Source organism: Triturus cristatus, chromosome 4_1 (genome assembly GCF_964204655.1).
Source record: "Triturus cristatus chromosome 4_1, aTriCri1.1, whole genome shotgun sequence".
Taxonomy (NCBI): domain Eukaryota; kingdom Metazoa; phylum Chordata; class Amphibia; order Caudata; family Salamandridae; genus Triturus; species Triturus cristatus.
The window spans coordinates 1,138,492,983-1,138,637,161 of NC_140585.1; the positions used below are offsets into that span (position 1 = coordinate 1,138,492,983).

General features: G+C 45.1%; 1 protein-coding gene and 1 pseudogene across 1 annotated transcript; both read right to left on the reverse strand.

The window, feature by feature from the left end:
• Positions 1-47,926: 47,926 nt before the first annotated feature.
• Positions 47,927-112,062, reverse strand: LOC146856179 (coagulation factor XI-like). Its single transcript, XM_085654233.1, has 11 exons — positions 111,978-112,062; positions 107,608-107,670; positions 99,517-99,664; positions 87,870-87,979; positions 75,746-75,908; positions 70,654-70,763; positions 68,024-68,192; positions 65,462-65,565; positions 60,924-61,083; positions 53,474-53,586; positions 47,927-48,136 (listed from the first exon to the last, which is right to left on the reverse strand). The coding sequence occupies exons 2-11, from the start codon at positions 107,660-107,662 to the stop codon at positions 48,132-48,134; spliced, it is 1,137 nt and encodes a 378-aa protein (XP_085510359.1). The 5' UTR covers positions 107,663-107,670; positions 111,978-112,062; the 3' UTR covers positions 47,927-48,131.
• LOC146856180 (large ribosomal subunit protein eL19 pseudogene) lies at positions 66,418-67,165 on the reverse strand (annotated as a pseudogene).
• Positions 112,063-144,179: the final 32,117 nt, after the last annotated feature.

A 144,179-nucleotide genomic window follows, 5' to 3' on the forward strand; every position in this document is an offset into this window, starting at 1 on the left:
TTTGCCAAATGTAGACATTAAATGGATTGGTCAGAGAGGGTTAAAGTGGCACCAATTAATGCCTTTGGTGAAAACCTTTCTACATCTCCCACAGCCTAACCTTATTATTGTGCACTGTGGTGGAAATGACCTAGGCACTTTAACTGGGCTAGATCTGGAAATGCTTATTAAGGACACCTTTGTGCAATTGATGTCGCTTTTTCCTCAATCTGCCTTTGTATATTCTAACATATGCCAAAGGCAAAAGTGGAACTGGTCCAACCAATTTTGTCCGCAGATTGACAAAGCAAGAAAGCACGTCAACAAATCTATTTCTGCTTTCCTCAGAGACTATGGTATGGGTTCTATATACCACAACAACTTGCGTTACAACATGCAAGGCATTTATAGAGGAGACGGTGTACATTCCACTGATGAAGGCAACAGAGTCTTCCTCTTGAACTTTAGACTCTGCATCGGTACTTACTTGTAGGTACCACAAAAAAAACACTTCACAAACACAACGGCTCTTTTTAGAGCCCCATAATATCTAAAAACTTAAATTTGATTTTTACTTCTATTTTTTTTATTGTTTTTTTTCTGCCGTGCGCGTACGGTAAGCTTACCGTACGCGTACCCCGCAATTTAAAAAAAAAAAAATTAAATGTATTTTTCATACTTTTGGAACCTTCTTGGACCCCCTGACAAACGCTAGGGGGTCTGCAACTCTCTTCGTTGCCCCCTTTTCACGTTCTCCACCTTTGTTTATCAGTGTGAGACACACAAAATGGCGGCCGACACTTCCTGATTTCGACCGATTCGAATGTTTACAGTCATGTAACCACCAATCAGAATTAAGCTCGCGCACGGCAGCGTGCGCGTACGGTAAGCTTACCCTACGCGCTCTGAGCGCGCTTATAGATATATATATTGATTTCAATGCTATTTTCTCAGCAAATACTGAACACATTTACACCTACAAAAGGCACATCCCTGACCTGAGGACTACCTCTCTGCCAAATTTCAAGTAATTCTGTTCAGCCGTTCGGGCTGTAGCTTGGACTAAAGGTCCTATGGAAAAATGCATGGGGAAAACACGTTTTGGGACCCCCCTTTTTCTCAGCCCCCGCTTGACGAATCCCCCCGAGACTTTCAGGATAGGAGCGGAGCGCCCCACCTATTTTGGAAATTTCGCGAGGATTCGTCAATCGGCGCCAAAGTTATTCAAAATAGAATGTTGCGGATTTCCTATGGAAACACGGTCCTAACTATAACTATCTACTGGCGTCTGCCAGTAGATAATATATATATATATATATATATATATATATATATATATATATATATATATATCGCAAGTATTCCTATGTTTGACTTGTAAACAGTTCTCCTGAGAGATGGACACGGACCCAAAACTGTAGTGCAAAATCGTTTATTCCTCTGTCGTCGCCATTACGTGTTTCGGCTCGCTTGAGCCTTGAACATATATATATATATATATATATATATATATATATATATATATATATATATACACACACACATCTTCCCACTTCAGTGAAAGAGGCGGCACTCTGGGGCAGAAGTAAATCAAATCTGCACAGCGAGTAGTGGTGGAAACATGCAGTTCCAAACAGCACGAGGTAATGACTGCAAATGCCTACCAAGTCCCAATCTTGGAGACATTAATCTTTAATTATGGATGGTGAACTGAATTCTTGTGATGCAAGCTGTTTTGTATTTCAATTAATAAACACAGCACAAGAAAGGACGGATTATCAAATAACTTGTTCTCAGGGGTGGTAAAGAGACTCAATGTCAATTTTACAGAGGTTAATTTTTTCTGCAACCAATTAAATAAAATAATAAAGTTGGAGGGGTAAAAGGTCAAGGCTATTTAAGCAAAGAACAGGCCGTATTTGTTATAAATACATTTTTAATGTTTGTGACATTGGAAGATCCATAGTGCCTACCTAATTGGTAGATTTGTGAAAACTTTCATTTCATGCTGGCATATCTTGAATGTGCTCTCTATAAGTGAGGGAAAACCGTCATGTATTTTTGATATTTACTAAATTAATTATTGCACAACTTGAATCTTGAACTGATAGCATTGTTAAAGGAAATGTATTTTTTATGGGAGCATTTCAGTACAACCCCGAGTGAGTTAATAGTGTTTTACGATAACGTACTGTGTTGAGAAATCTGCAAGAGTATTTTGTTTAGGTTTACACGTTTATTAAGTATATATACCTGTTACAAGATGACGCCCGGTGATCAAGGCTGCTGCCCAGCCAAAACGCGTGCTGTTTGTCCGGAGTGACCAATTAACAGATTTACTTCTGCCCCGGAGTGCCGCCTCCTACACTGAAGTAGGAAGATGTTTTTTGTATGTTTAACAAGCACTTGCGGTGGTGCTTTATCGGACACCACCAGCGCTTTGGCAGCACACTGGCATAACCGCAACCCTTTGGAAGCATATTTCCGTAAATGCGGGAACTGTAAAGCGTGTAAAAACAGCAGTAATGTTTTTGAAGTTACACTAGAGAGAACCAAAACGACCTGGAAAATTCCCAAACTTATTATATGTAACACTGACTTCGTAGTGTATGCAATAGTATGTCCTTGCCAGTTGTGGTATATCGGGTCGACTACCTTCCCGATTAAAAACGCATCTTAGAACACTGGCGAGCGATTGCAAATTGCGACCAAGCATACAGCACAGCAAGACACTTCTCAAGGGAACATGGGGCAGACTGGACCAAAGCCAAATTCTTTGGACTGGATACAGTCAAACCCAACCCAAGAGGAGGTAACCGTACAGCTGCTTTACGCAAACTCGAGTCATGTTTCATCCTTCTAGCAGGCACTAAATTCCCAGACGGCCTGAATCAGGATGAGGAACTGTATTCCCACCTATAAAGAAACAGTCATTTACAGAAATACCAAGGCATTGGTAAGCTACTCACGCCCGATCTATACCTCTCCCCTTTTAAAATTTTAATCTTTAGTTGCACCCCCTTCTTTTTCCCTTCGTGCTCTGTTTTAATAACATACAGGTTGAATCTTATCTGTTTTGAATTAGAATGAAATGTAACCAGTTAGAGTGAATTAATGCTGTGATCATTGATAATGTGAATTTTGATATGCTATGTTGCTAACCAATTCTGTATTTTGATTCACACAGGGATACTACTGTGAACCTCCTTGTACTTCACACCTGTGATAGAATTATGAGCACCTGGTGATATCGGCGGATCGCCCACCGTTACTCTTAGTCATCATCGAATGCATGCCAAGGGTAGATACCCTTGATCACATCGACTGTTCAACATAGTGACTCATTCGAGGGTTATCCCTCTAAACCACATTAATGCACATAGCTTGTCAGAAAGGCACTAGTCCTATAACTCCAACAAACACAGCTACTAATGCATCCTTGCTTAAATCACTGACTCTCACATCATTGAGTCAATAATTATAATACTCAGACCCCCACTCTAAAGTGGTACAAACAACCAATAGAAATAATTGTATTGTGACAAAATTACCTGTGTTATTTAAATTGCACTTATTATTTGAATCTAATTTTATATGACTGTAAACCACATTATGGATTGATCTATCAGTCAAGATTTCTTTTAGGTTTATGGAATCGAAATTTGCACTTACCCTTTAAAAGCTGTGTAATGGAGAGAATGGTCATGTGACCAAGACCACGGACGTGGTCGAAACGCGTCGTCTTTCCCTGCCTAACTGAAATAAACTGCTACACTGATCGAGCGGGCTTGTGTGGATTCTTCTTTCCCTTTGGATCTGCATCTGGTGAAATATATATATATACACACACACATCAAAACAGTGCAGTGTTCTCTCAATTATTTGCAGATGCTAGAGTGCAAGATGCAGAAACTTGAGCTTCGCTATTTCAACACAGCGGTGAAGCAATACCTTGCGCAATTCCACAGCAAATTGTCGGAATATTGAGAAAGTGCTAAAAGAGAAGTACGCTTCCTACATAAGGAGGCCACTGGAGATGGAGCGGTTCAGACTCTTTTAGCCCTGCTCAAAAAACAATGTAGTAGATTATACATCATGGAGCTACTGAATTCTTCTGGGGAATCATTATATTCCTTGGAGGACGTTACCCAAATAATGCTTAGATTTTAAGCTTCCCTCTACTCTACTGAAAAAGTTCCCCTGACAGGCTTACTGAATACTTTGACTCGGGTGCTCTGGCATGACAATGGTAATAGACTCTACCTTAAAGCCCCTTTTTCTACAGATTACATTCTTTAAGTAATCTGCAACATGGCAGGTGACAAGGCTCCTATCTGGATGGACAGACTACCCTGTTCTATAAGGAAAATGCAGAGAAATTAGCACAACATCTGCAGTATGAGGAGACCAGGAGCATTAGGTTTGGGAAGCCCTAAAAGTCACTCTTCTGAAACCTGATATCCAATCCAATCTATGTGACCCATACAGGCCCTTATCCATGGTAAACATGGATAATAAAATTATAGGCCTGATTTTTCCCATTCCTCCCCGACTCTGTGTGACCGTATCAGTCAGGCTGCCTCCCGGGACGCTCCACCTTTTAAAATCTCTGCATTCTCTCCACCCATCTTCTGTAGTAATGTGTAAATTACATTATGATGTCATTTGCTCTAAAAAGAATGCTGAGACTGAAGGAATGCACAAGGGGCATTCAATTGATATGCCGAGATAAATGTGGAAGCTGATTTACAAGCTCCATTAAAGATATTACTAAACTTCTTTGATTGTGTCTGGAAGACTCTTTTACATTGGCGGCGAGCGGGATGAAGACACATGAAGAGGGAAGATTTCTCTCCTAAAGGAAAGGTGCTATAGAAGTTTTATACTGATTACAGCTGACTGTTGGCAGTTTGAAGATTTCAGAGTACTGCAAGCTGAATCACATAGTTACAGGAATCACATGGACTACACAAGACTTATATTGGAAACAGACTGGTGAGTGACTTTCTCTCTTTAAAAAAAAAACAGAGTAGCGACTTCATTGCAATGAAGTCGCTACTCGGTAATTAACTTACTGCGCTGTACGCTCATCCTGCCTGGTAACTACATGGGCATAATTTGAAGAGGATTTATTCATTTTTGGCCCCATGAGACTCTTATTTCTTTAACTTGCCTTGGTGGTCAGTTGCTGAATTGAATTTAGAGCAACACAGAATCCATTTGATATATATACTGTTCATTTGGGATGCTCAGTTACAATTTATGTCCTGAAGATGACCATGGATTAATGCCAAAGGTCGAAACGCCGTCAACGCTACTGTGGCCGCAATTATTGGAGGACACATTTTTTTTTTTCAGAGTTTTATATAAAGTTTTGAAACTCTGCCTTTTATGTCTTTTTCTCCTTGTCTGCCACCTGTCTGGTTTTGTATATGATTGTAATATGTTATATGTACCAGCTTGCGATACTGAGCCCTGGTGATATTTTTCACTGAATACATTTTGTACTATTTTTTCATTAGGGTCTTTTACTTCACTTTTTGTATTTCAATGTGTGCATTGCTATACATGTAATTTTAGTTCATTAATTGCTCTCTCTTACTTACTGTGAAATTGTATACTCTGATCCTTTGTTTGGAATAATTACTGTATGCCCCTGGTTCAGGTGGTTTGGGCTGCCCTTGTGGTGGTTAATGAATGTGTGCAGCCAAGCATGAAAATTGAATAAACGCTTGTCAGCGCATGTATATAATTAAATGTGAGAGCTAAACAAATACCAAAAGCTTTTATCTCTTAAAGACACAATGAATAAAACGTGCACATCATTTCCCTAAACAAACAAAGCACGACTCAAAGAAATAAAGCCTGCTATGAAGAAAATAAACGTGCAGGAACAAAAACAGGCAGATGAATTAAACAAATAAGACTAAATAAACAAACAGTTCAGAAAGGTCTGATTAGCTGTGCTCATTTTTTTTCTCTTTCAACTGAAACATCTAGTCCAACTGAAAAAACTTGAAAGAAAGAGAGGACTTTAGAGGCAAACATTGAAATAGAGAAAAGTCTTTAAGAGCAAGTATTGAAAGGACTTTAAGGAAATACCATCAATATATATGTATTATTTGAACACACCACATTAACTGAGGTTAAATACATTAATTAAATTATAATACATAAAGCATCAAACAAAAAAAAAACAGTTTTAATTATAGTTAAACATGACTGAAGAGGAAACAAGCAATGTTATCATAAATATGAATTCGGACATGCACAATGAGGAAGATGCTACTGAAAGCATTCCAAGCACTATTTTTAGAAGACCATTACTGTTCAGTCTGTCTGAACAAGAAAATATTGCACTAAGATGGGAAAAGTGGACTAGGAGGCTTAAACACTTTTTAAAAACATCATGTAAAAAATACTCTGATGAACAAGCAAAAGAGTTATTGCTCAACCTTGTAGGCGATGATGTTGAAGACCTAATAACTACGTTTCCAGAAAATGAAAAAGACACCTATGAAGGAATTATGAAATGTTTACATGCGAAATTTGACCATCAGTGAAATTTAGATTTAGAAAGATACAATTTCAATATAGCATGTCAGCAAGAAAATGAAACAATGGATAATTTTGTTACGAGACTTAAGAAATTAGTAACATTTTGTGAATTTGATAAACTAAACAACGAAGAAGCCATTCGGTTAAGAGTAATACAAGGATGCAACTCAATAAAGTTCAGAAAAAAACTCTTGGAAAAAAAATATGACCTGCAAGAAATAATTCGCATGGTGAAAATGGAAACTCAAGCTCAAAAACTTGCTACAAATTTGAAAGAAGGAAGAATCAAAGCAATTGAACAAATTAGAGAGATGTCAAAAAAACAAGCTTCGAAAAAACTAATTAAATACAGTTTAAAGGGAAAAGGTTATGCTACAGGTGTGGATTTCAGTTCCCACACCAAAGGAAATGTCCAGCAATGGGACAACAATGTAAAGAATGCAAGGGATATAATCACTTTGCAAGTGTTTGCAGATTTAAAAGAGAAAATAAAGAAAGTTGGAAACAAATTAATCCTATTAAAAAAATTTGGAAATATAAAATACATAAGACATATGGAAGAGATTGAAGGAGAATCTGAGGAAGAATCTGAACAATCAGAATAATTATATATGATGCAAAAAAGTGATGTAACACAAGGAAATAACATTTTAATATGATTAAAAGAGAAAACATTAAAAAACCTACATCTATAAATCTATTAGTAGGGTCACAAGAAGTCCCCTTTGTGTTGGACAGCGGAGCAACATGTAACATAATGTGCATAACTGAATATACGAAAATGAAAAAACAACCTCTACTATAACCATCAAATGTTAATGTTTTCCAATGGGGTGCCAATCATCCAGTTTTATGCTTAGGAAGATTTGAAGAAATCTTAAAACATGGAAACATAACAAGTAAAGAAGAGATACATGTGTTGCAGGGTGAAGTTCCAGGTCCTTGTTTATTGAGCAATGTAACTGCTCAACTAATCAATGGGTCTACTAGCAATGAACTGTAATATTTTAACGGATCATCCAGTTTTAAAGAAATACCCCAAATTATTTGAAGGATTAGGTAAATTTAAAGGAAAGGAAATTACCTTACACATAAATGAAGCGATAAAACCATCAGCACAAATGCATAGAAGAGTGCCAATCCACATGCAAGAAAAAGTTGAAAAGGAAATAAAATCACTATTTGAGCAAGACATAATTGAGGAGTTAACGGGCCCAACACTGTGGGTAAGTCCTATTGTTTTTGTGCCAAAAAAAGATACCGATGTCATCAGAATATGTGTGGACATGAGGATCCCTAATACCATTATTGAATGAGCACGTTACCCAGGCCCACATTTAAATGACATGATAAGTACCATAAATGGGGCGACAGTGTTTTCAAAACTTGATTTGTGCAAAGGGTATCATAAGTTGCTATTTGATAACCAATCTAGATACATAACATTTTCAACACACATGGGATTATTTAGATACAAGCGGTTGAACTTTGGAATTTGTTCTGCAGCAGACATTTTTCAGGAAACTATAAAGAATGTCATATGACCAATACAAAATTGTATGAATTACAGCGATGATATTTTGGTCTTTGGAAAAACGCAAGAAGAATATGATCAAGCATTAGAAAAAGTGTGTCAACAGCCTGAAAACGCTGGATTAACTTTAAATGGAACAAAATGTGAAATAAATAAAAATGAACATTCTTTGGTCATATATTTTCAGAAAACGGGATGAGACCAGATCCTATCAAAATAGTAGCTTTGAATGCAATGCAGAGACCAAAAGATGTAGCAAAACTGAGATCTTTTCTTGGAATGGCAAGTTATTGTGCAAGATACATAAAAAATTTCACAACCTTAGGCTCACCCATAAGAGAATTAACAAAGAAAGGAAAAAAATTTCAATGGAACACCGAATGTGAACAAGCTTTTGAAAAAATTAAATTAGAAATAACAAACGCAGCAAACGTAAAATATTTTGACCCACACCTGTGTACAGAACTAATAGTGGATGCAAGTCCTGTAGGCTTAGGTGCAATATTAGTGCAGCATAAACCTGGAAGGGAAAGCCCAAGATATGTAATCTCACATACCAGCAAAAGTTTATCTGAAGTAGAACAAAGATATTCACAGCCTGAAAAGGAAAGCCTAGCTGTTTGGGCATGTGAACATTTTCACGATTTTATTTATGGAAAATCTTTTGTGATCATTACTGATCATCAAGCACTAGTTTCTATTTTTGAAAATCCTAAAACTAAAATGCCACCAAGAATTGAGAGGTGGAGAATGAGGCTTATGGACTATGACTTTAAAATCATACATAAACCAGGAAAAGAACATAATCCTGCAGATTATTTATCAAGGCATCCATCCAAAGCAACAATTAAGCACCAGCTAGAAGTGGAAGAAAACATACATTTTATAGTAAGATCAGCCGTTCCAGGAATTGTGAAAGAAAGTGAATTAATTGAGGAAACAGAAAAAGACAATACTCTCCAAGAGGTCAAAAAAATCTTACATGAAAACAAATGGAGACTAATAACCAATGGAAGTCAATTCCAAAGAAATATTAAAAAATGATATATTAGCATTTAAAAACATAAGTTCAGAACTGTATGTAACTTTGTCTGGAATATTACTCAGGGGAACTAAAATGATAATACCAGAGAGTCTTCAACGTCGTGTAATTGATTTAGCTCACGAAAGTCATCGAGGTGTCTCAGCAACAAAAAATGTTCTAAGAGAAAAGCTGTGGTTTCCAAGGCTAGATAAACAGGTAGAAGAAAACATTCAGTCTTGTCATGTCTGTCAATGCACAGTAAAGGAAAAAGGAGTTGAAGAATTACATATGTCAGATCTACCAGATGCTGTATGGTCAAATTTAGCAGCAGATTTCTATGGCCCATTAGACTCTGGACATTATTTACTAGCAATAGTAGATGAATACTCTCGTTTTCCAATTGTAAAACTAATATCTTCTACTTCCACCTCGACAGTACTTCCAGTACTAGATGAAATATTCTCAACATGGGGAATACCTAATATGTTAAAAACAGACAATGGGCCACCGTTTAGCAGAGAAGAATTTGGAAAATTTATGAAGTATTTGGGAATAATACACAGGAAAGTAACTCCAATGTGGCCTAGAGCAAATGGAATGGTAGAAAGATTGATGGCAACTATCAAAAAAGCGATACAAAGAGAAAAAGTTTCACAAATTTCTATAAATCAAGCGGTGTGTCAAATTTTAAGAGACTATAGGAATACTCGCATCCATCAACAGGAAAGTGCCCTTCAGATCTAATGTTTGGGCAATCAAGAAGAACTCGTTTACCTCCGTTGCCTCCAATTCCTCCAAGGGTACACAATGAAGTAATGGAAAAAGATAAAGAAGCAAAAGAGAAAATGAAATACTACGCAGATAAAGGAAACAAATATCAAAGTCAAGATTATCAAGTTGGTGACCTGGTATTAGTTTGGCAACACCAAATAAACAAATCACAAACCAGATTTCATCCTACACCTTTAGAAATTAAAAAAATACAAGGTACAGCAATGACTGCAGAAAATGATAATAGAACAATAACGAGAAACAAGTGTTTCTTTAGAAAAATTACGTCAAATTTTGAACAAGAATCTACACACTCCAATAATCAACAAGATGAGTGGACACAGAGAAAATCAGAAAGAGTTTCTAAAAAACCAAAAAGACTAATTGAACAATGTTGAACTGTTTACCTTATTTATACTGTTTTTCTTTTTGTTGTATTTGTTTTAAGGGGGAGGGGGAGAATGTAGTAATGAGTAAATGACATTATGATGTCATTAGCTCTAAAACGAATGTTGAGACTGAAGGAATGCACAAGGGGCATTCAATTGATATGCTGGGATAAATGTGGAAGCTGATTTACAAGCTCCATTAAAGATATTACTAAACTTCTTTGATTGTGTCTGGAAGACTCTTTTACATCTTCATTCTCAAAACCCACAGCTTTCGGCTATAACAGTTTTTGTTGATGCTATGAAATCCTTTGACTCTTGTGAGTGGCCATATCTCTTCACATTACTGCAATGCATTGGCTTTAACTCCTTCTTCCTCTGGTGGATCAGGCTCCTGTACACGCTGCCCACCACCAGTTTCCAGAACAATGAGGTGCTCTCTGACATTATTGTGATTAACATAGGCACTAGACAAGGATGGCTGCTCCCCCTGATTCTACATGCTATTGCCATAGAACCCCTTGAGGCCCACCTGAGGGAACACTATGCTGACTGAGGCCTAAACTACTTGGCCTGGAGGCTTGCTGTCCATGCACTCAGATGATCTGACCATCTACGTAAAAGATCCTGTCCAGAATCTTGTGCCCATGCTTCACAAACTCATTCAATTTGGTTTATTAAATGGGCTCGCTATAAATTGGTGATCCTCCCTCTAACGGTAAAAATGGCAAAGTCCCCCACAGAGTACCCTCTTGAGTGGGCTGGCAAGTTGGTCTGGTATATGGGGATATGGATAAGCAGAGATCTGTCCCAAATCTGAAATGAAAACTATGGCAAGGTCTTGGGGTGGCTGGAGGAGCAGCTCCATATTTGGGCCGGATTGGAGCTGTCCCTTGCGGGTAGAATAGCCATCGTAAAAAAGGTTGTACTGCCCAAACCTCTTATTCACAAATATTTCCATTTCACTCACCAGGGCCTTATTCGACTGAAATCAAGCCCTCTTGACCAGATTGGTGTGGGCTGGTCATCAGCCAAGTCTGACTTGGGAGGCACTGACCGCGCTCTTTGACCAGGGAAGATTGTGTTCTCCCGATATAGAATTATTCCACCTCTGTGCACAGGCCTAATATGTTCTGCACTTGGTCCATCCCCCACAAGGCTAACCAATGCCCCCTATTGACGGAGTGCTGAGCTGAAACTCTATTGGGACACGAATGACAGTACAAACTACAGTATGGGGCTGGAATTACCTCTGTCATGTGTCGACTGGACTGCCTCTACCCCGCTTCCCTAAAACTTGCTGATAATTCAATTTTTCCTCCTACAGTGGATGTGTGAGTACTGTGACATTTAAGAGTCATGGGGGAGACGACAGGAGACTTGTATCCAGCGGACATGTTTCTTACTATACAAGACTTAAAGGCCCACTGGAGTTTCACTCTGCTTGAAAGCTTCCTTCATCATTGCATATGTAGAACCTGCAGGCCAGTACGTGGCTCCTTCCCCCAGAGCCAGAGAGCCTGCATGCCCTAGACTGTGTGCTTGATCACCCTTCCCCAGGAGACTGATTTCTAGACTACAATAGGGGTGGGTAGAAGGTTTCATTCTGCCTGCGGAATTGGTTGGAATTTGGTGACTCTGCATTAGTCTTTTAATGCAAATTTCGGGCCAAAATCTTGCCAATCACTGAATGGTGTAATGTTTTTCCCACAATGCTACAGAAATGCAAGCTGGTGAGCGCTAGTGAGATTTGGCATCCCCTAGCATGATTTTCTAATGCAGGCAGTAGTGGACAGTCGCAAGCGGTCATTATCAGAGGACTGGTTCTTGAGTACATTTGCTGCAGCTCAAGTAGACTTTCTATTCGAGCAGAAGCAAAATCCACTTGAATGGCTGTGCGCTCTTGCCCACTGCATGGTGCCATTTACTCAGATTTTTCTCTGCTGCTCATGCTACTTACACTAAATTACAGTGTGAGCAGTGCGACATGCATATTTTCCAATGGCTGGAAGAACTCTGTGTAATCTTAAAGAGATTTAATGCAACTCCGCAGCGTTCCATGGAGTGAAACTCCGTGGGTTTCGCCCACCCCTAGGCTATACCTCACACTGGAGGAAAAGGCACCCGTGGTTGAGCTTTAGAGAGGTGGCAGGCAGATCTTGATGATGACCTGGCAGAGAAGGGATGGGGGTATCGTTGCTCCTAGATGGGCATGCTCGTGCTTAACTATCAACTGCGACTCACACATCTCAAACTCCTCCACCGATACTACTGCACACCTGCAGGCCTCTTTCAGATGGGTCTTTTGCCCAAATGACGATGTATGCGCTTCGACTATGTAGATACTGACTTCATACACCTATTCTGGGGGTGTACTAAGATACCAGATATCTGGGCTGTAGTTTCTGCCTGCATGGATGAATTGATTTGTGACTTGGTGCCAAGAACACCAATTGTAGGGCTGCTGGGATATGCTGGAGACATCCCGACTGGCACCCACCAGTTGGCGGCTATGGTGCTGCTTTTGGCCAAGATGAAGGTGGCAATACAGAGGAGCAGCATACCAGCCCTTCACATGAAGAATTGGTTGAAGAATGTATCCTATTGCTAGGAGAGACTGAACGAGTACTGGACGCTAATGCCAGCTAAATCATGTTCCAAGGAAATCTGCAGCCCCTTTAGTAACTACCTAACTCTCCAACCCGAATGAAAGAGGTGTACAGAATATGACATAATTGATGCCACTACTGTAACATGAGCAAGTTAAAATGCCACAAAAGTTTCAGCTTTCACTGAATCTGGACTATGTGCATTCTTATGTTTGAATTTATGCTAATGGAGAATGCACTTTGATATCATGGGAATTGTACTGTTTACTTTATGTGTTGTATAAACCTTTCTATAAAAAAAAAATATTTTTTAAAAAACCACACAGCAGTAGAAACACCTGCCTGGCTGCCCCTGCATTGTTCTGCATAATGCTTTTCCACTCTCCTCCCGCTGATGTCTACCTCTTAGCCTTTCCCCTTGTACCTCTAACCGCCTCTGCAGAAGTCATATTACCACTCTGTAAATATGCGATATTTGCAAAATATTATAAAGAAGAAAAGATCAGGGGTGGGAGTCAGGAGCAAGCTCAGAGTTCATATGTGAGAACACTTATGGATACTTCCTTGGATTTCTAAGCATTACTGCTAGAGCCCCTGGGTTCTGAGTTATAAACTGCCTAAAATTGCAAACACCCAAGGGACACGCATTAAGAATGATCACCATATTCTGAAACCTTGTGGATACTGGAATGGAATTTCTATTATTGAATTGTGTCCCAGTCTGGACTTGTTTGAGCAGACACAAATACTTTCTTAACAATACTGTGACAACCTAAAGACTTTACTTGGTGCTTGATTTGGTGCTGGATTTTTGTTTTTAAGTAATTAGGGGTTTTAGATTTTAAGACCCCCATGTTTTCTTTCAAGTCAATGGACCTTGGACATGAATACAAGTTGACACTTTTTATTCCTCAAAATCCTTGGGTTTGACAGGTTACCAGATCAAAATATAGTCTGGGTCTGGGTTCAAGCATCCCTGCCTGCATCCAATCAATCGTCTCCATGCCTTCTAGAGAGAGGTGACCATACACAATTATTTATTTTGAGATCATGGTCAGTACATGCATCGAATGTTGATACATTTATATAATGTTGAAATATTGAAATTCCGGGCTGAGCCCTGACTTCTTGAACTTATGTTGGACACCCAGGCTTACATAGTAATTATTATTCTTTCATGAGTGAATGGAAATTGGGAAGAGAAGGGAAGATAATCAAAATGTTCAAACCTACTCCACACTGCAAAATGCACCCTTATAATGGGAATAGAGGGACGTTTATGGGCCATGATAGCCCATCCCAGCTCTGAAAGCTGCCCAGCCACTCAGGAAATGCCAGTGTTCAGAATGGCCAGTCTCACATTGCTCCACCCGGAGAGCTCACTGTTAAAATGTACGTTTAACGCTAAAAAAAAGTAGTGCCACACATAAGGAAGCTTGAGCTTTAGTTTATTGCTTACACCTCAGACTAGATCTGAATTGCTGTTACACTCTGGATTCCCTCAGAGAGGCTGCATTGGAATTCTGGGGGCACCAGAATTCCATGGACACAGGCCAATCCACAGAAGCTGTGGAACAGGATGTCACATGTTTCCCTTTTCATACATTTACAAAGATATACTCACTAATAACAATAATTTGAAGCATAAAGTTGCTTATAATAATAACATTAAGAACCAAAAATAACAAGAGAATAACATTAGAACATTGCTTGGGAATACAACACTTGCATTGAATTAAATGAGGAATATAAATGTTTCAGCACAGTGAACAATTTCCAAAGAAGTATGTGAAATATCAGTTGAACTCCTAATCTTTGAAATATGCCGGGGGCTGTGCCACATGCCCACTTGTTCAGAGTAGACTTTGGACTTGTTGTTTGAAAATACCAGAATGAGTGAGCAATTGCTTAACTGATGTCACCTCGGATTTCTCTGTCTATCATGCTCTGTCCTAAAAATTCCATCTCCACATCATGCCGGTCTTGTGCCCACACATTTGACAACTCTCCCCAAATTACATATCCTCCCATTTGGAGTTTTTATTGCATTGCAAAACAGTTTAATTATCCTCTTTGGTTCTGTTAATTTAGATCCCTCTTTTTGACCATTAGTAGATCTCATTTTAACCCATTCACCTAATTTGAAATTAATTAACATGGTCATATGTGTCTGATCATAATGTTTCTTTTGTGCATTTTGCCACTTCAGCTCTTTTCACCTCCATGCTTGGTTTATGTCTATCCTTACCCAGCATCTATACCTCTTCATCCACCCAGGCACTAATCTGGAGTAAAGTCTCCTACCCTTTAATAATCCAAAACGCGTAAGGTCAGTTTATTGATGTGGAGTGAAACGATAAGCTTCCATCCTTCACATTACTTCCTCCTTCCAACACAATCCATTTGTCTTCGGTAGTTGAATGCCTTCCTTGATGGTTTTGTTAAATCTCACTACTACCACGTTAGTTTCAGCATGATAAATAACACAGAATTTGTGTTTTATTCCATTGCATGCTGGAATTGTATTCTAGAAACTCCTTAGTTTTCTCTTGAGTAAAACTGTGTCCCATTGTCTGTCAACAAAGTGTTGGGAAGACTTTCATGCATCAAAACTTATCAGAAATGTGATCACTGTATTGGAAGTGATATCAGAAACCATTTTTATTTCTTCCCATGTTGAGAAGATATCCACTAATACTAATATATATGGATAGCTCTTTTCTACAGTCAACGGCCAAAATATATCCATGGCCACATCCATCCAAGGTCCTTAAGGTAATGGATGACACAACATGGGTGAAGTAAATGATATCAACATCTTGATACTGTCTGCACACAATATACAATCTCTTGACTGCTCTCTCCACTGCTCCATCTAGCCAGTTCCATAAAACTCATCCATAGATTGCTAGGCGGTATTAATTTAGTACCATCCAACTCAGACAATTCCTCTCTGACCATCCAGTCCTCCATTTTCCCTTGTGCGCCCCACACCTTAACTAGTTTTTGTCTAACTTTCATCAAAATGGGTTCTCCTGTAGTTTCTGTTTCCAACAATTCTCTTCAATGGCGTCCTTGGTTATTACACAGACATCTTTGGATACATCAACATCCTAACTGCAATTTATCTCACAATCATGCTCTGTATCTGTTTCTGTCACAAGTTATGATTGACAATCATCAGCACAATTTCTAATTCCTAGAACGTACTCTAAATCAAAGCTGATCTCTTGGATATTTACCACCCACCTCATGATCCTACTTGAGATTGCCATAATACCTGTCTTTGTAAATACTTCCTTAAGCGGCTTATGGTCCGTTCTCACCTTAAACATAGTTCCCCCGATGAAGTCTCTGAAGTATAAAGGGTATACTGCTAATGCTTCCCTCTCAATCACAGAGTAATTAACTTTTACTAAGTGCTCTGGGAGCTAAGGCTATAGTTTGTTTACCAGTACTAACTTCTTGTAAAAGTACTGCCCGTAATCCTTTTGAGCTTGCATCATTTGCTACTATTGTTTCTCTCCTGGTACAAATGATTTCAAACTGGGTGTGTTAGTCAGGGCTTTATTAATGTCTTCAAATTCATCCTCAGACACCTTGTCCAAAGTGTAAATAATGGTTTTTGTAAGTAATTTCCTGATCTGAAATGTGTGGCCTGAAATGTTGACTGTAAATGAATAATAGAACTCCACCATTCCTAATAACAACTTCAATTCATCCTTTTTCTCAGGAGAAGCTAAGTTCATTATTGTGTTCACCAATTCAATTTAGGTAGCATGTTTTGAGATGAAATGATGTGTCCCAGATAATTTATTTCTGCACAGTTGACCATACATTTGTCTTTTTTTTCTGTTACCTTATACTCTAAACTTCTTAAGAACCCATTGTAGCGTTTTGTCATATAGTCAGTTCAGTTCAGTTCATGAAGCTTTATTCGGTTCATAACATGTAATGACCATAAAAGCACACAGCAAAATGCAGAAATACAAAAAATACAAACAAAATAGAAACACATTTAAAAAGTCATACTTCTCCTGTAATAAATAGATTTACAGATAAAACTGGCAGTATAAAAACATATATCTGGAGAGTTCATATTAAAAAGCAACCTCATTCCATCTTCCATATTAGAAATACCATATTTTAAAAACATGTGTTTTAAAAATGTAATCCTTACATTCAAGAAGAGAGTGCAGATAAGCATAAAGTGCATACTGCTTTGTTTTGAACGTCCATCGCACGGGCAAGGGCCGACAGGGTACCTTTTTTGTTGGGGGAAGGCCACCAAGACATGAGCCATTCCTAACCTTAATCTGGTTAAGACAAATCTGTGAGCTGGGCGGGTTACCATGTTCAGATACTGCTGGAAGCCCTCATTTACAGTGTATTTGTTATAAAGTTGAACAGGAGTGAGGGGACCAGTCCCAGCTAAACGTTTTTGGGTTCTAAACAACATAAAAGATTTTTTCATATCATGTTTGACAAGAACTCGGGGGGGACAGGAATCTAACAACAAGTTCAACCCGAAAATAGCCTGGTAGCTCTCAACAACATACTTGAGCCATGGGATTTTCATACAATTATCTAATTTGAGGCAATCCCTAATAACAAGTTGGTTGAACTCGGTCTCTTCCTTGTGCCAAATTGCTTGGTAAAGCGACAAAGGCCTAAGTGAGGCAAGGTCACTCAAATAGGCGACCCCAACCTCTTTATAAATCAACTCTGTTGGGGCAGAAGCAGGTAGACCCATTAGTTTCTTGAGGAAGATGTTTTCTTCCCTCTGTAAGCAACCAACATTAGAGTAACCCCACAACCCTGCCCCATATAGGGCAATGGAGACACTTTTTGCCTTGTATATCTCCATCATGTCTCTGATTCGCCTATCCCCTATCTTTGCGGCGAATTTAAATATGCCATAGGAACTTTTGACCATTTTAGTCCTAACACTTATTAAGTCCTGGGCCCAGCTACCATCACTCGAAAAAGTGACACCCAAATAGCAAAAATTATTTACTTGCTGCACTTTCACACCTTCTATGAAAAAAGCATGATTCTTGCTAGTCTTGGCCCCGCAAATCATGGTGTGGGTTTTGCTTTTGTTTATCAGCAACTTCCTCTCCCCTATAAATTCAGAAAATCGATCCATCAGGCGCTGCAAACCAATAGGTGTCCGAGATAGGAGCACAGCATCATCCGCATAAAGCAGAACTGGCACACTAGTCCCGGCAACCTGAGGTGCATCAGCCTTAACTGCTTTCAGGACGGTTTCCACCCCGTTAATAAATAAAGTAAACAACAAAGGGGCGAGGACACAGCCCTGTCTTATTTCGCGTTTCACACTGAAATTCGGGGTACACTCCCCATTGACCCCATATCGAACACACGCTTGCATCTTATTGTATAATCTAGCAAGGAAGAACATGATTTCCTTGGGGGCACCTAATTCTAACAAAACTGACCAAAGGAGCGAATGGTTAACTAGATCAAAAGCGCTACTTAGATCGGCAAAGCAAAGATACAAATTACCATGCATAGCCTTAGTAAACTTGCCTGTTAATAATTCTAGGTTCAAGCACTGTTCTAGGGTCCCACGGCCCTTTCTAAAGCCATATTGGGAGTTGGCAAGAATCCCATTCTCCTCAGCCCACGTTTCCAATCTAGACAACAGCACCCTGCTCATAATTTTCACCGATGAGTCCAGCAGACTAATCGGCCGATAGTTACAGGCTGATGCCTTGTCCCCCTTTTTGTAAATAGGGACAATAATTGAATCTCCCCATGTGGGTGGAATCAAAGTGGTTACCGCTGCATTGAGGACCAAAGTAAGTATCGGTCCCCAAATCAGTGGTTGGGCCTTATAAACATCGATAGGGACTCCATCGGGCCCCTGTGCCTTTCCCCCCTTACTAGCTTTAATACTATATTCCACCTCACCTAAGGAGATGTCTAGTGAAACCATGGGCCACTGCCTTTGCTCGTTGTCAGTCGGGGCACTATCTTGGAAAATGGCTGAGAAATGGGACACCCAGACCTCACTTCCCACATTAGAAGAAAATTGGGGGAGTTTATCATCTTGTAGGAAGGGGGAATTAATAGTAGACCAGAATAAGCGGCTGTGCAAAGTTTCTGCCGCCTGTGTTAAATTATCCCAAGCTTCCTGCTGTAGTTCCTTCTTCCTTCTAATAAGTGCCATTTTATAATCGTATCGCAGAAGTGTGACTTGATTCTTATCCCTTGGTATAAGGGCTAAAGCTTGTTTAAGTTGGGAAAGAAGGGCTGTGCAAGCATGGTCAAATCAACCCTACCCTTGCCTCTCGTACCCAGCTTGTTTCCCGTAAATATGTTATTAATAATCATATTGATATTAATAAAATTAGTCACAACAGAGGTAGGTGAACACCCTGATGTTAAAATAGCGTTAATGTCTACTAAGTTTTTAGATATGATTATGGGCACTACTACTGCAGATTTTTCCCCTTTCCACCTTAGCCTAGTCCCGTTTACTCTATGCGGCTCGATGTTAGCTAAAATTCTTGGCTCCGGCTGGTCTCTACACTTCCATGATTCGATTCGCATAATAATACAGTTATGATCGCTCAAATTAGAGGCATCCCTTATCTTGATCAGACAATGGGGCACTAAACTAGATGACACCAAAATGTGGTCGATACTGAAGCTAGCGTTCCTCCCAGTAAATGTGGGAATAGAATAACCACTGGCCTCTACATCAGGCCTCACCAGCTCTAAATCATAAGTTGCCATTACACTATCAATAGCCTCCCCATAGGCGTTATGTGGGAAATGGGGCGTGTTCTCACCACTATTATTTTGTACCCCGCAAGCCCTAGAGGAGGACAAACCACAGGTTGTGGAATTAAAATCACCTAACCAAATGAAAGTAAGAATACATTTTGCTTCTGCTGCAAGCTTCATGAGGGCACTATCAAGCTCATCTATCACTTTGTGCCGAGAATTATTAAAAATATTGTTGTAAAAGTTTATTAAAAGCACCTCTATACCTTCTGGTAGTCGCACCCAGAGAATTTGAGAATGGGTTCCGACTGACAGATGTTTTACAACCGTCAGCTTTAGGTCTACTGATATAATAAAAAGCAGTCCCCCCTTGGCTCTTCCATGTCTGGACTCTGAAGCTTCTAGGCTATAACATACATAACCATCGAAACTTGGTTTAACAGTACACCAAGATTCTTGGAGACATAGAATGTCGTATGATCTGATCAAAGCCTCCCATCTCAGTTTGTTTCCCTTAGAGGCCCAACCGGCTATATTCCAGCTGGCGACGGAGATACCCCCAAAGGAACAGCTATTGGGCTCATCTTGGGCAGTGTTGGAGTTATCTCCGTCACCATGTAGTTCATTCAGTCACACCAAAACTCCCGTCTACATCATTGATCAATTCCTGGTTACTCCCAGTGACATTTGCTACTGTTGACCCGCTGTTAATAGTTTCCAGGTTGTCATTAACCTGAAGACCCTCAATGGCTAACCTTGTCACACTAGATTGATTAGACAGGTCACTCAGGGTAGTGGCCAACTGGGGTCCAGATGCCTTCTGATGTCAATCATTCTGATCTTGGGAACTCAGGGATTGATATCTGTTCTGGACAGGGATATCGAAAACTGATCCGTAATTGGGGAGAAATGATCTATCTCTAATGGTGGCACGATTAGGAGGGAAGGCTCTATCTCTGTTAATAGCATGAAGCGTCTTGCTAAGCTGATTGTAAAAGTATCCCAAAGGGCGTACAATTACATCAGTCTCATACTGTGTTATGGAGGCTGCTCTTAACAAGACCGTCGCAACATGCTGGGGGTGTTGGAAATTAACGATAACACAGTCACCCCTACAGGACTTTCTTGTATTTCCGATCCAACTAACCCTTCTGGTTGATATAATTTGGTCAGAGAACTTAACCGGGAACCCACAGTGCCTGTTTAGCCAGAAAATCGTTTTGTTTTTTAATGAGTCCTGCGACTCTGGAGTGGTTCTGGTCTGGCTAAGATCTAGAGAGGGGACATTGGATAGAACAACAACATAGGGTACACACTCAGGTGGAAGGTCTACGGATCGATTATTGTTGGGTACAGCTTCCCTTACTGGTCTTGCAGTCACTACAGGCACCCGCACAGTTCTACTTGTCTTACAAGCCGACACTCCACTCAAACTTGCTGGTGCTGCTTGGACCTGCATCGCCCGACTACCTGCTTGTGAACCTAATGTAGCAGCTTTCACAGAGCAAGCGCTTCCATTAACTAGCTTAGGGGCAAAATCAACTCCTGGACCATCCCTCACTGGGGGCCCAGGATTAACCATCTTATTCGTATGCCCGTCTAGAACACTCCCTAGTCTAGATACTTCAGCTGTTAATTGATCTATTTTAGTAATTAATGGTTTGACAATCAGCTCAAGTTTGCTCTCTATAATACCAACTAGCAGGTCAAATTGCTCGGTGTTAATAGTAACTGTATTGTCCTTGGTCAGGGTCCCCTTATCACAAACGGTATTCTTAGGTGCAGGTTCTGCTTTTCTTCGGGTAATATTTCCTCCCCTTTTAGTAGTCACTTTTCTGCATGCTCTCACTGAACGCGGGACCGGCGGGCATTGCTGTGGAATAACCTCCGGGGCTACTAGTAGATCTTCAATCGGGGCGCAGACATCTAAAACTACTGTGGGTAAAACTTCGGAATTACAACCGGTAACCACAGACTCAGCAGTGTCAATAGTATCCTCTTTAGAAAGTCCCAGGGGCAAGTCAGATAGATTATCTCGTCCTAAGGATTTTCTCCGGTCGCTGTTAATCTTACTTACGACTTTAACTAGGTAATTGTCCATAATTGACTTTTGTTTAGTCATTATGGGACTAACGGTTGCCACAGCTACTTAAAGGTGTACGGGCTGTAGGTCTCAGGGGGTACTGATCGAAAGTACACGATGTCCCAAATGCATGGGAAACACACACTAGCTCCCAAAGTCTAACACACAGTCACGGAACACTTACTGGAATCTGGGTGCAGCAACCAAGGGGGACGGCCCAGCCCGGCCTCGATCGGCCCTCAGAGGACCACAGAGGGCCCGCCCTTTGCCCGGGCTTCGCCCGGCTCGTCCCGCGCGCGTCCCGCGTGGCGGGAGGTCCAGGTCAATTATATCCGTCAGGTGATTGGTTCCAGATGGTGGTGGGAGGGGCGGATTCACACACACAGCCCCCGCGGCATATAGTCATATATTGTCTAATTTTCGCCAAATATCACCACATCATCTTGATAAAAGAATACCTCTGGGACTCTTGCTAGTATGGAAGACATGCCCCTTTGAAAAACTGATGTCACTGACACATGACCAAATGGCATCCGTTTCAACTTGTAAGCCCCCATGGGAGTTATAAACTGTAAAATCTTGTGAATCAGCATGTAATCGAATGTGGTGATATGCTGAAATTAAGTCTACTGTTGAAATATTCTTAGCTCCAGCTACTTTGGTAAACATTTCTGTAATTTTCGGCAATTGAAACTACTCCACTACAATCTCTTTATTAAGGGCTCTAAGATCTATGCATAGATTAATTTTTCCATCCACTTTTTTACCCACTACAACTGGAGCCAACCATCCTGTCGACTCAACTAGAATGATAACTTGCAATTTGCATATTTTTTCCAACTTGGCGCTGACTGCTTTATGTACTCTTCTTGCTTTAGGTGAACCCTGGATGGCATTATCTTTTAGTTTTATTTTGTGTAAAAAAGTTAAGGCAACCCAACTTGTCAAAGAAGACTTTAGGAAATTATTTTTCAATGTTACAGTTTTCATCCCCACACTGAGGTGTTTTGCACTAAAATTTGTGGATTAGAGTTAGGGTTGAGAAACGCACCTAAATCCTTCTGTACTGGCCATCCAGAATATTGTCACCACAAACAGACATTTTGCATACTGCATATCTTTTTTTGTATTCAACCCTTCCTACGAGGTAACCATTCATTTTTATAGGTTACCCTCCTGGAGAAATATTCATTTTATGAAGTTTGACTTGTCTCTTGTGCATTAAATTGAATACACATTCAGAAATAATTGTTAACCTGGAATAATAGCCAAACATGACTTCTATATCTCTATCTTTATCCAATCTTTTGAATTATTCAGGTTAGTATCTGACCTCTGTAACACAATCTCATTGCATACTTTTCTTATTATCTTATCCATTTTTTAAAATAAACTTCAAACTCTTGCAACATGTCATCTATGGTCCTCCCCCCCCCCCCCCCCACATTTGTTGCATTGAATTTTGATAGTCAGGAAATCTTTATTGTTTTGCCAGATGTCCAGTACACCCACACCTATAACATCCCACTTTAAATTTCTAGTAAGTTTTCTTCCCATATGTGAGTATTTTATTTGTTGCCACTTGGACATTACTTTCTTCCGTTTCTGCTTGATGTACATCTTCTTCACTCACATTATCCTTTTTTATCTCACGCACACACTTCAGCAAATGTTCCACTTGTTTGGCTATAATTAACACTTCACTTAAGGGAGGGTCGTCTATAATCCAGAATTCTCCCTGAATTTGTTCTATGTTGCAATTTAACAAAACCTGATCTCTGATCTCTTTAACACAACTAGCCCCAAAGTTACAAGTGGCTGATAGTTTCCTAAGTACTGACACATACTCTTCGACACGTTCTCCCTCTTTCTGTGAATGATTGTCAACGTGAAAGTCTTCTAAAAATGGTGAAGATTCTGGGGAGAAAATGATTATCTAATCTTATAATACAGATTTCATAATAATTTTACCCTCTAGCTTAATTGGCCCCTAGATCAGGAAGGTGTTCTAATATTTCCTGCACCTCCGCCCCAAAACAATGACATAATAAGGCTGTTTTTCTTTTTAAACTTAAATTAGGTCCAAATACTATTGCGTAATTGTGGAACACCTTTTTCAATGGCGGTTCACCAGGGCATAATAAAAAGGGGTGGTGTTGCGTTTTGCATGTTTTGGGATTGGACTCCTGTGACAGATTAACTAATTGTGAGGAAACATAGACTAAAACCTTCAAAACCAAGTTTAAGAATAACATACACTGTCAGCTGGGCCAAATTTGGAAAATTGATGATATTACAGCTAAGTGTGCAAATTGCTGAAAACATAAATGTTTATTATCAAGGGTTCACAATGACATTCAGCTCAATGGTGCAATAGTGTGCGAATCACTAAATATGTTCCTTCACTCCTCCACTATAGTTGTATTACTTTACTTTTGAATAATGCTATTACTCTTTAAAGCGTGTGACTCACTGGAGAAGATTGTGTCCATGTGTTCACAATGACAGAAGTGTAATTTTTTCACGAAAAAAAAAACTATACTTGAAGGTACTTTGAATGGACGAGTTACTGCCGGGACCAGAGAAGCAGCTAGCAGCACTTTCTAGAGAACTAAGAATGAGGAATTACCACTGGGAACAGAGACACAGCTGTAGACCTGCCTAGAGGAGTTCAAATGTGAGAATTTCCGACTGGACCAGATTAGCAGCTAGTAGCACTGTCTGTAAGACTCAGGAAGAGGAATTACCAACTGTAGGAGCGTAGCAGATAGTACCTGTTGGAAACCGGGCAACCGGGTTAGCAGTCACCAGGTTCCCAGCACAGTGGTAGCTTGGCTCGAGCGGTTGGGAGTCAGGCACCGTGTTAAGCGTACGTCACACCCTCACAATAACCATGCGTTCATCCGTTCCAAAAACGACACTACACCGTCAAAATTATGGAAGTCAAGATGAAAATATATATGTCTTTATCTTATTTTCTCTTAGTTGCAGGCTTCATATCATAAATACAATACATTAGGATTTTCCTTCAACAGAGCAGGTCAAATAAACAATACCACTTCGGAATTTCAACAAATAGGTTCAGGTCATCATTAAGCAAAGAATAAATAGATGTGCAATAAATACAGACGGCAAATAAATACAGTCAGACAATAAATACAGTGCAGGAATAAATTAGTGGAAGACAATAAATAAAGCACCTTCAATAAATAAGGTAAAACAATCAATGACAATTACAGATCAGATCATTTTCATGAGATCACTTGGTCTCACTTTGCCCATACACAGCTTATGGTCATTTGGATGGCATGGGGGTGTCCCACCTAGATTGGACAAGGCTGGGGCCTAAGCTGAGGCAGAACAGGGGTAACCTAAAGATCTGGCCCTCCAAACTACACAGCCCTTTACGGAGGTCACTGTGCCAGTCTCAGTTCACCCCTGGCACTCCCAGGCTGGTCCTAACACCCCTCTAATCCCTAGGATGGTCTTTAGGGCTCCACGGGGCCTCAGACGCCCCCTCTACCACTTACTGTCCCTTCTTCGACGATCGGCTCCGCTCGGCGCCGTGTCGACGCCGTGAGGCGGCTCCGGATTGATGTCGCTGGGCGGCCTCGACTCGATGTCGCTGGGCGGTCTCGACTCAATGTCGCTGGACGGTCTCGACTCAATGTCGCTGGGCGGTCTCGACTCAATGTCGCTGGGCGGTCTCGACTCAATGTCGCTGGGCGGTCTCGACTCAATGTCGCTGGGCGGTCTCGACTCGATGTCGCTGGGCGGTCTCGACTCGATGTCGCTGGGCGGTCTCGACTCGATGTCGCCTTCCGGCGTCGCAGGGATACGGTCTCCCCGCTTCCGGGTGTCTCCGGAGTGCGATCTCCACTCCCGACCTCCGGCGCGCTTCACCTCAGTTTCCGGCGACTCCGGTGGGCGGACTTCACTCCCCCGTCGACGCCCTCACCTCGACCTCAGGTGACTCCTTACTCGACCTCCGGCGCCTCTCCACGACCTCCGTCGGCGCCCTCACTCGACCTCCGGGTACGACGTCTGCTTTCTGTCAGCGCCGCTTCTCTACCTCAGGCCCCAGGTCTCCAGGCTTCTCGATGTCAGGACTCCAGGAGGACACCGCTGAAAAGGTCAGGAGCTTGCTGTTCTTCCTCTTTAAGGCCTGTTCCAAATGTTCAGATCCTTAAGATGGTTCTTCTGGTCTTGGTCCCACACAGGGCTTTAGGCTGGGCTTGGTCAGTAGGGACTAGCATCAAGGGTGGGTTTCTGGACCCCACTCCAAGCACTGGTTTCCACCTCTGCTGCCTTACTCCGACCTCCTTCTATATCTGTCCTCTCTCCTCTCCAGTCAGATGCCAACTGCCACTCTGAGATGGCCTCCCAACATTCTAATCTGCCTCTCCCTATCACAGGATTCTAGAATGTTCCAGAAGGTTCTAGTTATGTCACAGGTGACAATGGATGGCCACCATTTTGTGTCTCAGGCCCTCAGACAGAAGTTCCAGGGGTAGGGAAAATGGCTCCCTGACCCTGCATCAACACTAAAAAGTCTGGTGGTTCCCAAAAAGGAAAAATTATAACAGGGTTTGAGGCAAAAGTGGGACAAAATAAATAATGATGAGGAGGGACCACCCAAAGGGCTGACAGGTCTAACAGTACCACTGTCTGGAAGACTTAGAATGAGGAATTACCAATGAGACCACAGTAGTAGCTAGCAGCACTGTCTAGAGAATTTAGAATGAGGAATTATGACTGGGGCCAGAGAAGCAGCTAGCAGGACTGCCTAGAAAACTTAGGGTGAGGAATTACCAACGGGACCAGAGAAGCAGCTAGCAGCGCAGCCTAGAGGACTAAGAATGAGGAATACCACTGGGAACAGAGACACATCGGCAGCACTGCCTAGAGGACTTCTAAAAGGAGGGACAAATGGGCAAGATTTACCATTCAAAAGTAAGGATTTTAGAAAGGCACCTAGAACAACCGATGACAAGCGATGGGCCAGTTCAAAGCCCATGTACTGAATACACTTTGCCTCGCAGAGCATGCGTGCTGCTTGGCTCTACCTAAAGACAACTATCATGGCATTGTATTGTCTAAAGTGTATAATTATTTTAGCATTCCAAGATGGTCAACATGTTCATTCTAAATGTAGCTGCCATGGAGGAATATATACACAAAGACACTCTAACAATAAAACTGCCATTTCAAGATGGCCACTACGTCCTAGGTTTAGTTTTATGATTACAGACATATTTCCACCATGTCTAGGCAGCAGCATGTTTTCTTTTTTCTACTTTTAATCTGTTAATTTATCTTCATATGTTGTTGAGTTTCATTATGTGTTTTATTGTGATTTTGTTAATGAGTGAATACAAGAATGAGTAAGTGAGAGGTTGGATGGATGCATGTGTGCAAGAAGGATTGGCCGTGCATGTGTAATCGCTGCCTCATTGAGTCTCTAAAGCCATTAATGACTGAATAGGCACTTCATGTCTGAATTTACTTTGAAAAACTGAAAAATGTGGTCGTTAGGCCTTCATTTGAGTGTCTCTCTGTTATCAATCCTGTCAGGTCAACAGCCGTGTTGATAGAATAGAGACTCAATAAACAAAGGACGATATTTACTATTAAATCTACATACAAGTGCACGTGTTAATACTTTACAGGGGGACACTCTCCCTTATTTTGTCACCCCAAAACCCGCCCCTGTATGGGAGCCAGGTTCGGTCACAGCACACCACTCCCTTACTTTTCCACCCCAAAATTGGCCCCTGTCTTGGAACCAGGCTCTGTCACAGCACAAGGGTTTTGAATGCTCTTCATGGTTATGATGCATATCTCTTTGCAGTGCCAGGGCCTGTATTGTATGGTATGGTATTCTATAATGTAAGCATCACTTCATACCCCTGAAGAGACTATGAGGAACTCCTGGGTCAGTTGATGTAAATACTAACCTTCTTCCAGACGGCAGCTCTCTGAAGAGCCTAGAAGCAATTCATACTATACTACTTGCAACTTCAATTTTTCACTCACAAAAAGTATGGACGACTGCCAGTTGGATGAGAAGAACATAAATGCGGATACATACAGACCAAAACGTCAAACATCCTTCTGTCTCTCTCTCAGGCTGCCCCTCTCTCTATCGAGAATACACTTGTTCAGCCCTATCTACTCACATCCATCACCACCTGTTTTCTCCACTTTCACACTTGTCACCGTAAGTGTGGAGCAACTGTGATTCTGCTGTCAAGTGAACAGGATAGTGGTAAATACCATAGCTAGTAACAAGATGTCCATTCAGAAAATAAGCATGCCAGGTGGAAGTTACATCACACACCTTCGACCTTCCCAAAGGCATCACTGAGTTGACCCCTTCTGTTTCCCATGTCGCCTCAAGAGCTCCCCGTTTGCTAAGAGTTAAAATCAAGAGCGTCCCTTTTGCTATGAGTTGAAAAAATGAAACTTCTGCAGCTACATCAGACAAGAAATATAAAAAGCCCCTGGTTTTCAGATGAGGACATTCTCATTATCGTGGTACTAACCTCAGCCTGTGTTGGTTCGCACGACAAAGTTGTTGCTTGTGAATGCTGTTCAACTGCTTGGACATTTTTCGTTCGAGCCTATAGCGGCAGCGTGCATGCGCTGCTTGCTCTGAGAGGCATGCATTATTGGAGTATGGAGTGGAAGCTCCGCCTACTCCCCCGCCCGTCTTTTTCATTGGCTTGTGTCTTTGTCCTTTCTAAATGCTGCCTTCCAATTGGTTTATAGGCTGTTAGTCCCTCCTTATGACGGCCATGTCGTTATTTGTGTCCTTCCATGGTTACTGGCCCCTTTACTTCGAGTGTTGCATGGTATGTTATTTAGTTTGTGAGCATTATTTTCTTCCCACCCGCCCGCACTCCCTTTGTTCGTGCCTTCTCGCCCTCCTGCCCACCCGCACTCCCGTTTGCAATGCAATAGGTCTCGCATAAATGCGAGTCCTATTGCATTGCAAATGCTTGTTTTAAAGAGTGAAGAGTTTGTGGAATAGTACATTTATGGTATTAGTTTAACCGATTGACTAAGATTTGCTAATCAGTACTTCTGTTTCCTTACGGTGAATGGGGAGGGGCAGTAACCGATCTGTTGCAAACAGGAAACATACGTTATAGACTGACTGCAGCCGTTTACCAATGAGATCTTTACAGATAGGGCCGTTTGAGAAACCGTCCGGCCACATATGATAGACGGGGCGGCCATATTGATACATTATGCTCTGATGTGCCCGATACGAAATGCCATACATCAAGCATGTTTTCAGGAAATCGTCGAGAAAAAAAGTATGCTGCCCAGTTATTTTCTTCAAAGGTTATTTTTGTTATGGAATTTTAAAATATTTCACGTTTTGGCATTTGCTCTATTTCCACAACATTTTAACATTATTTCTAGTGGTTAAGGCAGAGAACGGAAAAACTGTGGGGCATATTTACAAGGGCTTTATATCTGCTTTTTTGGCTTACAAAGCCAAAAAAGCGGAGATAAAACCAGTGCCCTATTTACAAGAGGGTGCTAACATGCATAATCGAATGTTAGCACCCTTTTTCCCCAACGCCTCACTTTGCATCTCCAATGAGATGCAAAGTGGGCGTTACTGGGCGTACCCAAGATGGACTACCTTGCAAATATCGCTGATGTTTACATCACAATATTTACAAGGCAGCCCACATGATTTTAGCACACATTAAATTTTGGAGAAAACGGCCAAAACCTAATGTCTGCTAAAATCCTGATTTAGCCATCCCTAACATAGGGGTGGATTATGCTGATATGACCCTGTGGGTCGTATCAGCATGGTTATCGCCCTTTTGCAGGGAACAGTCTGCATTATGCCCACTCCTGAAGACCAAGTTGATACCCTTGCAGAGCAAGGTGCGAGTAATCACCACAATAATTCGACCAACCATGACGTACGCTTCAGCAGTTTGGAGTGGCTGCCGTCCGCAGCATCGAAAAGACCTGCAGAGACTACAGAGCAGGGCCTTACGGATTGCAGCAGGTGCTCCAATCTTCACAAGAACAGCAGACCTCCACAGAGACCTAGGCGTTGAGTGTTGAACGACCATCTCCCCAAACTCAACAGGACATTCTACAAAGGATTGGATCAAAAAGATAACCCACTGATCAGGAAACTTGCAGACATTTCTACAAACCCATTTGACCGCTACCCGAGGCCCATCGAAGCGCTAACCTTGTGAAACTGAAACAGCAGCACAGCATCCACAAACTCATCACTGCCTGAGGGCAAATCGCCCCGGCAGGTACCCAAAACTCATCACTGTCAGAAGGCAACCGCCGCGGCAGCCATCAAAAGCTCATCACCACCAGAAGACATTTGGCAGACGAATACAAGACTCTGCGATAAAACTTGCTGACACTGCCGCAAACCAAATTGACCACAAACAGCAGCCTATCACAGCGCTGACCTTGTGATCTAACCTCAATTGTGACAAAGCATCACACATCAATAAGACAACCTAAACAGCGACTAAAAAACTCAAAATGAATGTGGAGTAATGAGGCTATCGCCTCGGTATCCAAAAACTTACCACTGTCAGATGGAATCTGACAGATGAAAACAAGACACACGGATGGGCATCTTACCTTCACATCAGGGAGCTGGGGGAGCGACGCCAACGATTTGCGAAGGCGGGCGCTTGCCGGTTTCGTTTTTGGCATAGCTCTCCCCAGGCTCCACGGGGTTCGAGTTTCCCACTTGTGCCTGCCGCCTGGTGTTTGTGCCCCCTGTGCCCAGTACCGCCTCTCATGTTCAATGGCGTCGAGCTGCACTGCCCAGGCCGGCGGAACGGCTGGGGGCAGCTGGTGGGCGAAGACGGCAGAGCGGCTGGGCTTGCACCAGAGTGCGGCCTGCATCAAGGGAAGGTCGGGACAGTAATCTCAGAGAGGTGACGGACCGGAAGCAGCTCACTTGGAAAGCGAGGCACGGAACAGCAGGCAATAGTCGCCACTGCCCGGTGGGACCTACCCGCTTGCTGCCCAACACACCGCCGTGACCCCGGGAAGCATGCAATCTCAGGCGGAGCCAAGTTGCAGAAAAGAAAAGGCTACATACGAGGTGTGTAAGGTGCTCCGAAAATAATATTGCTTAGCAAAGTGCAATTTTGTGGCATTTTGATGAACTATCACAACGGTTAATATTTTATTTTTTACAAAGCAGTTTGCTCACCTGTGCTTTCTGTCTGCACAGCCGGTGTTTTCCGTTGGATTTCGCTCCTCCGTGAGATGGAGCTTGCCATCGTGTCTGGCTGAGGCGATTTAACCCAGCAATAGCACCCATTATCGAAAAAGACCTGAGCCTGCAAATGACCGGTCACTTGGTTTCACGATCTGTGCCCCAGGCGATGGGCATAGTGGTTAGAGTCGCTTCAGTGGGCTTTTGCCCCTGTGGGCTTTGGGTTACACCGGCACCAGATAGAACGGGCGGCATCACTGATCTTTTAAGACCCGCCACATTAACCTGAAAGAGGAGGCAGTCGGGAGGGAAGAGGGCAGAGGAATTGCCCGGACCCTTGTGACTCAGCACACCGTGCAGGAATATCACAAGGCTGCCTGAGCTAGGAAGGTCCTTGTAGAATAGGGAATGGACCACTGGTAGATGGCTGGATTACCCAGCTGTTTAAAAGACACGTGCAGTCCCAATCAACACTTAAAGGGATCAGGGCTGCCACAATTGGTTAAAGCAGGAACTCATTAAACCAAAGGTCGCAAGTTCGAATCCAGTTAGACTGCGACCTCATCCACCAGAGGCATGGAACATCAACACTCTCTGGGAAATGGCCGCATGTTTTGAGCACATTTCGAAAACACCTTGTAAGCAGAGAAACATAATGGTGAAAAGAAGTGGATCATAAAACTTTAAATATAAACTTTTACAGTATAAGCCATTAGAGGAAAGCGTCTCCACGGTCGCCAGCGGCCTCCGCAAAACACACGTGGCCGGGATAATGTACAAGTAATGTAGAAAAATGCATTTTCGCTAGCTATCACTGTCTGAATGAAGGAGAGCTATTTAAAAGAAAAAATATGAGGCATGCACGCAGCGTCGTGTCGCAGCTTCGCAAGTTTAGTCGCAATACTTTAGCGTTTGAATTGCTGTGACGCGATAGCAGATGCAGATGCCCAGGTAAATTCTAGAGATAAACGAGTTTTGGTTTGAAAAATATATATATATATCTAGTGTTAATTTTGAAAAAGGATCGTTGTCTAAGTTGAAAGAAACATTTCACTACAAATGAATACTTTCGAAAAACTACCGCATGTGATAGAAGCAGCGACTGAAAAAATGTATGAGCATTATAAATCAACACAAAAAGCCAGCCAGTTTAAGAGGATTGCTAAGCAGGTGCGGGTCGAAGGGGTGAGACTCGCTTGCTATGCTGACAAGTTTTAATGCTCTAGTACCGGTTGCTGTTAGTATGCATGCCATGCTGGTTGCTGCAACTGATGTATTCCTGTGTGGAGGCTGAATATGGCGGCACGAGAGCTGTGCGAGCGTAAGAAATATTTGGGGCAATAAGATAGCCACACCTCTATATTGCCGGGTTGCTTGCTATGGGTTGACCTGGGTGGACGGTCTGTATTAGGTACAGCGGTACAAAAGGGGGTGGTGATGGACGGAGCATCAGAACCAATCAAACACTCACACCCAGTCAACAGATCCGGGTTTGATCCATCACCGTTCTTTAGCCCACTCTGCCACCCCAGTTCAGGCATGGCCATATGCAAATCAGTCTGACCCTGTGCCTCATGGGAACAGTCCAGCCCAAACCGCCAAGCCATGCCTTCCCTGGACCGGAAACAAGCTTCCCAGGACCGGTTTCTGGCATTTCAGCCGTCTTCAGCCAGGCTTGCTTGAATCCAGTGGCAAAGTGAGCAAGGGACTCACGTCTGAGCATACCCTGCCAACTTATGGCGAACAAAGCGGTACAAAAGGGGGTGGTGATGGACGGAGCATCAGAACCAATCAAACACTCACACCCAGTCAACAGATCCGGGTTTGATCCATCACCGTTCTTTAGCCCACTCTGCCACCCCAGTTCAGACATGGCCATATGCAAATCAGTCTGACCCTGTGCCTCATGGGAACAGTCCAGCCCAAACCGCCAAGCCATGCCTTCCCTGGACCGGAAACAAGCTTCCCAGGACCGGTTTCTGGCATTTCAGCCGTCTTCAGCCAGGCTTGCTTGAATCCAGTGGCAAAGTGAGCAAGGGACTCACGTCTGAGCATACCCTGCCAACTTATGGCGAACAAAGAGGTACAAAAGGGGGTGGTGATGGACGGAGCATCAGAACCAATCAAACACTCACACCCAGTCAACAGATCCGGGTTTGATCCATCACCGTTCTTTAGCCCACTCTGCCACCCCAGTTCAGACATGGCCATATGCAAATCAGTCTGACCCTGTACCTCATGGGAACAGTCCAGCCCAAACCGCCAAGCCATGCCTTCCCTGGACCGGAAACAAGCTCCCCAGGACCGGTTTCTGGCATTTCAGCCGTCTTCAGCCAGGCTTGCTTGAATCCAGTGGCAAAGTGAGCAAGGGACTCACGTCTGAGCATACCCTGCCAACTTATGGCGAACAAAGCGGTACAAAAGGGGGTGGTGATGGACGGAGCATCAGAACCAATCAAACACTCACACCCAGTCAACAGATCCGGGTTTGATCCATCACCGTTCTTTAGCCCACTCTGCCACCCCAGTTCAGACATGGCCATATGCAAATCAGTCTGACCCTGTGCCTCATGGGAACAGTCCAGCCCAAACCGCCAAGCCATGCCTTCCCTGGACCGGAAACAAGCTTCCCAGGACCGGTTTCTGCCCTAAGTGGGATGGGTATTCCCAGACGTGGGACCCTACGCCACTGGAGTCAAGCTATCCTGGCTGATGACGGCTGATAGCCAGAAACCGGTCCTAGGATGCTTGATTCCTGTCCAGGGAAGACATGGCTTGGCAGTTCGGGCTGGACTGTTCCCATGAGGTACAGGGTCAAGACTGATTTGCATATGGCCATGTCTAAACTGGGGTGGCGTAGTGGGCAAAAGAACGATGGATTTAAGCCAGATCTCTTGACTGGGGGAGAATGTCTGCATTGTCAGCATTCCGTCCATCATTTGTTTGTTGTAACGCTTTTCGCCCTAAGTGGGATGGGTATTCCCAGACGTGGGACCCGTGCTCACTACGCCACTGGAGTCAAGCTATCCTGGCTGATGAAGGCTGATAGCCAGAAACCGGTCTAGGATGCTTGATTCCTGTCCAGGGAAGACATGGCTTGGCAGTTCGGGCTGGACTGTTCCCATGAGGTACAGGGTCAAGACTGATTTGCATATGGCCATGTCTAAACTGGGGTGGCGTAGTGGGCAAAAGAACGATGGATTTAACCCAGATCTCTTGACTGGGGGAGAATGTCTGCATTGTCAGCATTCCGTCCATCATTTGTTTGTTGTAACGCTTTTCGCCCTAAGTGGGATGGGTATTCCCAGACGTGGGACCCGTGCTCACTACGCCACTGGAGTCAAGCTATCCTGGCTGATGACGGCTGATAGCCAGAAACCGGTCCTAGGATGCTTGATTCCTGTCCAGGGAAGACATGGCTTGGCAGTTCGGGCTGGACTGTTCCCATGAGGTACAGGGTCAAGACTGATTTGCATATGGCCATGTCTAAACTGGGGTGGCGTAGTGGGCAAAAGAACAATGGATTTAACCCAGATCTCTTGACTGGGGGAGAATGTCTGCATTGTCAGCATTCCGTCCATCATTTGTTTGTTGTAATGCTTTTCGCCCTAAGTGGGATGGGTATTCCCAGACGTGGGACCCGTGCTCACTACGCCACTGGAGTCAAGCTATCCTGGCTGATGACGGCTGATAGCCAGAAACCGGTCCTAGGATGCTTGATTCCTGTCCAGGGAAGACATGGCTTGGCAGTTCGGGCTGGACTGTTCCCATGAGGTACAGGGTCAAGACTGATTTGCATATGGCCATGTCTAAACTGGGGTGGCGTAGTGGGCAAAAGAACGATGGATTTAAGCCAGATCTCTTGACTGGGGGAGAATGTCTGCATTGTCAGCATTCCGTCCATCATTTGTTTGTTGTAACGCTTTTCGCCCTAAGTGGGATGGGTATTCCCAGACGTGGGACCCGTGCTCACTACGCCACTGGAGTCAAGCTATCCTGGCTGATGAAGGCTGATAGCCAGAAACCGGTCTAGGATGCTTGATTCCTGTCCAGGGAAGACATGGCTTGGCAGTTCGGGCTGGACTGTTCCCATGAGGTACAGGGTCAAGACTGATTTGCATATGGCCATGTCTAAACTGGGGTGGCGTAGTGGGCAAAAGAACGATGGATTTAACCCAGATCTCTTGACTGGGGGAGAATGTCTGCATTGTCAGCATTCCGTCCATCATTTGTTTGTTGTAACGCTTTTCGCCCTAAGTGGGATGGGTATTCCCAGACGTGGGACCCGTGCTCACTACGCCACTGGAGTCAAGCTATCCTGGCTGATGACGGCTGATAGCCAGAAACCGGTCCTAGGATGCTTGATTCCTGTCCAGGGAAGACATGGCTTGGCAGTTCGGGCTGGACTGTTCCCATGAGGTACAGGGTCAAGACTGATTTGCATATGGCCATGTCTAAACTGGGGTGGCGTAGTGGGCAAAAGAACAATGGATTTAACCCAGATCTCTTGACTGGGGGAGAATGTCTGCATTGTCAGCATTCCGTCCATCATTTGTTTGTTGTAATGCTTTTCGCCCTAAGTGGGATGGGTATTCCCAGACGTGGGACCCGTGCTCACTACGCCACTGGAGTCAAGCTATCCTGGCTGATGACGGCTGATAGCCAGAAACCGGTCCTAGGATGCTTGATTCCTGTCCAGGGAAGACATGGCTTGGCAGTTCGGGCTGGACTGTTCCCATGAGGTACAGGGTCAAGACTGATTTGCATATGGCCATGTCTAAACTGGGGTGGAGTAGTGGGCAAAAGAACGATGGATTTAACCCAGATCTCTTGACTGGGGGAGAATGTCTGCATTGTCAGCATTCCGTCCATCATTTGTTTGTTGTAATGTATTAGGTACAGGGCTCTGATATCGGCCGGTCAAGGCCACGCCACATAAACTCCCTAAAGGAAAAGAAAGCGGACAGAGTAAGGCCTCACCCCAGCTGGTTAGCGGTCTTGGCATTATGAGGGTATTGCCGCACTTAGCTGCTCACTTGGTTATTGTGCGAGTGGGGATGGGCCCTTCCCCCAGCTGCACGGTGCGTTCGAGAAGGCAGGTTGCCAAAATCAATAAATCAATAAAAAATCTAGCCGGCAAATGCTGATGGCCTGCAGGAGTGCCAGGGGAAAGGGACATCGGGAGGCTAAAACCCCCCGCGATCGGCAAGCGGGGGGCGGTAGGGTGCTTAAGGTCTGATAAAAGGTGGCAGTGAAGGATGCAAAGGATAAGGGGGCAGACCTCACACCAAGTTTTTGTAGCTCAAGAATAACGTATGGTGACTCAGGTGCAGAGGCAAGCGTCAGACCCTGCCACCCCCCGCCCCCCCCCCTCCAACGCCCTGCCTGACTTTGCTAGGTAACAGGTTATGATAGCTAAGGAACCCATAATACAGAGCCAGGTCCTTGCCCCGCCCTCTTGTGAAAGCGCAATGAAAACAAACTAATGGAAATCAAGATAAGCAGGTGAAAGCTAATCGCATGCACTGCCGCTCTTTCAACGTGGGAAGAGCGGTCCCAGTCTATGAAAGACTAGGGGGCATATCAACAAGGGCTTTATCTCTGCTTTTTTGGCTTTAAAAGCCAAAAAAGCAGAGATAAAATTAGCACCCTATCAACAACAGGGTGCTAACATGCAAATTTGCATGTTAGCACCCTTTTACTCTACGCTTCCCCTTGCATCTCTAATGAGATGCAAAGGGGGCGTTCCAGAGTAAAATAATAGGAGAAATGTCGCTAAGCGACATTTCTCCTATTATCAAGAATGTCGCTAACCCTGTTAGAGACAAAAAAAGCAGCGCTAACCGCGGTTAACGCAGCTTTTTTACGTCTGGTATTTTTCTGACTTAGCCATGATATCCTATGGAAGGAGGATATCATGGCTAAGTTTGCTTGTCCCTATCAACAAGCTAACGTGAGATTATGGCTGGGTTTCCAGCGATAATCTCACGTTAGAGAGTTAGCGTGAGGATTTTTATCGCTATTGAGATAAGCGTTGCTAATAGCACGCTATCTCAGCGATAAAAATCCACGCTAGCCGGCGATAATTATCCTAGCGCTGAGTGCGCTTTGCGATAATTATCGCCGGTTGTTGATATGCCCCTACGAAGTTTGTGCAACGGGCGCAAAGCGAAAGCAGCCGACCTGCAAGATGGGTCACTTGCGTGCCTGCGCAGGCGCTGTGTAGTATAGCTGGCACACAGGTGAAGCGCTTCACGTCCACTCTATAACAAACGCGAAACACGAGCAAGCGAGATTATGAGTGCTAGGTTCCCTCCGCCCCAGCCGTTGCTGCGCCCCGTTAAATCCGGAGAGAAGGCAAAACAAGCATTTGCAATGCAATAGGTCTCGCATTAATTAAGTTTGAGCTATTGGCATTGCTAAATATTGCAACACCAATTGCAACAAAAGTCTATAAATTGTAGGCCAAAATAATGTGTATTTTTTTTTGTAGCAATGGTGGCATGCTGCGCTTTAGATGAATATGTTTCAAAGTAAAGTGCGCCTTACTGCGATTGCTACAATAGTTAATTGTGGGTCCGTTAACAATTGATTTGTGCACTGATGGCTGGTGGTGTGTGTGCCTGGTGGAAGTGTGCACTGCCGGCTGGTGGTGTGTGTGCCTGGTGGAAGTGTGCACTGCCGGCTTGTGGTGTGTGTGCCTGGTGGAAGCGTGCACTGACGGCTTGGTGTTTGTGCCTGGTGAAAATGTGCACTGACGGCTGGTGGTGTGTGCCTGGTGAAAGCGTGCACTGACGTCCGGTGGTGTGTGCCTGGTGGAAGCGTGCACTGATGGCTGGTGGGGTTTGTGCCTGTAGAAATTGTGCACTGATGGCTGGTGGTGTTTGTGCCTGTAGAAATTGTGCACTGGTGGTGTGTGTGTGCCTGGTGAAAGCGTGCACTGACGTCTGGTGGTGTGTGCCTGGTGGAAGCGTGCACTGACGGCTGGTGGTGTCTGTGCCTGGTGAAAGTGTGCACTGACGGTGTAGTTGTGTGTGTGGTTGTATATGTGTGGTTGTGTGTGTGGTTGTGTGTGTGGTTGTGTGTGTGGTTTTGTATGTGTGGTTGTGGTAGTGGTTGTGGTTGTGTGTGGTGTGTCACGGGGCAGCGAAGGGGACAGAAGGAGAAAAACGCACCGAATCACGGGGGCAGCGAAGGGGACAGGAGAAAACAAGGCCTGAATCCAGGACAGTTTTTCAAGTTATCCAAGTAAGATAAATGAACATAGAATTAGAGGCATCCACGTTAAAAGCTCTGCAGGAAGAGAGGTGGGACTGAAGCAAGGACATGCTCCAGAGGGGCTCTTAAGAGTCTGCAAACAACAACAAACAAGACAAGCCCGGCGGAGCGTGGCGCGCGCGCGCGCTTGGGGGCGGGGGAGCGCATTCCAGTCATTGCACTGCGAAGTATTCATGCACCAACTATGAGAAACGGAAGTGAAGGAAATTGAATAGAGGTTTGTTGGCGTGTGTAAAACTGAGGCTGTACAGGCTCTATCCAGGATCAAACATGGGAGACTGGAGAGAGAGGTGAACACTAGAGATTAGTTGTTAAGGTACACTGAGCTCAGACAAGCTGCAAACCATGTTACAAGTAGCGCTCATAATGATGCCCTGTCTACTGCGCACGCTGTCGAGACCTAAACAGTGAGGGAAGGAAACGGATCATGGCGCAAATCTATTTTTGCCAGGGGACTGTCTGTCAAAAGAACGGACCTGCCTACTGAGGCCACTGTCCTCTCTCGGGTCTCAGAACCTATTGTCGACGCCAGTTATTCTCTTTGGAGGAGGCAGCCTGGATTGAGTGTCCTGGCTGTGACGTAGCATGTGTGCATGGGCACCAGTGCAAACAAGGTAAATTTAACCACCTACCCTTTTACTGTTTGGAATGCCACCGTTATGAACCGGGCAAAGAGCACTCTCCTGGCTGTTAAGGTTACAAACTGACACTACTGAGACCAAACTGAGAAATGTTGTAAATACTCCTCCTGACTGGATATTTGTGAGGCTTTCTCCTCTCTCTGCTGATGATTTTCAATAAAACGATTTAATAGTGAATATGTCCTTGCTTAGGTTGAAAAAATGTAAATAAGAAATCCATCGCAGGTTAAAACCTGGCTATGAGCACCATCAGATTACATTTTCCCCATATAAAAACGCCCTGCCCTGCTGCGGCGCATGTAGCAGTTCGCTTGGCTCCTGCTTATCTGCAGAGGGCGGTCCCTGGCGTCTCTGGTGCTAGTAATGATTGTTTTCACGAACAGGAAAAAAACTTCAAAGCAAGGAGTGGGAGCGAGCTTCGCTCACCTCAAGTGACCCAGTAAACCGCGTTTCTGAGCCTCTGTCTGCTGACGCAGTTGGGTCATGAGGGAGGGGTAAGGAGGGCGAATAAAGTACTAAGAAGCGAAACAAAAAGATTACGTTTCTTGAGGGTATATATTAAAACGCGTCTCGTGCTTGTCTGCATCTAAAGTCCCTTATCTGCCAGCATGCGAAATGCTTAATCATGTTTGCTTCAGAGCTAAAGAAACTCAACGGCAGTTTTTTATTATTTCGTGTAGTGTGTCCCCGTAGTACCAAGTAGTACCAATAAAGGTGCTTCCCACCACACTGAAACAGACAGAAAGGTACTCGTAAGGGCACAGAATCATGAAACACAAACTTCTCAAACGACAACACTGCACGTTTAAAACAACTGCTAAAATCAATGCCGGAAAAATATGCTCCCATGAACTAACAAGCATTGGACGTGCGAGACGCGATGGTGGGGGTGTGGGGGAGAGAAGCGCGAGTTCTGATAAACTGGTGTGAAGCACTTTCAAAAACCCACTTACGTTTGCATACATTTGAAAACTACATTTGAAAACTGAAACCTGCAAAAGCATTAACCATGCAGGATGGCTCTGTCTCCTCCGTCTCTGCATGAGGTGGGGAGAGAAGGGAGGGGGAAGGTCAATCCAAGGAGCAGAAAGGAAACTGATTAGAAGGGAGGGGGTAGTGTGAAAAGAGCGGGGAGAGAAGGGAGGGTGTAATAAACTACAAAGGAGCCAAAGCTATAGAGAAGGGAGGGGGGAGTGGGAGCAGCTGTGCACGTGCATGTGATCGTGCACTCAAGGTTTAGGCCAGCCAAAAGACTGTGGGTAGCACTTTGAAAATCCCACATACAAAATGTCTCTTTGAGCCTTTGGCTCAGCGAGACCTAAAAAGAGAGAGAAACGGATGTTTATAGCACTATTAATGCTTACAAGAACTCGCTGCAAGTTTCCAGTTTTTCATGGGGGCCAGTTTCCAGCCAGCAGCAAGCTGGGCCCCTCCGAAGGTACGGCTGTGCTGTTCAGCCTTACAGCAGTCACCTGAGGTTCTTCTGGGCTTAGCATTGATAATATTAGCAACAGCGTGGGCTAGAGCACGCGCGGCTTTGGACTGGTCACAGCAGAGCGCAGCGCACGGAACTCGGTGGCACCATCGCGTAAATGCATCCTTCCAAGCAAGAAATAAGGACAGTTGAGTTGGGGTATGTAAAGAAAAATATCCCATTGGAATAGAGAACGTCAAAGGCAGCTTTCTGGTAGTGTCCTGGCCCCCAAGGTCAGGGGTAAGATGGAGACCTGGGGCACCCATGCTATTAGATGGAATAGCGCCTGTGCCACACGCGCCGATGAGCAGGACACAGGGGAAAGTGTGAGTTGCGCGAGACCTAGGGTAAACCTAGCAACACACCTGATCGGGTGGCTTAGTAGACTAATGCGCCTGTTGCTGGGGCCTTTGCTTGCCTCTGGACCACTGGTTCAAACCCGGCAGGCCCCATAGTTGTTCATCCTGCTGAGGTAAAAAAAAAATAATAATAAGAGATCAGTACCATCAAGTGGGTAACAATAAACAACTGTCAATCAGCACCAGGATTCCCTTGGTCAAGGGCACTCAAGGAGTGCCCATCCAGAGTTGCAGGAACAAATTAATAATCTTTATATAGGCATGGGCCCCTACACCCCCGGCAGCGCAAACTCTGGTTTTACTACTCCCCTCAAATTCCCGCCCGAGTAAGAAATAAGTACAGGGGAGGGGGTAGTACAGCCTGGCGGATACTAGTCAGGGTTACTGGTTTCGCAGTGGCACTTACAGGCGGGGAGCCCACCAGGAGCATGGGTGAAGTAGAGGATGTTATTGACGTAATGTATGCTGTATCACACTACCACAAGTGGTATCTGAGTATCTCCCAATTTTGTTTGATTTCATGTATGACCCATGGTGAGAGGATTCAACGCTGTAAGACTCCGAACAGAACACAAGCGTGCCACTACATAAGGGCAAGGACAGAGCAGGGCACACCATGGCGTGTGTGGAAAGATTACCGTCAGAGATTACCAGACGTCAGCCTCCCGGTGACACAGCTAGAGTTTGGTATCCTAACGGCATGGGCAGGCTCCACGGTAAGGGCAGCGGGAGGCGCAAAGGGACGACATAAGGTTGGGGGAGCCGCAGGAAGACAGAAGCCTCCCTGGAGGCGTGGCGGAAACAAAAGGTGTATTGCTTTGGTTATGGAAAGAAGGAGGGCCACTCACTCTGGGATGCCTCACAGCTGGGTGAGTACGCCTGACAAAAATCGGGGTAGCAAACGGAGACAGCACTCGCAGCCCAGCCCACGCCAGATGGCAGGGCACAAAAGAGACTAGCAAGGTAGCGAGTTGGGGCCTATCTCCGGGGAAAGGCTACCCCCCACACGCAAAGGGGCGTGGGAAACAACAAAGAACAATCTACGAGCTGTCGGGGTGATTTACGACCCTAGGAGATGCAAATGAGCAAAAGACAAACCAGTGATTTATGGCCAGCCGATGATTTATGGCTGATTATTTATGATGCTCATGCAGAATGATTTATGACAACAGAATGATGACAGATTTGAGACAGAATGATTTATGACATCCCGATGATTTATGACTATGATTTATGGCTGCTGATTTATGATGATCAGGCAGAGTGATTTATGACCAGTGTTCCCTGTAAGGTGCGCACGCGCGCACCTCACTAACCCCGAGCGCGCAAGTCCAAAAGCACGATGTGTGCTTTACACATCGTGCTTTTGGACTTGCTGCATTTCTTCTCTTAATGGAGCGCGGCTGGCGCTGATTGTGAGCCATTTTGAAAATAAGTTTGTTAATTGCAGCGCATGACGGTGCTGCAATTAACAAATATTTTCACAAAGGGCCACCAACAGCACACAGCCACGGCCCATTAAAAAGCAATGCAGCAAGTGCAAAATAAAAGACGTGAATAGGCGTTGTCTCCTGCCTCTATCTTGCAGTGAATAGGCGCGCGTCTCCCGTCGCCTCTATTTTGCCGCCACCTTAATCATGTCACCAGCAGGCATCAATTACAATGCCTAGAGAGCTTCAGTGATTAATCGTCTTCCTGGAAAGAGACAGAGGTTTGTCTAGTGGGAGTTTTGACTCATCCAAAAGTCACGCAGTGGGTTAAAATGCCTGCTGCTAAGAACGTGTACCATGCTGATCACAAAGTGCATATTATGTAAATAGGTCAGTGGGTTACTGCTTCTGTAAAAGAGCTCCTTTTGTTACTTGTTGTTTGCAAGTCAAAATCCCAATATAAAACATTGAGCTATTAACTGTCATCAAAGAGCTGCGTGTAAACTGCAAGGTATATGTTAGAGCTTTATGCTTTTTTGTCCAGTCTTTCACTATCCTAATCTTGCCAAAAGTGTTCATTTGGGAAGAAAACAATTCTTGTTATTAAAGAGAACCCCTAACAATGGTGTTACATTTTAAATTCTCAATTTGTGCTTTTCCAGAATAAGGACTCAAACTCTATTGCCTACCAGTATCGATAACATGTTACTCCTACACCTTGTAGTCCTGTCTGATGTAACATTTCCTATACACTGATTTACACACCTATGGTTGTCTCTGTGCAATGTGTGTGTGACGTAAAGTGCTCTGACACCGTACACTGGTATGAGTGGTGCTATAAAACTAAATGAACCCGAGAGACAGTGGTTCTGGAGACTTGAGGGCCGCTATTAAAGGGTGCTAGTGAGGGAATCCGTGGTAGAGGTGGCCATTGGGAGGGCGCCAACCAACATTGTCGCACAGGCCGCCACCAGTGTTAAAGGCGGCCCTGGCTGTGCCTAGTGGAAGTTGGCTGCCCAAAGTCCAAAAGCACGACGTGTAAAGCACACGTCGTTCTTTTGGACTTGCTGCATTTCTTCTAGGTAACAGGTAAGTTAGAAATCTCTCTGCTTAGCGTAGTGTGCCGCCTGGCTGGTATTTTGTTGCTTCTTTCTCTCTGTACATCCAGATATATAATACAACAAGTAACATTACACCTACAGCAGTAAAATCTTATGATGGGACCAGCATTGGAGTCTTGTGCTTTTCTAAACCCGAAGTGTACTTGCCTGTGTAACCAATTCCTGTCATGGCTTGTGTATCTAAATTGCAAACGTGCCTTAAGACTCTTAATGTGGCGCTGTATGTGTGGAAATGCGCAGTCTATTCACTTGTTTAAGCATAAGTTTGGAGAGATATGTGGCGCTGCACCCACACGCGCTGACTGGTTCCTGGCTCACATAGCCATGGCTGCAGCGCACATAGACCGTACACTGCCACACACAGAGGGAAAAAATTAGAGGGAACATTGTTTATGACAGCAAATAATGGCAGGTTGCGGCAGAATGATTTACGATACCCGATGATTTATTACCTCTGATTTATGATGTCCAAATAACACTGAGTGATACACAATTTGCGATAATATATGATAATGATTTATGACCCCGGCCCCAAGAATGCGTCTGGGGGAGTTGTACAAATATGACGTATGTAATGAGTAATAAAACTGCAGCCAACAACCACCACAAAATACAGTGACTGTTGGCTATGTTTAGTGATGCAGATGCACAAGTATGGTACTGTTCCTGGAATAGGCACAGTGCGGCTGTTAAGGTTTGCATAGATCGCTTTGCTCAAACACTTTCAGTGTCTGTCATAAATGTATTCTTTATGGCACGAGAGCTGTTCTAGGTTGTTCATTCAAAATGTTTCAGTCATTTGTTGTAACAAGTTGCATTTGCTGCTTGCACGGTGTTGGCGAGCGCCGTGATTTCTTTAATGGGGCAAGTAAATTACACCAGTGCGAACTGTGATTCTCCACCTACTCAAGTTTTTACCATGAATTATTGTTGCCCACCTACCACCAGGTGCCATGGCACACCCTGCATATTGTTTTACTGCTACCCATATTCAATGTTATTATGTTTTTTTACGACTGGAACATATCCTATGTTGTCTGTTCCTCGTTTCCATTCTTAATGTTGGGTATACTTTGAGATTAGGTACCGGTCATTAATATACGTGTGTTGAATGTTGTAACTTGTGGGTTACTGTCTAACGTAAGGAAATGTGAACACTGTTGTAAAATAACTGACATTTTAACCATTTATGAATGTGGGAAAACTGTCAATTTCTTACCTTATTCTGTCTACTTTATTACTTATAAAAAGAACATTGTTTACCTACTCTGGAGCCTCTTTGCTAAATGTGACGTTAGGTTTTAGTTCTGCGATGCTTCTTAGGGGGACCGAATGTGTATTGCACGTTGTATCTCTGGATAAAATGCACAAGTCTAAAAGTACAGATTCATTAATAATATATGTGCCACTTGTGTGCCTTTTATAGTTCAGTCTTGTTTTTCAATATTGCGTATTAAAGCACTTCCAGATATAGGAGTTCAGACTACCAGTTGTACAAAAATAGCACTTTAAGTACTTCTTAGTGCAGTGCTATAATGTGCCTATTAGTATCAAAGCTTACACGTTAAAGAACAGTAGATGTTGTAGCACCCAGGATAATGTGCTGCATGGCTAAATACTTATAAGGTCCCAAAGGCGAGACCTATTGGCTATGCCAATGCTTGTTCTGCTGTTTTTTTGTTCTGGTTGGCTGAGCCATGGCTATAAATGACAGATAATGGGAGCTTCAGAGACTGGGCATGGAGGGAGGCAGTGGAAGAGAAAGAGGGGCTCAGCAGAAAAGAGACAGAGGAACAGACGGGCAGAGTGAAAAAGACAGACACTGCATGCACACTAAATGAAACATAAGCGGATACACAAAAGAAAACACCAAAATAGAGCATACATGCAAAAAACAGAGAGGGATCATGTGAATATGCACTCCAATGCTAAACGGTGGGGAGGGGTGAGAGAAAGGGGGCCAGCAACACGGAGACAGTGATGCATGAGGATAAAAGCAGAGAAAAGAAGCATGCACAGTCAGTGAAACATAAGTGGAGGCAGGAAGGAAAACTGAAAGCCGTTACACACTGCACGCAAAAGGAATGTGCCCAAAGTGCAGTTATAAACAGTTGCAGAATTAAAAAAAAAAAAAAAAAAGGAAATGTTGTAATTCCAAAGAATTTCTGCTGTGATTACCTAGTGTAAGGGTCAAAGGTTGGACAACAACGAAGCTCTGAAATAGAACAAAGTTCAGGAGGTTGTGGGGGTGTGGGGGGCGCCACTAACATGAAAGCAGCAATAAAGGAGAGGAGAGCCAACAAGATTCCGTGTGTCGGCTGCCGTGCTGATTATAGAAAAAATATACCTTAGAAAATGCAAGCGCGGTGTCCATGAAGCGGGCACCATGCTGATACATAAGCCCCAGTCAGCCCTCCCCCCCCAAAAAAAATGGTGCAGGAACATAGATTACAAAGCGTGTGAGACCACATGTACCAGGGGCAGTCTGCTGGGAGGGGTGTTGAACTGTGAAAATGGGTTCTAATGTTAGCCTATGCGGTCATCCATTTTGTTTTTTATATCCATTATGTCTCTCTGCTCTCCATTGCCATCTGCCAGGGACTTTCCAAATGCGTGTGTGTGTCTGTGTATCACACAGAATTATGCAAACATGCTTACGTGCAGAAACTAAAGGCTTGCCACTGTGGAAATGTTTCGAGCAAGCAGGTGCTCTTTAATAACATGAATGTTATAAGGCTATAAATGTATTCTTTGTAAATGGGTGAGTGGTTTATGGCTTAACAGCTTTTGCATATCAGTAACAAAGGGAACTTTCAGCAATTCACTCCTGTTGGCTCAAGTCTTGGACAATAGTATAAAAACTGTACTGCAATATATGTTGGGCAGTTCCCTCTCAGACATTAATCGTGGCTGGATGACAGAGCCCCACTCTTGAGTGCAATAAACTTGTCTTTGATTTCACTCCAGTATCGATCCTCATTTGTGAAGCCGTAGACTAAGGGTGACCCTACACTGATGAGATTGGGGGTAATCTCATTTCTACAGGGGCTGAAACACGAAAAGGCGGGACTAATTAAGTATGCTAACCAATCAATTGCAGGCAGTATGACGGGCAAGAACAGGAGCAAATGGAAAAGATGGGAGGTGCAGCAAGCAACAGTCTAGATTTCAACATGCCTCCCGGAGCAGCGCATGCACGGCCCAGGCTCGACCTCAAAACAAGCCAGCCCCTTCCTCCAGCAATGTGTCATTCTCCAGAAACAGTGGATGAAGGGGAGAATCCTTGCTCGTTAACGATCTCTCTCTAAGGCTGGTAAAAACTATTAAGACGACCCTTGCAATATTTTATTGTTTATTCACATTTGATGTCTCTATACGAGGTGATTAAAATCGTGCTGACTGTGAGAAGGCATGCACCTTGCGCTGCCTTCCGGTGTGCTGATAGTCTCCCTCATAAGGAGAATGCTAGGTATGTAAGCACGCAATGCTCTTGATCAGATACAGGTGCCTGGTACTATTTGTCATAAATTTGTAAAAACTAGTGTGCATGTCACTGACGCATGCACTGAGGATCGGGTATGCAGATGTTGCCGATTGTGTAAGCGCAAGGCCACATAGGCTTGCCAAAATTAGTGTGTACGTCACTGACCGTCGCACTGAGAACCAAGAATCCACACATTGCCTTTTGAAGCTGTGTGACACTGCTCGTGCACTCCACGATCCGACCACCTAAAAGTCAAGTTGCACCCAGCGTTCACGCTTGAAATGGCAGAGGCCGCCCCGAAGGGGAATCAGAGGCCGGCATACAGCCTCAGGGGACCCGGAAATTACCAGTCTAATCCACCATAGCAGCAAACAACGAAGGGAGGGGCATGCCGCCCCTACCCCTCAGGGGAAGAAATGCACACCAAGGTTGGCGCGAAGAGGCACGGGCCAATAAGGGCCTGGTAATGCCAAGTAATCTTTTTACGCCCCACTATGGTGTGACACCACTGCACTCAGCTGGGTCATGGGGAGGTTAAAAGGACTGAGATGCCCCTTGCAGAAGGTGCATTCATGGGGCAGGGGCAGCAAGCAGGAAAGGCTGGTAATTTCCAGGTCACCAGTGGCTATCGCGCCGCCGCCTAATGCTCCTTTCGGGGGTGGCCTCTGCCATAACCCATGCACTTGGCACACGCCATTTAGTACACATGCCAGCTATACGTTTATGAGTAAACTTACACCATCCATGTGTTTGAATTATCTATGGGAATACTTGGCCGCAGTTTGATTGCATGCATGGACTCTAAGTTATATCATTGACCTCGTAAATCACAGCGGTCAGTCATAATTCAAGATGACAAGGCCATAAAACATTATTACAGTGCCAGAACTCATTGAGTGCCACAAATCATTCCGACAGGATCATAAATCATAATTCGGAGGCAGGCCATTTATCACGGTTGACCAGTCATAAATCATCTCTGCCATACATATATCATATCGACAGGATCATAAAACCTTGCTGCGTGACCCATCATAAATCATCAGCCCAATCCATCAAACAAAACAATTGTAATCATTGCACTCTACTGTTATAATCCAATAGTACCTAGAAGCAATCAGGCTCTGCAACTCATGCTATACAGACAAACTAGACATACATGTGAAGCAACAAATGAAAAAAAAGGCCAGCCAAGTCAAAGATGTGCATTTTACTGGGTTTATTTTTTTGTTGTATAAAAATTGATTTCTACAGAAAAAAGATTCACCAATCAGTATGTAAACTCAACATGTTAATGCCCAGAAGCCCTCGGTACCCAGATCTGGAGTCTGATCATTTGTTATTGGCTGGAACAATCATCATCAGTCTTTTCTCCTGAGCCCAGCAGGAGCTCTCAGGGATGGGGTTCATCAGCCTGTTAAATGAAGATATTAGAACAAGTCAGCTTTGTGAGTCGAAGAAGACGTGTAATTCTCAAAAGAACGTCAGCTCAGAATTAGTTTAGTAAGCAAGATAAGATGGGCAATCCACAGAGGAATGCAGATTTTAAAAGCTCTGTGCCTGCCCAATATGCACAACGTCCTAAAGCAGTTGCCCAACGAAGGCCAGATCCAAGCCCAGTTTTCAGGATATCTGCATAACATGCATCTACATATAAAAAATATTAACTGAGTTCAGATACACAGCCAGTGGAACTAGCTAGGTCTATGGTGGCTAGTATTATCCAGGACTTGGGTGGAAAGCGCTGACCAGACTGATACAGACAACCACTAGACTAGACAGGTGCTTAGGCTGCTGGTCCAAGCAACACAATATTGCTGGTGAGTGAAAATCATCATCACACACTGGACAGTTAGTCACCATTTTTTACCAATTGGCACTGATTAGCTGCTTGGTGATGAATCGGGAGCTGATAGGACAGAGAAAGCTTCCCTACTCTTTCACTTTAAATGGTGATAATGTACAAGTTACTTACCTTCGGTAACGATTTATCTGGTAGAGACGATTCTAGCCGCAGATTCCTTAATGTAGAATTATCCCCAGGCGTGAGACTGGACCCGTAAAACTTTCCTGCCCAGCATCCCTGCGTACCAGGGGGGTGGTAACACGTGACTCCGCCCCGACGTCTTCCACGGGCGTGATGTCAGCGAGGTCACATAAGCCCCACCCCGGCGCGCTGACATCAGTTTGCTTCAGAGAACTTTTCCTCGCCACAGCGCGGAGCCATCACAACAAAACTGAGGAGAGCATGGGAACAGTGTGCGAAAAAAAACAGAGAAACATAATAGGGAGAAACAAAAAGTGAGGAACAGCACCAGTTGTCACCAAGGCACCAGAAGGCTACAACAGCAAAGCCAGAGCAGGAAAAGAGCAGAGCACCACTCTGAGAAACAACTGAGCAAGCCAAGTGCCATAAGGCCAGAGCAGCGAAGCCATAGCAAGAAAAGCGCAAAGCACCACTTCGTGGAACCACCATGGAAGCCAAGGCGAGAGCCATCCTGTAGGCACAAGAATGTGAAAACGCCGTGACAGAAAGAGAGAGGGTCTGCAACCACAATCACAGATTGAAGGGCCACAAGCCCGGAACAGAGGAGCCAGAACAACCCATCCCCCAACTACACTGCCAAGGATGGCCATAACCCCTGAAAGGAGTAGGAGGACAAAGGACAGGCAAAAGAATTCCCAACGAAGACCGCAAGGGGATCAGAAACTCTAACAGAGGGAAAGAGTAAAAGTAGGTCCTTACACTGAAGAGAAACCAGCTGGAGGGATGCCTGACCGGAAGAAAATGAAGAGGACACCCACAGAAGACAAGCCACACAGAGGGAGGTGACTGCAGAAACCCAAACAGAGGGTCCTCGCAGAATGGGGAGGAAGGGCGGGTCGTGAAGGAATCTGCGGTTAGAATCGTCTCTACCAGATACATCGTTACCGACGGTAAGAAACTTGTACATCTGATAGAGACTACTAGCCGCAGATTCCTTAACATAGAATAGATACCCTAGCCATACCCAGAAGGGAGGAGGGCCTGCGAGAGAGCCTCCCCACCAGGAGAGACACAGGGCCCCAGCAGGGGACATGTCACAGGGACAAGAAGGGAAAGGCCAGGATAACCGAAGCCCAGCCAAGGGAGACCTGCCCAACACCCCACAGGGGCAGACAGCTGCCGAAAAGCCCCAAGGAACACAAGGACCACCTCAAACCCCAGGGAGAAGAGGTAGAACCGGAGGCAGGGCCCACCGTAAGAAAAACATACACAGTGACAGAAAATAGCTGAACACACCTCAGCCGCAAGCAGCGGACAAAGCAGGAACAGCTCCACCACCAAAAGCGCAGACAGAAGAAGAAAGGCACAGTTGCGCAAAGCCCCAGTGGAACCAGAGGCAGGGGCACAAGGGAACACATCAAAGGCCACAATGGTGGATTAGAACGAGCAGGCCTGCACGGGCATGCGCAGCCAGCAGCAGGCAACACCACGGAACGGCGCACCCAGGACAAGCCAGACGCCAGCCACAGGCAGAGGACAGGAAGGGCCAGGACACACACCAAAGGAAGGGCCTGTCCAGAAACACACACACTGACCCACAAAAGAAGTGGAACCAGGCAGAAAAGAAAGAGAAAGAGAGAGGACGGAACAAGCCGTCCACCAGAACACAGAAGCCAAGGAAAGCCAGTCCCCCGGAACACCAGACAGAGGACCAAGCCGAAACACCGGTCAGAAGTGCAGAACCGCCACAACATGACGCTGCAGACGGCAGGCCAGACTTGCCTAGTGACATAGCGAACAAGGAGAAGGACGGACATGGGCGCAACACAAGCTGCTTCAAGACAATCGGCAAGAAGATCGCACCTGCGACATACCGTGACGCCACAGAGCAAGAAGTCCAAAAAGGGCGACCACACCTCCCTAGCACATGACAGAGCTATGTAATAGCTACAATTACCCCACATAGGGTATGTTACGTCCCAAGAATCATGGAAACACCTCTTAGGAAAAATTGCCGCAGCAGAGGATAAACAAAGACCTGCAGAGAAAACCGCAGAGGGCTTGCCAATCGGCCAATAAAGAAGAGACAGAAGGCCTAATCTCAGGACCTACTCAGGCTTACCAACAGCCAAAACTACAAGTCAAAAAAGGGCCAGACCAGAAGCCAACAGCACCAAAGGGCCAACAGAAGGACCCTGAAGGCACACCAACCACACAGAACACACAACCGGGGCTACTCGTTACTAGACCCCAGTAAACAACGGGGGAAGATCTCCCAGAACACAGATCGACATCCAGGGTCACTGAGGAGGAGGGGGAGGAGGAGGAGGAGGACAAAGCCCCGCAAGGAACCTCTGAATGGCAGAATCCGCAGGGGCGTGAAACAAAAGAGCACCATCGAAGGAAAGGTCACCCAGCCGCTCCCGAACGTTCTTAGGGAAAACACTATCCCTCAGCCAAGCATGGCGACGGAGGGCCACTGAAGAAGCCATGGTGCCGCAGATCAGCGCAGGCACCCTCCTGAGAAGCGGACTCCACCGAATCCCACAAGTAAGAAGTGCATCTGGCCAACACACAAAGCGTGTTAAGCGCCCGCAAGGCAGCACTGGAGGAGGCAAAGATGTTGCGCCCCCAGGAATCTAACGAACGGGCCTCCCGCTGCCATCCCCCAGCCCAACCGGAGGAAGGAAAGGCCAAGCCCAGAATGGGGGAAGGTTGACCGACGAGTGGGGAACCTGAGGCGCCTCCAGGGAAGACTGCGGGCGCGGGGATGGCGGAGAGCTTGCTTCATACACTTGCTCTTTAGCCTCAAGAAGTCTCACTTGGACTGCTGTGGGGCCTTAAGGAGAGGGACAAGCGGATTGCAGATGTGTTTGTCAGCTCATGCATGCTACCCCAAGTCATCTGTTCTGAGCTTGCATCCCTCTATGCAAAACACCAAGCAACGGGTACACATCCTGTAATGGGCTATCTTATCTGGTTACTCAAGGTTGACCTTTTACTATCACAACCTGCTTTTTCAAATGTTGTGGGAGGGCTTTTTGGACTGCTATGGATGTTATACATGCTAGAAGTCTGCTAGGCCTCCTCGAGTGACTGTCTTCCCAGGCTGAATCTTTAGTCTTGTGCAGTCTCACTTTGAGCGTTGAGTTGTGGTGACTTGGGGAGGGGACAAGCAACTCATTGATAGGTTTCCATGGCTGGTAGATTGCTACAATATTGCACTCACTAGCAAGTATAAGACTTGATATTTGATGCCCACTATCCTACACAACTACACCAGAAAACATTTGTGAGGTATATTCTCTGGAGCCATATTTCTCTTTTCCTTGTGCTCTTGTATTACTCAGCTCCTTGTTGGTCTACCTATGGGGTAGGGGCTTTTATGGGGGCCTCGAGATCTCCTTTCTTCAGCCTGAAGCTTCCATTGTGATGTTTTTATTGTGTCTTCTTGTTGCTTTTTTTTAAACCATTTCTTCACTGTACCCACAGTGTCATGTTCTGTCTCACCCAATGGCTGCTTTATGATAAAGTGACTAAGAAAGTGGGGGTGCAGTTCACATTCTCTAGAGTTCTTATTTTTCATTTTTTTTAACTAACCCAGAAGTGGAAAGGCCTTTGGTAAAACGTGCAATAGCAGCTTCTAAGGTGCCAGTTGTTTCCCCAGAGGAGAGGTTGTAGGAAGGACCTTCGCTGCAAATGATTGGACTTGCATGAAAGTGAAAACTTTGTAGTATCACGTCAGCCTGAGAGAATTCAGTAATGTGGTGTCTTACTGATTAATGTATGTTCCTGACCCATCTCTTGGTGCTTTTGGGTGTGTTCCAAGAAATTTTTATATAAAGAGAAGTACTAGGCCTCCAATAGAAGAGGTCTGCAAGTGCACAGAAATGACCATATCCTTCTTATTTGTCCAATGTTTTATCAAATAAGAAAAAATATCTCCGTCTTCTGTTGAGTGAAATGTCATTCAAATGTTACATAAATTGAATTCTGCTACTATGGTCCGTTTATAAAGTAGTTTATTTTATGCTTTTCTTTTAGGAGTAGACTAAATTAAAAGTATTTCTTTTGAACTGTTCACTGAAATCTACAGTTTATTTGCACTCATCTTAATAAACGTAATTTGATTACTAAATAACCTCTAGACCTCCATTCCTCCCTCTGCATTGCCCTGTTTTGATGTTCAATTTTTCCTTCTTTGTCTCTCATTTAAACTGTTTTCTCTTTGTTCACAGCCAAGGTTTACATCTGGTTACCTCACATTTTATCAAGATCTTTATTTTAAGAAAAAATTACGAACCTACCTTGTCACCAGTTTCCCAATTGTGTAACTGTTTTGCTCATACTGTCCTCACCTGTTGTCTTCCACCCTGTCTCCACTCCCTAATCAATTAATTTTTCCTCCTGCCCCTCACGGCCGCCTGTTTATTCCTATTCTGTTGTCCTACTATACTTAAAATTAATTCCACATGATCTACTGACATTTGTTCTATCAACTTCTATCAACTATTTAATTCACTTTCTTCCCTACATTGTGTTAACATTTGGTATATTTTTAAATTGGTCGTAGCCCTCTGCTACCCAATTTACAAGTAGAACAGCATTATTAACAACAAAAATAAAAAAATCTAATAAATCTCATGACTGCTAACCCAGGCTACCTGAAAGTGGCCTTGGCCCCTTAGGCCAGGACCATAGAAAGTGAGTTTACATCCATATGGCCAAAGCTTGTCATGTCATACCATGTCATTTCTGGTTTACCTGTAGCGGAATCCTCCCATTGTATTCTCGAAAATCCAGACACCACGTCTTTTAGGTCATTTATCTGAGGTGGCTTCCGGAGCGCAATCACGCTCTTCATGTAACAGTCCTTCCTGCGGTGAAAAAAACAAGAAATAAGTTGATTAGAACATGTTCTGTTTTTCTGACTCAAGTTTCGGCAGATACGTAGGAGGTGGATCAGACCAATATGCCTCAACTTGCTTGGGTGCTTGGCAGTACCAGATTGCGTTCAGAATTTTAAAAACAGACACCTCTGGGCCAATAGTCTTTGCTCTTAGTCGTTTCTTATTCTCTTTCTGGATAATTCGCCAAAAACTTTTAAAATAGTTGTGTTGTCACACTTAACTTTCCCATGCTGTCTATGTATTTTAAATATTAAGTTTTGCAAACATGGTTCTGTATCCCTCATGCACTGGCAGCTGCTTTTGCATATTTTATGTATGATCAGGTTGACCATATTTATGGATTCATGTCTCTTTTAACTTTGACCTGGGACTGTCATTTGTACTCAAGATAGTAATGGTTTAATACTTTAATTGTAAATACACTTATGCTTTACTTTTGTATACTTTGATGTTTTTTGTACAAATGACCGAATAAAGTTACATGATGATGAAGTTGATTAGATATTCATTCAATCAATCATTCCCATTTTGGTGCAGGGGCTAAAACGGGCTCTAAAATTCCATGATATTATTGTTTTCTACACTGGATTGTCACTAGGTTAGAGCAGATAATTTGCCATATTTGTACATATATAACTTCATTATTTGACTACTAGGTTGCTGTATTTGCACACAACGCAGAATAATTGCAACAGCTAAAACAGGAGCAAACATTTTTCGTACTTAATTCATTGGGTGAAATGAGGCCTTGGTGGGGTTATTTACTGGTGTTATTGTTGTAACAGGCGCACAGAGTATTTGCACTCATTTTAGGACTTGCACTGATTTAGGACTTACTGACGTTTGAGCTTCCACTTACAGTCACAAGAGACACAACTAACATACAAAACACACAAATTCTCAATATTTATTTTTGGGTAACTGATATTGAAAAATGCAGTGTTGCAAACCATATCTTTGCGAACTGATAAAAAATATAAGCATAATTTTCAAATTTTTAATCAGACCTCCAGTAAATTATTTTAAAGAGAAATGGCAGTTTAATATAGCTACTTTGATTTGATTTTTCTACTTGAAGCTTTGTTTTTCTCTTATACAGCAGGGAGTGCAATTTTTTTTGTTGATGTTTTAATGTGTTGCTGGCATCATGGATCACAAGTAGAGGACAATGTGAAATTCTGACAGTTTTTCAAGGTGAAAATCTTATGAAAGAGGATAATTATGTGGTAATTTCCCTTTAAAAGGCTGCTTGTGTTCATTTTGCATGCTTTGTTTCATGGCAGGAACTGACTCATGTTTGATCCTACTTTTAGTTCTAGCGTTAGCCAAGACCTTTTGATTAGTCTTAAATATGTATACAATACTAACATATTGGGGCTTTTAGCCACCAATATTCATCCATTGGTCAGTCGTTGTCATTCATTTTTTCCTTCTGCCCACTACAGCATTTAGCATGGGGCAGTGGGTCAGCCTATTTAAACCACAGGTTCACTTTACTTTCAGTGACTGCATTTTGATCTCTTACAAAGAGCACGTCCGCACACAAGCTAGTTCTCTCTTCAGTGCCAGTGCTTTTTTTTTTACCTTATAATATTTTTAGTGTTGTTTTTGTATTTAGAACATAATGTGATAGCAGGATGCTTCTGATGCACTTTCGAGCTTTATCAGATTCCATCTCCTGCCAATGCTGTAGTAAACTCCTTTTGGAGTTGTTTGTGTTTCTGTCTGCTGCTTTTTCACAGCATACCAGATTGTGTCCATTTGAAACTCTTCTGTAATTTTTGTATATTATATAACCTTTTTTTCCTACTTTCTTTGTTTATTTCCTTCCTTTGTTTTTTCCTTTCCTTTCTCTTGACTTAATTATTTCCTTCTTTCTTTCTTCTTTCCTTTTCTATCCACGTCTGACCATTTCATTCTTGCCTTCTTTCTTTTTCCTTTACTCCTTTTTCCTTCTCCCTTTTGCCTTTTCATTCTTGCCTTCTTTCATTCCTTCTTTCCCTCTTTCCTTTTCTCTTTCCTTCTCTTTTTCCTTCTCTCTCCTTTTTCTTTCCTTTTTGTTTGTTCCCTCTTTCCTACTTTTTCCTTCTCTGTCTTCCCATGTTTTGCCTTTCATTCTTGCCTTCTTTCTCTCCTTCCTTTCTTTTCCTTCACTTTTCTTTGCTGTTTTTCCTTCACATTTTCTTTCTTTCTTTCCTTCTCTTTCCTTTTTTTCCCCATTTCTTTCTTGCCCATTCTTGTTTGCCTTCTTTCTTAGCCTATCTTTCCTTCATTTTCTTTCCTTCACACTTTCTTTCCTTCTTGCCTTCTTTTTTCTCCCTTTCTTCTCTATATTTCCTTCCTTCTCTTTCCTCCTTTCTTGCCATCCTGCTTATCTTCTTTCTTGCCCTCTTTTCCTTTTTCCTTCTCTTTCCTTCTCTTACTACCCTTCTTTCCTTCACATTTTCCTTCTCTTTCCTTCCTTCTCTCTTTTCCTTCTCTCTTCTTTCCGTCTTTCCTTCTCTCTTTCCCTCTTACCATCTTTTTGCTATTCTTTCTGTTCTTACCTTTTACTTCCTTCTTTCCTTTTCTCAATCATTCTTATTTCCTTGTTTCTTTTCCTCCTTTCTTTCTTGAACATTCTTTGCCTTCTTTCTTGCCGTCTTACTTTCCTGTGATATTTCTTGGCTTCTTGTTTCATCTTTCTTTTTTGCAATCTTTCTTTCTTCTTACCCTTTCTCTTCCCCTCTTTCTCACCCTCTTTCCCTATCTTGCCTACTTCCTTTCTTGCCCTGTTTCTTTCTTGACCTCTTTCTTGAACCAATACCAAACTAATTAACTTATTAAGTAGTTCCCTTCAGTGCCAGATAGTACTATGATAATTTGTGTTTTTCTGAGACATAAAAATCAATTTTTACCTGTCACAAATTACTATTTTTTTTTTTTACATTGATGAGCACTCCGCATATTCCAAAACAATAACGTTTTGCAAAAACCATCACACAAAAAACAATTGCCAGAATACTGGAAACCAACGCCAGACCTATTGGCTTTGCCAATGCTTGTTAGACAATTGTCATTCATCTGAAGTAAATACTAACTGCTTTTGTAGTTTGATGGAAGGGCTATTTTGTCCAGCTCTGTAGGTAGCAATAGACACAATATTGTCCACCATCATAATTAGGAAGTCCACTTTTTTGCTGTTTCTGGGTTTTACATATAACTAAAGACTGAGAAATATTTGATCTTCCTTTGAGAGCCTCTCCATTCTCTGTCAGGAGGGGCAGGCCGCCTCCAATTCCAGAAGCAATACAAACCTGGCATTTCCCATCAATATACACACAAGTTATTAACTATGATGAATTCAAACTAATAAGTATGCCCAGCTGTGATTCCTCTAACACTCTCCCAACATTTCATACGCATGTACTGTGACGTAACCAACATCTCATTAACCACACACCACAGAAATGGAGAACCTTCCAGTTAGCAGTGTGTATGCACAGCACACATGATGAAAAAAGAAATATGGATTCCAAAAGAAGTACAGTTAGCTGTGCTCATGTGCTATTACTACAATTCTCATATTTTCAGGTGAGTGTATTGTTACTCTACACAACTTGTGATCATTAATTTATCTGTCAAGTTCATGTGGAAATTTACAATCGTTCTTTTACGAGCCAAAAATAACCGTGATAAAACACAATAATGTGAGAAAAATGTACTATAGAGAAATATAGCTGGAGACGTCAAACAGAAATAAACAAAAACAGGAGCACGCATAACCAGTTATGTTTCCTTTATTGATATTACTGGTTTGTGCGATTGGTTTATTTTTCTGAATTTCGTTATTTTTAATTTATCTATGCACTTGATTTCCAGCATTCTACTTTTAATATAAATACATAGTTTTTTAAATGTATTATGATCAACAACCTAATCACACAATAGAACTGGTCAGGGAAAATATTAGTGCAGATTCCAGTTGCTCACGTTTTTGATTGAGGGAGGTGTGTTCCTTGCTTTCCCACCACCCCTTAGCAATAGAAAACTCTAAAGAAACTTCAGACTAACCTGATTGGGCGAAGGCACAGCAAGCTCATGCACACACAGCACCCTGCTTTCCTCCTCTCACTCTTATCATCCTCAGTGCATTGTACAGGTTGAAGGAGCAGCTTGAAGCAAACTTAGCTTTGAGAACTATTCCCAGAAGGAAATGTCACTTTACTACTGTGATACTTCACACTGGTAACTCATTTATACTCTTATTACACAGCACTCATTTCACTGATTGACAACGTGCTGCGCTGCTTGAACATGGTGCAGTGTATGAAACGACAGAATAGAAACAGTGAAAGTGATTCACTCTAGGTAGGTGTACCAGTGACAGAATCTATTGTAGACAGGTCCTTCCGCAGTGACAGATCTACACTGTACACAGGTGCAGTGACAGACATACGCCGTGGGCTGGCTGCACCAGTGACAGATCCCCTGAATGCTGCTGCGCCCAAAGTGATGCACTGTACACCGGTGCATCAAAGTGACACAAGTGCACTGCAAAATGAAGCTCGAAAGTGACCGATACATTGGAAACTGGTGCAGTGACCGAGATACACTGACAGGTGCACTGTAGACAGGAGCTCAGCAGTGCCAGTGATTCACTGTAGGCAAATGACTGAGTAGAAACAGATACTCTGCGGACTGTAACCTCAGCAGTGACAGAGATTGGGTGTTGTCAGGAGCGCAGACATAAGAGATTGACTGTTGACAGGTGCAGTGGCAGAGATACACTGTAGGACCTCAGTGCTAAGAGATACATTGTAAACAGGCGCAACAGCAGTGATACCTTGTAGACTGGAGCTCAGCAGTGACCAGTGCTCTGTGAACGCGTCAGTTCCATAAGTCGAAGAGGTGCACCGTAGACCGGTTCTCAGCAGTCACAGAGACACACTGTAGACATGTCAGTCCCAGCAGTGGAAGAGGTGCACTGTAGACCGGTGCTCAGTGGTAAAACAGGTACATTGCATCTCTGTGCAGTGACAATGATACACTGTAGGCAGGAGCTCAGTGGTGACAGACATACATTCTACACACGTGCAGTGACAATGATGCACTGTAGGCTGGAGCTCAGTAATGACAGGTGCCCTGTGGAGAGGATCATAGCGCTGACACAGATTTACTGTCCAGCAGTGACAGCTATACACTGTACACAGATGAAGTGATAGAAATACACTGTAGATTGTAGTGTAGTAGTAAGCAAGACACACTGGAGATGGGAAACAGCCTTTACAACGGAAGCGTTACAACGCATGCCGTAACAACACGAAAGGCTTGTTGCAGGGGGTAGTAGGTGTTGGAGCGAACTCCAACACCTTCCCTACTGTTGCACACACTGGAGTTGGAATAGTGAATCATACTATTCCAACTTCCAGCGCACCCCCAACAGCAAGTCGGGTAAAGGTATGCGTTGTAACGACATGCGTTGTAATGGCATGCGTTGTAATGTCATACAACCACTGGAGACCGGCACAAAGATCCTCTTTGGGCAGCAGTTCAGCAGTGACAGAGGTTCAGCATAGACACAAGTTCCAGCAGTGACAGAGACCACCCATGCACAGGTGCTTGGCAGTGACAGACCACCCGTGCACAGGTGCTCAGCAGTGACAGAGACCACCCGTGCACAGGTGCTCAGCAGTGACAGAGACCACCCAAGCACAAGTGCTCAGCAGTGACAGACCACCCGAGCACAGGTGCTCAGCAGTGACAGACCACCAAAGCACAGGTGCTCAGCAGTGACAGAGACCACCCGTGCACAGGTGCTCAGCAGTGACAGAGACCACATGTGCACAAGTGGTCAGCAGTGACAGACCACCCGTACACAGGTGCTCAGCAGTGACAGAGACCACCAGAGCACAGGTGCTCAGCAGTGACAGACCACCCGTGCACAGGTGCTCAGCAGTGACAGAGACCACCAGAGCACAGGTGCTCAGCAGTGACAGAGACCACCAGAGCACAGGTGCTCAGCAGTGACAGACCACCAGAGCACAGGTGCTCAGCAGTGACAGACCACCCGTGCACAGGTGCTCAGCAGTGACAGAGACCACCAGAGCACAGGTGCTCAGCAGTGACAGAGACCACCAGAGCACAGGTGCTCAGCAGTGACAGAGACCACCAGAGCACAGGTGCTCAGCAGTGACAGAGACCACCAGAGCCCAGGTGCTCAGCAGTGACAGAGACCACCAGAGCCCAGGTGCTCAGCAGTGACAGAGACCACCAGAGCCCAGGTGCTCAGCAGTGACAGAGACCACCAGAGCACAGGTGCTCAGCAGTGACAGAGACCACCAGAGCCCAGGTGCTCAGCAGTGACAGAGACCACCAGAGCCCAGGTGCTCAGCAGTGACAGAGACCACCAGAGCCCAGGTGCTCAGCAGTGAGATATTCCATGAATAGGTGCTCTTAAAACTCATCAGGGAGCGCAGAAACCGAACAGAGCAAGACTGACTACTGTGATCCCATCTTCTCCAAAGAGGGACAAGAACGCCGTATTCACACTCCAATTGACAAAACATCAGAGACACTCAACATGAGATACTTAAACTGATTTCTTGTTCAGAGCAAGGTCTCCTCCTTTTTAAGGTGGGTGAAATGTCCTCAATAGAGGGAACATATTTTTATCCCAAGCAGTTCCTGTCCTGAGGGCTAATGGAGCAAGTGGTGTTCAGTGTCCTGCATTTTGCTCCCAGTACACCGGGATGTTCAATATCTCCCAGGGGTTTAATCAGGTAGGCCAACTCACTTGTAAATAAACTAATTAAGCCATTGACTGCCATGAATATCATTGAGGAATACATGGTCAAGCAATATCATTATGTTATACAAACTGAGGCTACAGTGGAAAACAGAACCTTTGTATCTGCTAACAACTTCCTGGTGAGCCACTCAGACTTCTGAATGGCACGAGGCCTTTGAAGTTCAGCCAAACCTTCCTGTCACAGTAGCTCATAGGCATCTGACCCACCACAACTACACATCTCCAGATCCCTGTAGCACATTACTGTTTGTAAGTGCACAGAACCAGCTAACTGGCGATCTGAGCACTATTTGAAACACTACCAATAGCACAATACATCAAAGCCATCTAACGCTGATAATCTGAGTACCAATACCTTGGAATAAAAAAAAACGTTAGCCACCTAGAGCCCCTTGATGCTCATCTCAAGAAGCAATACAAATATTCATATGTATTAATTCATTCTAGGTCTTGTTGTCACATACAAGTGTGATAAGACATTTATTCAAACTTGACTTAAATAAAGAAAGCTTACCGTTGGGCTACGTTAGAGTAGTCACCATTCACATAGGTGAAAAACTGGCATAAAGGATCTTCTATGCACAACTGTTGACATTGTTGGTCCGAGTCGGCCTTGACCACCCCGCGGTCATTTCCTGGAAAGTCCAAACCTTTAAAGATGTGGTCACTGCATCCTGCAAGAAAAGTGACAGCTGATGGAAGGACCACACACTTACACTCCTAGAAAAGCATACAAATGGAGTCTGATGGATTCTTGTTTACTGCGCCCTTAGCTCCTCTACTAAGAGTTTCCTTGACAAGCTGAATTGAGATGACAAGAGCAGTAAATTGTACCAATGTACACATACTTAAAAGAAAGGTTCAACACTGGAACATTTCTGTTCTGAATAGGAAGGCAAAATCAATGTTTCTTCTACATTAGTATCCACCGGTCAACTATACGAATTACAGATCCTGCTGGCAGTTAGACAAACAGTGTTAAGTTTGTTTTTCAATTCAGCATTTAAGTTTCCAGCAAATTAGAAGTTTGCATTGAACACGTGGCATGAAGAAAGTAACCTGTACATGTGTTTGCTATTAGAGACATGTTCTAGTAGTGCAACTGTCAGACTCTGTCTGTGGGCCATGGGGAAAGCATGGGCTACTGGGTCTCAACCTTGTTGGTTGTGATGGTTTGCCTCTGTGGTCTGGCGGCCCTTCCAACTCTGGCTCTGCAAGCTGGTCCAAGTAAAACCCCTTCCGTAGTGGACTTCCAGTGAGGTCACAGGCTTCTCAGGGCGATATTGTGGGCTACTTGAGCTCTGCGCTCAAACACACAATTATAATAAACGACTGTCCAACCCACTGTTTATGGATGCCAAATCACTAAAATTGCAGGGGTAGCGGAAATGACATCACACACCTTTGACATAAATACAACATCAAAGTAGGCAATCTCATACGACCATTGATCCTAAATCTACGCAGGATGTGAAGTCACTTGACCTTAACCAGGATGAATTAACAATAATTGGCATAGCTGAAGTTCCATTATTACTTAAAGATTAATATAACACAACACAAAAATCTATTTTAGATACACCTCTATTAGTGTGCTGATCTTTAAATGTGGTGTGGCGTAGTACTATACTTGCACTAAATTGTAGCACATGAGACAAGCAAATGGGCCAGAACTCTTCTAGGAGAACTGGAGGAGGGAAGGGAATGGTTTTCCCGCTGTGGCGTAGCTAAGGGGGGTGCGGGTAGCAGTCCGCCCTGTGCGGCACAAATTTTTGGGGCATTGGCCTCCTGCCGACCTCACCTGCTGTCTCAGGGGCGGCAATTGCCCCTCCTGCTCTACATTGTAGCTGTCAAAGGGCGGCAATTGGTGTAGAATCTCGCCAGCAGCCCCCCTCTTCAATGTGGCTGCCATGGGGCGGCCATAGGGCTAGCTACCCCACTGTCTCCCCCCAAGAAAATGTTGAAAAAAATGGAATCAAATAGTGCATTTAAAAAAAAACTTTCACATAAATTTGCTGAAACACCATGGATTATTAAAGGGCACTGATGGACCAGGCCTCCTCAGAAGGGTCACTCGTAAACGTTTTGCCCACTTACCTCCAATTTCTCCTTTTTTGGCCTTAGGACTGTGCACTTTACAAATGCTAGCTAGTGGTAAAGTGCTTGTGCTCATTCCCTTAAACATGAATTGATCGGCATAAACCAAATTGTCATTTTTTATTTACTTCTAAATCTCCTTTAGAGTGGATCATCATATCCCCAGGGCCTTTGAATTCAATACATTAGTGCATCTGCAGCACTTATTGTGCCACCCACTTAATTAGCACCTTAATATATGTCCCAGGCCTGTCATTGCAGCCTGAATGCAGTGTCACATTGCCATGTCGACTTGACATTTTAAACCCCATAGCCATGCCTTAAAGTCTGATTTTATTACATATGTCACACCTAAGGTAGGCCCTAGGTACCTCATACGGCAGGGTGCTATGTAATTAAAGGTTTAGACATGTACTTTTACGTTTTACATGTCCTGATAGTGAAAAACACCTACATTTATTTTTCACTACTGGGATACCTACCCCTTTTATAGGATAATCTTTAGGATTCCTAATTACATTTAATAAGTTGTAATTCCTACCTGAGAAGTGGTAGATATGTGATGTTTGGTACCTATGAAATTGCAATGATAAACCCTCTTTAATAACACCCTTTATCCGAGCAAAAACATAATTAACCCATACTAAATGTATCCACCACCCCCGGAGTGAGGATGGAAGAGGAGGTATCCATTTCAACAAGAAAACAATTGTCTGCAACTCCAAAAATACAGTAAGCCATGACCCCAAAGTTCTATCTTAATTTAAAAGTAACATTTACATGTTTTTAGTCTTACAAATGTAACCCTTGGTATTACCATATTTCTGGTACACACGTCATGAGTAAAGTACAAATATCCACATGGTGTTCATGGCTGAAAGCCAAGTATTAGGGTCAGGCAAGAAGAGGATTAGATCTACTGGATGGGTCACACACAATTGACTATCTTTGCTATTTACCTCTATTTCCTTACAATTCCACACCCGACCAATTTTGCTCTTAATCTCTACTCCCATTAAGGTCCTACTGGGTCAAAATGTTTTCTAGGTAGGTCGCCATCCTCACACTCAATTGTAAAATTTATGACGCGTGTTCTTTTCTTTTTTCGAGAGGTAGGTGAAATGTGCATAATGGTAGCCATACTTGTATGTTCAGGGCACGCAATACACAATTTTGACCATCCCATGTTCAATGTTTTAGGCATACAATTCTACTCTGCGCAAATGTCTTAATCGTATTTACAGAGGCATGATGTTTCATACAAGTCCTTGCTATAATACAGTCTGCTTATGATTAATGAAGCCAAGAAATGTTTTGCCAAAGTCCCAAAACCAAACATTTTTCAAGCAATTTCAACTACAAACTAATCAACACAATTTTCTGGTAGTTTGAAACTAATTTGTGTTCTCTATTAATTTAGGAAGACAGAAATCTATAGCAACTGCAAACGATCCAATTTGGCTTTTTAGTCTCTGAAACTGAGAGCAAAAGGTCCCTTCTATTTGGGATCATTAGTGTCTCACTTTTTCAGAAAAATTCTCTGGCATCAGATCTTCACCAAATGCCTTTCCCTTTATCAGCGGCGTCTCCTCTGCTAAAGTGGAGGAGCATCTCCCCAATGTTCTGTGAGCAGATCGAAAAGGAAAAAAAATAAAATGCATTGTTATTATCACTTGATTTTTCCGTGGCTAATCTGGTTAGGGGTGGAGCGGGCTGATCTGTTACAGAGGAGCTGGGGAAGGAGTAGTGAGCAGTCTCTAAAGTGCACCTGAAGGTTTGACTGGATGTCTTGGGCCGGCCAAACAGACATGCACACTTTGCATGTTCTCCACCAGGCTGTCTTGTACAGCCTGGTGGAGAACATGCACAGGCTTCCAGTCCCTCTGAGCGCCAAACCACAGTGCTCAGACCAATCACAATGCTGCTGTAACAGCATGTGATTAGCTAGGGGAGCCTGGGAGCATGAGTTCCTCCTGCCCCGGGAGTACTGCAGTCGACTGAAGAGTTGAAAAGAAAAAAAGAGGCGCCGGCTGGCCTGCAGGTAAGAGATTAAAAAATAGATAATAATTACCTCCCCCACCACACCCTGCCGTTAAGTAGCAACCACCATTGCTTTCTTTAGATTTCTTAAGCTACCTTTAATTTTTGGATTCTGGAGGGTATAATTGTAACCAGAAATTGATGGCCTGATTTATTAAAGGTAAACTTTCAATTTTGTGTAAGTTTAGGATTTTTTGCTATTCACAAAGGGATTTACAAGAAGTGTCGCTACAAGTGCGGAGTTTCTTCACATAAAAAGACCTATTTATTTATGTGCGGATACCCTGCACTCGTAAAGATACTAGTCATAAATCCCCTTTTGCACAGCAAATAATCGTAAACTTAATAAAAGTGTACGTTTACCATTGTGAATCAGGCCCAAAGAGACCGTTATGTATCAAACAAAGAATCAAAATGTTAACTGTTTCATTGGGTGTCTTCTTAGGATACCAGGTCACGATAAGTTTATCCTTTATTCGGCATTACATAAATTATGCTTTCACATATTTAAGGGTTTTCTCAGAATCATTACATATTTGTGGTGGATCCATTTGAGAGTCATGGATTCAAGACATTCAAATGTTAGCTAGAATCCATGTACATAAACCATGCAATGCAAAGGTGCTGAAAGAAAGAATGGCAGACTATCAACACTGCACAAAATGAACATATTTTTATCAAAACAGCTCTCCTAAAACTGTAGCTCCTGATTTATAGTATTACCCTTGAGGCACATCTGCTGGCAAATAAACATTGCACTGAGAAACCAGGAGTTATCATAAATGAACCTGGCAGATTGTCTTGCCATACAATTTGATGTTTCAAACCCATGGCACTTACACAGACACCTCAAAAGTGATGCTTGTTTTAGAATCCACCCTAAACATAAGGCATGCAGGAGAATATTTAACTTACTTTTTTTAATCCCAAAGCTTCTTAGTGAGAAGCCTGAAATAACGTTGTTTAACCGACTGATTGATGGCGGCATCGTGGCAGAGCTCTTCAGATAGCAAAAGAACCTAATGAAAAACAGATTAACAACCAATCAGAAATTAACTATTGAAATCTGCCCTATCATGGGCTACAGGCATCATGAGTGGTTTTTCACAGTTTAACCAGCGGAATCATCTGAAAAGACCCAGTTGCTGCTCCTTTGATGAATGTAGACCACCCAGAGAAGAACCAGCAGAGCATTTAAAAAGGGAAGTGGACATTGTCAAAGCCTCCCGGGGATGTTATTGAGTATAAAACGTCCACTCCACTCCTACAGTAAATTGTGACTGCTCTGACTGGATCCTCCTGTTGATTCCTCTTCCTCTGAGGTGTCTCCAATCCCAACTCCTCTCTCAACTCAGTTTAGCAAATAGGTTGAGAGGTCTGGCTTTCAGCACCTTTTGAAGTCTGGGGACCTAGCAGAGAATATCTTGTGGTCCAAAGTCTTCCTTTGCTCTTATTGGACAGGTTTCAGTCACTGAGGACAAAAAAGTAGCTCCTATGTGCCTGATCTTTTGTAGGTGATAGAAGTGATCATGTTTTAACGTGCCATTTATGGTCCATGCGTTGATGGCCCCATAGAAAACCCAGAATGGACTGCAAGCCCATGCACAGTGCACAAGCAAATATTAGACGCTTGAGCTGATTGCCTATAAACCCATTATGAACATGGTCTATATGGGCAATTCACAGTTGCTGGAATGAAGAGAAATAATAATTTTTACAATAAAGTTCGTTAATGCATATCTGAAGTTGATGCTTCAACAATGCAACTGCAAAGTGAGTGGTATTTTTCCTTGTATAGCTTCAATGTTTCTATAAGTACATGCATGTTGTCTTTGAGCCATGTCAGGCTGGGTGTGATAACACATTGTTCTACTGGGAGGAGTTCTATTGGTGAAAGTTGAGAATCATTAGTATTGGATATTTTTTGGCACGGATAGACGTTCCCTATTTACACACTGGAAGGACTGACTACTTTTTGGTCTCTCCCTCCTCTGACAGTGTCTTTATGATCTCTTCATTTTTTTCCTGCAGGCGTTCTTCGCATGTCTTGCGAGCCTCCTTAGTGTTCGACCTGCGAACTTCAGCCTAGTGAGACAGGAGCTGCATGTGGGCTTTGTCTGCCTTCAGTTTGTGAATGTACTACATTAGATACAATTGTTTTTTAACACATTACCCTTGACTTTCAGATAAAGACTGTGGTACAAGTGTCGGTCAATCTTCTGGGACTCATGGTATCTTCAGGGAAGACGGTACAAGATTCTTACCCTCCTCATTCATGAGAGCTTCTTCTGGCATGCGTACATTGGCAGTACTCTCTCTTACAAATGCCCATGTGCCTTCTCTTTCTGCGAACAAGCATGTTTCTTCTGCAGCGGGCACAGGAGTGAACAAGTCCAGGCTTGTGGATAATCCGACCATATTTCACCAGCTTTCTGATTTGCTGGTTAGATTGCCAATGCAATCTCATTGGTTTCATTATGATCCAGACATATTTTTTCTTGCCACAGCGCAAGATGCTGGAGGCAAGCTTCTTCTGAAGCCGAAGAATTCTCATGGCAGCAGCACGGCCGAAGAACGGAAATTGAGAATCGGCCTAGGTAGCATCTATGTTCCTGGTGGTGTGTCTGTGAAAGTGCCTTGTATATCTGGCGAACGTGTAAAGAAACCTACATGCAAGTCTATGGAGTCTATTTATAGCTGTAGCTTTTGCTTCTTGCAACAGAGCTCAGCATGGATTCCAGACAGCCAGATCGACCATGTATCTCATTGAGCAGCCCACTGGGAGCTGGAGGCTTTGGAGGCCAGCTTTTGAAGGCCAGGGCCATTGCGTGCACGTGTGTCACTTTCTCCAGCCCCCTGAGTTGAAATGAAGCAGACACAGCGGCAATGAGAGTGTGAGTGAAAGTGTGAATGTAGAGAGAGAGAGCAAGAGAGAGAAAACAGTTTAGAAAGGAAAATGTGAGAGTGAGGTAAGAAGAAGAGGGGCAGAATAGATTAAAAGAGGTAATGGGGAGGAAGGAGCAGGCTTTGTTTGAACATATTTTCCTGGGCTGCTTTTGAATTTCAGCCTTGATTCCAGAGGGGAGTTTTGATTGACTATGACAAAATTAATTAGAGCATATTCTTAGAAGAGCAACAGACTTTTGTATTTTGATTGCTTTGAGACATTTTCTATCACCCCCCAAAAAAACCCACAAATAATAGGAGGGGGCAAACATCAAGCTCAGGCACACCTCAAAATAATTTGTTTCTAAAGGACAGAATCTCCATTACTATGAAAAGAGGAGCACAAATAATGCACAGGGGTAATTAAGGATGAAAATCTTAGAAGCGTGCCGTGCTGAAACGTAGCTTACATGGTTAGTAGATTGGCAGGTTTCATGCAGATCTAGCCACAAGGTCAAAAGTTAAATAGCATTACTACATAGCGGTGATCACCACTGTATATTATATATAGACAGACAGATAATGTTTTACTTTCTGTTGTCAGCAGTCCAGTCTGCTGTGACAAATGTGAAGTACTGGCAGCGAGGATGGTTGCTGCAGATGAGCTGACAGGACTCTGCATCAGGAGCCAGAACCTGGTCAAAGTCATTGCCAGGAAAATCAACATTGGGAATGAGATATTCAGGACATGAGGAATCACCTGAATAGGGAGAAAGGAAGAAGAGAAGAATGCATTTTAATAAAACACTACCCTCCATTTCACCAATATAACTGTCAATCTTCCACTCTGCTGCTTCTGTGAGTGACAATTCGTTGGAAGTGGACAGCATGCCCTTACCCCACACACCTGTAGTGAGGCTTGAGGTTTGGACTCCATGAAAAGGACCCTTGACTGACTCCAGTGAGCACTGGTTGAGGAGGCAGCAAACCACAATCAGAAACAGATCTGCCCATGCTGCAGCCAGCCCCAAAAATTTCTAAACTAAAATCCGGATATACTTTGACAATATACAAACCAACTAAAGCCGTGAGATGAACATCCATTCCCACTAATTAAAATTAATTTAAAACAATTTATTTTGACTAATTTTGCATTTTGATTGAACTGCAAATTGAGGTGAATTGGCAGGGTGGTAGTAAGGTTTGTGAGTTGTGGCCTGTCCAATTAAAGTGGGGTTATTTAGCTGTTTTGGGATGTTTTATAAATAAACCAAAGAACATCTACTACATGGTCCATCTTCACCTCAGCATCAGGTGACTTAAGGCAAGTAGAAGACATGAAAACTAGCAGAGGGTAACAGGAGGGAAGGTAGATTGAGACGAGAAGGCAGGCAAAGCGATATGTGGGGAGGTGGAGCATGACATGAGAGAAGACAGAGAAAGGCATCAGAGAAAGAGGAATGAAACAAGAGTAGACAGAAGAAAGCACAACTATGGCAGAGGAAACATGAGGGTAGGCAGAGGGAGATATGACGGAAGCTGTGAGGAGAGGTGAGGGCAGGCACAGGAAGACACAAGGGAAGGATATATGAATGACGGCAGAAGGAGGCAAGAAAAAAGGCCATAGGAGACATGAGGGCAGGAAGAAGGAGTCATGAAGCACAGCAGAGGCAGGCATGAGAGACAGCTCATGGTCGCATAGGATGGAGACAAGAGGGCAAGCAATGCAAGATGGCAGAGGAAGACCATGAGATCAAATAAGCATGAGTAGTGCTAGCAAGCAGAGGAACAGAGTGATAGCAGAGACAGTGGGAGCTGTAGAGAGGAGAGATAATGTAAGAGCAAGTAGAGGGAAAGACTTTGGGTCAACAACACAACTGAGGGCAAACAAAGACTGTGAAAGCAGGCACAGAAACAAAGGAGTTATGGAAAAGGGTCAGAGGGTTAGACAGAAGTAGAAACCGTAATGGTAGATAAAGAGGGTGAGTCAGTGTAGGCAGACAGAGGAAGAAGTGTTTAAAAAGCAAGTAGTGGTTAAAAGCAAAGCGATCGGGTAGATGAATGAATATAGTAATATCAGTCTATGTTGGAAGTCATTAATGTAATTGTCAAATCTCCTACGGGTTATGCCTCCACGACAAGACACATCTCATCCAGGTGATCCTATTTGAGTTTTTGTCCACCACCCATCTCTCAGTAGGTAGCCTACTCCTACAGGCGCAATTCATTTCTGTTCCATGATACCCACAGTACATACACTTACCTTATTCAATACAGTACGCTTTCCATCTACCTCACTGTAGCGGCATTTTGCATTCTATTTGTAATTCTCGGACGACAAACCTTAAAACCCAACCAACTGGTTATCTATCCTCCTCCCTTAATCTCTTGTTTCTGCCAGCAACCGCCGATGAAACCACCATTTACTTCTATGGTCACCCCACCCTGTGAGACCTCCACTTTGTCCTTCTGACTGCAGGTCAGTCCACCCATCAACTGGGTGCTTCCACTGCTAGTGCTCAAGAGGTAGATTTTGCAACCAGGAACCCACTTGAGAGGCTGGAAAATAGTACGGAAGTGGGTTCCAAAGTGAGGGCAATGAAGTATTTGAAGAAGAGTGTTTGTGTGCACATAAAATGAGTCACAAACGCTGTGGTTGTGCGACTGGCCTAGCTAGGGGGTCAAGTACGATGGCCATAAATGGAACTGCATCCATGGCCAGTGCTCACCTCACTTCCGATTTGGCCTGGCAGTGAAATTTCGCATGGCTTTCAAAGTTGTTAATGGCCCTTTAGCTGCAGATGAAGTCAACATTTTGCATGGGCAGGCAGGGGGTCTTTGGGATCTCTTGGCCAGAACACAAGAGCACAAGGCTTGATTGGGGACCGTCTGGTCTGAAAAGAGAAGAACGTTTTGAGTTGTGTCTTGTGACTGTGGGGTTGGGGGAAGTATGCAATGGAGCCATCAAGAGAGGACTGATTTGTCATTAGGAGAAGATGGGAGATCAGATTGAGCTTTACATTTGTGAATTTACTGTTTAGTGTATGTTGTAGTTTCAAAAATGATGCTGAAGAGGATGAGGAAAAGAAATTCAATTCATACCATGAATCAAAAGTACAGTGTGACCATAAATATCACACTGACTAACCCAGGAATATTTCTTGCATTGATTTCTACACACTAATTTCACAGAAGCAACCTGACTATTGTCCAATACTTACAAGTGCTGTCGTAGCAGTCCCTTAGGCTGAACCCAGACACAACATTGCCAAGGATATTAATGACTGGTGGAGATGGCAGCTTCGTAGCAAATTTCTGGAAGCACATCTTACTGGAATTGAAAGGCAAAGCGTCCTCATTAAAGTTACTGCATTATGGATATCAAAGAGCTTTTTCAGAAACCCACAAAAGTATGGTGATCACAGAACGTTCTCATTAAATACTCAGTCTTGCTGATACTGCTTTCAGGCAGTCCAGAGTGGCCAGTTTACGGCCCCTAAATTAAAAACTACGTGTGGGGTCCCACGGGGCTCGTCGCTCTCCCAGCACCTGTTTAACCTTTACCTTCTCCCGCTGATTGAATCTCTGAAGGAAAGAAAAGTGGTCACCTTTAATTATGCCGATTACCTTCAACTATTGTTCACAATTGACAACTCTCTCCAGTCAATATCTGAGTTTCAGTCTACCATTCAATTCATTTGTCACTGGATGGACCACAACCACCTAAAATTAAATCCAGGCAAGACAGAACTAGTCCTGACAGGTGGCAGTCGCAATTTTGGGGCCCACACTACTGGCCAAATGATTTAGGACCCCCCCCCCCCCTCCCCTCCCAATTCCTTCCTCTACAGTAAAAAGCTTAGGGGTCACTATAAACAATGACCTCTCCTTAAAAACCAATGTTGGCTCTGTGATCTCTACCTGCTTCTCTCAACTGCGTAAAATTAGGAAGATAAGCAGGCCACTCACCCAAGCAGCTCTGATCCAGGTCGTAATAGCCATGGTCTTATCACGACTAGACTACGCCAACGCAATCTACCTTGGTATGCCACTTTGCCTTACAAAACAGCTACAGCTGGTGCAGAACCAAGCGGCAAGATTGATTCACAAACAACCCAGATGGCAACATGCCTCCCCTCTCTTAAGGAAGCTGCACTGGCTTCCTATTTCCCAATGCTGCTCCTTCGAAATCGGCTGCCTGGTGTTTAAATCCCTGAATGGCCAGTGCCCCAAATTCATAGACGGCCTCATCTCTCGCTACACCCCCTCACGCAACCTCCGCTCGGCTCATCTTCAACTTCTGACTGTCCCAACTTTCAAGTTGATGCGCCAAGGGGGCTGTAGGTTCACAATTCTGGCACCCAGATTGTGGAATTCCATCCCCCTGGAAATCAGGTCAAGCACTGATATACTGAGATTCAGGAAATCCCTTAAAACTTGGCTGTTCATCCATTATGAATAACTGCTCCAGTTCGGCACCTCCTAGTATTAGCGTCAAGAAACCAATTGGTGTACTAGCGCTTCATAAAACCATTTTAACATAACATAATATAACATACCATTGTGTGTTTTAATTATGCGTCCTTCTTGGTAGTCTTAACTATGCTGCAGTGCATATCGTAAGCAGGAAACACTGATCCCGCTTTAATGAAAACACATGAGCTTTCCCCAGGTAAAGCTATCTTTGCTGTGCTCCATGACCCAAGCCACCCCGCAGCCATTAAATCCATGCTCTGTCTTCATCCTTTTGTAACTGAAACTCCTACAGACGGAGCAGCAGTGTTGATCGCTAAGGGCCCTTCCTCACCAGAGAAGCAGCTCCCATGGGCATAGAGGAGTGGTAGCATCCTGGAGTAGGTGGCATGACCATGGGCAACTGCCTTGGCTTTGTGATTCTGATTTGATACATCTTTAGAAAAGACTCAGAGCAAAATCCACTGTGATCCTATGTGATTTCTGTAATAAGTTAGCAGATGCCGTTCAACAAAAAGTTAAACAAGTCTTTGATGCTTTTGTGCCCCAACCAAACCTATCTGCACCCCCCGAAAAGAACCTGAGCACTAGCCCAGTTCTTTATGCTAAAGCAGATAGCTCCTTGACCACCACACTCCCTATTTTTCCGCAAATCACGCTTGACCGGACTACCAAATTAATATCTTTAGTTAAGTCTGGATACCCTTTCGACCCATGCCCACCTAAAATTTTGCACATGGTCTCCGAAACCATTGCACTTTGGACCACTTTTAACCACATTATTACCTCAGGGTATTTTCACACTAATTGGAAAAAAGCCACCATCCTGCCACTCCTGAAGAAACCAAATTTGGATCCTGAGGACCCTTTTAGTTATAGACCTATTACTAGGCTACCATTTCCAGCTAAGATCATCGAAAGATTCTTAAATGAGGAATTGTCCTCTTTTCTAGTGGAAGGGGACATCTTGGGCCACTCGCAATATGGCTTCCGGGCCCATCACAGCACTGAGCTGGCGCTAATCACGGCCACGGAGGAACTTAGGCAAACGTTCGACAGAGGGGGGAGCGCTGCCCTTATCCTTTTAGATCTCTCGACGGCATTCGACACGGTCAACCACGATAAGTTGGTTGAGCACCTTGCCTCACTGGGAATCAGGGATAAAGCACTCCTAACTCAGATCTTTTCTGACTAATAGGACACAATCAGTGGCACATGATGCATTCGTTTCACCGGATTTCTCACTTCCCTGTGGAGTCCCACAGGGCTCAGCATTCAGCCCCACCCTTTATAACTTGTACGTTACCCTCTTGGCCAAGCTGATAAGCTTCGGTTTTACGCTGTTCTCCTACGTAGACGACACACAGATTATTGTGTCCATCAACAGCCTGTCTACGGATACGGCATCTTGATTTAAAGACTGCATGAGCCACATAGGGAAATGGATGCAGGTTAACTGTTTAAAACTCAACACATCAAAAACGGAAGTTATGCTATTTGGCAACACACCAATTATCTGGTAAGACAGCTGGTGGCCAAACTAAATGGGCCCTCCTCCAACACCAGCCACTAAGGTAAAGAACCTTGGAGTTCTCTTCGACTCCAATCTCTCCTTCGCATCCCAGATTAATCATACTATAGCAGCTTGCTATTTCATTCTTAAAATTCTAGAAAAAAAGTACTTCTATTCATCTCATTTGAGCTAAGGAAAACAGTAGTCACAGCTTTAATGGGTTTATGCTGGACTACTGCAACGCCGCTGCCAGAGTCCTGCTCGGGCTCACCCGCTTTGACTCAGCTTCCAAGGCTCTCACTGAGCTTCATTGGTTGCCTATTAGCAAATGCATTCAGTTCAAAGCTCTATGTATTGCATTCAAGGATATATGCAGCCAGGGCCCTTGGCAATTGTCGCAATTCTTCAAACCATATATCCCGGCCAGATCACGGAGATCGTCAGACAGTGGCAACCTGTCCATCCCCAAGATACATAAAGTAAAATGGGGAGTTAACAGCTTTGCTTACACCACCGCCAAACTCTGGAACTACCTGCCTACTCCTCTCAAAAATTAACCCAATGTTTTTGCAATTTAGGAAGTGCTTAAAAACCTGGCTCTACTAACTTACCTCACAAGTAGACCTCTGCCTGCTTGTCAATCTAGCGCCTAGATACCTTCGGGTTTGTGTAGCACTTTATAAATCTTTCATTTCATTTACTGTCTGCGGTGTGTGCAAAATCATACCATTTGTTTAATACAATTTGCTACATTTTGTGGAAATTACACAAATGGGGCAACATTTTATTTGGCTGGTTACATGCGTGGAATTTTCATATGGGGACATAACCCGCTGAAAGAAGACATGAAAGACAATGTCAGGACAATGGTGTGAGCAAAACATGCAACTTGGTGAGACATTTTCTAATCTATCCAGTCTCCCATAAAGAAACAATTTCACAACATTGCATAATGCAAACATTGACAAATTTCACAAGCTTGGTTTTTAGCTCAGATAAATTTGGCGGTAGTCTTGTGTAGTTGGTTGGTTTCCAAACAAACAAACTGCAAAAGACTCCCATTGACCAGTGTCCTTACATCACAAATTAGATGGTGATTCTGCTGAACGATGCTTTCAACAGGGATCATTTGATTTGAATTTTATCAAGAATGTGTGCAAATTGTCATACACTTTTATATGTTTTGTCTCAACTTGTAATAATAAGAGAACAAATTATAAATACCCGTCCTTTACCTTTTATCCTGATGTAGGCTTCCTATTGATCTATGTACACAAGCCAAAATGCTATTGCCGCCTAATACACAAAAACGTCTGTACATAAATGTATTATGATTCAATAAATGCAAAGATTTCCCATCATAGATTAAATGTTAGTTTACACTAAGTGACTGGATGATCATCTAAGTGTATAACTTGAATATGCAACAGTCTCTTAGCATATGCTCAGTCATATCTAAAATTCTGTATTATATAATGATGGTAAAGCATCATTCCCTGTTGTAATCCTATCTTTCTGGCTCACATTTTATTATACAAGACGTTTATGATGAAATAGAACATTATGAAATAGCCTTCATCTATAAGATTTCATTAAATGTTTTCATGACCGATTAAGGGCCTCATTTAGAGTTAGGTCTACAGGGTACTCCATGGTAAACATGACAAAATACCTGGTCCTGCAAACGCTTAGTTCACCTGCCTCAATTAGCAGCAGCCAGACCTGTGGTTTTCTATCGACAAAGCATTCGTAGGGCTGTCAGCGGAAGACATTACATCGCAAATCCTATTTCGGGTGGGTGATGTAATGTCTTTTTTCTGTCTGTCACAACCAGGAAAAACCTGTAGCCCAAAAAGTGGGTTCTCTGCCCAGCACAGATCCACTGTAATGCTAGGTGGATCGGATATGTATGAGACCCTACCTATGGCTTGTTAGCATGCTAGAATTTAGCGTTCCGAATTCTACAACCACAGACTTCCATTTGCTGGAATGAATAAAAGCAGGTATATTTGTTTGAAAAGAAAACCACAATCTACAACACCAGTGATCTAAATTAGAATGTCCCATCAGCTAAGACAGGTTTCCCTCTTTAGGTTGATGATTCGTGATGGGGAACTAAAGCTCTCCAAATGTTGATGAGTATACATTTGTGATTTCATATATTGTTTGGTATTGTGGAGCCTCCTTCTCCATTTGGTACCACTGTGCCTGTGGCAAGTCTTCTGAAGTTCATATGTAAACAGGTGTGAGACTGAACTATAGCCTGTCAATCTGTTCTACAATACACAATATTGTTCCACAATAATACCATGCCACCGTGTACCTACCGCAGTTGTGGAGCTGGATTATACTGCTCTGTAACATAGGTGAAGAATTGACAGTCAGGGGAGTCGGTGCATGAATCCTGGCACTCAGTGGGGTTATCTCGGATGAGAGCCCTAATGTCACTGCCAAGGAAATCAACGTCTTTGTAGGTTTTCGTGAAACAACCTTAAAGTAAGCAGAACAAAGTATATCATACAAATAGCTCACCTAATGTTTAATACTACTTAAAAAGTAGATTACAATGTAACTGGCACATAGAATATTTTCTATTTATATTGGATTCTTGTAGTCAGTTCCTTAGCCAAGGTATACCCAATAAAATACCCTGTCCCTCTTAAATCAAGCAATGCCAGGGTAACGCAAGTGACCAAATGCATCCTTTGACCCATAGACAGTGATAGGAGTACCAGACAGCATGGTACCATCAATTCTATCTCTGCAACATAAAACGTGACCTATTTGAAGCAGCAGACATCATTAAAAACTGAAGCAGCCCTGGTCCTGCATGCTTCGCAGGTTCTTCTGATCCAATATGGCTACCCTGAAGTAGTATTACACTCCACACCCAGCTCATCATTGGTCTGAGGAAACAGGACCACTTTACCCTTGAAGGAAAAATTATGCTTTCTCTACAATCCAGAAAGATTTTTAAATCTACAGAACCATTTACAACTCAGTAATCATCAACATGTCGTTCGACCTGGTAACAGATTTTTCCATTTCCAACTGAAAAATCCAACAAAGCTGTGTAAGTGCTTGGTATTCACAAAAAATAGTGACTTTATTATTTATTCTATGTAGGCACATTGTATGCAGTGCGGATAGCATGCATGCCTTAGGTTAGGATATTTGTGGAATTTCACTTCCTTCAATAAAGAGTTTCAGATCCAAACACCAATTCATTTATTTCAAACGCTATTAGGAACTCTTTTCTGCAATCCCTGTGGCATACGCAATTGGATCTACTGGATTTCAAGATACAAGAAGGAAATACATTACACTTGCTTGTGAACACCCACAAACGTATGATTTAGTTGAATGTGTGACTACATTCTGAATGCATCTCTTTGGGATCGCTGACAGAATATCAGAAACAGAAATATCATGTGGACTTAACGTGTCAAAAATATCGAGGACCAAAATATAGAGAAGGTAAGGGCAAGTAGTTAAGTATCGATTTACTATTCTTAACCCCAAATCCACGTACCTTGAAGATAAATATATTGTCCAGGTACATATGTGTGGAGTTATATATAGTAAAACTTTGTTCCCTGAATAAAACAGGTTTTATAGACACATGGCCCGAAGCGGTCGTTGTCCCGATTTTTAAAAAGGGTGATAGGAACAATCCCTCTAACTACCGCCCTATCTCTTTGCTCGACTCTCTCATGAAAGTCGCAGGGCGTATTATTTCAAATCGGATGCATGACTGGTTGGGTGAACAAGACATTATTTCTAATTTACAATATGGTTTTAGACAGGGCAGAGGTACTATTGAGCAAGGTCTGAATTTGACCCTTATTATTGCAAAATATACTCAGGCAAGAAAGGGGAACCTTTTCGTGACCTTTGTAGACCTCAGTTCTGCATTTGACTGCGTCAACCATGAGCTGCTTTGGGAATCCCTGGCCGAGATTGGTCTTGAGCTCCCCATTCTCGCCTTTATTAAAGAGCTGTATAGGGGTGCATCAGCTCGTGTCAGATATGGCAGACAAGGAGAGTGCTCGGACAGGTTTTACATCAAAAGAGGCGTAAGGCAGGGCTGTATTTTAGCTCCCTTACTGTTCACTCTATATAAATTCAGTAGGCCAGTATCTTAATAGAAATTATCACGATTACCCCACTATAAATGGGAAACCCATACCCATATTACTTTACGCGGACGACGCCGCAATTATGTCACAGACCCGCATGGGCCTCCAAAGTGCAGTAAATGACTTTACAGAATTCATGTCACACCGAGGTTTAAACATTAATGCATCAAAGACTTTTACCATGTCTTGTGGCCTGGGAATAGGGAAAAGAAAATGCTCCATTTTTATTAATGGAAGCAAGCTTGAAAGTGTCGATAGGTTTCCCTATTTGGGCATCACCTTCGAGAAGAAGGGCTCCTGGCGGGCTGCCGCCCAAGCTAGAGGAGTTGCCTTTTCTAAAGCTATAGGGGCACTTATTAATTTCTCTAAAAAACTAGGGGGACGGCCGATCATCCCCTTATCACAGATCTACCGTGCCAAGTGCGTTTCTACATGCATATATGGATCTGGGATTTGGGGCATTGACCAGGCAGACCCAATACAACGCTCTGAGAACCGTTTTCTACGATACCTTTTGGCAACACCACCCGGCACTTCTGTTTTTGTTATGCATAAAGAACTTGGCTTTACATATATTATGGACATGATAAAATCTGCACCCGTTATATTATGGCACAAAGTGTGGACTACCCCTGAAACACACTTCAACAGGGAAATCATTATGGACTGTCTCAGCCTGAGCAATGCGGATCGATTCAAATGGCTGAACTATGTCAGAAATATGCTACACGACATGGGACATCCAGAATTTTTCACTGATCCAGCCACCCTAAATAACATCCCTAGAGTGACTCTAAAACGCTTGGCCATTAGCCACCTGGCAAACCGACGCCGGATCACTGAAAATTCCAAGTATACTGTACAGGAACATCAACTCTGCACTACTGTGGAAGGGATGCAACATTATCTTTCTGTAATTCCTTCTCCTTTTTCCCGCATGCTCGTGACCCGGTTCCGCACTGACACTTTTTTCAGACTGTTGACATTCCCTAATCAGAACTGTTGGTCGAGAAACTTGGAGAAATGCCCATGTGATGGCCTGTCATCTCAGTCCAACATCCACTGCATCCTTTTTTGTAAATTTTACCAACTGTCAAGGGTTGCTTATCTGAAACCGCTGCTCAAATCCTGGGGACTTCGTTCCTGCAGGGCAGCCTATCTTAAAATGAAAGCTTTAGACAGCCCTCTAGCTATCGCAGTGGTTTCTTTTTACTTAAAAAAGATTTTAATGACCAGGGCTTCTATGCACCCATAAAAGAACATATTGCTTTTATGCTCATTTACTGAATTTGATATGTCTACTATCACTCTTTTAAACTTTTATTTCATTTTATGATGTGATAATGTGTTTTTACTGTACTTTTATGATAATGCTTTTGCATGTCGAATAAAGAATTTTGACTTGACTTGACTAGTAAAACTTTGTTTAGCTGTAAAGACTTACCTTCACAATATTGGTGCATTCGATATTCTTGACACGATCTTTTGGTCCATGATATGTCTGTTTCTGATATTCTGTCTAAATATCTTTCTTTGGTCACCCCTCTAAACATAATTGAAGTTCAGAACTAAGTGTATGTAGAGCAGAGGTCTTCAAACTGTGGGGCGTGGATGGGTTCCCGGGGGGGGGGGGGCGTAAATGCCTCTGCAACCACATGTAAATGAAGAGGGCCTGGAAGTACAGCGTGTATTTGCTGCATTTCCAGTCTGTCTTCGTTTACTCAGAGCCCTTGAAGTCAAAACGATGATCTGGAGTGCCTTGGGGTCAGAGGTCACAGAGTGTGCTGGCAGGGTCAAAGCTGTTGCTAAAAACAAAGTCTTCGTTTTGTGTATTCACATTAATTTAAGTGCATTATTGCTATATGTGGGTATTAAACTGGTACTTATGACGGGAAATATGCCAGGACAGCGTTTAGTGTAAAAACTGCAAAATAATTCAGTAATGCTATCACAAAATGTTCAGCATTATTTAGCATAATTCGCCTTTGCTTGCTGCAAAATGTTGTTAACCCTGCCTTCTCCTGACACAATTCCAGTGGCCCTGTTTATGGCGCTATGAGGTCCCAGTCTGTGGCAGAAAGCACTGTAAATATGTAAGTCATTATTTTAAAATAGTATTTCACATAGTCTAAGCTAGGGTACTGCAAATTGATGCAGTGTTTGAGATAAAACAAGTTTTTACAAAATATAGTTTTTAGTAATAAGTAATCAGACTGTATCTAATGCAGACATTTGTATGTATTCCAGAGCTCAGCTGATAACACTCCAACATTACACCTCAAACAGAATAAATATTTGCCACCATGAAGCTTTAAACAGAGCTATTGGAATTATTCAGCAGGATAGGACCACATTATGTGGCATGGTTGAATAAATTATGCAGCAAGAAAAGATAAATTATGCGCACAATGCAGCACATTTTGTGGTTCGCATTACTTCATTATTTAGACATTTTAACTCATGGTTATGATGTTTGGAGCAATATTTCACCTCATTAGTACCACTTTAACACCCAAATACAGCAGCTACAAGATTACCAGTCAATCTTTGTAAAAAGCCTTCCAGTGCTCCTGAACACTGTCACGTTTTAAGTAACTTTTGTTCCATTTGAGCTGGAATCATTATTTTGGGGCAAAATTCTGCAAATTTTGCAGCAGATGATGGTTTATGTAGCAAATGCGGTAAGATCATAATTATGAGGAAAATGCTGCTGCCGCAGAAACTCATAATTCTGGTGACCCTGGCTTTAAGTGACTCAATCAATTAAGGCTGGCAAGAAGGGTGGTTTCTTCTTTAACTTTCTGTACAACCACCACACCCTTCACTTTCAGGCAGAGGCACCTCAAAGTCAGCATTAACTGTTCAGGGACAGTTTTTATTGTCATAGCCAAGTCCATGGGGAGGCAGGTAGGAGGCCAGTAGGGTTGCATTCAGATGCAGAGCCCTAATCCTCTCGACCCCTGGGGCCTCAGAGTAATGGTCCAGGGGAAAGAGGAAAGGAGCGATATTCATGGATATTGTCAAATAGATGGCCCAGAATAGAGAGCACTGTATGGGGACTAAAGTTTATGTTTACTAATGGCCAGACAGCTTCTTCTGAGCGATACCCCCAAAGAAGGGGACAATATAACTGGCTGTTTCTTTTTTTTTTCTTTTAAAGGGCCATTCATCAGTGCAGCAGGTACTGCTGCCGGGTGTGTAAGTGGACACTATTGGTTATCATTAATTAAGCAGATGCAGCAGGGCTGGGGCCCAGATATTTGAGGGGCCCAATGCATCACAGTTATGACTGTCTACCTTTAAAAAAGGGACATGGGAGATTATTTTCCTTTCTAGCATTAGGACCGAGGCCACCCTTGCAGAGAAAGGGATACAACATGGGAGCTCTTTTTTTCCAAATGGGACAGAGAGCCTGTTTCAAGATCGGAGTGATGGCCAGGCATAATGGGGAAGAGGTGAAAGATGCAGAGGAGATAGCCTTCTACTCAAGACTGCAGTTATCATTAGTGCAGTAGGTGTAGTTGCATTGGGGTCCAACGGTGTGAGGGGCTCACGAACAAACCCAATTCTGGGGAGCAGTTTTTGGGACAATACATGTTTTTGTTTGAAGCATTTGCGGTTTTATAAGTCTCATATTTGGTGTGGTTTATGAACTATAGAAAAAGTACTCCTGAAATCATCTCATAAGCCACGCCTCCTGCACGCAGTCATGTCTGTCCTGCTCTCCCAAATCCTTGCCACAAAGTTTTGAAGGGGGGTCCGACCTCAAAACATTTTGCTTAGCGGGGGTTCAGAGCAAAAACATTTAAAGAAACTCAGATGTAGAGTAAGAATGAGCTTGTACACTATAAAGTAGTTATTTAACGTGCGTAAAAGCATTCACCATGTTTCATTGCTACAGAATACTGCATAAAGAAAGTTTTTGCTATTAATGACCTTTCCAATTGCAAGTCTGTCAGACGAAAAAGAGAGATCACGCAAACAATGAATAATGTTTACATTTACATATAATTCCTGCAGACATTTATATATTAATTTATTTGTATCGGTTCCTAAGGCACACATATCGGTGCCTGCTTCCTCCAATTTTGCTGGATTTTTGCGTGTGTTGGTCGTAGGGCTCTGTGCACTTTGCCACTGCTAACCAGTGCTAAAGTGCCTGTGCTCACTCCCCTAAACATGGTTTGATTGACATATACCTGTTTGGCATGTTTAATTTACTTGTAAGGCCTGGTGGAGTGGTATACTCTAAATTAAATGCTACCATTGGGCATGCAGAACTTATTGTGCCACCCACTTGAATAGCCCTTTAAACAGTTCTCACCTGCCGCCATTGCAGCCTGAATGCAGTGCCACACTGCCATGTTGACTTTTGATTTTTAAACCCCTTGCCAACTCTTAAAGTTCCCTTTTATTACATATGTCACCCCTAAGGTAAGCCCTAGGTATCACATTTGGTAGGGTGCTGTGTAGTTAATTGTACATGTCCTGGTAGTGTAAAACGCCCAAATTCGCTTTTCAATACTGGGAGGCTCACCCCTCCCATAGGATAATATAGGGTATGCCTTATTACATTTAATACGCTGTAATTCTTAATTGAGAGCTAGATATGTCACATTTGGTACCTATGGAATTGTAATGATAAACCATCTTTAATAGGTAAAGTCGGATTTTATATTACAATTTTCAAAATGCCAGTTTTAGAAAGTTGCAAAAACCTATAGGGGTTAAGCCCAACGGACCGGGGCCAGGTAGGGCTATCCAAAATTCAGAACACAAAACAATGAACCCGGCTCCGTACTACCGTACACTCCTACTACTCATGGAGTAACGAACAGTCAAATCTTTTATCTGTCCGAATGGAATTTTTATTAGACCATTCCTGTTTCTTATTAATTTAAAAATTGATCAAAACAATTTTTGGGACTGAAAAATAAACACAGACTTATCAAATTCACTCATGAACTTACACGTATATACAATTCACATTAACATACACTTAAAGACAAAAATGGACTTGGACACTGAAATAATTATTGGCAACAGCTTGCAACATGACAAAAGCAGCAAATGAATTCATACATTATCCTTATGCAAAACACATTTTTAGGAAAATTTACATCATATACAAAATTTAGTAATAAACATGAAAATATCCAATGTTATGAACCACATGTGTTATTTCAACTCCAGTGTCAAAAGAGTGTCTGAATAGTATATCAATCCTTTATCGAATAATTTCCTTCAACTCTCTCAGCATTCAGAATTAACTAAATGCCTCCCAAAATGCCAACGCGTTTCTAGACCCAGGCGAATAGTACTGGGACTATCATCAGGGCTTCATATAAATGGACCGGATATTCTACAACATTTTTTTCCTTAAACCCTTCTTGACCGAGGTACCTTCTTATGTGCGTGACACGGCTGATTTTATCAATAAGATTGAAGGCCATGAATTTGATGAGTTGACCCAATGGATGGTGTCGTTTGACGTCACCTCATTATACACGCAGATACCCCACAATGAGGCGCTTCAAGTGATTGAGGCCTACTTGGAAGATAGACCTCGTCCTCAAAGGGTACCCTCACAGTTTATTCTTCAACTAGCAGAGGTTGCCATAAAGAAAAATTATTTCAGATTTGAGGATTCCTTTTTTATTCAGATCAAAGGATCAGCTATGGGCTGTCCATTTGAGCCAGAAATGGCGATCCTCTTTATGGCCAAATATGAGGATAGATTTATTTTTAACAATCTATTTAAGGAGCATATAGCGCAATGGTTGCGCTATATAGATGACATCTGGTGCTTGTGGAATGGGTCTAAGGAAGAGTTGGAAAGTTTCTATGGTTGGCTAAACACCCGCCATCAGGATATCAAATTTACATTGACCATGAGCAGGACAAAGCTGACGTTTTTGGATGTTGAAGTAATGTCCAATAATAAAAAGTTAACAACTACTTTGCATAGAAAGGCAACTGATAAAAATACCATCCTTCACCATACAAGTGCTCATCCTAGGGGCTTGAAAGAAAATCTTCCGTATGGACAACTAAGAATACGTAGCAATTGTTCATCAAAATCAGATTTTGAACATCATGCGGCGTTATTTAAAGAACAGACGATCCTTTGTGGGTACCCAAAAAAGCTCTTGAAGCATTCAATAAAGAGAGCGTGGTACACGCCTCGGGAAGATCTTTTACAAAAGAAGGAGAAACCACCATTGGAACGTATGATTTGTGCGACCACTTTTGGTCCGGATACAAACAGATTCAGGCAAGTTATAATGAAAAATTGGCACTTGCTTGACAAATTAGAATGCGGTTTTCCAAGACCCCTGTTCGCAATGAGAAAAAACATGAGTATTGGTCAACAACTAGTACGAGCAGACATCTTTCCCATTCAAAATAAACAGTCTTTAAGATCGCAATGGCAATTGAAACCGGTTGAGGGGCATCATAAATGTGGAACGTGTGCAGCTTGCGATTCAACCATTGAAGGTGTTGAATTTTCCCATAATGGTACCAAATGGCGCCATTCAGAATTCACTAATTGCAAATCAAAAAAAATAGTGTATGCAATTGTCTGCCAGTGTGCCTTATTATAAATTTGCAAAACAAATCAACAAATAAATCAAAAGATCACGCAGCACGGTTCTAGGATTAAAAAGAAAGTATTGACTGCCCCTATGGTGCAACACTTTATTGACAATTCCCATACTGGGAAGGATTTTAAATGGACGGCTTTGTCAAGCTTTGAAACAACCAAACGCTATTTTGATATTGATGTCGCATTATTGAGAAAGGCAGCTTATCTTATTTTAAAATTTGACAGTGCTTCCATTGGATTGAATCGTATGACTGAATTATCTAGAGTGTAGTGTGTATACTACAAATCCCATAATGCAATTCATGAGCATTTGCAAAAAGAGGGACTTTAGAGCGTTTTGATTGGGCAAATTTCCTTTTCGCATGAATCATAGCTCTCCAAACAGGAAGTGCTCTGGTTTGAGATGCCGAGTTGTTACAACCAGCATGGTGCACGAGTTGAATATTCCTTCTCGTTTTTGAGTGAAAAGTAAGTCACTGTTTTGCCCCTGTGTTTGGTTAAAAATTACAATAACAAAAATCATACGACCGTATGCTTAAATGTGCTTACGTTTGTACTATTTGTAGAATAAAGAGTCTTCAAGGAACTCAGTCCTGCCCATACTCTGCAGTAAAGGTACATATCTTTTTGGTGCTTCCCTCTGGGGGTGTAAGTCAAGAGTAGCATTAGATATATTCAATACTTTGGTTCTTTCATTTCAGAAATTCATACTAGCTAAGTGTTAAGGGAGCCTCGTAGGCAGTAACAAACTAGTCCAGTGGCAGAAAAGCCAAAAGCTCTTGGAGCAAATGAGCTGGAGCGGCCGTTCCATCTCTAGAAAACAGGTACTCACTAAGTTAGTTACATGTACAAGAGAGAGAGTTAGTTCGGGTTGACGCTGTTTTTGCATCATTTATTTATTTTGTTTTTTGTAGAATATCCGGTCCATATATATGAAGCCCTGATGATAGTCTCAGTACTATTCGCCTGGGTCTTGAAACTCGTTATGAAGCCCTGATGATCGTCCCAGTTCTATTCGCCTGGGTCTTGAAACGCATTGGCATTTTGGGAGGAATTTAGTTAATTCTGAATGCGGCGAGAGTTGAAGTAAATTATTGGATAAAGGATTGATATACTATTCAGACACTCTTTTGACGCTGGAGTTGGAATGTGGTTCATAACATTGGATATTTTCATGTTTATTACTATATTTTGTATATGATGTAAATGTTCCTAAAAATGTGTTTTGCATCAGATTAATGTATGAATTCATTTGCTGCTTTTGTCATGTTGCAAGCTGTTGCCAATAATTTTTTCAGTGTCTAAGTCCATTTTTGTCTTTAAGTGTATGTCAATGTGAATTGTATATACGTGTAAGTTCATGTGTGAATTTGATAAGTCTGTGTTTCTTTTTCAGTCCAAAAAATTGTTTTGATCAATTTTTAAATTAATAAGAAACAGGAATGGTCTAATGAAAATTCCATTCGGACAGATAAAAGAGTTGACTGTTTGTTACTCCATGAGTAGTAGGAGTGCACGGTAGTACGGAGCCGGGTTCATTGTTTTGTGTTCTGACTTTTAGAAAGTTGGCATTTTCATGCACTTAGACCTTTGAGCCTGCAGCCTGTCTTGAGTCACATGACTTGGTGTAGCTGACAGTTAGCCTTTGTGAATTCCTCACATTAAGTCACACAGTAGTGGCATTAACGGTGAATCAATGGGCCATCACTGACAGGATTGGGGGGGGGGGCGGCAGAGCTGAGCACAGCCCACTTGCACCTGAATAGACTGTCCTGTCTCCTCATAATAAGCTGAACGACCCTGTATTGTCACTGCAACTAGTTTGGAGCCAGGGTAGTGGAGGCAGGAAATTCCATGCACTTCTAAGAACCTTTCCAGAAGCTTCACCCACCTTCTAGAAGCAGGGCACCAGGGCATAAACTACTGGACCTTTGGAGGGGCTCATAGGACTGCCTGCTTCTGTGACCTGCTGTGCACTCGGCCAGACTGCTGCTTGGAGCCTGCTTTCAACCCTCAGAGGCCAGCCCTGCTGTTGAGCCCTGCATCTTCATCCAGGATTGCCAGACGTGCATCCCACAGCTAGTTTGCTGACCTCCTGTTCAGAGCCACAGGGACATAACTGGCTCCCACCATCTTGCCCGCACCTGGACCCCGCCTGAATGAGTCCTGAACTCCCAAAAGGCCACTTTCCAAAACTTAGGCCAGAATAAATTTGGCCAAAATGTTCTTTGAGAAACATGAAGAGACAAGGACCAACCTGCTCGCATAGCCGCCCAACATGCATTGCCGGTCAGATTGACTTTGCTGCTTCTCCCGCTACATTCTTCTCTGCTAAAGCAAATCCATTTCAGTGGGTCCTTCACCAAAGTGGAATCGACCTCGTGGAACAGACTGTCTTCAACTACAGCCTCCTGCTTCATCCTGCTGGAGATTTTCAACTTCCATTTCGACGGCTAAATCTGAAGGTAAAAATGCTCTCTGCGACTTCACTCTACGGCCATCTGACAAAGACGCTCCCTTTTTGGACACTCCTGCAGCCTTGCTGAACTTCTACCTTCTAAGACACTTTTCTTTCCAAAGTCCGAAGTTAGGCGGTGACTGGGCACAACCCACTTCTTGTATTCGAACCGCACTCCATCGCAGTTGGCCTGACCTTTAGACTTTGACCAGGTCTCGCATGACTAGATGCCTGTGGTGAGCTCTTTGATGTCTGAAGCATTAGATTGCACTTACAACATAAAAAATTGATAACGTTGGTCCTACTGATAGGATTTTTATCATATTGGTGTCAAATGCTTTATTAAAATTGTTTTTCTAAATTGGTTTGGGATTTTTCTTGTGTTGGGTTTTCACTTTATTACTGTTTGTGTCCTGTATAAATTATTTACACATTGCCTCTAAGGTAAGCCTGACTGGTTTTTGTGCCAAGCTACCCAGGATTAGGCACAGGTCAATTTAGGAACATTTTAAAGTTCACCCTGCAAGGGATTGTGGCTGTTGCTTGAACAGGACTCGCAACCCAGTCAATCAACAAACTCAATTTTTCACAAAGGGTTGTCCAAGGCAAACAAGAATGAAATCCAAGGTTTTGTGTTGAGAAGGTTGGACAACAGCTCTGCCTTTGGTGGTGTAGAAACAATAAAGAAGTTGTGGATCTCTGACGTATGGAGGTGAAACTTATATTTTGCAAGTTAACCAAATGTAAAAACAATTACTGACACCATGTACTCAGAACACTCAGGCCAATTATTGTGTTTAAGACTGATTGATGAATTGATGTTGCTTTACAAGGTATGTTTGAAACATCAAGAATGAAAAATAAAATAAAGAGTAAAGAATTAAGGAATACAACTCAGTCTAGAAGTTTCAGCATATTGATGCAAATAGTAATATGTATACTGAAACACAAAATTCAGGAACAAAAAAGAAAAAGAATGAAACAAATGAATATAAAGTATTGTTAAACATCTAAGATCACATGATTAGAAAATATGTTTGCTATGCACAAAAAACAACAATGTTATCAAATATATAAAAATTGTACAAACTGTTTCCAGACTATAACCTCATAAGGATGAAAAGTGAGGACACTGAAGTTGTTACTATACACACGCTTCTCAGATAGGCATCCTTCATCTAATAATCAAATAAAAACAGACTGGAAAGATGATTCCAAGGGGTAGCGTTCATTTATACAATACGTACTATGTTTGTTTGGGTCAACTGTGGATAAACGAAACCCAGACACAACATTTGCCAAAGTGTTTCTCTTTAATGGAAGTCCATTGCTCGTGTACTTCAGAAAACAGGAATAACTGCAAAGAAAGAAATGAAAGATGAAATATTGACAGAACTGTAGTCCTAAAATCAAGCAATTTGTCAACATGTGCACTTGATAGTCAATTCATGTTTACTACGATACAACACCTAACATTCTTAAACTCAATCATATTGACAGTACATACATTAAAAAACAATTAAAATGACAAAATATGTAGTTTTCAACTCTCTAACTATAGTGTGAAGATAAATTATTTCCAATGGTGTCGGCCTGTTATGGATGACCTGTTTGGTTGCGTGTATCAGAGATCATGAGTAGGTTTGTGCATGTGTCTGCCTATGTGAGCTGTGTAAATTTCTCCATGAAATAGTGCAGGAAGTGAATTTGAGTGTCTGGATTTCGTCATGGAGTACTCTGTGCATAAGTGGTCATCCATGTGTCTGGATGGGGTGTTATGGCATGCATGTGACAGTTGTATGAATGGTGTGTTAGGGTTTTCATGTGACACATTGGGTCGCTGTGTAATTGTTTTATGTTTAGAACAGACATTATCATTTTAAACTAAGTGCAGCCAAAGAGGTTACACGCAAACAGTGTATTCCAAAGGTGGTTCATAAATTAAAGTGCCTGATGGACCACACACACATTATCTACTTCTAATTATACATCTATTTGCACTAAAATATGTACGGAACTTATGTATGTATACTGTGCCCCTTTAACACGTACACCAAATTGAGCCTGTGTACCATGAGTCGCACACCCAGACATGAGCACAGTGGAATGATGTGCCGCAGAACTACTCAAACTCCAATATATCATTATGCACATTTTGCAATTAACTGTATGGCACTTACATATGCCCTGGGCTTCCTCACCCTTGTACACAGCTGAACTTGGGTATGTGAAGTGGCACTTCAGACTTCCCTGAAGTTAAATACACTTCATGACCACCCTCCAAAGAGTATTCACATCCTCTAACATTTCATTGCTGCAGGAAAACAGCACCCAAACCGCCAATCTCTTGGTAAGCCAATAAAAGGCAAACAAAAAGGCTTACAAAGTGATTCATTCTCCAACTTGGTTAAAAATGTAACAGTGGTGACTGCTGGTGCTCGAGCGTCAACAGCTGCTCATAAAAAGTGGTGTACCAACATGGTGAACTAAAGTGGCTAAACACCTATGTGGAACAAATAAAAACAATCAAGGTTGCAGAAACCAACGTTGGACTCACCCTAATCAGTAGGACTGCATGCCACAACAGTTCTGGGTGGACTCAGCGTGCGGCGAAGGACCTCTAAAAGTAGGTCTAAACTAAGGAGTAACAATGGCCTTACATAATGCAGTAATCACAGTTGGCACATGTGGGGACATAAAGCGCTTAGAAACTTAGCAGAAAAACAGGAATACGCTGGTTGATTAGCCATATGGACAGACTGCGTTCCCAAATGATGTGCGAGGATGTCAGAGTCGAGGAAATAACATGATGCTTGAAACTAACTGGTAATTAAGATGTTTTAGTAACTAGAACAATGAGGTCCCACTCCTATAGCAATGATGTTTAAAGCGCTCCTGAGTTAGAGTGAATTAATAGTAAGCAAAAAGTGAATTTTGGCCAGAGCCTAGTTATAGCACCCGTTGCTGATAGCCAAGTGGCAGCGGTTAAGATAACATGCTGGTGCGTGCCTCGCTATTGTAATAGAGCTGCTGACAGCCAACAGTTAGGGTAACAAGCTAGTGCGTGCCTCGCTAGTGTAATTGAAGCGCTTAGGGAACAGGACGAGTGGTTACTAATTAGAAAGAGAGAAAAGAAACAAGGGTTTCGTGTGCGTACTTACATCTGCCCCGCATACGCTCTGCGCTATGACCTACCCGGTCCACCGAGTCTGGGAGGTGGAGACCTAAGCGCTCGCTATCGATTAAATACTTCCGGTCACGTCATAGCCCTGAAGCTATAACGTGACATACTCCTTACAACTGGTCCACAGTTCGTTCTCACGTTCTGTATGCATTAATATTTGAGTATGAGTTCCAGTATACACCAAGGCTCACACTTCAATACACAACCCTTTGATATATTCTATCAAGGCTTACTTGGCACCTTGCCTATACTTTGTACCCAATTGTTACTAAAACTTTATTGATACCTTGCTTCCCAAGCCAAGATGGCTGACGATATTGTCCTTCTTTGCTCTTTACATATTCACTCACTATTTTAGAGATCGATTTATTTGAAGCATTCTGTCCATTTTATAACATATCATACACTGCGCACACACACAGTGCTCATACGGTTACCCAGCCCGTTATTATAGAATTCTAGCCACTCGCGCGAATCGCGATCACGTGACCCCGTCACATGACGTGACCGGAAGTATTTAATCGATAGCGAGCGCTTAGGTCTCCACCTCCCAGACTCGGTGGACCGGGTAGGTCATAGCGCAGAGCGTATGCGGGGCAGATGTAAGTACGCACACGAAACCCGTGTTTCTTTTCTCTCTTTCTAATTAGTAACCACTCGTCCTGTTCCCTAAGCGCTTCAATTACACTAGCGAGGCACGCACTAGCTTGTTACCCTAACTGTTGGCTGTCAGCAGCTCTATTACAATAGCGAGGCACGCACCAGCATGTTATCTTAACCGCTGCCACTTGGCTATCAGCAACGGGTGCTATAACTAGGCTCTGGCCAAAATTCACTTTTTGCTTACTATTAATTCACTCTAACTCAGGAGCGCTTTAAACATCATTGCTATAGGAGTGGGACCTCATTGTTCTAGTTACTAAAACATCTTAATTACCAGTTAGTTTCAAGCATCATGTTATTTCCTCGACTCTGACATCCTCGCACATCATTTGGGAACGCAGTCTGTCCATATGGCTAATCAACCAGCGTATTCCTGTTTTTCTGCTAAGTTTCTAAGCGCTTTATGTCCCCACATGTGCCAACTGTGATTACTGCATTATGTAAGGCCATTGTTACTCCTTAGTTTAGACCTACTTTTAGAGGTCCTTCGCCGCACGCTGAGTCCACCCAGAACTGTTGTGGCATGCAGTCCTACTGATTAGGGTGAGTCCAACGTTGGTTTCTGCAACCTTGATTGTTTTTATTTGTTCCACATAGGTGTTTAGCCACTTTAGTTCACCATGTTGGTACACCACTTTTTATGAGCAGCTGTTGACGCTCGAGCACCAGCAGTCACCACTGTTACATTTTTAACCAAGTTGGAGAATGAATCACTTTGTAAGCCTTTTTGTTTGTTTTATAATCCCTGATACCTGTGGCTTTGTGTCCCCACACTGACCAATTTAATGTACTGTTTTTTCTGCAGGTAGCACCAGACCTCAACAGGTATTTTAGGATTAAGTTTGTTGTTCACTTGACCAACTATGATTAGGAGACCACTATACTTTAGATAGTCCCCTATTACCATCGTAGATATATATATAAGATTTTTGATAGGTCCTGACGAATCGCGAGCGCACGTGCTCACTGCGAGAAACATGTTGACCACCAATTTCATGCACTACAATTAGAGACATTATACTCTACTCAGTGCTACACACACTTTTTTAACCAGGGAAGGAGACCATTAAAATAAATAGTTTGTTCACACTGGTACTTTCGACCCTGTTTTAATTCACTTTTATATCTACAACACTTAGGCCCACACACCCGCACTTCACCTGACGGCTGTTGGATTAAAAGAACTCCGATAAAGTGCCCCTTTTTAGGGAGCCCGTTAGGCATTGCACCGCCGGCCCGACGAGGAGCAGCCCAGATGATGAAGCATGACACCTGAAAGGGTGTGTGAGGGCATTACAATCCAACAAAAGGATTACCCACTTTACACATAGTATACATGTAGTCCTTCCAGGCTTAATTCACTGATTCATCTCCACTTCTTTCCTCTCCTTGAGGAACTACTGGTAGTCTTCGTTCTTATAACTTCATTGCCGGGGCACCTTACCAGTTTGGACCTCCCACTCACTCTGTGAGCGGAAAAAGCCCCCCTGATCCCTCTCCTTTGGTACCTAAGCCAATAAAAGGGCCACGGCTTACAGGGGGCAATCACGTACACTGCAATGTTCTGGTCAATCAAGATGAGATTAATTGCTCAATAGCTCCACACCACTGGGCATTCCCACACTATATGTATGAGGTTTCCCTCTTCTGGGTGATATTTGGGCCAAAGTACAGAGACACCGCTATAAATCATACAAAATATGGGATTGCCTTATAAGTGCGATGAAGAAAATAAAATTGCAGCAGTTTGACCCTGACAATATGAGTAGGGCTTCCGCTTTTATGGTATTTATTTGTTTGACATTGCTGTCTGTATTTATCCATATTTGCTTTTGGTCAACTTTATGTGTATTTATTCATATGTATTATGGGTTTTGTGAAAACAAAGCTGAAACTGGTATATTTCCACATTTATTTAACCAATAAATATGCAGTCATTCTTGAATGCCTGCCAGTTTTCAGTGATATGAAGACCTCCAGAAGATATATCAATGAACGTATATGAAAATATGCACATTTCAGTATCAGCCTTGTGCATATCTACTGCTGTAAAGTCTCTTTACTAAAAGTCCTTTCTTTCTGACCGCCTTACCTATGATACCACAAAGTTATTGGCCTGGCAGTCATGGCAAAGTGTTATAAGAATCACTCAAAAAACGGAAAACAGGGAGTCTTAATTATGAGATACCTCCAGCAATCAGCCAGCCAATCTACTTCAGTCTTCATTTCTTAACTCTCTCAATGCCCCTAGACCACAGGCTTCTAATCCCACTCAGTGACACTTTGCCTGTGTGTAGGCTTAACCTATGCAGCAAAGTAAGAGCCTTCCTTCTGATCCCTGGTGTCAGATAAGGCGTAAGTTCCAGTGTATTTCAGCTTCCCATGTTCTGCAGCGCCTCAAAGGAGACTCCTGGATGAGGAGCATTTATGCCACAAACTGTGCAATAGATTTATATTTGGACTTAATATCAAATGGGTGGAGACCGCATGATTCATACAGGTCACCCACAGTAGTGGTCCCAGCTCCAAGCCACATTGCTGTATTGATATTCTTGCACGCCTCTAGAAATCTGGTCTACCACCGAACAGGATATCAGGAGCACGCCCATCCTTTTCAGATACCTAGCACAGTCATGTGCCATTTTTTGTAGCCTGCGGAAATGAAGCTTCAGACACCTGCAGACTCAGAGACTTGGACCACAATTCAGTCGAGGTGCACAGTCACCGGTGATTTATCTCCCTCTGCTCATCCAGCTACATATTAGAGCTGTAAAACTACGTAATGCTAATTTCTATTAAACCCTCGTGCCCGCCAGTCAGAGGGAGTTTGTTGAACCCCATCTACAGCCATATTTCCAGGTTCTGATCCTGGGGATGGAAGGGGGGGGGCAGAGCTAACCGTCATGCTGTAAACCCCACTTTTGAAGCTCTCTTCGCTTGACTCGGGGTCTCCAAGACCAAGAGGGAGGCGGCAGGCTGCTTGGGAGTAGAGGCACCGCTTGAGATTGCTGCCCTGAGACCATGGCATACAACTGACCTGGTCCTTTCAAGATGGCGCGAGAAGGAAGCTGCGGCTGTGCTGCAAGCGTGGCTCACTGCTGTTACCCGATGGGAATCACTAGACTGCAGCCTTGAATGCTGTCTGACCCTCTTGGCATGGGGCTGCAGGGGGCGTTTGCTCGGTTCCCTTCCTATTATGGGCCGATTGTCCCAGGGACCGGAGGATGCCCCCACCCACCCACAGGATCAATTGCCATCCAGCGTGTGGTGACGGCACCTGGTGTCAGTGTCGTGTGCCCTGTGGTGGGATGTCGCATTCCCCATACTGAACATATCACGGGCTGCCTGGACAACGGAAAGATAGTGTGAATGGCATGGAGCTGAATTAGAAGGACAGATAGTGGGCCCCTGAGCGGCAAAATGGAGCTTCCCTGTGTGCAATATGGAGAATGCATCCAGGAGATCACAAGCAAAATAACCAATATGGCTAGCCTCTGACAAACTCTCAGGAAGGCCCCAGTGCTTTCTTTATTCAGAACTCACTGAGTTCCTTGAACGCCACCATGATGTCATACCTGGCCAGCTGGGGGACTGCAGGGGGTAATAGCCCATCACTGTCATGGCCAGGTTGCCCTGAAGAGAGGACCTGAACTCGGAGCCTCAATCTGTGCACCTCCTCCCCCCAGAGGGCTTCACACTAATGGCATAGAGGGCTCCCAGGGCATAGCCTGAGTGGGACCTACAGCTAAAGCAATCAGCAGGACACCATGTTACTCCATTTGTGAGAGTAAACAGACCTGGGATTACTGACTCCTGGTCGGAGGGGGCTCCCTCCGTGTTCAATACCCCAGAGAGAATTATCCAACATTAGTAACCACATATACCTCAAAAGCAGTGGCTCTTTAGAAGTACAGACCCATTCACCTCTGTCTCTATGCTTTCCTCCTTTTGGCTTTTATCGGAAACGTTCCTTCTGCACTGCAGGAGTAGCGCACAAACGCTGAGCCCGATATGCAGGGGCTATATCCCACCTCTCCGTGCCTTGCCCCGGCTCTAGCCAGACCCCACACATGTATACACATAGTCCTTACACAATGGTCTAGTACCATTGCATCATCACTCCTAGACTCATGGGGTGCACTAATAAGGCCAAGGAAGAACAACTCCTCCACAGAACCTCCCCCTGACAGGGGACACCAGTTTGCCTCCCCTATACATGCAGATGTGGATGTAACTCCACCACAGTGGGGCAAACTGGACGCTATACTCACAGCCATTAACTCTATCAGAGAGGCACTGGAGGCCAAGATTGATTCAGTGGCGATAGATCGGTTTACTCAGCGAGCACAGAGCATTAGCACACCTCACAGAGGAGACTATTGTTGCCAACCTAGTCCGGGTTACAAAACACATTCTTCTACATTGCACGATATGTCTGATCATATCTGAACACTGGAGGCCAGAATTGGAGACCAAATGGGCAGGGAACAGTGTAATAATGTAACAGTAGGTCTTCCTAAATGTATTGAGGGTTAAGCAATGATTTCCCTTCTTGAATATTGGCTACAAGAGGTGGTAGCCCAGGAAGGCCTGTTTAAAATGTATGCGCTGTAGTGAACATACAGAGTAGCGCACCGATTTCCCCAGTGCCAGGCGTACTACCTCGGCCTGTGGTGGCCTGGCTTCTTCATTACTGTGACAGACTAGCTACTGCAACAGGCTTGCATTGCGGGCCCCTTACAAGTGGAAAATACAAAAGTCAAATTTTTTCTGACCATCACAGTAGCTGTCAGAGCTTCCTATGATTTCCTTTATACCCATCAAAGAGAGGCTGTGAGATCTAGATATTCCATATGCTTTGTTCCTGCCAAGCTCTACGTACAACAGAATGAAAAGTCTTTTTTTTTTAAACCCCGACTGCAGCATAGTAATAATATAAGAATTGGTCTTCCTGAATGTATCATGGGGGACTCAATGATTTCCCTTGAGTATTGGCTCACTTTGCCACAGGATTCAAGCTAGCCTAGCTGATGAAGGGTGTTACCCAGAAACCGGTCCCAGAATGCTTGTTTCCAGTTCAGGAAAGACCTGGGTTGGCAGTTCGGGCTGGACTGTTCCCATGGGGCACAGGGGCAAGACTGATTTGCATATAGCTGGGTCTGAACTGAGGTGGCGAAGTGAGGTAAAGAATGATAATGGATTCAACCCAGAGCTGTGACTGGGGGTGAGTGTCTGAAAAGTTTCAGCGCTCCGTCCATCATCTCATTGTGTTTGCTTTGTTCACCCTAAGTTGGCAGGGTATGCCCAGACGTGGGTCCCTTGCTCACTTTGCCACTGGATTCAAGCTAGCCTGGCTGATCAAGGGTGTTACCCAGAAAACGGTCCCAGGATGCTTGTTTACGGTTCAGGGAAGACCTAGCTTGGCAGTTCAGGCTGGACTGTTCCCATGAGGCACAGGGTCAAGACTGATTTGCATATAGCTGGGTCTGAACTGAGGTGGCAAAGTGAGCTGAAGAAGGATGATTGAATCAACCCAGATCTGTGACTAGGGGCGAGTGTCTGAATAGTTTCAGTGCTCCGTCCATCATTTCTTTGTGTTTGCTTTGTTGCGCTGTAGTAAACATACAGAGTAGCATCCCAATTTTCCTCATGCCAGGTGCACTACCTCAGCCCATGGTGGCCTGGCTTCTTCATTACTGTGACAGAGACTGTCTACTGCAACAGGGTTTGCATTGCGGGCCCTTCCAAGTGGAAAATACAAAAGTTAAAACATTTCTGAACATCGCGGTAGATGTCAGGGCTTCCTATATACCCATTAAAGAGAGGCTGCGAGATCTAGATATTCCATATGCTTTGTTCCTGCGAAGCTCAGCGTACAATAGAATGAAACGTCTTTTATTTAAACCCAGACTGCAGTATAGGAATGGCTTCACATCCAGGTGCCCCAATGCCGTCCAGACAATAGGAAAGGTATCCCCATACTGTGGAGATTCAAATGGTCCAGGAGAAGGAAAGCCGAGGGCCCAATGCAACAACAGGCTCATGCAGGCAGAGGCCGGGCTCTTGCCACATCTGCACTGATGGCGCACAGCGAGGTAGACCAGGAAGTGCATTCCCTTCGGACGAGGACTCTGGGTCTGGTGTGGACAGTATCCTTAGCTCTAGCGCCTATCTACCTGAGATCACACCTAAATCGGTGGATGACATTATTTGACAGTACAATATTCCCGGCTGATCTGCTGGGGAGGAGTAAGCTGCGCTCAGGAGATCTGCTGGAGAGACCCCATCTGATATCTGCGACACACCAACTGAATTGCCTTCTCCATGGCTTGTTTATGTGTGGGCCCTGGGGATGGGTGGGGAAGGACTCAAACTCTAGACCCCAACACTTAGAGAGTTTACTCCTCCTCCCTAATCTCAATTGACAGTCCCATCAGATCTCACTAGAGAAGCGTTAATGCTATGGTTTATTAGTGTTTGGATGGAGTGTCATGGCACGACTGCATGGGGAGGCTTAGTTGGGGTTTGTTTTTATGAGTTCATCCCCAAGTTGGGAGAACTGTTGAAGTTTTTCCATTTATCATATAATGGGGTGTTTGCACTATTCCTAAACCCAGGTCCTACTGGAGGGAGGTATGGAGTGGGCCACATGGTTGGATAAAACTAGCTCTGAATGACTCTAGCCCGATGGCTAGCACTACTTCCACTGTAGGGGTGCTCACCTGGGATTCCTCTTCCAAAAGACACACGGTCCAGACATATCTTAAATGACGGAGGGTCCAAATCGCCTTCCTCCAAGAGACTCGCTTCACAAAAGAGGAGGGCCTGGTGCTGCAGAAGTGCTGGAGGGGGAGAACTTTGCTACTTAGTATTCATTACTCGCTAGAGGGGTGCTGGCTTGGATGCTTTACGGGACCCTGTTCTTCTCACAGATAGAGATCATCGACCCAGAAGGTACATGTGATATTTGCAGTCAAGTTAAATGGCAAAGACATAGCCCTAGTGTACATTTATGCTCCTAATGTGGGCCAGCCATCTTTCTCCAACGCCCCTCCTCACCCATATACACCACTACCATATATTACTCAGAGGAGATCTCAACAGTGTGGCTGATGTAATTTTAGACCACATCCCATACTACCTACGTCCCCTTCCCGATACACAAGACTACCCATTTGTTTCGAGACTGGATCAACAACTGGGGATTTGATGATACCTGGTGAATCTTATAGCCGGTGGTCAGAGTTTATTCCTTTTACTTGAGTATGCATGAACTATTGGTATGCCTAGATGTTTTCTTATGTTCTACATATAGATGAGAACCAAAAGAGAAGAATATCTGGCAAAAGCTCACTCCATCCATAAGCCGCTATTTTGGACTCTTGACTGGAAGATGTCCAAACCTAGAATTCCGACCTTGAAACTCAACACTCCAACATTTGACGACCTAGTCTTCAGGTTTGCATTGGGGGACATGATCTGTAATTACTTTAGGGAGAACATGGGGGCGGCTTCTTCTTTACTAACAGAATTGGAGGCATTTAAATTAATAGCATACAGTCACTACATATCAGCAGTGGTGGGGACACGGGCCCAACTTCATGCCCAGATTGCACGCCAGGAGCACCTCTTAACATCGTTAGAGATTCTAAATGACTGAACACAGGCATCTCAAGACAGACTATGAGCAGAAAGGGAGAAATTCCGCAAGTTAGAGGACTGACAATATGCAAACAAGTACTGAGTATACATAACAAGAGCGAATGCAGAACGTGACAATATGGGTAGAATGATAACGTGGCTCACTAACTCAGATAAAAGGGTTCTCAAGTACTGCAAATGCACAGCACAGAGAGCAAACTTCTGTACAGTCAGGTAGAAATCAACAAGGCCTTCGCGGTCTATTACTCTAATCTCTATGGGTGGTTGGAGGTGGCCCTCATACAACCCCTACATAAGCAAAGCTTTGAGGGCTCACCTAGTCAATGCGCAGGAGGCAAGGTCACATCCCCGACAAGCTATGCACTGTGAGGCCACAGACCCTGTTGGCAACACCACGTCGACAAGGCCACTGGCCCTGTAGGCAACTTCCTGCACAGTGGCTTGTCTCTGCACACCTTTTCCTTAATTTTGTGCTGTTGATTCCACACTATTTACAGGTCCCTCTGGTCATAACCGGCCACTATGCAAGGAGGAAAAGGCACACCCTCATTAGCCCGGTGCCTCCTCTCAGTGTGTCAGACTGTCCATTGCCAGCACGCTCACCCCTTCCGCAGTGCCACAGTACCCCAGATGTGTATGGAACATGAGCCCATGAGCACTCGAATCCTGCTCCTACTGGCTGTGTGTGATGATGTCTCTCTACCTGTGTCTTCAGTACTTCTGATCCCAAATTTCGCTGCTGTTTGAAACCAAACCAGCTATGAGGATTTATGCAGTCACTTCACTACTCCAGCTATCACCAGCCCACGTTTGCCATATCTTTGGGTGTCTAAGGTTAGCCAAGGGTATCTGTGATCGATAGGGGTCAACTCTTCTCTGATGGGGAGGGAGCTGCAGTGCCTTAAAATCATTTAGTTTCACCGGGGAAGGAATGGAACTCAGATCTATATCTTCTCCATTCCCTCGTTGGCTACCTACCTCTTACAAAGCCCACTTAAAACCAGCCATTAACAACTAAAGGGTCTGTGGTGCACAACAACTGCAGGTGCCATTGAGTATTATTCGGTGTACTGGTCCACATAGACATCCAGCTTGTTGATGACATCAACTAACATCTCCCTGTACAGAATATATATAGTGCACACAGAGGAGGTGCAAGTATGCTTTGTACCCGTTATCCCCCGCCTTTCTGCACCTTGCTGAAAATTGGTTGCAAATAGCTGCATCCTGGAATTAGTGTGGTTTTGGAACTTCCATACTCAACTCCACTTAAAGGTCTGCTTATATTGGTTTGTGGTTCTGCTGTCATGTTAGAGGCCAGTAATCTGTTGTTCATGGTCAACAGCCAATATACCGATGAATACACATTATAACAAATCAGATACCTTTGAACATTAGGATGCTTTAAAACAAAGGTGAAAAATGTGCATCGAGAATGGGCAGTGCAGTAAATCTGGCAGCATGCCGCATCTGGAGCCAAGATTCTCTCAATGTCACTTCCAGGAAAGTCCACATTCTCTAAGAGAGTAGCATCTAAAACAGAGACAGAAATCCATATTATGAAAGAATACAGGACCCTATATAAAAATGTGTGGATAGATGTTTAAAATAAACAGTAGGAAAACCAGACAATAGCACACTTTCCTTTGTAGTTTAAAGAAGCTCAGTCAACATCTTAACTCACCCTCTGAAAGCACAGAAGACTTTTAAAAGCAGACAATAGGGAACATTCTGAAAGAAAGTATTATAAAAGCAGTGCAGAAGGGTTCAATCTAGGTACACAATGCTGGATCAACGATTGATATTCAAGATATTAACTTTACATAAGTGTATTCATTTATTGACATTTATATAGTGCATCCATCACTGTTCACAGACATTGGGTGCTGATAAAAAGTTGGCAGAAGAAATTAACAGTTTTGGGCATAATGTGGAAACAGATTCAGAAAGTTGCTGAAGATCTGGAAAAGGAGATTTTATTCTATGCACAGATTGAGAGGACAAGTGTTCCAAACTTTTGAGCCCAAGATGGAGAAGGCAGTATCTTCCCAGTCTGTATTTAGGGACTACAAATTGCAGTGTATTGCTGGAAATCTACATGAGCCTCATTTAATCAGCACGGGGAGGTAATAAACACATTATAATTCTTAAAATGGTGATTATTAAGTCACACATTCCTTTTGATACTGCAATTCATCAATATTTATGGAAAAGGAGAGCTCAGTTCGGTTCAAATGAATATGCCTCTTGTTTAAAAGTGTTGCCTAAATATGCTGAGAAAATATGCTGAGATAAGCACTTACCTTTGTGTAAAGTTCTTATTCTATACTCTTTTCATTTAATAGATGTATTTAAATACTGCTAACAGTCTTCATCAATACGAGTAGAGCATTCTTTTGAATGTAGAGACTTAAACTTTTGTTATATGGATCAGGTCTTCCAGGGCAGAGACCCCTTTTTCATTTCAATCTTTAGACATATTATTGAACATTTAACAAATGATGAATTACTGTTCCATTAAATGCACGTTGCTTGAAAATGCTTTAATTCTGTAAATGTATAATGTATATCTCTTCTAAGGAAGATCAATCAATCAAAAAAACATTCAGTGATAATGTTGTGACTATTTAGCTTTGAAATTATTCCAGGAATGTCACGTCTTAATACGGTTTTCCTCCATAATTGTATTATTCTATCTATTTTAGCAAATTCTTTCAGGCTTCTTTCGTTTAGTTTTAGGTTCCTAAACACATACACCACAGGTTCCATTTTAGCTATAGTATCCATTTTAATTAGCCTCTCCAACTTGTTCATACCTCTGGCATAATCACTAATGAGGCCCTTATTATTCCGAGACCTGACAGAGTCAACTCATTCAGATAACCTAGATATAACATTTAATGTAATATCCAGTCTGAGGCAAGTGTTCACTTATCATAATATCAAGGACATCATCAAAACAACATCCATAAACACATCAAAAGGGTGTAGTCCAAATTGAAGTCCCTTTGTCTCCCATTTTCTTAAATATGCATCTAAAACACTTCTTCTGGTACTAGTAATCTGTATCCAACATTCCTGAAACATCAGGTTTTCATCCCTGAATATAATTTAGTATTTAAGGATCACCACTCATTTCCTCAAGTGGAGAGAAACTTCACCCAGGTCACAGTCGCAGATTCAGATGAGAAGAGCATCAGGTTCCATCTCAACAGATGAAGCCGCCAGCAAAACTTCCTAAGGCTCTGTGAAGCATGCCATACAACCTTCACAAACTGGTGCCAAGATAGTGTCCTCACACACACTCAATCTCCTAGCTCTTTGCCTTGTGCTCGAAATAATGGACAAGTCATTCCAAACAAACCCTGTTGTCATTGTGCGTGCACCACTTCCGAAACTCAGGCTTATTATTTATTCATCTGCAATAAGTAGCATAGCACTTAGAGATAGCACATCGAGGGTATAAGGGCTATAAATCGTGATGTTCTAATTTTTCCCTGTTTTCCCTGTTATTGAAAAGCTTAGCTGCTTTTTATTATCTTCTGTGATGTTATGTGCACTAGATCATGGCATATTCAAATAAATATTTTGAAATTCATATTCCGTTTCCAGTGACCTTGAGTGTGTAAATCATTAATGAAGGATCGTTTGGACTACCACTGCTCTCTGTGACTAACCCGAAAGCATGGACATCACCTCCTTATATATTGGGTGGGATTCTGCGGAACTACCAAAACCTGTTTTTCACATTCAGTGCTGGTGCATTGAACTTAGTTCAATTGTATCACCAAGGGTGTGAAAATAAACCTTGCAGAGCTGAGCCAAGGACTTAGTTTACACAACATTGGTGCTTCAATATTTGGCGTTTGGATTTTCTGGACTTTTTAGTAGGTTGATTGCACACTAAAAATATCAATTTTATGCTTAAAAAAGGATGTCCAGACCATTTAGCGTAATAATGGTGCTTTACCATCTACTGTATAATAGGGAGCACTATTTAACATAGGCTTGTTAAGTGCTTGACTGATAAAAGTCGATTCCCCATTTGACTTCAGAGTATGAATGTCATGTTTACTGAATCTATTTGCTAACATTGCACAATCAATTTTTATTGTGATAGGAGTTATCAGGACACACACAACTCTTTGTTAGATATATTCATAAGAGGGTGCATGCACATGCTGCATACCGCTGAAATATTTGTACATGCATTCGCTGCATTTTCGCTTGCAAATATTGGGAGCTTTAGACATACAGACCTACACAGTTTGTAGTTACATGGGCACTCTACTGAGACCTAGAAGTCTCTATGAGACATTAAGTACACCAGACATGGCCTACTGGTCAGTTGCCCCATACATAACAGAAAGTTAGTAAGGCTTTTCTAAAGAGTGACAGTCACCCATCACGTGTTGGATGGATTTAGACAATGTGCTGGCATACACATTTTTTACACTTCCATATCTAACACACTTACTGGTTGAAGTAATATCAGTCTATAGGCAACTTAGACAATAGGTTATACAAATGACTTTTATAGGACTAGTTCCTACTGGACCTTCACAACATGTGCACATATGCAATACAATTTTATGTGATCAATCCATAAATAGTGCTTCAGACTGCTTTCTCTTGCTTTTCCCTAGTTTTTCACTGCTTCACCTTGTTTTTCTTCAATACAGAGTGATTCTAGACACAGTTTTGAATGAACAGAGTACTGCGAAGCAGCTAGCAACTCCAGCACCTTGAGACCCTCACTGGTGATTTGCGGCTCTTTATAAATCTGGATTGGTTGATACTCTTCATCTCCTGAAGAAATCAACACTAACCCCTGCTGATTTTGCTAATTACAGTCGTATCAATCACTTACCCTTCATCAGTAAGACCAAAAAAGTGTTCACAGACAACAATATTTCAATGTCAACCCCCTCCTGCATGTAATATAGATTGGTACCAGTTTTTTTTTTAACCAAAGAAAGTGAAAATGCTACTGCACAGAAAAGGTCTTTAAAACTGCTGCTCGAGCCCTCTTACTCTTGAATCTAGATGGTATCAATTCCTGGTTCTCTGTACTCCCAGACACCCCACTGGCACCTCTTAAGGGCACACTAAATGCTGTATCATGCTTCTATGATGGTACAATGAAATAAAACATCACCTCCACTGGATCTCTATGCAGCCCACAATGCCTTGGATACCTGGCGCATCAGCTACAAAGTCATCAAGGCTGGCCCCTGACCATCCTCTTCACAAGCTCATCTCACAGCCAAGACACTACAGGCTGGAGTTCAAGAAAAAAATGCAACAAGCCTTCTTAATCTACATGCCCAGGATCTGGAACAGCATCCATGTATCCCTTAGGACCACCATTGCAGTTTACAATTTTGGAAAGAGCTCAAAATGCACTTCTTTAAGGAAAACTACATTGTAAGTCAGTAAACAGTCCATCTGTCTCTCCAGAACCCATTATCTTCACCTCAAATCTATCTCTATATCACGGTCTTCAACTGTGCACAGCATTATGCTTCCTATTACCTAGGTTTGTGCTTTTCAACTGACACATACTTACAAATAGTTGGAACTTGCCTGTTTGTTCAACTTCTCTGTAAAGTAAAATTGTAAATGGTATAGCTCTCAAGTGAATAAAAACAATTGAATGGGCACCATGTGGGTAGGGATTTGCAGACATTGGATACCGTGAGTACTATAGCACCCGCCCCTAAATAAATGGGATTTGCTCGCCACATTAGGATGCACAATGACCACTTTGGTCTCCTGGGACCCAACTCTTTGCTCAGGAAGTGTTGCCCAGAACTGCATTTATGAAGGAAAGTTGTGGGAGCTGCCCAGATAATTGTACCTACTGTATCTGATTTGCTTTCACTGGCAACTGGGTGTCCCTTATATTTCCAATGGAGTGTCCTCAGTGAATTGGCAGAACACTTCTATTTAAATGCAACAGGAGAGAAAAAGAGCAGCACACTTTTATAATATATTATAAGGGAAAGTTACCTGTGCTAAAATCGCTCCACAAGCACAAAAAGTGCGGCAAACTAGCAGTTTTGGTGGATAACATTTAGCGTTTCTGCCTCAATTTAGCTAATATTTATACGGTGGTGGTGAGAAATATTGTTGGAAAAAGGACAACATGAAAGTATTTCAACAATCACAAAACAATTCTAATGCCTAAAGAAACACAAATGCTTCAAAAATCAAGAATGCAGTCAGGTCTAGCTTAGCTTCCACAGTATGAATAAAGGACCAAGCCTAGTATTGAGAAGATGTCTGCAGGAATAACCACATATGGGGGAAATCCACAAAACTAGAAGCTAAAACTCCTCATAGTGGAGTGTGCAAAGGAATTTGCAAGTTTGTGTCTGGATGATTCCCCATTAACAATGCAACCCCTGAGTGACAGACTGAGCGCTTCCAAAATGCAACTCCTTGCCACACTTTTCATAGAAGCGCAACTGCCATGAAAAGTGTGGCGGTGAGGCAACTAAGGAACCCCTTGTGCCTCACACCATGTGAATGCACACAGGGGGCACAAAACGCACCCCCCCCCCCCCCACTTCGTGCAAGCACACCAGTATCTGCAAGGCATGGACTGCAGAAGTCCATGCCCTGCAGGGACTGCCTTGGACGTTCCCATTGCGGCACCTATTTCATAGACATTGCCTTGGGAACCCCAATGAACACTATGTGGGAAGGGTAGGTCAGACGTGGGTCCCGTGCTCACTACGCCACTGGAGTCAAGCTATCCTGGCTGAAGAGGGGTGAAACCCCGAAACCGGTCCTAGGATGCTTGATTCCGGCCCAGGGAAGACATGGCTTGGCAGTTCGGGCTGGACTGTTCCTACGAGGCACGGGGTCAAGTCTGATTTGCATATAGCCATGTCTGAACTGGGGTGGCGTGGTGAGCAAAATAACAATGGATTAAACCCAGATCTGTGACTGGGGGTGAATGTTTTGCCAATGTGCAACATTCCGTCCATCATCTTGTGTGTTTTGCTGTTAACCCCAATGAACAGACAGACAGGAGAAAACTCCTGATTTGGCAGGTGTGTGTACATGGGTTTGGCAATGCGAGAGCAGGGTCGGGGGTCCTGCTCCTGCCCTGCCAAAATCATAATGAGGTCCTAAGTTTATCAAGAAATGCCAATGTTTAAGAGGATGTACTGGTTGGTGCCTTGGTAAATCGAACATGCCAAACAGACCTAATACTTGAGGGAGAACAATTATTTTGTCGGAGATAGAGAGTCAGAGGGGCAACCCAAGCGGGGTGTCCACGTGAGAAGGGTGGCTCTCATTGGAGTCACAAATAAAGATAAACTTATAGATGCATATGGAGCGGAGAAATGTGGGTTTTAAACTGCTGATTACAGAGTGTTTCTGTTTTTGCATTTCTGCTCTGTGACATTATGTAGCATTAACCTTACACTTTGTTTTTTTACAAAACATGTGAGGAGCATCATAAAGATAATTTAAAACAGAGCAAAAGGAATTGTGATTGTTCAATATTATGAGAGAAAATTCTGTCTTTGGATGACAGCTTATTTTTAAAGTAACAAAGTCCTCCAACGATGGAGACCGTTTAATTTCATCAGGGTATGCATTTGTACTCACTGCTTTGTTACATGATCATGGAGTTCAATCCCTTGGTAGAGGGCTAATTTAGAGAAGGGGACCACATGGCAGCTCCTTCCGAGGCTACATAATCCACTTTACAACTCTGCAAGAATGCTGTGTGATCTCCAAACAAGGTAAGGATGGCGCTCACTTCGCATCCGATGCCTTGGCCACTGATCTCTGTAATTAGTTTTCTGCAGTTACTAGGGTCTGACTCTAGTCAATGTACCTACCACATACATTTATATTTTCCTTATTCTACTCTGAGGTTCTAATTACATCAATTTTCCACAATGTTGAAAGTCTGAGGTGGCATGGCTATGATTCAAATACATCTAAATGCTACACATAGGTCTCTGCAGTAGTAGACTTTTAGGGCCCAATTAAGAGTTTGGTGGTGCGGCACCGGGTCCACCTGCCACTACAGTAGCAAACCCATAGTCAGGCCACCTGCCAGATTAGGAGGTTCCTCCTGTCTGGTGGGCTTTTTCAGTGTTCCCACAGCGGTGCCTCGAAAAACAGGCCCTGCAATGGAAATGGCAAAAGAGTTCCAGCACAGCATGGACTGAAAAGTCAATGCCGTGCAGGTAACTGGTGTGCATGCACACAGAGGGGTACACGTTGCACCCCCTGTGTGCATCCACAGGATGCTAAGGCATCAGGGGGCCCTGGAGGACCTCCTTTGTTTCTTCTCCACCAGGGTTTACATTGAAGAGGAACCACCATGTAAACCTGGAGGGGAGAAAAGTCCTAATATGCTTGGCGGGACCACCACGGTCCCGCCAAGTATATGAATGCCTCTACACTTCTACAACACATATTTTGCAAGTCGGTAATATGGTTTGTGCATGGGGCAGACCAATTTTACGGTCACAAATGGGCTGAATTCCCGTTTGCGACCGCAAAAAAATGGTTCTACATCTGCCCCTAATTGATTTGTTACCTACATGTTAGACATTTTACATCACTGAATCCCTAATTACTCTGTTCTTATGGATAAACATCCTGTGGTAATATAACATGGTCCCTAGTGTCTCAATTAATATATGTACAGTGTTAGACTTGGCATCCTTGGTGTGGTTTCCCCTGACTTTTTGCCGTAAGCCCTCCTGTTTTTGCTGACTTTAGGACTTTCTGCACTTTACCACTGCTAACCATTGCTAAAGTGAATGTGCTTTCTGCTTCAAACATGGTGTCATTGGCTTATCCACAATTTGCATATTTAATTTACTTAAAAGTTCCCGGTAAAGTGTAATACATGTGTGCAGGTCCTGTGAATCAAATGCTACTAGTGGGCCTGCAGCACCGATTGTGCCACCCACTTAAGTAGCCCTTAAACATGTCTCAGGCCTGTCATTGCAGAGCCTGTGTTTGCAGCCTTAAATTGCCATGTCGACCTGGCAAGTTAACCTTTTTGCCAGGCACAAACCTTTTTTAATACATGCAGGTTACCCCTACGGAAGGCCCTGGACAAACCGAGGGCAGGGTGCAGTGTATTTAAAAAGTAGGATATGTACTCTTAGGTTTTACATGTCCTGGTAGTGAAAAACTCTTACCTTCGTTTTTCACTACTGCAAGGCCCATCTCTCCCAAAGGATAACATTGGGCTCATTTATTACATTTTAGAAGTGTAATTTCCAATTGGTAAAAACATTTTTTTTAAAAACCTCCCATGTTTGGTGCCTCTGGAATCACAATTTAAAATCACTGCGAGGTTAAGGGTCAAGATGCCAAGATGCCACTTGCTGTAATGTCATGCACAGTGATGTCACTTGCATTCTGGCTAACCTGGTTTATCCACCCACTTCATTTTTAGGACTTTCACCCTGTCTGTAAATGTCTCTTACCTTGACCTGATGTTGCACACACAAGAAAGGCTTGAAGAAGGATAAAATATTTCATGATTTTATCTGTAAAAAATAATTATATAGACTCGATTAGTAACAAAATGAAGAGGGTGAAAGGAAAAACATGATGAGTTTTACATCTTTCCACTGGTTCATCTCTGCACACAGTTTAAGTCACCCAATTGACACTTCTATCAGTCAAAGGCAATGAAGTAATAAGGGATGTGTGTTCAAATTAGAGTCTGAAGCCACAAATTGGGTAAAATGTCTTTAGTGTTCCTTTTGGGTCTGAAATGGCCTGATTCTCATTGTTTTGCACTTACGTTTTCCAGAAGGCTACAGAAAACTCACTGTTCATTGGAAATACAAAAACGTTGGAATGTGCTGCACTCCCTGTGGGTGTACAAATGATCTACTGATTCATTTTTTCCATGTAAAAAATTTTTTTAATCCGTATTTGTAAAGCGCCAACTACTCACCCTTACGGGCCTCAAGGCACTGAGGGCTGTCGTGGAAATTAAGTGAGCTATTGCCCAGAGTCACACGGTGCTGAGCTGCCACCGGAGCCGGGGATCGAACCGTGAACCCTGTGCTCTGAAGTTAGCTGCCCTGGCCACTTCACCACACCTCTCCACCATGTTGAAAAACAACCAAGTAATGGCTTCAAGATACCTCCTGGCATGGACTTCTGAAGGCCAAGCACTCAGGCCCTTGGATTCAATAAGGGGCAGATGACACATGGATGCTCCACCAACCATCCAACTTTTCAATGAATGCCTTTGAGGCTTAACATCCGGGTTTTGTATTTTCCAATGTTCTGGGCAGAAGAGAATAACAAACCTACCAGCTATTTCTGTCAATTGTTTACATGGAACCAGCAGTGCAAATGCACTCTGCAAGCAGGTCAATCCACGACAGACAGCGAGCCCCATTTGAGAAGTGGTATTATTTAGAAGATACAATTATTATTTAGAAGATACAAATATTACATATGTCATGGATTAGAGCGTTGTCTTCATCCTGTAGTCAAGTCAGTTCTACTAAAGCCCAGGGAAAAATGCGCCATGCCAGTTAAAAGACAAGAGGTATCCAAAGCGCCTACCTCTTCTATTATGAATATTTACTCCCTGTGCAGGACTATACAACACAGAGAAGATATCCACTAAGCTACTCATCCATCTATGAAATTTGATAGATACTCATGCTGAGGGGAACAAGAGATTGGTCACATAATGAGGAACCTACAAACATGCTTAATATTTAGTTTTTGGCACCAGATCCAATGGTCGATGTGGGATTCTTACCTCGGTGGACAGAAGATACATTTGTGTTACTAGTTTATGGGCTCCTGGGAGGTGGGTAATGGCAGCACCAAATGAAAAAGGATTGCTTCTTCCCAGGATCTGTTGAGCCACTGCGGTGTAAGTCGCAACCGGGATTGTTCTCCCTTGTTACATCATGTGTAGTCAGGAATTGAACTGTGGATCACAGCAAATACTCTGTACTGCTGAATATCCCACCTGTTCACATTTCTGACCTGGAACAGGTATCTCTACACCTTGCAGGCCCTTGGGCAGGAATGCCGCACCTGAGACTTGGATTAGTACACTTGAGATTTGTTTATAACAAACTATGTGCACAGAGTGATTCAAAGATGAGTCAGCTCTTAGTAAACCGCAAGGAGAGGGAGGATTTGTTTTTGACACAGTTGTTATTGATTAATTTCAGAAGCCCTTTCAGAGGGCCATGGGGCAAGCAAGAGCCAACTGGTACCAACTTTGGCGGTTGCGGCCTTGTACTCCTGATATCCCAGGGAATCAATCAACTATGAGTCCTAAGCAACTGGGCGAAGTACAACTTCAGCATTTCACTCTGTGGTTATGCAGGTCGAGCAGTTCATGACCACTTTTATGGGAGGCAGGTGTAAGGCGAACACATGCTAAAGACTCAAAAATACACCCAACAATGCCAAAAAAATGAATGTCCAGACAAATACTGGCTTTTATGAAAAAGTAGTATTTGTATACGAAAGCAAAATAAAATGTGACATACATAAATATGCAGAGCCCTCCTAAAGCATTGTTCCGGCAGATCCTTGAGCTTTTTCCCTGTCTACGGGCAGTGGTTATTCCCCATTAATGATAGGCACCATTCCGGTTAGGCCCCGCTAGGAGTCTGAGCCGCAGAAGTCAAAGTGTTCCAGGGCTATGGTACTATGAGGCAGAGCAAGGTCCCCATGGACTCTCTAGCCTGGCGCTCAGTCTTACCCACTCCCTCTGGTATTGAGATGCAGAAGACCCGGGGAGTGTTCAGTACTCCGATGCTGCACTGGTGCGGAGGTGGTGCTGAGGTGGTGCTGCGCTAATGCTGAAGTGGTGCCTAGCAAGTACTTTGAGTTCCTGTGAAGCGGAATAAAAGGGAGCACCTGAGAAACTGAAAGAGGGAGATGGGGACATCTTTTATGCATCTCCCTCTGAAGGGAATCTTGGGCTGTGGCCTTTGCTCTCCATAGTGAGAGTTGGTCGCCTGCCTGCAGCTCCCTGCCCAGGAGGTTGGAAACTAACCAAACCAGCTTGAAACAGGACAAATAGACATTGCACATTTAATGACAGGAAACATGAGCTCGGGTGAGATGGGGCTATTTGTAGGGGAGTAAAATTCTACCTGCCTTCACATGGGGGCTGGGAGGAAGTCACGCAAAAATGTCAGTTTAAAAACAGAGGCCTTCCAACAGCCTAAGGCTGATAGGGCTGGGTCAGAATCACTCAGATGCCATGCACTTGTAAGACTATAGACAAGCAGTTGCTTTGTCAGCCCCTTTTATGGGAAAAGTTACTCCCTCCGAAGTCAGAACACTTGAAAAGCTCGTAGAACTGGAGCATAACCTGTCAGCCTCCAGCTGGAGTCTGAAAGGCTGCCAATCAAAAGTCAGGTTGGCAACTCTGAAGTGTAAAGTGGGACACAGAGGAATGAACTCTGTCAGGCACACGGTGGGCTGGAGTCTAGCCCGGAAGATTAGATGACATGGAGCAGTCCTGCTTTGAACCTCTGGAAGCCTGCTAGCCTGGGGCAATGCCAAATACAGGTCAGACCCAACCAGCTGCAAGGCTGGCTGGCCTGGATATAACAGGTGCCTCCAAATGTTTCGTAGCGCCAGACAGTAAGAAACACGTCTATAAGAGTTCGGCGACATTTACTCAAAGCACAGGTTCATGTGTCAGGCTGTTAGGAATGGGACTGAGTCAGTTATCTCGGACACATACATGTACAACTATTAAATGAAACACAGCAGATACGCCCGGTCTCCCGGTGAGGTCGGTAGTGCTGGGACGAGGCTTAGAAGTCGAAGTGTTCCAGGGCTACGGCACTATGAGGCAGAGCAAGTGTCCCGTGGGCTCTCCAGCCCCACACTCAGTCGTACCCACTCCCTCTGGTATTGTGATGCCGAAGACCCGGGCAGTGTCTCTGGTGTTCTGACGGGTGGTCATCCAGGGCACTCCTTCAATGTTCCTCTTATCCTGCCAGCAGGGTATGCTCAGACGTGAGTCCCTTGCTCACTTTGCCACTGGATTCAAGCAAGCCTGGCTGAAGACGGCTGAAATGCCATAAACCGGTCCTAGGAAGCTTGTTTCCGGTCCAGGGAAGGCATGGCTTGGCAGTTCGGGCTGGACTGTTCCCATGAGGCAAAGGGTCAGACTGATTTGCATATGGCCATGTCTGAACTGGGGTGGCAGAGTGGGCTAAAGAACGGTGATGGATCAAACCCGGATCTGTTGACTGGGTGCGAGTGTTTGATTGGTTCTGATGCTCCGTCCATCACCACCCCCTTTTGTACGGCAGGTCTGACGCATGCCTTGCCCTCCCTTCACCCTCTAACCCTGCTGGCACAGATCAACAAAACCATCATCTGTGCAAGGCAGCCGAGCTATCACTGATTCAGGAGAGCTGGTGGGGGGGAGGGGGTCCGGGGATGTTACAATGAGGGCTCAGTCCCTGCTCAGCCAGGTACTGACCCTTGAACACAAACGGGACCTTGATGCCTCGTCTAACTACCAGCAGCAAGGGCGCGACATTTATTTCCGCCCACGCCGCTATCTTAGCAAAGGCCGACTCTGCCAGCACATTACTGTGGCCTGGCGGGGGCCACGGAAGGCAGTAAGGCTCTGTGGCCGGTTGACGGAGGTCTTAAAGAGACACGGACCACAGGTGACCCTTAGGGACCGGCCCTTCGCCCAATGCCCGCCTTCCCAACACGACGATGTGCGTAGGCAACACTATAATAACTTCACCAATTACCACAAGTTATAACAATGAAAGGTTCAATCAAATGTACAATCACACGATACTCTGAAAATTGGTTTTTTTCTCACCTTATGCAGCCTCTGCCTGGAGCTGCCGTCTCTGTTCGTGTGGTTGCGGGAGTCGCTGTCCTGGACCAAGAGCGCGTTATTTAAGGTGCAGGAGAGGGGCGGGGCCAGCTAACGGGAGGTAAATGACAGAGACAGAGGGGGTAGCGAAGGGAGCAGTAAATAGCTTACATCAGGGAGGAAGATGAGTAAATGGCGGGGCGTAAATAGAAGCACATTTAATTTGGACACGACGGATCGCAGATAAAACTGGTAGGGCAACCTACAAAGAATATATATGTATATATATGCTTTTTAAAAAATGTTTACATCTGACTAAAAATATATCTATACCTGCATATATAAACGCATATTCACACAGATTTAAAGCCGTAAGCAAAATAGCGCTGCCTGCAGTGGAGGGTAGTTGAACGATGTAATCAGAGGCGCAACTAGAGCCAAATTTCGGGGGGGGGCTGAGCAAAAATTTCGGGGGGGGCTGAACTTTAAGCAATAGGCAGAGTGGAGCTGCAGGGGCTCTTGGAAGGGGTGAAACAACAGCGAGGCCTCATTAACATGCAAATGGTCTTTTAAAGACCTGTGAAGTGCTCGGGTGCGGCTGCTTTTTTGCCCGGGAAGGTGTCTCATTGCGGGCTGCCACACACGACGGGGGGGGGCTGAAGCCCTTTGAGTCCAATGGGTGTTGCGCGCCTGGATGTAATGCGTGTGGCAGGTGAAGTATCGTGTTGCCTCCAGGTACATCCGAGAGCGGTGGTGGTGGGGCAAGGACAACTAGAGCTGCGACACAGGCCCCATCCGGGCAGGGGGGGGGGGGGGGGGTAGCCTTGGCAGTGCAATGAAATCAGAGGCTATTGTGAATCGTGAAGAGAAGTAAGCAAGAGGAATGAGGAGCGAACCTCTCCTTGGGTGCGATGCGTGAGAACAGGAGAAGGGAGGGAGGGCAGCAGGGCAGGAAAGACCGCCTCTCCCCGATTGGACGAAGCGAGTCCCGAAGCGATTCCTGGGAGCCACTTTAATTTGTATTCAATGCAATTTTATATAGCGCGGACTTTACCCAAAGGTGTCAGAGAGCGCTTCACAATAGAACCACGTACGTTACATGAAGAAATGTACATACTTGCACTTTACAGATACAAACGAGGTAAATAAAAAATAAAATAAAATATTAGGTGGTCAAAAACACATTAGGATTAGGATGGTAAAGGCATAGATTACCTATTTACAACATTGTAAGAACTTCCTTGAGGGACATGAATATCAATTCTGGGAGTGTATTTGGAAGATGAGAGATTTGAGGTCAGTTTTGAAAGTCCGGGTAGAGGTGGTGGTAGGGAGTAGTGGAGGAAGCGAGTTCAAGATCCTAACCACATTGCCTGAGAAGGACTGAGCCATTGATCTTTCCCCATTGAAGGTGGGGGGCTCAAGCAGTACATTTACCGCATTGCGTGAAGGTCTGGAGCTTCCAGAGATTTTAAGTTTATTTGCCAGGTATCGAGGGGAGGGAGTGTGCAAGGATTTGTGGGTGATACAGGCAGTCTTGTAGATTGACCTTGCTTCGATGGGAAGCCATCCAAGAGAAAACAGTATGGGTGTGATGTGGTCACTTCTTTTGGCCCCAAAGCCAAAACGAGGCACTGAATGGAGTACTGATTTGAGAGGGGAAAGGTGGGATTTGGGGAGGTCAGCAACAGAGAATTGCAATAGTCCAATTTAGAGAGAACTAGAGATTGCACCAAGGTTTTAAGGTCTTGCTCTGGAAAGAAACAACAAATCCCGCAGTTGGTAACGTGCATTCTTTGCAATGGAATTGATTTGGGAGTGTAGATTGAGCCTTTTGTCAAGTAAGCACTACACATGTACCTGAACAGGCAAAGCCCAGATCTGGCCAAAATACACATTTCATTGCATTGCAAACAGTCTGTATGGATAATAAACAGCCACAAGTGCTGCCCACGCTCACTCCTCAACCGAGCAGGGGGTCTGGACTGGGGGGAGGGCAGGAGCACATAGGAGCCCAGGGCTCTCTGTCAGAGACTTCTTGGATAAGTAAGGAATGGACTCCTGGGCCACTCTTTAATTCCCATGACCCCCCCCCCCCCCCAAAGCATCGCAATGCCCTGTTAACCACAGACATTCAGTTCATAAGAACTGTATTTACACACATGCACACCCTGTGTATAGTCCGTCTTCCCTTAGGAAGTGGATGTTGGTCACCCTCTCCCCCAAGCAGAGTCTCAGCTCAGCCTTCAAGAGTTAGACAACAGGTGCCTTTTACCAGACGTGCAAAATTACACCAGTGCAGATGCGCTTAGCCGACTACTTTTGTACTTTGTCAATTACTCCTCCAAGCGACCTTGAAAAACAATAATTGGCATAGCCAATAAGTCTCACCCTCAGGACCTTATAAGTGTTTAGCCGCCAGAGCTATTGGCTTTGCCAATGTCTTTAAGCTGTGGTGTAGAACAATGTGGCTGCTGTGCAGCATGTTGAAAGGTTTTAACAAGCATTTGCAATGCAATCGGTCTCGCCTTTGGCAACTTATATTTATTTAGCTGTGCAGCACATTAGCCTGGGTGCTGAAACATCTACTGTTCTTTAACATTGATGGAAAGTAAACACCAAACTGCGTGACACGCCTGGTATGGGAACACATGGAGAGAAATATTGCCTTTCAGCGGGAAATGGTATAGTCCAAAGCTATGTTTTTAATATGAACACTGAAAGCCCAGATTTTATATCACTGAAAATACAAGATTTGAAAAAAATATTGTCTACAGCTGCTCTTGGAAGACAATTTCTAAGGACTGGAATCTAGAGAATGCTAAAGTGGTTCTGGCATTTTACTGACCTCTGCTAGTCGTTTTTCATCAAGACAGTTAAATAGAGGCAGTTGAACAGAAAAAAAGCCCATAGGCGGAAGCAGACAAGTCCTAGGGCATCATCTCCTAAGCCGAAGACACCCAGCTCATCCTCTCCCTCACCAAGGACCCGCACACCACCAAAACCAACCTCCACGAGGGAATGAGACAGCCGACTGAAGTTGAACTTGGACAAGACGGAGGTCCTCATCCTCGGATCCACCCCCTCAGCCTGGGACGACTCCTGGTGGCCGACCACGCTGGGAACAGCCCCGACACCTACAGACCACACACGCAACCTAGGAATCATCCTCGACTCCTCCCTCTCCATGTCGAAACAGGTCAGCGCCGTCTCCTCCTCCTGCTACAACACCCTCCGCATGCTCCGCAGGATCTACAAGAGGATCCCCACCGAGACAAGAAGAACGGCGACACAGGCCCTCGTCAGCAGCAGGTTGGACTATGGCAACGCACTCTACGCAGGAATCCCGGCCAAACACCTGCGACGACTGCAACGCATCCAAAACGCCTCCGCCTGACTGATCCTCAATGTCCCCCGCCGCAGCCACATCACCCCCCACCTGAGACCTACACTGGCTCCCCGTCGACAAGAGGATCACCTTCAAGATGCTCACAAAGCACTCCACAACACCGGACCAGCCTACCTTAACAGCAGACTCCGCTTCCACACCCCCACCGGTCAGCTCCGCTCCACCAGCCTCGTCCTCGCCGCCGTCCCCCGCATTTACCGAACGACCTTCGGTGACAGATCCTTCTCCTTCCTCGCCGCCAAAACTTGGAACACCCTCCCTACCCACCCACCTACGACAAACCCAAGACCTGCTCACCTTCAGAAGACTCCTCAAGACCTGGCTCTTCGAGCAGTAGCGGCACCCTCCCCCCCCCCCTTCAGCGCCTTGAGACCCTCACGGGTAAGTAGCGTGCTTTATAAGTACAATGATTGATTGAATGGGCTGATCTCCGGAGCCCACAAAGTACATACACATAAGTATATACTAAAGTATATACAAGAGGTCTCGTATGCTCGACCTAATAAAAAAGTGTTAAGCATTTTTTTTACCGTATATATAACCAAGAATATATTTGGTACAACTGAACAACCCTGTTAAAAGAAAGAATTAACATAAGAAATGTCTTCTAGTGTTTTTTTGTCCTTGCAATGCTGGCAACTTCTTCCTGCCTGTACTGATGCTAGTTTGTTATAGTTTTTTGTTTGCTATGGGGTGGACATAACCAACAGGAGGGTGGAGGTTGGGAATTAGTACCTCAATTACAATACGAGCAGTGGACGGACACTAGGAGAATCAGTTGCCAGATTCAGAGGGCAGAGTTTGTGCTGTGCTGAGGTAATGCTGCACTGATGGGGAGGTGGTGCAGTGCTGATGCGGAGGTGGGGCTGCACTGGTGGTGGAGCACTAATGCAGAGCTGGTGCCGTGCTGATGCGGAGATGGTGCTGTGCTGATGTTGAGGTGGTGGTGCGCTGGTGCTCAAGTGGTGCTGAGGTGATGCTGCACGGATGCTGAGGGGGTGCTGCGCTGATGCTTAAGTGGTGCTGGGTTGGTGCTGAATTGCTGCTGAGGTGGGGCTGCACTGGTAGTGGTACACTGATGCAGAGGTGGTGTGATGCAGAGGTGGTGCTGTGCTGATGGGAGGTGGTTCTGAGTGATGCTAAATTGGTGCTGCACAGGTGGTGGTGCACTGATGCAGAGGTGGTGCTGTGCTGATGCTCAGATGGTGCTGTGCCGATTATGAGGCGGTGCTGCACTGGTGCTGGGCAGATGCTAAGGTGGTGCTGCACTGGTGATGGTGCTCTGAGGAGGTGGTGCGATGCTGAGATGATCCTGTGCTGAGGTGGTGCGATGCTGAGATGATCCTGTGCTGAGGTGGTGCTGCTCAGGTGGTGCTGTACTGATGGTGAGGTTGTGCTGTGTGATGCTGAGGTGGAGTATTTGTTGTAGTGGTGGCAAGTGATGGTACTGAAGCATGATGAGGTGGTGGTGGTGAGCTGGTGCTGTGGTGGTGGTGAGCTGGTGCTCAGGTGGTGGTGAGCTGGTTCTGTGCTGAGGTGAAGCTATGCTGATGTGTTGCTGCTCTGATGCTGAAGTGGTGAGGTGTTGGTGCAGAGTTGCTACTGAGGTGGGGCTGCACCGATGCTGAAGCGGGGCTGAACTGGTGGTGGTTCACAGATGTGGCGGTGGTTCACTGATGTGGAGGTGGTGCTGTGCTGATGGTGTTGCGCTGATGTTGAGGTGGTTCTATACTGGTGGTGCACTGATGAGGAGGTGGTGCTTGTTGAGATGGTGCCAAGGTGGTGCTGCGCTGATGCAGTGCTGCGCTGATGCAGAGGTTGTGCAGATTGACACAGTTGTTGAGGTGGTGGTGTGCTTGTGCAGAGTGGGTGCTGAGTGATGCTGGGGTGGTGTTGAGGTAGTGCTGGGTGATGTTGAGGTAGTGCTGGGTGATACTGAGGTAGTGCTGGGTGATACTGAGGTGGTGCCGAGTGATGCTTTGGTGGTACTCAGGTGATGCTGAACTGGTACTTTGATGGTTCCAAGTGATCCTGAGCTGGTGCTTAAGTGATGCTGCACTGGTGCTGCGCTAATGCTAAAGTGGTACCCAGCGAGTATTTTGAGTTCCTGTGAAGCAGAATAGACATGTACACCAGAAAAAGGGCGACGAGGACAACATTTTTTCAGTATCTCCATGTGAAGACAAATTGGGGTGTGAGCCTTTCCTCTCCATAGGGAGTGGATCGCCTGCCCGGCAGGATTGGGGTGGCAGGGAAACTAACCAAACAAGCTTGAACTAGAACAAATAGATATAGCACATTTGTGACAGGAAACAGGAGCTCGGATGAGAAGGGAATGTTTGTAGGGCAACAAAAGCCTACCTGCCAACACCTGGGGGCTGGGATGGAGCTCTGTACAAATGGTAGGGCTGGGTCGGAGTCACTCAGATGCCGGACACTCGTAAGACTACAGACAAGCAGCTGTTTTGTCTGCCCAGTCTCTGGGAAAAGTTACTCCCTCAGAAGTCCAAACACCTGAAAAGCTGGTAGACCTGGAGCATAATCGGTTAGCCTCAAGCTGGAGTCTGAAAAGCTGCCACTCAGAATTCAGGTTAGTAACTGAAGTGTAGAGTGGGACATGAAGGAATGCGCCCTTTCAGGCTCACAGCAGGCTGGAGGATAGTCAAAAGATTAGATACATAGGAGCAGGCCGTCTGTCCTGCTCTGCGCCTCTGAACGCCTGGTAACTTGGAGCAATGCCAAATACAGGTCAGACCTAACCAGCTGCAGGGCTGGCTGGCCTGGGGACACAACAGGTGCCTCCAAAAGTATGACAGCCCCAGAGCAGCCAGAAGCACCTCTATACAGGTTAGGCGACATTTACTCAAAGGAACAGTTCAAATGTCAGGGTGTTAGGAATGGGACTGAGTCAGTTATCTCAGACACATACATGTACAACTAATAAAAGAAAACAGCAGATACATCCAGTACCTCGGTGATGCTGGTAATGCTGCGGCAGAGTCGGTCATACACCGGCTTTTGGACAGTTGCACGACCTACTATTGGGCAGATTCAAACCTAGATTTACTGGCCTCTGAGGGCCACTTTGCTGCTAGGAAATGTTATTTCTATGTACGCAGGTACAGCTTTTTATGGAAAAGAAACTTGGTAGGTGTAATTACAGAATTATCGCTTTTTACTAGATAAAATGAACTCATGGGGCTGGCTGGTCTAGGTGGCCACTCTGAACGACAAATGCCAGCGGTCGATCAGCTAAAATGGCCACTCTTTATTCCCAGTGGAGTAAGCACTTATTGCAGCACATTAGACTTGTGTGCTCCACAAAGAAACCGTTCACCAAAAGTCCGGCTCTTTCTCTTATTTTACTGTTTAACACGTTTTCAATAATCCAGCGTCTGTATTTGTCAGGATGTTAGCACGACTAGTCTTTGAAGTCTAGGCTTGTTCTTTCAGACTCCTCCAGCATTTGAGTTTGAGACGGGTTTCCTTGACTGGTCGTGGGGGTACACCTATTGCGGAACCTCCCCGCCCTCGAGGATGCGTGCAGCTGATGTGTCTGTTGACATCAGGGACACGCGCTTTCGACGACTGCGGCTGGCGTGTTCTTACCATTCAAGGTCTGCCACATGGGCGTAGGAAGTGTGGGGGACGCGGGGGATATATCCCCCCCCCCAGATTTTGGAGTGGGGGGGACACGGGGGACGAGGGGACAAAGGAATTTCCCCTCTCCCTTCTGTTATCGCAGGGCCATTAGCACGCGAAAGCGATACCTAATGGCCCTGCACTTGACCTGCCAAGCCCGAAACCGGTCCTAGGATGCTTGTTTCCAGTCCAGGGAGGACCTGGCTTGGCAGTTCGGGCTGGACTGTTCCCATGGGGCACAGGGTCAAGACTGATTTGCATATGGCTGGGTTCAAACTGGAATGGCATGGTGAGCAAAAAAACGATGGATTTAGGCCCAGATCTCTGTACTGGGGTGAATGTATGACATTGTTCTGCATTCTGTCCATCAATTGTTGTTTTTGCATTTGTCACCCCGAGTGGGAAGGGTATGCTCAGACGTGAGTCCCTTGCTCTCCATGCCACTGGAATCAAGCTATCCTGGCTGATGAGGGCTGAAAGCCCGAAACCGGTCCTAGGATGCTTGTTTCCAGTCCAGGGAGGACCTGGCTTGGCAGTTCGGGCTGGACTGTTCCCATGGGGCACAGGGTCAAGACTGATTTGCATATGGCTGGGTTCAAACTGGAATGGCATGGTGAGCAAAAAAACGATGGATTTAGGCCCAGATCTCTGTACTGGGGTGAATGTATGACATTGTTCTGCATTCTGTCCATCAATTGTTGTTTTTGCACTTGACCTGCCTGGACTCAGAGGCCACCCGCCCTCTGCCTTTTGTTATGCTGCAGGAAGGCTCAGCCGTTCTGGGAAGGGCAGAGAACGGAGAAAAAATAAATGCTGTCTCTTTTCCTTCATGGCAAGGACCGTGTCCACTACTCCTGATCTGCCTCTGGCGGCTGCCCTCCTCTCTTTATTCCTCCATCTCTTTCTGTCTCTGTCTCGCTCCTGCTTACGTGCTGATTTCAAGAGGCAGATCTTAAGGTACTCTCTCTTGCCTCTCCTTTTCTTTATTTGTTCCCCTGTGAAATTGATCCAAAAAAGGCTGAACACTTTGGCTGTAAATGTCCTCATTTTCTGACCGTTTTCTATTGAAAAGAAAAACCTCGGAATGGAGAGGTGTTGGAAGGCGTACCCCGGGGGAGTCGGAGAGACCACCCAGGGGGGCCCCCACACTGTATGAAGTAGCTGAGCGCTGCTGAGAAGCCTCCTAGGAGAGGTCCTTCTCCTATACCGTACCAGCACAGTAACACCACCACACAGGACTCGAGGCTGTTTTATCACGATGAGCAATTCTTTATCAGCATTTAGGAGGTTACGGTTATCGATATATACAAGGGGGGATCGAGGGATCCGCAAGAGTCTCAAAGTCTTTGGTAGGGATGGGGTAGCGGGACAGTCTTTGGTAGCAGCTGGGTATGAGGGTACCTTAGGCCCAGTTCTTGTTCCTCAAGCTGGAGGGACTCCGTGTCCCGGAGTGGTCGAGCCGCGACGGCGTCAGCAGGGCTCTGGTGATCAGTTCGTGGAGCTTGAGCCGCGACTAGGTCGGCAGGGCTCTTCAGGTGGTTCAGTTCAGCTCGAGCCGCGACAACGTCAGCAGGGCTCTGGGGGGAGGCTTCAGCGAGGTTGGGCCGCGACGGCGTCAGCAGGGCCCAATGTTCCGTGAGGTTCCTTGTCTCACTAAGGTGGAGCCGCGACACAGTCAGCTGGGCTCGGGGTATAGGGTCAAGCAAGAGTTCTTCTCCGTAGGGTCAGCCGCGATTCCATCAGCAGGGCTCTTGACTCCGGGATACAACTGTCCCATTGCGGGGTTGCCCCAGATATAGGTCTGGAGCCCTTTGATGTCCGGACCCTTGCGCCTGGGGGGGGCGGAGAGGCCGGGCTGGGAGAGGCCAGACGCCCAGCGGGAGAGGCGCCAGGCCCGGCGAGGCCGGAGGACGATCGCACCTAGGTGTTGAGGGACGGTGGGGGTCCCATCGAAACTCTCCTTCTCCGGGAGTGGTGAAGTGGCCAGGCGGTGCCCCCTGGCCCGATCTTGGTGCCTCGATGTCGGGGCTTCGCTGGGGCCGAGGCCGGAGGGAGCTGGGCTGCGTGGGCTGGTGCGTGGAGCAAGCATGGGGGGGACCCCGAAGGGATGAGGGGTCCCTGTGCGGCCTGGAAAAGGGGGCCGCTGAGGCGGGTGTAGGAAAGCGGGTACAATCCAAGGGGGACCTCGAAGGGAGGAGGGGTCCCTGGCGGCCTGAAAGGGCGGCCCGTGTAGGCCGGAGCGGGGGACGAGCACAATCCAAGAGGGTTAAGACCACGCCACGAGGCCGGGTCCAACAAGAGGAAAAAATAGTTAAATACCTAAATAAAGCAATACAGAGTGGACAGCAGACAGGCCAGACTGTTATTTACACCCACACACATTAGCGCCACTTTACAGAGTTTGCCAGTGAAAGCGCTACTTTCTTTTTATCTTCTTTCTTTGAACAACATTGTTTTCCCAGGGTGGGTAAGTGCGCCATTCCTAAAGGGACTGCAATACCTGTGTTAAAAGGTAGAGGCAGTCGCAGTCGATAACCTTCTAAGTATTGCCCGGCGATAATCGCCTCTTATACCATCCGATAATTAACCAACAAAGAGACAGGCGCCGGAGACAGGAAGGCAGGAAACAAAGTTTTATTCCGTCGGAGAAGAACACATCAGATCAGACAGCAAGGTATCGTCACGAGGTGCTCTAACTGCATCTCTGAGGCCTGGCCTCTTATACACAGGTTTACGACTTTATTGCAGGTTTATCGTACATGGCACATTCTTGAGATCGCTTTGATACATGAAAGAACATCCTCAGAATCCCCACTTCAAGCTCGTTCCCACACATATCTACAGTGGAAGTCCCCACCCCACCCACAGTAGGAGATGGCTATCACACAGCTGGACATTCCGCCAATTCCCGGGGGGGTGTGCGACTGGTCGGGTCTCAGGGGGTGGGGGGCCTTGATCTACTGTAATCCCTTTGATGTGGGGTGTTTCCCTTACAGTAGGGGCAATAAACTGCATCCGCAGGGCTAGGTGATGGCCTGGGATCGGCCCGGACAATCAGGCGAAGAGGAAGGGGGTTATCAAAGAGATGTATGACCATATATGGGATGTCGGTCAGGCGTGGGATGTGGTTCCATGGCAGGGTCGTGCAGAAGGAGAGGGTTTATGGCCCGTGTATGAGAGAGCGGGGGTGGCCGGCGCGCGGGGGGGGGGGGATGTTCGCAGCGCCAGAGGGACGCGTTGGCGATCGACAATGAGCAGGGAGAGAGGCCATGGTGCCTAAAATGGCTGCCCTGTGTTTTTGCGTGTGGTGCTGGGGAAAGACAAGATGGCGCAGATAATGTTCAGATATGAACTAAATTTCCACAGTCCTCCCTTTTAACATATCTCGCCAGCTTGCTTAGTTCGGATCTATCCCCATAATATTACGCATTTCTACTTCATACAAAGCTTTCATACATTCGGCTTCAAAGTCCAGAGTCTTAGGACAGATACAGTTTGTAAAAAGTGAACACAGGTGGCAAGCATTGAATACCCAGGCAGCAACCACATAGTATCACGATTGGTATCAGGATAAACGTAAACAACCCCCACCCCCAACTTTTAATAGTGTCCCAAAACCAGCTCCCAAGCGACCATCCTTCTTGCTCCTGATGAACCTCTGCGGAAAGTCTGTGGAGGTGTTCAATCGCCTTGTAGACTGAGGGTGAGTTATCCGGTACGTAGGTACAACAGCTGGACCCAATGATGCGACATGCTCCTCCACGATCGGCCAGAACTACGTCTAGAACGAGGCGGTTCTAAAGAGCTACCAGGCAGACGGCCTGAAGCTCAGCGGTGTTGTTGGTGAGGATGCCGGCTGTAATGTTCATTGTTGTTTCGACTGCCTGGGTTAAGTGGCGGATGGCACGGCTGTTTGCCATTGGGCCCCAAATGGAACAAGTCCTTTTACTGCGTCCATGAACTGTGCTCCGGTGGAGTCGGCTTGCACAATGTCTTTGGCGCGTTTGTCGGTGATGGTTGGCTGGAGCCACATATGTCGGAGGAAGGACAAAAGCGATGTAGCAGGTGCCTCCCCAACCTTTCGGAAGCCAGGTGTAGGCCTTAGTACCACAGACGAAATACATATTTGGGGAGGTAACAAAGGAGGGTGGATCAACTGAGTCCAATGTTCGGGTGATGAGGCAGGAGCTGTGGCCCACCAGCTGCGCCCCCAGGCCTTCGAGGCACACAAGTCCAGTGATGTTGATGACGGATAGGGCCACTGTTAGGGTGGCAGCCGTTCGTTTCCGGAGGTAAGAGAAGGTGGGTCTGGCTGGGTTGTTGAACACTTGCATTTCAACTCGTTCTTTGGCAGGGATGTCCATGTGAAAGGGAGTGTTTGATCTCAGAGGACAGAAGGGGGCAGACGTTTTTCCAGTTTTGTTCAGCCAGAACCCATGGTAGAAGTGTGACACAGTTTTGCCGGAAGTGGCATTGTCCTTGTAGCTTTCTTGCAGGAGGATTAGCCAGGCGAGGCAGGAACAATGGACAGAAAAAGGTGAAGGGATGAAAGGGATAGAGTGTCCAGTGGCATGTGGTAGCAATCCACAGATCCAGCAATTAGTGGCATTGGCGGCAAGATTGTGTTGGTGGAGCAACTGCACAAAAGAGTTATTCCAGAACTCCTTACGCCTTTCTCGGAGTTGGGGTGAAAGTGAGATCAGATGGTGTTCTTTCATGGTGGTAGGTTGAACGGTGGTCAGCAATGTCTTATGAGCGGGTGCGCTCTCCTCCATGATCCAGAAGGTGACCATGAGGAGAAGGCAAAAGAGAAGGGTAATAAAAAGTGCAATAGTCTTTGAGCTGTGCATTTTGTCAGTCTTTGGGTTTTTGTAGTGGATCTTCGGACGTCCGGTTGCTTCCATCATCTTCATGTCGGGTGCTTCCATCATCTTCAAGGGACTCGGTAGCGGGCAGAACCACAGACTTTGTTTAATTTCTCTTCTGGAGGCCTTTGGGGTGATTAGGCTACCGTTTTGAGATTTCGACTTAGTTCGTGGTCTGCTTAGCCGAGGTTTCCTCCTTTCGTCGCAGGTTATACCCTTCCTTGGATGGCACAGTGGGATCGGGATATTTCATTATTCAAGTGTCTCTGCATCCGGGTAGCAGCCCAGGGATGGTCAGTCTTTGTCCAGGGGTTCCTCTTGGGCGGTGATGTTGTCGGTTGTCGTCAGGGTCGGTGATATCTTCTTACAATGGTGTGCGTGCAGCCAATTACGCTTCCCCTCCACTCGAAGAGCTGTTCGGGTGGTGATTAGGACTTGCAGGGGGCCCGTCCAGCGGGGCTCCAGACTCTTGGTGCGCTGGAAGTTACGCACTAAGAAAGTCACCGGGTTGGATGTCGTGCCCGGGGCCCCTGGAAGCATCGGGAATGGCTTGCAGCACCTGCTGATGGATAACAGACAACGTTTTAGTTAGGTTGTACAAATAGTCAGACATGACGACGTCCGGGACGTCGTGGATGGATGTCGGTTTCGGTGCGGTCCAAAGGTTCATGGGCCGCCCGAAGACGACCTCGTAGGGGGTTAAGTGGTGTTTGGTAGGAGTGGAACGCATTGATAGCAATGCTAGCGGGAGGGCGTCTGGCCATTTCAGTCCTGTGGTGGCAACTATTTTGAGCTTCAATATGGCATTATGTCGCTCAACCAAGCCTGCAGATTGGGGGTGGAAGACCGCATGGAACTTTTGCTTTACACCCAACCCCTTTAGGATGAGTTGGATAACTTCGGCTACGAAGTGGGGGCCGTTGTCGCTCCACAGAATTCGACAAAGGCCGTAACGGGGGAAGAATTCTTTCAGCAATACTTTTGCGGTAGTCATAGCAGTGTTGTCGCGGGTTGGGTAGGCTTCCACCCACTTGCTGAAGGCACACACAACGACAAGTACGTACTTCAAACCTTGGCACCTTTCTAATTGGATGTAGTCCATTTGTAGGACTTCAAAGGGGTGATTAGGAACCCCAAACCCTCCCCGGGGTACAGCAGTTCCTTTCCCAGGGTTGTGTTGGAGGCATACCAGGCATTGTTGGACCAGACGTTTGGCTGAGTCTGGGATCTTGTCATTGTGCCAAACTTTGGAGAGGAGTTCGATCATGGGGGCCGACCCTATGTGTGCGGGGGAGTGTGCCATGGTCAGCATGGGGATCAAGTATGAGTCAGGTAGTAACCATTTGTTCGAGTCTTTAGTTCGCCAGCAACCGTCATCATCCTTCAATCCCACCCGTGCCCATTCAGTCAATTCGTGTGGTGAGCTGGCTAATTGGATGTCCCTAATCGTTTCTCTAGCATCCTTCCACTTCTCAGTTTGTGACCTGGTCACATACATGCGGGTCGTGGACCTATTTTCGGCTGTGGTTCGGGCAGTAATGTCAGCCAGAGCATTTCCCTGTCCTACAATGTCTGTCACCTTCTTGTGTGCCTGGCATTTGATCACAGCTAGCCGTGTGGGGAGGAGGACTGCCTCGGTCAAAGCGGAGACTAGATCTCCATGTAAGATGGGTGTGCCATGTGAAGTCAGGAATCCCCTCTCTTTCCATAGGAGCCCAAAGTGGTGAACTACCCCGAAGGCATACTGGCTGTCAGTGTAAATGTTTGCGGTTGTCCCCGCTGCTAGGATGCATGCTCGGGTGAGAGCAATCAGTTCAGCCGCCTGTGCGGATCGCTGTGTGATGCGGGCTGTCTCAACAACTGTTCAGGCCGTGGTAACTGCATAGGCGGCTGAGGTGGTGCCATCGGGGAGCTTGATGCATGAGCCATCTACCCACAGTTTTCCGTCAGGGTCCGGGAAGGCAGTATCTCGGAGGTCAACCCTACTCTTGGTCTGTTCGTCGGTGAGGGTCACGCAGTCATGTATAGGGGACGCATTGGGGTCAGTGTCAGGGAGAGGTAGTAGAGTAGCTGGATTCAGAGTGGTGCATCGTTTCAATGTGATGTGGGGTGCAAGCAGAGTCAGTTCATAACCAGTCAGTCGTGCGCTAGTCAGGTGCTGAGTCTTGGTCTGGTTCAGGAGGGTGTCAACCGCATGGGGTACTAACAGTGAGGGGGTTCGAGAGCACGATCCCCTCACTTTGCCGGATAGAGACAGCAGCGGCGGCTACTGCTCGAAGGCAGGCAGGCAAAGCTCTGGCTAAAGGGTCAAGAGTGGCAGAGAAGTAGGCACAAGGGCGTTGTTTAGGACCTATGGACTGGGTTAGAACAGACAACGCGCATCCCTCCCTTTCGTGGGTGAAGAGGGAGAAAGGTTTAGTGTAGTCTGGGGTTCCTAGGACTGGTGCTGAACAGAGGGCATCTCGCAATTCTTCGAAGGAGGACTGGCATTCGGGTGTCCAGGGGAGGGGGAAGGGGACGTCTTTAGCCAGCAGGGAAAGCAGAGGTTTTACCATGAGGCTGAAGTTTGGCAACCACTGTTGACAGAAGGAGGTGAGACCAACCAGGGACCGCACTTGCTTCTGAGTTTTGGGGACAGGGGTTTCTAAGATGGTCTGAATTCGGTCAGGTGTAAGTTTCCTCCCGTCTTTGGATAGGAGGTGGCCTAGGTATGTCACTTGAGGCTGGCAGAATTGTAACTTCTTCCTGGAGACCTTGTGACCGTTCTCCGCAAGGAAGTGGAGGAGGTGAATGGTGGCTGTAATTGCAAGTGGAGTGGTGTCGGCCGCCAGAAGAATGTCATCGACGTACTGTATTAACGCCACTCCATCTGGTAGTTGGACTGCATCTAGTTGTCTCTTGAGGGCTTGGCTATAGATGCTGGGGCTCTCAGTGTAGCCTTGGGGTGCCCTACAGAATCTGTATGAACGGGCTTTTAGGGTGAAGCCGAACAGGTAGCGGCTGTCTGGGTGGATGGGGATGGAAAAGAATGCGTTCTTGAGATCAATAACGGTAAAGGTGGTGGCAGTGGACGGAATCAGGGTGAGGATGGTGGTGATGTCCGAGACCACGGGGTACTGGGGTATGACTACTTTGTTAACCTCTCGCAAGTCAACAATGAAGCGGTATGCTTTCTCGTCTCCCTCGCCTTGCTTCTTTACAATAGGTAGGATAGGGCTGTTGCAAACATTACTGACTACTTCTTCTACCACTCCTGCATCGACTAGGGACTGGATGATTTCCACCAATGCCTTCTCGCCTTCGGGCGATATCCGATACTGTGGAAGCTTTGGGAGCACTGCGTCCGGTCGGAAGGTTATGTGTACAGGGTCGATCACCATGCGCCCTACATCTGAGTCGGTTTTAGCCCATAGATGTGAGGGTAACGTGTCGAGTAGGGACAGGTCAGCATCGGTTATAGAGAACATACGTCGTGTGAGACAAGGCCTGAACAGATCTGGGTTATCGTGCAGGATGACTCGAACTCCGTCTGGGGAACATCTGATGGTAGCTCGGAAATGTTTTAGCAAATCAAGTCCCATGATAGCATCGGGGGTGTTGGAGGAGAGCAGGAATGTCGTATCAGTGGTGTTACCTTCTAAGTCAAAGGAGATTGGTGCTGACAAGGGGTTAGTGGAGGGCGTTCCATCAAAGCCTATTGAGGTTACGTGTGAGCCAGACAAGGGTGCCCTAGGAATCAGTCGTTCGGATAACGCACTACGTGTCGCCCCAGTATCTACCAAAAATGGAGACTTTGTGCCCAAGACCATAGCAGTGACGTAAGGACCTTGCTGGTCAACACGGAGTTCGACTGGATCCCTCCCTTGCCCCTGGCGGTCCTATGCAAAGTCATGGGTGTTTTCGTAGTCGGACTGCTGGCACTGGTTCTGTCGGGGGCGATCAAAGGTGTTTGGTCTGCCTGGCCTATCGTTGGCGGTGTCGTTCGTGTACCCTCGTCCCTGTCCTCTATTTCTGGGGTCATATGCTATGTCTCTGGTGTCTCTATTTTTGTTCATCTCCAGAAGGACCGGGCACTGGGATTTCCAGTGTCCGAACCCTCTACAGAACGCACATTGGTTCCCATCTAAGTCTCTTCGTCCAGCGTAGGGTGCAGGTGTATGGTCTCTAGGGGGTAGCTTTCTAGGAGCGGTCTGTTGGTAATTTCCTTTGGGAGGCTCCCTTCCTATGGTCACCCCTTGTAACTGAGCTATCATTACTCTTTCCTTCAGTTCCTTTTTCTTTCTTTCGGACGCCCTATCGCTCTCATTCTTTTGGTGTTCGTAGTATTGGGCCATCTGAAGGATAGCTGCGGGTTTGGAGGCTGCCCAACTACTTTCGCTGGTCTGTAGCTTCTGGGAGACTTCTTGTGACAGACCCTTCACGTAATTCTGGACAAAGAGGTGGTGTCCAGTTGCAGTGGTCATGTCCTGGCCACTATAATCGGAAAACACTGTCTCGAATCGCGAGAAGTATTCAGACACATCCTCCTGGGGTTTCTGGCGACAAGCCGTCACTATCGACCAGTCTACCTTTCTTTCTGGGATTAGAGTCTTCAATTTCTGTACAATCTTGTCTGGGAGCTCCAGTATGGCTTTTGGGGGTTTTTGTCCCGGTTCTCGCTGTTTATCTATGGTATCGAGTTGTACCCAGGTATATCCGAACGGCTCAGCGTGGTCGACTTTCTGGATTTGCTTCCACACATCAGCCAGCAGACATAACCCGAAGAACAAGTCGATATCTGCTAAGGTCATTATTGTTGAACCTAAGGCTGTACCTAGTTCGGTGTAGAAGGCAGTTGGGTTCTTTCTTAAGTCGGGTAGGGTTTTTCTAAAGGTCAAAATGTCTTGTCGGTCCCATGGCTGGTAGACCCAGTTATATACAACCCTTCCTTTCGCATCTTGGTGGTTGATGTCATCGTGTGTTCCCTGACCTCGTGGGGGGACCCAGTAGGGGGCGGCTTCTTTGATGGGCATCATGGTATCAGCCCTTCCTGCCTGGGGTTCAGTCGCTATGGGGGTCTCTGCTTTTGTTGTCTGTCTGTGTTCGTTAAGATGCCGGGAGACCTCGAGTGTACGAGTGAAGAGGTCCGTCACATCGCCCTCTCCTCCTTCCCCAATGTCTACCTTCCTATATAGGGTCGCTAAGCCTTCTGGACCCTTATCGTGATACCTATCCTCATATGTATTCAGGGCGTGATAACAAAGTCGTACGACGAAGTGTCGTCTGTGGTTGTCGGCATACGAGTTATACATGTCTGTTATATACTCCTCACTTTCCTTTCGTTCTACTAGTGTCCTTACTATCTTATCGAGTCCGGCTCGTTCATCCTTTGTTAGTCGATTCACTCTGGCGGAATCTTTCTTTCTCATTTCAGGGTCATCTAACGTTATTGCTAATGTTGTGTTCAGCACAGGAGGCTCGGCTGGCGCGGAGGCCGTGAGGACCGAGGCCCTGGTACTGCTTTCACTTGCGTTTGGGGGTTGAGGGTGCTGTACTACAGGTTGGAAGGGGGCGTATGGAGGGGGCATGTAGATGATCGGGGGACCTAATAGTAATTCGTCATTTGTTTGTTGCCTGGAAGGTAACTCAGGGTAGAGCGCAGAGGAGGTCCTAACAGGGCACTGGCCTGATGTTCCAGACTTGTTTTAGTTTAGCTTCCTTTCTCTCCTTTATCTCTTCCTCTAACTTTCTAGCGGCAAGGTGAGCTGCCTTTCGTAATTCCCTTTCTGCTTTTACTTCTTCCCTCTTTTTCCGTTGCGTTGCTTCTTTGCGCCACATGCCGATACTGTCAAGCATAGTAGGCGTCTTTTTATTACTATGTAGAGCTATTTCTAGTGTTTCTATTTTGTGATCATCGAAGGATCCCATCAGTGGCCACTGACTCTCGGGGTCCCCCTTTGTATATTTATGCCATAGCTTGCTATAAGCTACGGCGACTAGTCCATATTTAGTGAACATGTCCTTATTAGGGGTGCCTTCCAGTGGGGTCGGATGGTTCACCTCTAATAAGCGGTCCGGGCAGAACCAACTACCAATCAGTGGGGAGAAGACAGGCATGACGGGTTACAACGGGGACAAAAGTCTGCACTACCTATCTTTTCACTGTTTGCAAAGACTAGACAGAATATCTCTATTCCACGTTATTTGCAAGCAGAGAATACCTCCAAAGAACCAATATCGAACAACTAGTGTTCGGACAATCAATCAATCAATGGGGAGATAAAAATAGGCACGACGGGTTACAATGGGGACAAAAGTCTGCGTTACCTACCCTTCACTATCTGCAAAGGGAGAGAGAGTGTTTCTACTCTTCCCCGTTTGTAGACAGCGAATATCTCAAAAAGAACAATCAAATAAGTAATACTAGTATTTTCAATCAATCAATCATTTCGCAATTTGTCGTGTTTCACGACCTTACCCGGACCGCATGGACAGTTTCTCGTCTTCCGCCTCCAGCGCCCGATCGTCATCTACTCTCCGTAATTGCCGCGGCACTCCTGATGGTTCCCAGTCAGGACCGTAGATCACTTGAGAGAGGTCTGTTCAGAACCAGTGAAGTTCGGATGATCGGCTGCCAGACGAGGGTCTATCAGGCAGGAGCTCTCCCGATCGCTGCAGTCGTTCACTCTGTCGTTGGGACCTCTCTCACTGGATCCACGTGTCGCTGATGGGCCCCACGCTTGGGACGCCAATTGTTAAAAGGTAGAGGCAGTCGCAGTCGATAACCTAAGTATTGCCCGGCGATAATCGCCTCTTATACCATCCGATAATTAACCAACAAAGAGACAGGCGCCGGAGACAGGAAGGCAGGAAACAAAGTTTTATTCCGTCGGAGAAGAACACATCAGATCAGCAAGGTATCGTCACGAGGTGCTTTAACTGCATCTCTGAGGCCTGGCCTCTTATACACAGGTTTACGACTTTATTGCAGGTTTATCGTACATGGCACATTCTTGAGATCGCTTTGATACATGAAAGAACATCCTCAGAATCCCCACTTTAAGCTCGTTCCCACACATCTACAGTGGAAGTCCCCACCCCACCCACAGTAGGAGATGGCTATCACACAGCTGGACATTCCGCCAATTCCCGGGGGTGTGTGCGACTGGTCGGGTCTCAGGGGGTGGGGGGCCTTGATCTACTGTAATCCCTTTGATGTGGGGTGTTTCCCTTACAGTAGGGGCAATAAACTGCACCGCAGGGCTAGGTGATGGCCTGGGATCGGCCCGGACAATCAGGCGAAGAGGAAGGGGGTTATCAAAGAGATGTATGACCATGTATGGGATGTCGGTCAGGCGTGGGATGTGGTTCCATGGCAGGGTCGCGGAGAGGGTTTATGGCCCGTGTATGAGAGAGCGGGGTGGCCGGCGCGCGGGGGGGGGATGTTCGCAGCGCCAGAGGGACGCGTTGGCGATCGACAATGAGCAGGGAGAGAGGCCATGGTGCCTAAAATGGCTGCCGTGTGTTTTTGCGTGTGGTGCTGGGGAAAGACAAGATGGCGCAGATAATGTTCAGATATGAACTAAATTTCCACACCTGGTTGATGGGTAGAGTGGAAACGTTTAATATGATCGTTTTCAAGTTTTTAATTATTTTAGCTCATAAAATGCGGCTCTGTGTTTGGGGATGTGGTCTTTTTTAAACCAAACTGCATACATTTTGAAAGGATATAGGCAATGGACATTGAAAGGGGTCCCTTCCTGGTCCTGTAGCCATGTCTTGAACTTTTCAGGCAAAATCACTTACTGATTTCTGAATAATGAGTTTAAAACCGTTAAGGTAACCATGTTTTTTTCTGATTACATGCTTTGCTTATTCTTGCATTCCCTATGAGTGTTTGCTTTTTCCAGGGTGTTATTCATTTTTTTTCAGGCAGCATTTTACTGTTGTCTAGTGCATAATTTGAATTTAGTCGCAGCACAATCGTTGTGCTGAAGGCAGTGCGACTTTCTCTCAGTGGGGCAGTATGGTGTTCAGTGTGGGAGAGAATGTAGCACTCTGGCCAGAGCTGCTGAATTTGGAACTGGAGAACCATGTTCAGACCTTCATGACCAGTTCACCATACCACACTCCTGACAGAGCTTATTCCGATGCTACACCTTAGAAGGCCCGATAGACCTTAGAAGCCCAGGTGTCTTAGCACCCGCAGGTGGACCTGTCCACCACAATCCATACTGCAGTTCACTTCCAGTCTTATGGGCAGGCATATGAAGAAGCACATCCTAGATCGACAGTGAATCTGTCACTGAGGTCACAAGACCCTTGAGGCCAGTCCACCTCACCCATTGGTACCTCCATTGGCCTTTTTCCAGCACTAGCAGTGCAACTTGCCAGGGGTTGGCAATGTAGGATTTGCATGCACACCAAACTTAGGAGGTGATCATAATGGCAGTGGGACCGCCACGTCACCCCGTCGGTGGCGGTCCCACCGCCATTATTGACAGCATCACAGCCCACCATATTACAATGGCGGGTGGTTACCTGGCGGTCGGAAAGACCAACCACCACGCACCCGATGGGCTTCTTGAGCCCGCCGGTGTGGTGGAGGGGCTCGTGGTTCCTACAATGCTGGTGGTGCCTACCATGCACCGCAGCAGGGATTACGATGTCCCTTACCCGCCAGCTTATCAATGGCGGTTCTCCTGCCATGGAAATGCTGGCGAAAGGGACATTGGGGGCCCGTAGCAGGCCCCTTTACCCCTGGCCCTCAGACATGGGTCCTGGGGGGCATCTATGATGCCCCACAACATATCACTACACCATGTGGCAGGCACCGATATATTTAACATGTTCCTTTTTTTTTTTACTTTGCGGCGGATGATGCAGCCAGCAGCACCTGCTGCAATGTAAAAGATAGGCACTGCGAACACCGTAGTGGCAGTCGCATTGTAATGCCTATCGTGGGGCCTCCACTTTGAAGGCCAGCGGTCCCATTCCCCGATTCGATGGCGGTGGTACTGAAGTCCGCCTGCCATCGTAGTCAGCCCCTAAGTTTGCATTTTATGAATATGATTCAGCGGGAAATAAAATGTTTGCAATTTAATTGACTTTGGTTGGCCTCTTATCTATGAGATTTCCCTGTTGAATGTGCCTTTACATTATAAATTTTTGATTGTATGAATTGATTGCATACTACAAACTCCTACAGGTATTAATTTGAGTGTCATTAGGAGTGTCTGGGACCAATTGTTTTCTTAGGAATTGTTTTCTTTACTAACCTTTGCAAAGGGCCCTAAACTTCACAGCAACACAAGTCACATTTCTTTTAGTAATTTGGGATCCGTTTGAGCTACAAAATTGTTTTGGAGGAAATCGTTAGATTATGCAGCAGATGATGTATTATGTGGCAAATATGATACAGCCATAGTTAAGTGGAAAACATTTTTCCACTTAATTTTGCCCCAACATTGTAGTTGATCAATTTGTAAGTTCCCCAAACCCAAAAGTCGAGTTTGGGCACAATTTGCATTTTAAAAGCAGCCCTATAACACAGGGCTACTTTTAAACTGACCTCAGGCTTCAGCAGTGCACACATGCAAGCGCAGAAAGGGCTGCTGGCCTCTAAACTGCCATGCCTTATTATATTCTAGGGACTTAACAGTAGTTCTAATCCCCCTGCCCTATTATGTACTAGGGCCTTATAGGAGAGGTCATGCCAATCATAGGGGTACCCTAACCCATAGTGCACCCTAGTGTATGTAGGTGTTTTCACTGTATTTTTAAGTGCCTCTTTCAGAATAGCACTGGCTGTTTAGGCAGAGGCCAGGGTCAGTCAGTCAGGTACCACCAGTACCAGTCAGCAAAAAGTTGGGGAGTGCCCAGGGCGGCTTTGCAACACTAGAGAAACACAAACTCAGAATGTAAAACATAACACCATGGTTGGGGGGTTCTCTTTAATAATCAGAATTGATTTCTATCCTAATGAACCCATTTTCCAACATTAGGATAGGGAAAGACTGGGGAAAAATCATAACGTTCTAATCTATACATTGAAGTTTTTATGCAGCTCTTTGATGACGGTTAATAGCTCACTGTTCAATGTTAGGATTTTAACTTATAAACTTCAAATACCAAAAGAATATCTCAGACAAAAGCAGTAACTCACTGACCTATTGAATTAAAACTTTCATTAGACAAGCCTTCGATCTCTCTCAAAAAAAGAACATTAATCACCAAAGTTATCTTCACATTTTTATTGTTGCCTGAAAATTGCTGGAGACCAGGAATGCAGCAGCAGGTACTTTTCAAACCCTAATGCACTTGCAAACACGACGCCCCCACCCTAAGTCAGCGGCCTTTGTTTGCTTTGTGCATTAAGATGCAAGATTCATATATATGTTTTTTTAAACATTTGGTCTCATTACTATATGAATGTAAATAACAATAAAGCATACATGCAAACTGTGACTACATGCCTGCTTTTCTCAATATTCACTTCGAAAGTATGCGATTGTATTTGTTTAACGGGCAGTGATTTGTATAGGGTCACTGGAAAGTGCACAAGGTTGTCCCTGTCCCCCCCAGAATTTTAGTGTCTCCTACGCCCCTGGTCTGCCACCCCTATTTCGATGCCTCCCGGGAGTACCTGTCCTTGTGCCGGACACCTTCGACAGACTCAGTCGGGATCTGTCATCGATGGAGTACTGATGTGTCTACTGTAGAGAGATTCTTGTACTGCACACTCCTGCCATCCAGTGGCTCAATCGGGAATAGTTTTAATGAGTATGAATCAAACTGAGGATATTTAAATCTTCAAACGCCAACATCAGATGACTGAGGATTTTGCAATAGCATCCCAGTTCTTATCTGAGGCACGAGCAGGTTATGTTTTTTAAAAGTTTTTATTTCCCTTCGGTGTTCATCATGACGGCGCCGAGTGGCAGAGGCTCCACTCCGTAATCTTCTTTGGGGATGGATTTGTATTTCATTTTTTATTTTCTGCAAGGTCTGGCCATTTTTTTCTTTTTAGTATTGTTTATTATTGATTTTATTGGCTTGCTGTGGGGCGGTACCCTGCTCATGAACGCTAATTTAGTACTACACTAATGAAACTAAATAGTTTAAAGTTTTACTGCTGACATTAAAACTTTTTATATTTGCACTGGTCTTTGGGTTCACGCTGTGTGAGCCAGTAACTGCACTAATAGCCATTTGTTTTGTGGCAGTCCTCATCAGTGCTTATTAGCTCATGCATGCTCCACACACAGCATCACTCGATAAATACTACACTAAATTCACTTTCAAAGATGTGTGGAACGCACGTGTCTCACCTTAAATTGAGTTTCGTCCCAGTAATTTCCATGCAGTCTGTAGTTTCTTACAATTCTCAGCAGCAGTAGAGAGGTTGTGACAGAAGAGCCTCTGTCTGTCCTCCATCACACCTACACACCAGCTGCTCGCTTCACCCTCCCTCCCCTTGTTACTATTAGCAACCCGGCAGACATTCCACCGAGCAGCGCGCACTGCTTTCTAAAGCACGAGCCACTGAGCTCAGTGAATTCATAGTATCGCCATTGGCACCCCTCAGTCCCCCCTCCAACCAAAATTACATTACCCAATAACAATCACACAACACAGACTGTTTGATGGGGTAAAAATGCTGCAGGTTTACTATACACTGTTATGTAATATGTGGGTTATCTTACGGGTGATCCAAGGGCAGGCAACCAACTGGGCCACCTGCCCACCTGATGAGCCGGGCAGCACTGGGGCGAACTCCGCCTTTGCTGCCGTCCAAGTGATTCTCTTATAGGATCACGGGACCGTTGGTAACTTCTACTCACACCCCTTCCCGGGGCGGAGCGTCGCATAGCAAACCCCCGGTTGTTCAGGCCCACAACCGCCCGAAGGACTAGCGGGGCGCCGACACGTCTTCCAGGACCTCCGCCTGCAACCAAAAATAAAACATTACAATATTCTCACCCCCACCTGTCATCAGCACGCTGGGTAAGCAGTAGGGAGGCATGTGGCGTGCAAGGCGATCAAGAGGTCGCCAGCATGGTGGGGGAGGGCCATATAGCCCCCCGCACAAAAAAGTCCCGGCAGTGACGCCCCCCACGTCACTTCCGGGCAGGAAGAGGAGGCGGGTCACCGACCGGAGTCCCTGCCCCCAGGAGGGGGTGACCGGTGCCCAGGCAGCACTAGGGCGCCGACCGCACTAGTGACCCCCTGTGGGGGCCGCGGTCAGCGGCATAGTATCGCCATTGGCACCCCTCAGTCCCCCCCCTCCAACCAAATTTACATTACCCAATAATAATCACACAACACAGACTGTTTGATTGGGTACAAATGCTGCAGGTTTTTTTTACATACACCGTTATGTAATAAGTGGGTTATCTTACGGGCGATCCAAGGGCAGGCAACCAGCCGGGCAGCACTGGTGCGCACCCCACCTTTGCTGCCATCCAAGTGATTCTCTTACAGGATCACGTGACCGTTGGTAACTTCTACTCACGCCCCTTCCCGGGGCGGAGCATCGCATAGCAAACCCCCAGTTGTTCAGGCCCACAACCGCCCAAAGGACAAGCGGGGCGCCGACACGGCTTCCAGGACCCTCCCATGAGGCTCCTCGGATTTGGCTCTGGCACCCCCTATGGTTCAGCGCAGAGGTACCCTTGGTACCGGCCTGCTCCCAGATCGCCCTGTAACTGCACCACAGCTCTGGAAGTGGCCACCGTCGCCGCCAGAGCCCCCCACCAAAACAGCTATAGTCTTACCCGCAACCTCTGTCTAGAGCCTCCTGCAAATCTAGATGCAAGAGAACCATCCCTACTGGTTTCCCTTAGCTTTCGAAATCATAACGCACAGGAATGTTCATAACTAGGAGTGTGTGACACTTGAGCAAGTCTGCCCTCCAGCACTTACCCTGCATTCCTTATGGGAATTTCGCCAGCTCATTTCCTTCTGTGGTGAAACCCCCTAGGAATACCCTCTTAGAGAATCTGTCTGATTTGCACAAAGCGCACTGTCTGCAATGCTAGCCCATTGTGCTTAACACCTTATTACCCCATTTGTTGGGACGGCAGCACACTATGTTGGCTGACCGCGTCCCCACCAAGCATGACTAATCTAGCTGACCGTGCAGGGCTTTTGAGATTGACCGCAGGAACAGGTCACTTAGTAAAGTGACTGAGGGAAGTAAGTGCACTGGAGTGCACTTACCTCCCCCTGTTGACAAGACAATTGCATGGACCCCTTTGGGAGCTAACCCTGGTGAACGCCTTGTTGTGAAATCTTGTTTGACCCTGTATGTATTATGACCGTTATTGGTGACACCTCACCCGTTCATGTCATGACAACTTCTGCAGAGCACCTCGCTTGCTTAACTGCCGTTGGGTCACAGATGCCAAAGCCTGCTAACCTTCTCTGACCCTGGATGCCTAAACTCGTAACAGTGTCGGAATCACAGATTCCCAGTTTCATGGTAGCTGCAGTACAGTTTCAGTGGATCTGCTGGGAGATACCACAAACTGCCTTGGTCATGGTAACATTGAGAAGCACGCAATTTTCACCTGGGCGTACCTTGAAGTGAAGCTGGCTTCGCACAGCTGTAGGGCAAGATACACATCTTAAACCAGATTACTGGTTTTTGCCAATTGGCACCCTTTTGGTTGCAGCTCTGTTTGTGAAGCGTGTGCCCCCCGGGGCACGATGTCACTGAACAGCTGGTGTCTGTTACCCACTTGCTGTTACTTATCTCTCACCAACTGCCCTTACTTGATTGAAGGCAAGCTGGATGCTTCCTAAGGACTGTAGAGTTAATGCTCCAACCTAGTTTGACCCCGAAACTTAGGAAAAACCCAAGTATTAATTATGCCCTTCATGGTATATCTACCCCAGGGTTGACCATCAACGTATTTGGGACACTGGTAGCAGAAGATGCCCCTTCCAATCTCAGATTCTATCCCGTAGAAGGTTAAACCAGGGGGCAGGCAAGTCTGTGGGAGCCAGAGGGGAACATTCTGTGCAACTACCTGCCCTTTTCCTGAATAAAGGCAATGCCACGGTCAATATTACCCCGTCGCCATTTGGCTCCAACGCAATGTTTACCAAACTTTATGCACCGCAGCACCTTTGTTAGATGACAACTACCCCCTCCAGCCTGCTGCCCTGGCTAAAGCGCTGGTGAATATGTCTTACTGAAGCGACCTGAAACCTGCCCATGGTTGAAAGGGGGGTGCCTAGCCAGAGTACATGGTACCGGTCTCTATATGGTGCCAGCAGATGTTCCTCATGGAGGCCCTCATACCCAATGCAGCTCAGCATTTCACAGCACCTCTCCTTGCGTTGTAATTTCCAAAATAAGCGGCTTGATATAATACCAACAAACAGACAGCTGGACACAGCCGTGCCACGTCAAAGAGCAGCCCGCTACAGTGCAAAGCCCCCTGAGGAGAGAAGTACAGTTCCTGCCTACTTCAAAAACCAACAAAACTAAAGAGAAAGTGGACCTCACTGGAGCGCCCCACCTTGTCCCCACTGACATGCACAAGTGCTAGTATAGGGCAGGGAAACAATGACCAGCTGGGTGGACACTTGCTACACCGATTGGTTCGATTGCCCAGACAAAACTGATATTGAAACAAATGAAACCTACATGGTCCACGATTAACTCTGGCGCCATGAGACAGTCTTGAACAAAGACCAGTGGACCGCGAGTCACTCGATAATCAGTTCAATATTGATGGATTTGAAACAAAGGCACCATCCAAACTACTGAAACAAAGTTGGCAAGAATAGTTCTATGGAGATCATTGAAAGAATCGCTCCTCAAAGTCAAAAGGACATGACTACCTGCTTAGGTCTACTTTGCTGGGAAGGATGGAGCGATGCCCGTTATCGGGATTGGTGAATGAAGACATTATTCATTCATGTATAGTCAAATTGTGAGAGACGGCCCCCAGTGGTCTTCTCGCTTAATGGCACCTTGGTAGTATAAATTGGTTTAGAGCACCAATAATTAACCCCACTGATATACTGATTTGCCCCATCCAGGGCACCCTGTCCGGTAACCCCTAGGCAGACATACCACAATGCCAACTGAAGGCAGGGTAAAACACCTTTTCTGACCCTGAGCTGTTCGCGGTGACACATACATAGTGACTCCCAATGTTGCGCAAAACTAGAATCTGCATATGCGCGCACTACATAACGCAAGGCAGTTCCAAGGAACACCCGACAATTGTGCCGCTATAAGCCAGGAATCCTGTCAGGCGGCTACTTCCTTTGCACCACACGGTGCTCCTGCCATGTTGCCAATCATAGTAACACCACAACTACTAACCTGAGTAATAGTGCAAACGTGAAAACACGCCTATTTCAAGCCATATTTCTCCTAATACGCCATATATGACACTGCACTTATCCTGTGCTTTGTGTGATCTTGGCCCACTTTGGTGTGAGCAGGGCCCTGTGAAGTATACTTGGCTTCTAGGCCAATACTGCACAAGTATTAGGTGAGAAAGATGAAACCATACTTGCCGAGCCCCGGCCAAAACCGACAACCATTTTACCATTCGTCATCAGTAGCACCTTCATCAATGCGACTTTGAGAAGGGCCACATGCATACCTCCTGGGGGCCAAAGGACCTTGTTGGCCAAGCAGCAAACTATTCGCTCAATGCAAAATACGAGAGACTTCTAACGGCGTACGCCACCCAGGTGCCAGCAGGACACCGAGGTTTACCGAACATCCCAACACCAAAGGAAAGGCACCAAAAAACCAACCCCCTGCACAAGTCACTCACCAAGGCACCACTGGAGGCCGCTCGGTGTGCCACCTCGCCTAATCCAAGACAAGGGTGGATCACCACGTCCTTGACCTACAAACCCATCACTCATTTGCCTGACAGATGCTGTGTCGCCATGCTGGCCTCCCTATCTGCCATCTAGTTCCCTACTTAGTTTTGGCTTAGTGAAACTTTAGCTCGCGCCACACTACAGGCAAGTGGTAATTGTGTCAAAACACTCGCCTACTACACCGCCGAGTGATCCCACACCGCCAAATAAACTTCCATAAAGGGCTACAGCCTCTTTGCCCTCTGTAGTGAGATTGCGCTGCAAAGACAAGGCGCCAATGAGGCCTTACGTTCGCTTGTGTCCGTTCATCTAGTGCCACACAAACGCTGAGGAACTAATATGTGAAACTGATATGTACCCTATCCGTGGTTCCTCTGTTGGCATGGGTTGGGCATCAGCTAACTGTTACACAATGTGAGGATGTTGTCCCATGTGGTGAACGGATATTTAACCTAGGGGCAATAATAGGCGAGTAGTTGAACTTAGTACAAGTGCCTGGTAGGGTTTAAGTCAACGCATCTGCCATAAAGCCAGCACGTACCAGCTGCTCCCCCATGAGGCACGTAAATTTACGGCATTGTAATGCTGTGTGGTGCAAAAGCCAAGCCGCAGATACAGCAAGCAGCTGAGTGGGAGGGCCTCAGCAGGTAGGGCTGGGATGCCCTTAAAACTGCGAGTAATTCTAGGTTCCCCTGAGATCAAGCAGGCGCCTGCAGAAATCCTGCCCCACAGGCACAACAGAAAAACAGCAAATACCGCAAGCAGCTGAGTTAGGGAGAGCCTCAGCAGGCAGAGAAGGCCAGCCCCTTAAAGGATTATGATCCAATTTTGGCTCCATCATGCCCTCTTTGGCCCAGTTCTAGGTAGTGCGCAGGTACCCTGGTCCGCAGTCTACAAGGGTTAGATCTCATAATAAGGAAGATACCCCTTTAAATATTCGATTATACAGCAGCTCCCTAATATTATAGTCATCTTTGTTACCCCCACCCATTTTTCACTTGTGAGGTCCTGTATGATAATGAAAATCATTTTACCGATGTTGCTGGTAACATCTCTGCAAAATTTCTTTAATAGACTCCCAGACATCACCTAGAATATTAGAGCAAACACCAGAACACTCTGAATTCCCTCTCCAGGACCCGTCCCAGACTGCGACTTCCCTGTAGTGACTACAGCGCTCGGCCCAAATACCCGAGAAATGTTTACCAGGAAAAGCACAAGCCAGCTGACTCTGAATGCGCAGTTCCGTCAAGAAGCCAACTGACAACAGCTATTACCCCCAGGTCCCTCCGTCCTCGACACCGTCATGGACAAGTGAGATCTACTATCTCACTGACAGAAAAAAGAACGAAGGAATGCTGGACCTACCCTCCCCCTCCCACTGGGAGTACTTAAGGAGTACCGTCCCAGCATTCCTCCTGTTCTTTTTTCTGTCATCCTGACAGTGTGAGGACGCGGCAGGAGCGTGGGCGCTCCTGCCTTCTTTCTGGATGTGGCGTTGTGGCTGCTGGGTCTTACCTGGATGCCGGCGGCCCTTCGCTGTTTGCCTCTCCCTCCCTGCTGGGCTTGGGGGGAGTGGCGCGGGCCTCTTCATTCCGGACCTCGCGGCGGTGTAATACCGCGTTGGTTCTCTCCTGGCCCGATGGCCGCCTCTCCCGGCCTGCTGGGCTTGCTGGGGGGCGCGGCCGCGCTGCTCCTCTGATTGGATGGCGCTGATTCCCTGGCCGGATGTGGTCATGCCTGACTTCCGGTTTTTGAGCGTGGGGACGGAAGTCAGGCGCCTCGTGATTGCCGGCTTTGGGGAAACTCGTTTAAAAACGAGCGTTTGGGGTGAGTACCGCATAGCGGTTGTTATCTCTGGTAATATTGCTGTTGTTGGTGTGTTTTTGTGATGGGAAAACATTCCAGGAAACGTCATCACCGGGAGAGGTCGTCCTCTTCCTCTAGTGCTTCCAGGTCTCCCTCTCCTGCCAGATCCAGGCGCCGTGATACTGGTGCTGATGCGCATATTAAGCGCTTGATCAGGGAGACTTTGTCTGAGATGGGTGATGCTGGATCCCGTCGCAGGTGTCCTGCTCCTGTGTCTTCGGACTCTAGTGGCGATGAGTCTGCGGGTTTGGGAGAGGAGGAGTTGAAAGGCAAATATGTGGACAAGGAGACTATGTCCGCAATTGTGCAGCATGTTAAAGAGAACATGGGGTTCCCTGACGGAGACGCGCCTAGTACCTCTAGGGGCCCTTTGTTGCGACAATTTCAGAGTGCTGCCACTGTCGATGTCCCTGTCCATCCCTTCATCCGAGATGTTTTGAAGCGCGAGTGGGCTGATCCGGATCGCATCCTGATTCCGCGCTTCATGACTAAACTCTATCCTCTGCAGGATATGGCTACTGAACTACCTGATTCGATTCCTATTGACTCGTTTGTGGCTAGTTTGGTGGGGCGTACTTCCCTTGCTGAGGATGCTGTACTGAAGGATCCGGTTGACAAGAAGGCGGATGTGGCGCTCCGTAAAGTGTATTCTGGTTCCCACCTGGCCTTACGAGCAGGCATCTACGGGACTTATGTGTCGCAGTCACTGTTGTCTGACCTGAAGTCCCTCTATCAGTCTATGGATAATGCCACGGACTGTTCTGGTTTGCTGGAGCAGATTGAGCATCAGGTGGAACTCCTATCTGATGTCTCCTTTGACGTTGTGCGGGCTTCGGCTCTTTCCGGGGGAGCTTGTGTGGCTGCACGGCGCAGTCTTGTCCTTATGGACTGGAAGACTGACTCTGCGCAGAAAGCATGCGCTTTGAGGTTGCCCTTTCAGGGTACTATGTTGTTTGGGGGGGAGTTGGAGGCAAAGTTACACAAATTGTTTAAGGAAAAGAAACATTCCTCTTCCTTTAAAATCTCTACTACTGCTCCTGTCCCTTCTAAACCCTAATCTTTCTTTCGCCCTGCTTCTCGTAGACAGTTTGTGAGAGGCCAGGGTAGGTTTGCTTCTGGCCGTGGTCGGGACCGTAAGGCTAAATCCCCTCCTCCTGCCAAGCCACGTTCCTGACTCTTTGGCGGTGGTTCCCGGGTTGTTGGTTGGAGGGCGGCTGCGCTTCTTCCTGGCTGCCTGGGTTCAGTCTTGTTCCGACGTCTGGGTGTTGGACATCATTCGCCAGGGTTATGTTCTGGAGTTTACGACTCCGCCTCCGGACTCGGGTGTTCGGCCGACTCCTTGGCCTTCGAGTCGCGTAAAGCGGTCTCATCTTTCTCTCGGGCTTCTGGACCTTCTTCGTAAAGGTGCCATTCAGGAGGTCCCCCCGCTGGAGACGGGGTTGGGTTTCTATTCCCTGGTCTTTCTGGTTCCAAAGAACACGGGGGGTTTCCGCTTAATTTTGGATCTGCGGGTTATGAACAAATGGGTGGCCAGAATTCCTTTCCGCATGGAGACTTTACAAAGGATAATTCCGTTGGTACTGCCGGGGCACTTCATGTGTACCCTCGACCTTCAGGATGCGTACTACCATGTACCGATCCATCCTCGGTCCCGCAGGTTTCTGAGGTTTTGTGTTCAGGGACGTCATTTCCAGTTCATGGTCTTGCCGTTCGGTCTCCGGTCGGCGCCACGGGTGTTTACGAAGGTGGTGGCGCCTTTGGTCGCATGGCTTCATCTCCAAGGGGTGATGGTATACCCCTATTTAGACGACTGGTTGATCCATGCTCCATCTCGGGTCCTGTTACTGGAGGCCAGGGAGGTGGTGTGCTCGGCGTTGCGGGCCCATGGTTTCCTGATCAACTTGCCCCAAGTGTCAACTGACTCCGTCTCAGGACATGGTTTTTATTGGGGCCCGATTCCGTTCGGATCTGAACCGTGTGTTCCTCCCCGAACCTCGGGTGACGACGTTGGTGTCCCTTGCTCATCGTTTCTGGTTGGGGGGAGCCTTTCCGGTGCGCCTTTGGTTGCGTCTTATGGGTCTGATGGCGGCGACTGTTTTTACAGTGGCTTGGGCACGGTTTCATCTGCGCCCCCTTTGGGTGTACCTTCTGTCTCTTTGGGATCCCCGGTCCCTCGCTTTGGAGATTCTCATTCCTGTGTCTCCAGTGGTCCTCCCGGTTCTTCTTTGGTGGTCTGTGAGGGATCATCTGTCTTTGGGCCTGCCTCTGCAGTCTTCTCCTTCTCTGGTCTTGACTTCGGATGCCAGCGCCTTGGGTTGGGGGGCGACCTTGGGGTCTCGCTCCCTTCAAGGTCGTTGGTCCCTCCTGGAGAGCCGCCGGTCATCCAACTGGAGAGAGCTCACGGCGGTGTCCCGGGCTGTGATGGGTTTCCGCGCTCTGTTGCTCGATCGGAACGTGTTGGTGCGGTCCGACAATATGGTGACGGTGGCCTATCTGAATCATCAAGGGGGGATTCGTTCGGCGTCTTTGAATGCGGTGGTGGTGCCCCTATTTTGTTGGGCGGAGGGCCATCTGCTGTCTCTG

Excerpts from the sequence above, each read along its gene's own strand:
- LOC146856179 (XM_085654233.1), bottom strand. The coding sequence starts at position 107,662 with ATGAAATATTTTATCCTTCTTCAAGCCTTTCTTGTGTGTGCAACATCA. Across the intron at positions 87,980-99,516 it reads AAGCATCCTAATGTTCAAAG|TTATTCCTGTTTTCTGAAGT; the intron begins GTATCTGATTTG and ends CTTTCTTTGCAG. Across the intron at positions 61,084-65,461 it reads AAGCTTTGGGATTAAAAAAA|GATGCAGTGACCACATCTTT; the intron begins GTAAGTTAAATA and ends CTTTTCTTGCAG.